Raw genomic sequence first — 144,179 nt, 5'->3', positions numbered from 1 at the left:
AAGATATACAGTATTTGCATTGATTTTGCTGGCAATCTAAAAATTATGCTACATTGTTATTTTTGTGATTTCAATGCATGTTTTTATTAGCAATTAAGTTTCCTTTGAGCGTGTCATTAAACATGTTTCACAATCCTTGACTTGTATGAAACCATTCAGATGTTTTCATTGCATATCTGAATTAAACATTAATAGCAAAAATGGTCATTGAGTTGGTAAGTTCGAGTCATTTACAAGTTTGTTTCACTTCAAAACTTTGATTCAACAATTCGTTTGTGTCATCAATCAAAACTATATTCCTTAAGTCTTTTGAAGTCATACAATAACTTTGTGTAAGAAACTGACTAAAATTTAAGTTATCTTATTCTTCCCTTGCATCAAAGCATTGACATCTCATGTGCGTTTATGTTTATATATATTTAAAAAAATGGCATGTTGATGCATAGAAATAAGTTTGATGTCATTGATGGCACTTCAGCATTGGTACTTGTGTTGCAACCAAATGCTGCTACTATGACTTGGTGCTGGAAAAGAAAAAGATTCCTTGAAATTTCTACGTTTGTGTTCCATGCAATAAAAAAATAAATAAACAGCATATGAGTTGGTAATAACACAAGAATGAGTTCATAATGACAGAGTTGTATTTTTTTGTGGTAAATTATTACTTTAAGATTCTAAAGATCTCATTTGTTCGATGCTAAAAATAATTTAGAAGGAACATCGGTGTTGACAAGGTGGTTCAGACCTGAAAAGTTCAAGAGCCCTTTGCAGCAGAGCATACTAATGCAAATAACCCAGAAGCCCATTTTAAACACAATTGAAAACCTCATTTAATTAAACACATCAGACAACCAGTGTAAATTACATTAAAATAATCATTGTGTCCTCCATGAGCCCAGCATGAGTGTCGAGAAATGCTGTGGGACTCGGCGGCAAAGAGTCTTATTATTTCTTTCTCACCTCTAATTTACTCCCTTACATTCTCTTTAAGTACCTGTGTAATGGGGAACAGTTACATTGATGCATGTTGAAGAAAGACGCCGACTCATTCAGGAAAAGGCGCGAAATTAGGACAATTTCTCAGAGGGGCAGAGAACCAAAACACGTAAATTGCTCTGTTACCAATGGACAGAAACCAATTTCCAGCATTCTGTGTCGCACAAGGCCTACAGAGACCCAACTGGGGCAATTTTCACAACCGGAGATCTCCAAGAGTTGGCAGATTACATCTGGAGAGTTCTCAGCCAGCATGGAGACAAAGCAATAGGTGAAGATTGGCTATCACAATGATGGTTTTATGTTTAGTCTCAATGGTATATTACAGTGATGCTGTAAATCCAAGACAATCTATTCGGGAACAGCAGCAAAAAAATTTCAGAGCACAGTATGAATTCATTCAAGGTGATTTTTGGTTTGTGGTCAAAGACTTTTTATTGTCTTGAGGATCACTTTGGAATTGTGACGAGGAGGGCAGGGAATCCGGCTAATCTGCTGGGAGGGGGATAAAGACTAGTCGGAGGCACCAGTTTGAGAGCGAGAGAGATGCACGCGGCCGCGCTGCATGTGTGTCTGGGTTTGTTTATGTTTGTTTTATGTTGAGTTTTATCATTAAACTTTGTTTACTGTTCAGCTGGTTCCCGCCTCCTCCTTGCCCGTCCCTTAACTGTTACAGGAATTAACACAAATATTTGCCAAACATCTACATGGTGTGTTTTCATCTGGAAGACATATTTTATTAAGTGTTTGCTTATCTCCAATACATCTAGAAAACATTTCTGGATGTCAAAATGACATTCAGCAGACGTCTTTGAGACATTTTATAATTTAGAATGTATGTAAATTGACTCTTTTTAAGATGTTTACGAGATGTTTAAAAAAAAAAAAAGTGCAATGCTTTCCAGACAAAAATCTCTAAGGCCACAACCACACTAATAGAAAATGCATCAATTTCACTACGTTTACACCTCTCTCATCCACTCTGGAACAGCATTTTTCTCCACCAAAAACGGAGCATTTCGAAAACCTTTAGCATTACTGCATACTTTGAAAACAATGACGTTAGAAAATTGTAAACAGATCCGTCCATACCAATACTGTATGTTTTAGTTTTTTTTTTAAATATTGATTTTGCTTTGTTTATGCCTCTCATCTACACTGGGATGGCTTTTTCCTCCAGAGAAAACGGAGACATTTGAAAGCGCTCTCTATTACTTGCCATTACTTTTGAAACAATTGCCTTAGGAAACTGAAAACCAATGAATTAATCTGGACATGGCCTTTACAGACATCTGGGAGATGTGCATTTGCTATCAGGGATATTTTAAGGGTTTTCAAACTTTGTGATACCAAGCACCCAAAAATTCTGATCCTCTTGGGAGGTATGGAGGGTTAGGAAGCAGATAATGCTAACCCTAACCCTAACCTTAGTTCCCATCTATGTTGGATGTTATTTGGTCCAAGTCATCAATTTCAAAAACATTTTAAATAAAATTTTAGTTTTGTAATTAAATATATGTTGGCACAATTATATTTTTGTCTACAAAACTAATTTCAAACATTTAATCATACACCTTCAGATCAAATGATTTAAGATCATGAGAAACATTTCAGGCAAGTGTTTCAAAACTTTTGACCGGTAGTGTATATATATATATATATATATATATATATATATATATATATATATATATATATATATATATATATAATCATTAAATTAATGAAATCACTTAATATATTAATAAATATCTTAAAAATATGAATGTATTTTATATTAGCACTAGTTTGCGTCCATTTTTATTTTAGCATTATCTTTGGGTTGACTTTTCATCCAGGCATGAGCTCCATGTCTTTTTATTTTAATTTTCAGTTTGTATTTTTCCCATTTAGTGATTCAATGATTAATGATTTTGCAGTTTTAAATGATTTCCTTTTTTTATTATTTAATGTATTTAAATACTTATTTAATGCTTTAATTTTGAGTAATTTGGCCCTCCATTGCATTGGACCCTCTGTTTGACAAATAGGAAACATAATATTATAAAGGCATGTTGTTTGCAAAATTAAATTAGCTTTTATAATGTAACTGTAACGTATAGTCAGACTCGAGGATGGTTGTTTGAACCCAAGCAGGTATTTACTGAAACACAAACAAAGACAGCAGGTAAGTGATGACGTGACAGTACTGGGTTGCAGTGGTGATAGTTTACGTGATAAAGACTAATGCTGATAGAGATGGTGACTTTCCTTGAGGTGGTGGGTGTGCAACAACGAAGCTTGCGTTGAGGAGATGGACACTGGAGAGGAAACGTTTGGAGTAGAGGAATCGTGACGGTGTTTAATGCTGGAGATACAGGTGAGTCTGTACACAAAGTTGAGACCAGACACAGAATGGAAGGGGAGTGAGGTTTATATAGAGGGGTTGATTGATGCAATGATTGGAGGCAGGTTTGGGTGATCAGTACTCAGGAGAGTGAGAGGGTTGAGTGAAATTGGTAGGTGGATCAGAAGGATCCGTGACAGTAACTGTACTAAAGAAAACAATTATGATTTTTATTAATAATAATTATTATAATTATAAATTTTAAATGGAAAATATTTACTTTTTATTAAGTTGCCAGTGTCTCTTGTTCTATTACCATTAGATGTTTAAATCTGAAGATAAACATATTCAAATCTATTCAAATTTATTTTATTGTTATTATTATTATTATTATTCAGAATCTGCAGTTATATACAGATGCCTGATCAGGCTCCGGAACGCCTGTCGGTCCTCCGCTTGGGTCTGGAGCAGGAGTTGAAAATGCTGCTCCAGCTGCAGCTCGACGAGGGCCTGATGCTGGTTCTGCTGGATGCCGACAAGGGTCTTCATCACCTCGCCCAGTGGTTAGGTCTCCATGACGACTTATCTCCTCAAATTTCTTCCCAGGGTCTCGGAACCAGTGTGACACCACGTCAGGGTTCGTGTGGGGAAATGAGGAGACGGGAAGCAGTGACACGCTTCAGGTAAGGCTTTTATTTTCTTTGCCTTCGTGTGCAGCGTATGCACTCTTTTCAGTGTTTTCACTCAGTTCAATAATCCACATTCTCAAAATAAACATAAACTTCTTCACAAATACTCAATAGATTCAACACTCAGTGTAAACAGATGGCAACACTGCACACTCGTTCTCTCTCTCCCTTCTCTGGTGTGTTCAGCAGTTTTTAAGGGCTCTCTCCGCTATCACTGTAATGAAAAACAGCTGTTAGAAATCATGTCAACCAGCTTGAGGAGCCACACCACGCCCTCTCTCCCGCAAAGAGGCACACGACCACGCCCCCATCACCACACTCATTATTTAGAGCTCTTCAGTAAAAATCACACACATCAGCTTTAAAGTATCATTCACAAAGTACTGCAGTTATTACTTTCACAGTCATTGTAAATGAGGCAACTAAATAAATATATGTTTAAAAGTGTCACAAAAGCTTTAAGCCTGAGATTTTCAGAGCCTTATTTACCTTTGTGTTTTCAGTCAAATTTCTGATGTAATGTTTGCACCCATTGCAATAAATTTTAAGGAGTTACACAGGACATAGCCATAAGGTGTTTCTCACAACATGCAGTGTTTACTTGAAGTGTGTCGGAGTCGGCTCTCCGTTGCCGGGAGCCGACGAGGCATCTGATTTGATCAGGGAAACCTAAGTCGCAGTTAGAACTGAGGTAATGGCACTCAAAATGAAGAAAAGTTGCAGTGATATCGCCTGTAATTCGGCACAAGCACAACATATATTAGGATATATTGAGCCCTGGAGATAGAGCAGGGGATGGAGGGGTCAGAGAGAGCCATGTTGCCCCGTGCTGAAGATTCTGTGGTAGAACGTTCTTGAATCACTCAGGGAGATTAAATGGAGAGTTCAGAGAGAGAGTGTGTGGGCAATGTGAATCTACAGAACCTCTGTTGACTTTATAAATGTGATTGGATCAGTAGCGCAACTGGATCACAGAGCTCTTATTTCATTATACATTCTGCTCTTTATTGTATTATTTCAGAAAGAGTTGGAAACAAGTCTAATAGCTTTTTAAACCGGTTCCTGTCAGTGCTGCTTTGAGACGCTGTTATTTACCATGAGAGTCTCAATGCAGGTCGCCTAGGCAATTGATCAGGCGCCGTCATTTCACCGTTCTACTGTCACTCTAAATTGAGGCTGTGAAATAGACTGGAGACATGAGGCTGGAAAACAGAGTGAAAGCCACACATCTCCAGAGGTTGGTATGCCACAAGATAGTGTTTGGTTTCTTTTCCTGTCAAAGGCACGTTCCTCTCCCTTTTAAATATAACACAAGTGACAGATCCATGAAACAGCTTTAGAAATAGCTGAAATTCAAAGAGCTGTGAACAACACGGACTATGCAGTTATTTCATGTAAACCTGGTTGTGGCCTTGTGCAGCATTCCCGAGCATGCTGGCAGGTAATATTTCACTCTCAGAAGTATCACAGAACAACTGTGGTGAATTGGGAGAGATTTGCAAAGAACCTTGTACTGTTTATAATTTTATATTGATCACTGTGTTCCCAGTGAACATTTAAAGGATATAATAAAAGTATGTCTAATTGTTTTGATATTGAGTGAATCTCACAAAAACATGCCCAGGTCGATTTTTACTCCAAAATCAAAAGAAAAAAAATGCATAAATAAAATGAAGACTATTTGTAAGGCCATTCTTTGCATTGTGACATTATTTTCGTGACAATTAAATCCCTGATAACACATGTACATCACCCAGATGTCTATATGATGTGTGTGTTTACATCTGGAAGACATGTTTTTTAGGTTGTTTGCTCATCACTTTTATAAGATGTTTGCTCTCGAGTGTCAAAAAGACATTTAGTAGATGTCTTTAAAACATTTATGATTTAGAATGTTTGTAAAAATAAGATTGCGATGCTTTCAAGATGAAATGCTCGGAGATGTACAATACGTTTGCTATTTGAAAAGAAATGATTTAGGTTCAATACAAGTTAAGCTCAATTAACAGCGTTTGTGGAACAATACTGATTACCATTTAAATAAATTTAGACTTGCCACACATTTATACAAATTTTTTAAAAAAAGCAAAGATGGCAGTTACAGTGAGCCGTTTACAATGGAAGTGAATGGAGCAAGTCCATAAACGTTAAAATACACATTGTTTTAAAATTATATAGCCACAAGATGTTAATACTACTTTTTCATTACTTATGTGAACATGACTTTAGTGTGATAAAATCATTTACTAACCTTATCTGTGTAAAGCTGCAATATTACAACTTCGTTACCATGACGACAACGCCAGTAAGTCTTGTAAGCGATTTAATCACACTAAAATCATGTAGAACATATGTTTTATTGCACTCAAATCACATTAATATTTATATCGTTTAAATCTTGTGGCTATACTTTTAAATCTGTGTGTATTTTAATGTTTATGGACTGGCCACATTCACTTCTATGTAATTTCCTTACTGTAACCACATTTTTTCTTGTTTTAAATAAACAAGGGACAAGTCGAAATCATTTTCTTTGGTAATCAACATTATGCCACAAATGCTGTCGATTGAGCTTAACCTTTATTTAACATAGGTTTATTAGAACATTTCTACGCTGACCACCACCCCTGGAGTCGGGAGTTCGAATCCAGGGCATGCTGAGTGACTCCAGCCAGGTCTCTAAGCAATCAAATTGGCCCGGTTGCTAGGGAGGGTAGAGTCACATGGGGTAACCTCCTCGTGGTCGCTATAATGTGGTTTGCTCTCAGAGGGGTGTGTGGTGAGTTGTGCGTGGATGCCACGGAGAATAGCGTGAAGCCTCTAAACGCACTATGTCTCCGCAGTAACGTGATCAACAAGCCACGTGATAAGATGCGTGGATTGACTGTCTCAGACGCAGAGGCAACTGAGGTTCGTCCTCCACCGCCCGAATTGAGGCGAGTCACTACGCCACCACGAGGACTTAGAGTGCCTTGGGAATTGGGCATTCCAAATTGGGAAGAAAAATGTCTTTAACACATTATTGTGAGTTCTGAGTGAGTCATTGATTCATTGATTCAACTGATTCGAATGATCCATTGATTCAAATGATACTACTAGAATTTAAGGCATAGACTCAAGTGAAGCAAAAAAGATTGTACAAAATGGCGGAATTATGACAAACGCTAAGTAATATACGGATTCACGTAAATCATGCTAAATAATGAACCACGTCCACATTTTGTTGTATGTCCTAAGGAAATGACAAATGGCCATTTTAAACCTGTGAAACTAATGACACTTATAAACCAAACACCTGACAACCATAATGATTCAACTTAGGTTGTTGCTATGGCACATGCTAAACAGTTGTTAATGGGTTCTGCTTGATTGCTAAGAAGTTACAAAGCAGTTGCTCGGTGGTTACTTAGGTATTTTATGTTGTTGCTAAGGCATTACCAGTAGGTAGTTGCTAGAAAGTTGCAAACAGTTGCTAGACAGTTACTAAGGTGTTTTATGTGGTTAAGGCATTTGCTAGGTGGTTGCTAGGGTTATTCTAAGTGTTTGCTAGGCTATTGCTAAGGTTTTCTGAGTGGTTGCTTGGCTGATATAACCCTGTGTAAAAAGGAAGCATTGAATATACATTGCACAACTGCCTACAGCTCTGATTTAGCATTATGGTAAGGGGATAAATGCTGCAGATCCATATAACCACAATATGAATCTATCTTTCCCTCCTTGCAACATGCAGAGTAAACACAGACCCAGACACAAATAGGAGGTGATTTGTGGTTTGGTACAGCTGTAGTAAGGAATTCATAATGAACGCATAGACAGGGTAAGATGAAAAACAACAGGGAAGAGTCATTAAAGTAGCAACAATCCCTGCCATGCCGATCATTATAATCAGCAGACGCATGTAATAAATGATAAACATCTTTTATCACCATCCTTACTGCAGAGATAATGTTGCTTAGTTAAAAAGACAGGTGTTGCACAGTACATTTAAAAGATAATGAAATAAGAGCACTCATTAGTTTGACTTCAAACACTTCACTGCCAAAGTGGAGTAATGTAAAAGTACAGAGCTTTAATATTATACTATTAAACTTTCCTGGGGAAATGAAATTATCCAGACTAAAATGTTACACAAATCTCATTCATAAGAAAACTTTGTTTGTTCAAGGGTAAATTAAGCTTTACATGTTTTACATGTAAAATATAAAAACAACTGTATCATATATTGTGCTTCTTTAACTCAGGTCATGGAAAAAAATAAATAAAATCGTTTTTCAAGCTGGTCCATCTAATGCACATGCAGGTTTTCGAGTTAACTGACAGGCAAGGGCTGTATCTATAAGGTGATTGGCTCTTTTACCTGTAAGGCAGGACTTCCATTTCTACATCCGCCATATTGGATGTTCCAATTTCTCACATTCATTTTAATACAAGTGGTGAACAATCTTACTATTCTTGTAAATTGTCACCATTTCTTTTAAGTTTCTCACCATTTTTATTCACCCTTTTGCCTTCTCTTGTTCATTTTAAAATTTCCTGTGATGTATAAAAAGATTTTTAAAAGGGCTCACAACAAAGCATAAACCATAGACTAATGAGAAGATAGAGAGAGGCTAAGTAGAAAGCTGCATCTTATGATCTTTCTAGTGTTGGGGTAAGGGTTGGCAAGAGTTAGGGTTGCCAGTGTGATGCAATGAAGTTCCTTTTAGAGCAATCTCCTAACTGTCCTCTAGCTCGAAATGACTCTTTGTTAATAAAAACTTCTGGTGTTTTAATAATGCATGAGGCCATTTAATGGTCATTTTTACATTGTTTTTAATATTTGTGATCTAGGATTGGGATGCAACTTAAAAAAAAAATCTTAAAGTAAATGTGAAATTAAGTTCACAACCCGTTTACATCCATAATCTGACGTATTCCAGAGTTAAATAGGCTATTTTATTTTCACAAATCCCTCTTACTGTTCAAGATATATTAGAGGGATTTTATAAATAAGCCAAGAAGGAAGGTTGGTTTGCTGTGACAATTTAATGCTGACGCACTATAGTTCCATTTGGCAGACGTTATGTGTGTGGCCTGAACAACCATACACATTTACACTTGGCCGAGTCGCGTCCTATATCAGTCTCAAACCAACGTAAGATTGCTGTCCATCTCTAATGTGTCTTGGAGGGTATTTAAACTCAGGCCCTGTTTTAAGAGCACTATACCTTAAGCGAAGTGCTATCGGATACGTCATATGTGCAAAGTCAGTGGGTGTGGCATCAAACAAGTGATGTCGATATAAACGAAGAAAGCCCATTCATAAGAATTTGGTACTGTAATTGGGCTGTATGTAATGCATTAGAAGAACAGAAATATGGACCATTTGTGTCTTACGTTCTTTTGTGCAGTACGTCCTTGCTGGATCTCTCTCGAGTTTTGTCTGCCATCGTTCACAGTGCTATGGTGTTTAGTGGTGAAATACTACAAAGGATGTTTGTGTTTCCTCCTGCCTCCGGACTGCGATTTATGTGTTTTCTATCAGACTGTCTCACCTGCGGTCTTGGGGGTGTTACGGGATGCTTGAATCATGCTTTTTAATGTATATTTGTTATATGTTTCTCTGTTTAATGTTTTATGTTTAATTTCTATACAGCGTCCTTGAGCTTTGGAAAGGCACCATACAAAATAAATGTATTATTATTATTATTATTATTATTATGATTATTAATTATCTAATGACAGACAAATCATGGCTAGTTTTAAAAGTGATTGACGGCTCTTCAATATCATGTTTATTTTAGATTTAGATTTTAGACTTTGTGCTGAGAATAGACATGCTTCTCAGACATTTTTTTAGGAAAATAACAAATTGAGCTTTGCACCACTTCATTAATATACAATACACCCACAGTTTGCGTGCATACACCCACAGATACACTCCCACCCATGGCCACTTATGATTTGCGCTGGTACGAAAATTGCACTTAAAATTAACGTTCTCATGAAAATTGGATAAGACAGTGCAAGGACATTGTGTGTAGAGCTGCGCCTAGCATAATCAAGAAAATATCCCTTGGTCTTTTCATGATCAGATATAAAAAACTAGGGCTGGTGAATTTAACACTTTAATTTCTGCGATTAATAATTTTTGTTTAACGTGTTAAAAAATCACACAATTAAAGGGATAGTTCACCCAAAAATGAAAATTATCTCATGATATACTCACCCCACTGGCATCCCAGATGTGTATGACTTTCTTCCTTCTGCAGAACTCAAATTATGATTTTTAGAAGAATATTTCATTTCTCTAGGTCCTCACAATGCAAGTGAATGGGTGCCAACATTTTGAAGCTCCAAAATCCATATAAAGGAAAGTAATCCATACGATTCCAGTGACTAAATCTGTGTGTCCAGACATATGATAAGTGTGGGTGAGAAACAGATCAATATTTAAGTCAGTGTTTACCATAAATTCTCCTCCCTGCCCAGTAAGCAGTGATATGCATGAATACTGTGAATCACCAAAAACAGAAGGAGAAAGTGAAAGTGAAGGAAAACATAAATATTGATCTGTTTCTCACCCACACCTATCATATCACTTCAGAATATATGGATTTTACCACCAGAGTCGTGTGTAGTTCTTCTATGTTGCTTTTATGTTCTTTTTGGAGCTTCAAAGTTCTGGCCACCATTCATTTGCATTTTATGGACCTACAGAGCTGAGATATTCTTCTACAAATCTTTTTATATCAGCAGAATTTTGCGTTCTGCAGAAGAAAGAAAGTCATACACGTCTGGGATGGCATGAGGGTAAATGATGAGAGAATTTTCATTTTTGGGTGAACTAATGCTGCATTCCATTCAACACGGAAAGTTGGATTTTCCAACTTCCAAGTAGGAAAAGTGCAATGAAACGCCACTTGAAGTTGGAATTCCAACTGGGAAACTCGTGCGGAAATGTTCAAATTGGACTTCTCCGAGATGCAGGTGCGTGACGTCACACAAACCAGGAAGGCACCCAGGAAGATATACAAAAAAAGTGATAAACATTCACTTTTATTAATTCATATCGATAAATGAGTCAAAGTTCCTACATTGCATGATATTAACAGAGTAGCAGGTGTTCAAAACATGGTAAATGATACAATCTTTTGGTAATCGTACACCTGTAGCACAAATGTTGCAGGCTGTTTATGAACTGGGTTGAATCTCTGGTGACAGTCAAACACCTGCTGAGCTAACGGGAGCGTTACAGTTCAGCGTTACAGTTTTGTTTCCTTAAACGTCATCTTCCGAGCATCTGGCAATGGAATGCATTTATGGATGGAGATCGGAGATATCAAGTAGGAATATCCCACATCCAGCTTGAATGGAATGCAGCATAACCCTTTATTGCAGTATCCATTATTTTATTTTTTTTACTTCCTGGAACTTCACGCAGAAAGGTGTCCCAAGTTGTTCCTGGCTGGCTCCCCTACAGATTAGGGTGAGGGCGGCCGGGCAGGGTTAGGGCATCTGCTGCCTGCCAGGAACAAACCCAGGCACCTTTGTACAAATGGCAAAACTTCACTAATGTTTTCCCCCACTTTCTGTGGCTAAAATTGGCATATATAAATTTTCAGGAGGTGCATGCTCAACTCAACTGCACATCATAGCACAGAAACTGGTAATGTGGAGCAGCGCATGAATATTCATTACACGCAACGCATGTCCCAGACATAATAAAAAGGGGAGCGGATTCACTATACAGATAATGGAGATTTCACCCGCAAGCGGTGACCCAGTATGTGCATGATAGAGAAGGACCCGGACATTCAGCGAGCTGCAGCCAGGTATACTTGTAGAGTCTGAATGGCAGCCAGAAAAAACAATAGTTTTGAGATTTTAAACTTCAGCTAATTAAACTTCAGCATTCAATATACAGTATTTTATATCTGTATGTATAGTGTCTAATAATGCAGTGGCAATGTGCACTTAAGTTTCTCTTGCCTAGAAAATGTGATATGAATTGAATCTGCCCATTTGGTCCTATTATTAAAAAGAGTCCAGTGGAAGATTTTGCCCAAATTGTAATTACAGCATGTCCATTGATTTTATGGCATGTATGCATATACTTTTATCAAAGATTAATACCTTTAAAAATGCATCTAATTAACTCTATCTGCAACAACAACAAAACAAAAAAACAAAAAAAACAAAAAATTTAAATAACCAAAATAAAATGATAACCAAGTTCTTTGAGACAAAGCAAAAAGTACATTTATTTATAATGATTTTTTAATGTTTGTTGTAATGTATCATGTACCATAATTTAATTGCAATTAATCACAGAAAACTGTGCGATTAATTAGTTGAAATTTTATTTATCGATTCACAGCCCTAATAAAAGCACATGAATTTACAGAGTACACTGTATATATATATATATATATATATATATATATATATATATATATATATATATATATATATATATATATATATACATCTTATAAATCTTGCTTGCAGATATACTGACATTAACTTTATAGAACAAATGCCAGAGTTTTGTTTTTGTCTACTTCTCATTACCTGCAAACCGTGGCATCTTCTTGGTAGTACCAGATCTGAACAAATGGGCTTAATACCAGTTCTACTTTAAGTTCAGAAATCTATTCAGGGTCAAAGCACACCATCATAAAGGCCTAACAGTAATATTTTCAGCACTGTCCCTTGCATCTCATGTTTATCTTGTTTCTCATATTACCACAATCAGGAAATTCTCATGTGACAGGGTGGGCGGCCCTCTCATCCCTTAAATTCCTGCTTGTAAATACACACTTGTGCCTAATTAAGTCTTCATTGGTTCTACTTTATTGCACAAAGACTGAATACTGCTTGCAGTAATTACAAATAGACTCCCATTATAAATGTGTTTCATGCCTTAATTTAATTACATTTATTAATCAGTGCTAGAGAGCAAACGAGAGAGGAAGAAAATGGAGATAGGAAGAGAATACAAGTTGGTGGGGTGGTTATTTGTTTTAGCTCAGGTAAAGGAATATTGCATTGTGCTTTGCTGCCCATAATTGGATCTGATAATGATGAATTATGGAACATTTCCAGGAGATAAAACATCACCCAGGCAGTTGTTTTAAGCTGGGGCAATATACATCAGAATGAGAGGTGCGGAATAGCTGATCTTCCTCACTGAGCGGAGATGGCAGGCCTTGGTGGCTTTTTGCCATCAATTTCATTTATTTCTTTTGAGTAGACAAGGAATTCTATACATAAATAATAGAGCAGAACCTGCAGAGAGCCAGATTAGGGGGTGGGGAAAGGGACTCATTGTTTAAAGTAATGAGAGAGAAGGGTATTTTGTAGATTCTGGGCTGGGTTGTGGAGCAACCAGAGACCTCAAAAGCCTCAATAGTTTTGAGTTCATGTCTGTGTATGTGTGAAGACTGTTTGTTTAACTCCTTGCCCTTTTATGTTTAACATTGAGCTGATGAAAGTAGAGGCCAGGAGTGTGGGGGTAATGAGAGATCACAGTAAGGGGTTTAAGAGGTGTTATAAAGCATGAGTGTTAGCTAATAAGATCCCTAGAGGACCAAGTGGCCACAAAGACAGGAAGAATCCAGGCCAGAGAGAATGAGCACAGCCTAGCCATAGAAAAAAGCAGACACAGACAAACATGGCTTCCAAAGGAAAAAAGAGGACATATTGGGAATGGCATACTACCATGCTTACTATTTCTGCCATATCTACTTAAAGCAGAAACAGTACAAGTAATATGGTAGTATGTCATTCCGAACAGCCAGAGTATGTGCTAACTGTGACACTGGTTATATGAAGCTCACATTTAAAACATGCTTTAATCATTTATACTTGGTACTTTCAATTGCTTTTTACTGTATGCATATGTACAGGTGCATCTCAATAAATTAGAATGTCGTGGAAAAGTTCATTTATTTCAGTAATTAAACTCAATATTGTGAAACTCGTGTATTAAATAAATTCAATGCACACAGACTGAAGTAGTTTAAGTCTTTGGTTCTTTTAATTGTGATGATTTTGGCTCACATTTAACAAAAACCCACCAATTCACTATCTCAAAAAATTAGAATATGTTGACATGCCAATCAGCTAATCAACTCAAAACACCTGCAAAGGTTTCCTGAGCCTTCAAAATGGTCTCTCAGTTTGGTTCACTAGGCTACACAATCATGGGGAAGACTGCTGATCTGACAGTTGTCCAGAAGACGATCATTGACACCCTTCACAAGGAGGGTAAGCCACAAACATTCATTGCCAAAGAAGCTGGCTGTTCACAGAGTGCTGTATCCAAGCATGTAAACAGAAAGTTGAGTGGAAGGAAAAAGTGTGGAAGAAAAAGATGCACAACCAACCAAGAGAACCGCAGCCTTATGATTGTCAAGCAAAATCAATTCAAGAATTTGGGTGAACTTCACAAGGAATGGACTGAGGCTGGGGTCAAGGCATCAAGAGCCACCACACACAGACATGTCAAGGAATTTGGCTACAGTTGTCGTATTCCTCTTGTTAAGCCACTCCTGAACCACAGACAACGTCAGAGGCGTCTTACCTGGGCTAAGGAGAAGAAGAACTGGACTGTTGCCCAGTGGTCCAAAGTCCTCTTTTCAGATGAGAGCAAGTTTTGTATTTCATTTGGAAACCAAGGTCCTAGAGTCTGGAGGAAGGGTGGAGAAGCTCATAGCCCAAGTTGCTTGAAGTCCAGTGTTAAGTTTCCACAGTCTGTGATGATTTGGGGTGCAATGTCATCTGCTGGTGTTGGTCCATTGTGTTTTTTGAAAACCAAAGTCACTGCACCCATTTACCAAGAAATTTTGGAGCACTTCATGCTTCCTTCTGCTGACCAGCTTTTTAAAGATGCTGATTTCATTTTCCAGCAGGATTTGGCACCTGCCCACACTGCCAAAAGCACCAAAAGTTGGTTAAATGACCATGGTGTTGGTGTGCTTGACTGGCCAGCAAACTCACCTGACCTGAATCCCATAGAGAATCTATGGGGTATTGTCAAGAGGAAAATGAGAAACAAGAGACCAAAAAATGCAGATGAGCTGAAGGCCACTGTCAAAGAAACCTGGGCTTCCATACCACCTCAGCAGTGCCACAAACTGATCACCTCCATGCCACGCCAAATTGAGGCAGTAAATGAAGCAAAAGGAGCCCCTACCAAGTATTGAGTACATATACAGTAAATGAACATACTTTCCAGAAGGCCAACAATTCACTAAAAATGTTTTTTTTATTGGTCTTATGATGTATTCTAATTTTTTGAGATAGTGAATGGGTGGGTTTTTGTTAAATGTGAGCCAAAACCATCACAATTAAAAGAACCAAAGACTTAAACTACTTCAGTCTGTGTGCATTGAATTTATTTAATACACGAGTTTCACAATTTGAGTTGAATTACTGAAATAAATGAACTTTTCCACGACATTCTAATTTATTGAGATGCACCTGTAGATAGTATTTTTTTACCCTTGTCACAGACCCACACTTTTAATATTTTAAATATTTTAAACTTTTATAATGAAAAATATACAAATTATTATGTTTAAAACTATGGTAATATAAACAAAAAGTGAAATAAACATAGGGCCAAAACCACTTCAATATTTATTTTGTGAAAATTATTTAAATTTGTCAGAAATTCTGACTGTCCCACAGTTGTGGCATCAGTGATACTACAAAGAACAACTTGGCCAAAAAAAGTTTTTCAAATGTTTAAAATTTGATTTTAAATTCGGTTGTCCAGCTACAGGTTCATCAGACTGGAGCCTCCCAACACGGATGTTTCACCCAGTTAATTCCGGCGGTCTCCCTGCCACTCTCCGCAGCTGGACACCGGATGCATGCAGCCAGGGTTTGATTACCCATCATAGTACCTGAGGGCAATATATACACAGGAGCATACAAGGATAACAAGACACAGGTAAAGACAATCAGGGAAGGAACCATGTATAGAAAACTAAGAGAGCAAAACTACACTTCAAAACAAAAGTCCAAAGACAGATACACTACAGAACATGTTACAGATCCCCCACTTTAAGGGCGGCATCTGAGGCCCTAATCAAGAAAAATAATGATTTTGGGGAATCAGGAGTGGGCGGGAACCAGGGCAGAGCCGGCAGATGGCCAGGAGACCAGGACGGACCAGTATATCAGGGCAGAGCCGCCGGACCAAGAGACCAGGGCGGAGCTGTCGGAGGATCCGGAGGCCAGGGCATTCCAGGCGACCAGGATGGAGCAGCTGAAGGCAGAGACTCAAAGGGCGGAGCAACTTGAGGCAGAGACTCAGAGGGTGAAGACTCAGAGGGCAGGAACTCAGAGGTCTCAGAGGTCAAGGTGGCCAGGGACTCAGACAGTGAGGTCAAGGCGACCAGGGACTCAGAGGTCAAGGCAGCAGGGGACGCAGAGGTCAAGGCAGTTGGGGACGCAGAGGTCAAGGCAGCTGGGGGTGCAGAGGGCTCAGTGGTCAAGGCAGCTGTTGATGCAGAGGTTGAAGCAGCTGGGGACGCAGAGGTCGAGGTAGCTGGGTACACATAGGGCTCAGTGGTCAAGGCAGCTGTGGATGCAGAGGTCAAGACAGCTGGGGACGCAGAGGGCTCAGAGGTCAATGCACCCGGGTACTCAGAGGGCTCTGAGGTCAAGGCAGCTGGAGACTCAGAGGGCTCAGCGGTCAAGGCAGCTGGGGATGCAGAGGGTTGAGAGGTTAAGACAGCTGGGGACTCAGAGGGCTCTGAGGTCAAGGCAACTGGGGACACAGAGGGCTCAGTGGTTAAGGCAGCTGGGGACTCAGAGGGCTCAGAGGTCAAGGCAGCTGGGGAGGGCTCGAGTTCAGAGTTAAGCATGAAGGAACTCTATTGTTTGGAGGGTAAAAACTCATAACTCCAAGGCTAACATAATTCTTCCATGTGAGATCCCCGATGTCAGGTAAATCCACATTCCCATAGTAGTTAATAATAGTCCAGTCCAATAAATAGATTTAAGGCTCTTATCGTCCAATCAGTCTGGCATGCAATCTCCCTACAAACAAGTAGAATAGGTCATTATAGAAAGCCCTTCTTTACTGAGAGCAATAATTTGAGCTGCTAGATCCATATTCTGGGTCGGTTCTTCTTTGATGTGTTCAGAGACACGACACAAGGGAGTGGTTATAAGAGCTGCTTTAATGAAACTAAACAAAACAAACACAAGAATTCAAAAACCAGGAACATGAATGAATGAATGAACGATATATTTATAAAGCACTTTTCTGATACTACACTCAAAGCGCTTTACACAGTGAACAGGGGACTCTCCTCAACCACCACCAGCGTGCATCATCCACCTTGATGATGCGACGGCAGCCATAGTGCGCCAGTACGCTCACCACACAAGCTATTGGTGGAGAGTAGAGAGTAGAGTTATAGAGCCAGTTAATGGATTGGGATTATTAAGAGGACACCCCTACTCTTTTTGAGAAGTGTCCTGGGATTTTTAATGACCACAGAGAGTTAGGACCTCTGTTTAACATCTCATCCGGAGGACGGTGCCTTTTTTCAGTTGTGCTGTGGTGCTCAACCAGGCTCTGGATCTTCTTGTTTGAACTGCTGCTGCAGTGCAAGGTAGTGTCTGGCTGTTCCCGCCACATTTCATACTTCCTTGATGATTCTGCAGATCCTTATAAGTCATTACCCTCATCCACCCGCAATAATGTGTATAATGATAAAATAAGTTAAACTTTTTTATTTAAAACTATTAAAAACACATAATTTGAGATGTGATGGAAATGTTCATGATTTTCAGAAAAAAAAGACAGAATTCTCCTCTGATGCATGTATATGCATTGTTGGACATTGTTATTAGGTAAATTAAATAAGCTAGTGAGAGTGTGTGAAAACAAATACGTGCACATAAAAGTGTATAAATGAAAAATAAGAATTGAATCTGGTTATCTTATGATATCTATTATTAATGTTTCAGTTAACAATTAAGGTAATTTTAAAGGTTTATATGATGGCATATATGTATTTATGATCTTGTATGAAGCTTGCCTTGTTTTAATCAGCTTTATTCCTCATGCAAAGAGATAAAAAGTGCTCACTACATACTGCTTGTTTTCATGGAGCTTGACTCTCCTCTGCTGTTCATTCTAAAAACTACTTTTGTTTAATCGTTCAGCATTTCTCATTTAGCTGCTATGAAGTTATTATCATCTAACCCCTTCCATTTCAAACATGTTAAAACTTAACTGTAATTCTCCTCTCCCACAGAGCCTGTCTGAAATGTGTGTAAAATGAAAGAATGTACATCAAGTGGATGACTCTTCATCAGTTGAAAACATTTCCACACCCACAGCAAAACTAAACATGCTATTACAAGCCTCCAAAATCACATCCGTGTTAAAAAGATTATGGCAACCTGCTGGCGTATGCCTCATTATCAGCTATTTACTGCTGTTTTCATGAGGACAAACTCAATAAGCTCAAATGGTGTACTGTAAAGAATGATTAACAGCTCAATTCAGCATCAACACAAACCTCTAATAAATCACAAGTTCAGTCTTTGCCGCCCTCTCAACTGCAATAACAAGCACACTAAACTTAACACACTAAAGTAGTTTGTGTCTTTATGAAGGTTTGGTTTGCTTGTGAAAATAATGCATGTGAAACTAATACAACTAATACTAATACAATAAAACAAAAATTAAGTTAAAATGCACATTCAGCCAGAGTGTTTGTATGTGTACAGTGAAAGACACCTTTACAACATTAAATACAACATCAAATCATCTTTTAAAACACAAAATCAAGATGTCAAGACAGCATATATAAAAGGACAAATCTGGTGTTTAGAGTGCATCAAAACCAAATAATTTTGCAAAGCAGTTGATTCAAGTTTCAGAAAGCCTCTTGTCTCTCTTCACTATGAACAGGACATATCTGCACCAAGGCCAAAATTATAAAGAACTTATAAAGATATAAAGGTGCAAACACTAGAAATAATAAGGGACATTTTTATAAAACAAATATATAAATATACAAGGTGTTGCCAAAAAAAAAGAAAAGCCATTAACACATTATAGACTAAATGGACCCACTAATTATTAAAAAACAAAGTCATTTTAATAATAATAATAATAAAAAAAAAAAACATATTTCTCTGTCCTAGTTTTTTGTTTTTTTGTTTTACAAGATTAAATATTTTGTTAGTTATGTAATTAAAAGCCTATCTGAGTTGATAAAAAAATGGCAATGTTTTGCTTGTTTATTTTAATGAGGCCGTATTACAGAAGTGAGTTCAAGTGTCAAGATAAGATAGGATTCTAGAGTTGGGTACCATTCACACCGAATGCATTTTTGCTTCCGTCCACACCAAATTCAAATTCCTTTCCTATGTAAACATGCGCTAGAAGGACATCTTTAACCGCTGTGCTGCGTCGCTTGCTGAGTTCACGTCGGGTCAGAATACAGTCATCTTTACATTGCATCCAACAAACGACAGACCAGAATTCATTCATTTCAATGGAGAGTTACACAGGTGCTGCATGGAGGTCCGACAATCTCCAGGTGCAAAATTTTCAGATCCGATTTGAGCTTTGGAAGCGTTTACATTTTTCAACATGCAACTAGACTGTATGCAACCGCTCGACCGGATGTGATGTATTCATGCAAAACTATTATCTATCACCTTGGACTGTTGTGCTGTGTCTCGCTGTCCTTTTACCATTTCAATTGAGCTTGAAATCATGATCGCCAAGGAGACTGCTGTTGTCAAGTATGATAATCAAAAAGGAGTTACATTTTGGTCACTTCATATTCAAAACCGATTGGATTTCTTCAGAAGACATGGATTAAATCACTGGAGCCTTATGGATTACTTTTATGCTGCCTTTTCTGCTTCTTTTATGTGTTTTTGGAGCTTCAAAATTTTTGTTACCTTTCACTTGCAGAGCCGAAAGGTAACCAAACCTTGGACCTACAGAGTGGAGATATCCTTCTAAAAATCTTTGAGTTCTGGGATGGCAAGTGGGTGAACTATTCCTTTAAATATTTTTGGGTGAACTATTCCATCAGCATTCATAAGAATACAATTCTTCTTAACTACTATTTTCTTCGTATTTTATAACATAAGAAAAAATTAAGAATATTTATATCCTGAAAAGACTTCTTCAGAAATATGTTTATAACATCCTTACTTAGGACCAATCTTACAAACTTCTTATAATTTATCCTAAGAAGAACTTTCATATGTTTTTAAGAAGCTTTTTTGTGAATCTTCACAGATTTAACAAACAGTGAAATCAGATTAGAGGACCAGAACTAACTGGGTCGGTATCTCTAATCATAATTTATATAATATTATTATAATATATATATATATATATATATATATATCCAACGTCGTGGATAAGTACATCGCCTCAATAGACGTGTGACTCCAACGTCGTGGATAAGTACGTCGTCTCAATAGACGTGTGACTTCAACGTCTTGGATAAGTACGTCACCTCAATAGACGTGTGACTCCAACGTCTTGGATAAGTACGTCGCCTTAATAGACGTGTGACTCCAACGTCGTGGATAAGTACGTCGCCTCAATAGACGTGTGAATCCAACGTCGTGGATAAGTACGTCGCCTTAATAGACGTGTGACTCCAACGTCGTGGATAAGTACGTCGTCTCAATAGACGTGTGACTTCAACGTCTTGGATAAGTACGTCACCTCAATAGACGTGTGACTCCAACGTCGTGAATAAGTACGTCGCCTTAATAGACGTGTGACTCCAACGTCGTGGATAAGTACATCGCCTCAATAGACGTGTGACTCCAACATCGTGGATAAGTACGTCGCCTTAATAGACGTGTGACTCCAACGTCGTGGATAAGTACGTCGCCTCAATAGACGTGTGACTCCAACATCGTGGATAAGTACGTCGCCTCAATAGATGTATGACTCCAACGTCGTGGATAAGTACGTTGCCTTAATAGACGTGTGACTCCAACGTCATGGATAAGTACGTCGCCTCAATAGATGTGTGACTTCATCGTTGTGGATAAGTACGTCATCTCAATAGACGTGTGACTTCAACGTCGTGGATAAGTACGTCACCTCAATAGATGTGTGACTCCAACGTCGTGGATAAGTATGTCGCCTCAATAGACGTGTGACTCCAACGTCGTGGATAAGTACGTCGCCTCAATAGACGTGTGACTCCAACGTCGTGGATAAGTATGTCGCCTCAATAGACATTTCTAGAATTTTCAACCTCTACCATGTCAAATTTATTCGTTTATCTATTTTATTGTGTCTTTTTTCCCCCAATTCTAATTTATTCTTGTTGACTCAGTATTTTGCTGTTTTTAAATGTCATCACTTTAAGGCACTGTTTGTACTCTTCTTGCTCAATTTCAGGAATAAAGTTAAGAATGAAAATGATGAGTGATTCTTTTTGCTATTTTAACTGTAAAAAGTGGTATATAAACTGCTGCTGCTGTACTTCCACATTCTGGATCCTTTGATGAGGGTTTATTCAATGAATAATGCATTCAGTGAACATGTATGAGTAGGTTTAGCATGCATTTAGGGAAAATAGTTTTACAAAATCTTTACTCATTACTCTGTAAAAGACAGACATTTCAAAGTCCAAAAGTAATTCTCCTTATTACAAGAAAAAAAATAAAAATAAAAGCATCTTGCCTTTAAGTGAAAGGATTTTAAAATACTCATAAAGGCTTTCTCTAAGTGCAACTTGAAATACTTGTTGGCTGTGTTACAGTATATTTGTTTCAAGTATGACCATGTTACATGTCCTTTAAATATTGGTCTTTTTTTGAACAAATGATGCATTGTTAGCTGCTTTTTTCCAATTTAAAGCAGGCAGATTGCAAAAGAAAGGGACTGCTGAGTTTCTTTCTTCAATTATTTCAAGTTGCACTTAGAGAAAGCCAGAAGTCAATGAGAATACACTTCAAAATTCCACAAAGAGACCACATAGATTCCAAGGGTGGTCTTGAGCATAGAGGTTAGGGCTTCATCATGGGAAACATCCTAAAAAAAGGTCAAATACAAAAAGAAAATTAACAACAGACCAGGGGTGAAAGGGGAGTTTGTTTTAGGGAAACATACAATTTTAATTTAAATAACTTACCATGTACTCCTTCACGAGTTTTGAGGAGTCTTCATTCAGGTAAGAAGCATGTGTTCTCTAGACGCATTCACATTTTCTTTTCGATGGTGGCATTCTGGAAATGTGACAAATGAGCAGTGTTCAGCAGAATTAACACACAAATTAGCATTTTGATTTTCAGAATTGTTCCTGTACCTCTTATACTTTCTTTAAATAGCATCACACAGAATATCCCACTGCGTTATTTCTACAAGAGTCAAGTTTGTCAATCTATTCATTGGCTGAAATTAATTCTACAACAGCATCTGTGAGGGCCCCAAAATACCAGGAACCAGTACAAGAAAACAAACAAATGGTCCTAAACCAGCAGGAAAGCTACAAAATAATCTTGGATGTCACAGTTGTGCCTACTGCATAAATGACAGCTCTGATGCTTCTGAGAAATGTGGTAAAGTTACGAACAAGCCCTGAAATTAAAACAGTATGAATCATGTGCATATTAACATTACAGAGCATATACACCAAGGGTTAAAGGGATAGTTCACCCAAAAATGAAAAGTTCAGTCATTATTTACTCAACCTCATGTTGTTCAAACCCCTTAGGATTATTTTATTTCTGAACTCAAAGGGTTAATTTTGGCCAGTTTGTCCTGCTGGTTTCTGTCCATACAATGACATTCAGTGGTGCCCGTATCTTCTGAAGCTTCAAAAGCATCATCAAATAATTCCATGTGACTCCTTCTGCATAATCTGAAGTCATATGATTGGGTTTGGTGAGAAACAAACAGAACACTCTTCTGTGCCCCTGTTCCTCCTTTGTTTTTGGAAATTCTGAGGAACTGGGTTGAGAAATGATCAAGCTGACCCATATATTTGGACACCAAAGGGATTGTTGTAATTGTACTGAATTCCACAGATACCTAATACAATTTTAAAATGACAAATCAGATTGTTGCTGATAAATTTGTTAGAGGATTATCATATACCACAGTATTTCTTTACCAGCACTTACACACAGATGAAATACAAAATTGTTACAGGTGAACAAACCTGAATTACATCCAAAGGACTTCAATTCAGAATTTGGATTTACATACAACAACCATCACAGCTGACATTACATCACAAAGACTTCACTTTTGCTCGGTAAAGAGTGCTGGTCATCTGTTCTTAAATTCCACGAGGAAAGGCAGACCTCACGCCTCCTGTGTGCAAATGCAGACTAGTAAAATTATGAATGATCTAACCTACAAGTTTAGTAAGCAAGATGCCATCTTATTCAAGAGTTCAGTGTATTTATTGCGATATGTGTAGTTAGAGATGCCAAAGTTGGAGTTAACATTTGATATTAAATAAAAAGGCTCTACGCCATTATTAGTATGCGCTATTGCCACTTGTTGGGAAATAACTAAATAAAAGCAATAGCCTACAACAAATAAATCTACTAATGCAAACTTCACACACACAAAACACACTGACGTAGCTACCTGGAGACAACTATTTTTTTTTTCTTTTACCTGGAGAGGACATGTGTGTCAGATGTGTTTTAAGGCGACATACCTGAGACGACGTGTGTGTCAGACATGTTTTAAGGCGACGTACCAGAAACGACGTGTGTGTATGTCAGACGTGTTTTAAGGCGACGTACCTGAGACAACGTGTGTGTGTGTCAGACATGATTTAAGGCGACGTACCTGGAGACGATGTACTTAGTACACGTATAATTTTTTTATAAATTTCTGATATACGCCGCCGTCACGTTGCCACCGGTAGATGTTCCTTACGTGCACTCGCCGTGACGTCGCCTCCGATCTTACGTCAGCAGTCCCAATCAATCCCATTAAAAACTCAACACGGTCTGACGGCGACGGAAGGGTAGACTGCTCCTTCTCCTTCTCCCGGGAAGCCTTTAAAGTGGCACTATCCACTCGCCATAGGATGGTAGTGGCGAGGAATCTACTACGCCGCCTCCCTCCTCCTTCCCGGATTTCGGCACCAGTGTAACACAGCTCAATGGAAAGGAGGAGGCGGAACCGGCTTGGTAATATAAATAATAGTTTATTATAAACTGAACCAAGAGACACAAACACACACAGGTGTCGGGCAGCTGCCCGTAACACATTCTCTCTCTCTCTCTCTCTCTCTCTCTCTCTCTCTCTCTCTCTCTCTCTCTCTCTCTCTCTCTCTCTCACTGCCGTCTCCGGTCGCCTTTATCCCTCTCGGGCTTCATCAGCCTAATTGGGGGCCAGGTGTGTGGAATCACGACTCGGCCCCGCCCTCCGCCCTCCGCCCTGCCTCAGAATGTTAGGTTATTTGTTGTACAGTACATTTATATGCATTTACACAAGTATATGCGTCATCTTACTTGAACCCCATAATCTGTGCAATTCAAGCGTAAAGCACAAATTTTATCAAGTGAAGTGAACTTCAACAGAGATCCTGTGCTCAGTGAGTAGGGTGGAGTAAACACTGTGTAGGGACCCTGGGGATTGGAACGCAGTCTTTTTAATGTGATGCGCTATGTAAAGCTATATAAAGCTTCTAGATTTTTTTTTTTTTTTCAATGTTTTGTCAGCAGAGCGATCCAAAACACTTTAAACAACAGTGCAAGCCATTGAAGAGACTGCAAGTCTACCTTTCACAGCCTCCTTGTCCTTCATGTAAACAAAATTAAAGATGGCGCTACTCTGATTCTGAATAAGGTTCTAGTTACCCATTCTATGAGGAAAACGAGGAGAAATATCTGATAGATTTTGCTATTTTAACAACGAAACACTCAAGACTTTCTCCCCACCATCAGGTTCAAAGGAGGATGCTCTGAATTGTGCCACATTTCAGCATGACTTCGTAACATTTATTAATATTTTTGGTCCCACTTTGTGTTAGGTGTTTTTAACTACTATGTACCAACATTAAAATACATATAATACAATGTATTTATTGTGTAACTACGTGTTGTTCTGCAGAAGTAGGTGTTTAGGCAAGGGTGTAAGTTTGGTTTGAAAGAGAAAGTCAGTCTGGTAATATAGACAAAATAACATTATTACCTCATATAGCAAGTCTGATTTCTTAAATTCAATTAGCTTTAAGCTTAGCATACAACTAATGACTTTTTGATCACATATTATTTTATTGACAAAATTTTATTTTCCAGTCTATCCCGATGTTCTTCTCCACTATGCAAAATAAAACATTTATTGGGAGTTATACCAGCATCTTAAAATCCTGCACCTCTGACGCAATCGTTAAAATTTTAAGGTGTCTTCCTCAAGAGGGAGCTAACCGGCCGAAAAGCATGAATCTTCCATTGGTCTGCATGCAAAACTCAGGACATTTTTTGACTTTTTTTATTTTTCATCCCTACCTAAATCTGTGCCTATGGGAGTAGGGTTTGGGTTTAGGATAAGGGTAGGATAAAGGTTTGGGGTTAAGGTTTAGGGTAAGGTTTGGGGTAGGGTTAGGGGTTAGAGGTAAGGTCAACAGTGTAACTACAAATGTAATAAATGCAGGTATTTTCAAAGTAAGTACAATGCAACAACACATATCAACTCAACTTTATTTATACAGCACATTTAAAACAACAGTACCACATACACAAACCAGGCCCGGTTCCAGATCAAAATCTCTGAGGGTGCTTCTGAATATTTTGGGGGTGCCCTAGCAGTTAAAGTGAAGATGCAATAATGCACCAACATTATTTAATTGAGGGTGATTTAACGTCCGTTTGAGGGTGCTTAGCACCCCCGTAGGACCAGGCCTGACACAAACACTAGTAATCTAAAAACACAAAATACAAACACTCCAAAAACCGTGTCCTACATTTCATTTCTCAGACTCGAAAGGCCAATGTAAAAAGATTAGATTTCAAGCTTGAATTAAAAGTCTCAACTGAAGGAGACAGGTGGATTTGAGATTATTCCATAATCTTCCACATACTGTATGTATAATAAATAAGTACATTGTATCAAATGATTAAGTACATAGTTGTGGGTCCATCTGTTTCAATCTTTTTATTTTATCTGTAAAAAAAAAAATAAACTCTGACTCAGGCTTCTTTTTATCTCGGTTGGCTGGTGATAAAATAAAAAATCTGTTTAAAAATTTTACAACAGCTTTTCAGCATGGTTTTCCTTGTTAAAAAAGCTAAATATATTGGATATTTCTCCCTGTATCTCTCATAGGAATAAAAGGGTCACTACTGTATATAAATTGCAGTTTACAAATGTAATATTTAAACTTTTATTACAACATGAATCCTATTATTGTATCAAAGTTTTTGTAAAAAACTTGAAAAAGGTTCTTTGTGGAATACAGGGTATACGGTATGTATTTTTAAGGTCCTAAAGGTCTAGTCAGTCTTCTGATCTGTTGTACAGAGAACACAAGAGGGCAGCAGCAGTCCATTATCAAGATTATCTCTCTTCAGGCCGGCACTGAACAGCAACAGAATGAGGAAGAATGAAATCCATCTGCAAGCAGAAGGACATCCACAGGGAAGAAAAACCATCTGCATAGAAAACAAGTTCTTTTTACCACTTTAGAATTAAATAAATAGTACTTTTGGCAATTATGTAAAAAATGACACTCCCAAATGAAGACTCCAGTCATGTCAGTGCTCTAGAAAAAGACTTTTTATTGTACACAAGGGTGGTCTGCCCCTTATTGTAGTTGCCATGTTGAGATCATATGTAATGCAAAACAAATAAATAAAAATGTCAAGAATAGAAGTCTAAAATTCCATGTATATAAATCCCAAAAGTACATGTCAGGTTAATAAATATGCACAGAGGAGTTCAAAAGTCTGAGACCATTAGTAATGCTTCTTTTATGCATTTTTCTTATTTCATATTAAAACTATCATTACATATTATATTAGCATAATTAAATGTTAACATATAATTTATTTTGGATAGTTGGAAAACATTTTTACAAAGGAGATTATGGTCAATGTCACATATTGCTTAGTGACCTAGAAATAGTTTCGAATTTTTAAATATTCATTTATTTTCATTTCACATCATAACTTGTTTTGTTTTCAATTTTGCAAAATCCTAAAACTTCTTAGAAAAAAATCTCTGATTTTGAATGTAGTCTTTGTACGTCACTGTATACTGTAAATCAGGTATATTCATATGTGTTAGATCTATATGTACAGTTGAAGTCAGAAGTTTACATACACCTTAGCCAAATACATTTTAAACTCAGTTTTTCACAATTACTGACATTTAATCATAGAAAACATTCCCTGTCTTAGGTCAGTAAGGATCACTACTTTATTTTAAGAATGTGAAATGTCAGAATAATACTAGAGAGAATGATTTATTTCAGCTTTTATTTCTTTCATCACATTCCCAGTGGGTCAGAAGTTTACATACAATTTGTTAGTATTTGGTAGCATTGCCTTTAAATTGTTTAACTTGGGTCAAACATTTTAGGTAGCCTTCCACAAGCTTCTCACAAGAAGTTGCTGGAATTTTGGCCGATTCCTCCAGACAGAACTGGTGTAACTGAGTCAGGTTTGTAGGCCTCCTTGCTCACACAGGCTTTTTCAAATTGGGTCAGGGCTTTGAGATGGCCACTCCAATACTTTGACTTTGTTGTCATTAAGCCATTTTGCCACAGCTTTGTAGGTATGCTTGGGGTCATTGTCCATTTAGAAGACCCATTTGCGACCGAGCTTTAACTTCCTGGCCACCCCCATGCTTCAAGGTTGGGATGGTGTTCTTCGACTTGCAAGCCTCACCCTTTTTCCTCCAAATATTAAGATGGTCATTATGGCCAAAAAGTTCCATTTTTGTTTCATCAGACCTTAGGAAATTTCTTCAAACAGTAAGATCTTTGTCCCCATGTGCACTTGCAAACTGTATTCTGGCTTTTTTATGGCGGTTTTGGAGCAGTGGATTCTTCCTTGCTGAGCAGCCTTTCAGGTTATGTCGATATAGGACTCGTTTTACTGTGGATATAGATACTTGTCTATCTGTTTCCTCCAGCATCTTAACAAGGTCCTTTGCTGTTGTTCTGGGATTGATTTGCACTTTTCACACCAAACTACGTTCATCTCTAGGAGACAGAATGCGTCTCCTTCCTGAGTGGTATGATGGCTGCGTCACCCTATGGTGTTTCTACTTGCGTACTGTTGTTTGTACAGATGAACGTGGTACCTTCAGGCGTTTGGAAATTGCTCCCAAGGATGAACCAGACATGTGGAGGTCCACAAATTTTTTTTTTTCTGAAGTCAAGCAAAGAGGCACTGAGTTTGAAGGTAGGCCTTAAAATATATCCACAGGTACACCTCCAATTCAGTACACCTCCTATCAGAATCTAATGGGCTAATTGTTTAAAGTCTTGACATCATTTTCTGGAATTTTCCAAGCTCCTTAAAGGCACGGTCATCTTAGTGTATGTAAACTTCTGACCCACTGGAATTGTGATATAGTCAATTAAAAGTGAAACAATCTGTCTGTAAACAATTGTTGGAAAAATTACTCGTGTGATGCACAAAGTAGATGTCCTAAATGACTTGCCAAAACTATTGTTTGCTAATATGAAATCTGTGGAGTGGTTAAAAAATGAGTTTTAATGACTTCAACCTAAGTGTATGTAAACTTCTGACTTAGAAGTATAAATACTTTTGTGCCTTGCTATCAAGAAGTCGTTTACTTGTTGAGGAAAACAATTCCCATCTTGTGTTTGTATTTCTGAAAGTAAATTAGTACAGACATAAACAGGAAAGTTATGGAGTCGACATGTTTATTTGGTGTACATTGAAAAATGAAAATTAGAAAACACAACAAGATGACCTAGAACAAGGTTTAAAATGTGTCCAGGCAACCTGGCTGCTCTAATTTCAGTTTTCAAGGAAAAAAAAAAAAAAAAAAAAAAAAAAAAAAATGAGAAATCTTCCTCTGTAGACATAAAACACATAACCAACACATGAAACGTCATTCTGTAGTGTAGGAAAAACAAGTGTTCTTCAAAAGTGTTTTAAACATGTTAAGAAAAGAAAAGCACTAAATATCGTAAATACTTGGGCAGTAAAAATTAGATACACAGCTTTTTGTGTTAAAATAAGAATATCTGACAAAATATATTTTGTTTACAAAAGTTTGATACGTGAGACTACATTGAAAGCATCTGTTAAATGGTGTTTATATATTATCATACATGTTCATATTGCACAAGAGTCGTCTGAAAAATTGGTCCTCCCCTTGGCACAGACAGACAGTTTGTAAGTACATCAGGTCTGTCTCGACAAAGTAGAAGCAAAGGATTTGATAGAAATCATACAAGCATCTTAGAGTACATGTAAGACTGAATAACACATAATACTTGGTTTTGTTCTGCCTCTTCTTATTCTGTCCATCCCTCTGTCTTTCGCACTGTGCTTTTTCCTTTTCACTGGTTTCCTCATTTCACTGGTCCCTTGACTCATACAACAGTTTGGCAGCCTGTAGAAAAACATGGAACAGATAAATAACAACAATGAAGAAAGCACAGTATAACAGTTTAGGGCAAGGTGATATTTTTTTCACAATATATCCATGATGATTTTCTTGGCAATATAAACATGAGCAACAATGAGAAAATCACAATGATTTTAATGCAGTTTATTTGGTCTTTACATTTTCTAAAGCGGGTCGTTAGGCTAATTATGTGTTGCCCCCATGTGAGTATGAGCGCTGTAATACATTTTAATAGCAACTCTGATTTAAACTTCAGCAGCAAAACAATAGAGCTTGTAAATTCCATTTATTTTCATGAATCAGTTCAAACTGTCCATTTTGATTGATTCAAAACAGATTCAACGATGTCACTGAAAACTGTTCACAGAAGTTGTTCACTGGAAAATGTACTAAAATATGCGAGCAAAAAATTACATGTAATTCTAAAAACATTGCTTGATTATTTTCAGCTAGATTTGTACTTTAATTTACCTTTAATTTCCATCCAAGGAATGTTGCCGGCTTAAAGACAAGTCAAGCTCAATCGACAGCATTTGTTGCATAATGTTGATTACCTTAAAATTATTTTGACAAGTCCCTAGTTTATAAAAAAATTAATAAAAAACGACGATTACAGGAAGGCACTTACAATGGAAATTAATGGGGCCAGTCCGTAAACATTAAAATACACGCTGTTACAAAAGAATAGCCACAAGACATAAACATTGTGCTGTACATGGGCTTTTGGTTACAATGGCTGTTTGATGGCATGATGTTAGTGTGACAAAATCGCTTACTAAAGTTGTCTGTGTAAAGTTATAGCCAATGTTACACCTTTGTTGTCATGACGAATTAACACCAATAATCTGGTAAACACCCTAAAACCAGTAAATGTAAGATTTTATGACCCTAAAATAGTGTTAGCACATATAACGTCCATGTCCTGTGGCTATACTTTTGAAAACGTGTATATTTATGGACTGGCCCCATTCACTTCCATTGTCAGTGACTCAATGTAACCGTTGCTTTTACGTTTTTAATAAACGAGGGACAAGTTGAAAATGTTTGTGGTACATTTAAATTTAGTCATTTAGCAGATGTCATTTCCCAATTTGTCATACAACATTTTTGACTGTTGTGCGTTTATGCCGCAAATGCTATCAATTGAGCTTAACACGTATTGAATCCGGAATAATACTGTAAACATTTTTTGGTTAAAATGGCTGTTTGGCAAAAAATGGTGGTTTCTTTATTAGAGAAAAAAAAAAAAAACATTTTGATAAGATTTTAGAGAAATTCAGAGAAAACCCACAGGCTAAATATTAGATATTTATCTAATATCATCAAAAGGCTTAAAATATATATATCAAATATATATATATTTCTTATATATCACCCAGCCCTAGTTACAATGCTCAACAGCACTCACACCTACTTTGTGCATGGCTGCGAGCCAGGCAGACGCGGTGCGCTTGTCTTCTGCAGTCTCCATGTGGAGCTGCTGAAGGTTCTGAGATCCTGGTGGCTTGTACTGAAGCATCATGCCACTGGCACGGGGGGAACCACCTATAAACAAGTCATAGTTCAAGGCAGAGTTACAATACCCAATGAAGCAACAGTGTTTCTGGTAAAAAGCACCCATGCATTGCTCTGCATCCAATCAGTTACACAATTCTACATGGAGGATATTTAGACACTGATGCTCAAGATAAGTGTAATTATGGATATGAGTAACATTCAACATGACTTTGAAATGTCAAACTCTGCTAATTAATTTAGCACATCCAGGGAAGTGAAACAGAGCTACGTTAAAATGAAATGTCTTACAGTTTCTTTCCTTTCGAAACCATTTTAAACTTTCAAAAGTTCCAACTTTCCATGTCTAGTTACTCTTTGTACTTCGTACATGATTTGGGTTTAACTGATAATACAATATTAACATGGTTCCAAAAGAGTGAGATGGTAACATCTGCGGCAAGCATAAAATGCGTGATAGGAAATCCATGGGAAACAATGTCCTAAACCCCAGAGGACAGGGATAATCACAACAGCACAATAAACACTCTTGGCACAAGAGAGCATGCTCATGCAGCCTTTAATGAGATGTCCTTGCTTTTGCAGTATTATTTAAATTGAGGAAATGAGTGCATGCTAAGTTACTTATATAAAGGGAAGAACAACAAAGAAAACTCATCACGGCACACACACTGGGGAAAAAGGAGAGAGAGGTATAGCATGCGCTGACCTTCAGAAATTTCACTGTCCAGCAAACTGGTGTAAGAGCATATTTCTTTCTCTTAAGTCAGAAGAGAGAGGAAATTAAAGAAATGAAGAGAAAATTAATGGAAAGAAATACAAACAATAAAGAAAGATTAGTGTGTGTTTAAATCAGGTGTGTATATAGAGTGGCCCCCCAAAAAATATTTGGATGCTTAAGGAAGAGTTCACCCAAAAATGTACATTCTCTCATCATTTAATCACCTTCATGCCATATCACGAGTGTATGACTTCTGCAGAACACAATGATTTTAAAAGAATATTTCAGCTCTGCAGGTCCACACAATGCATGTTAATGGTGACCGAAACTTAACTCCTTATCCACTATAAATCTTGACATCAGCAATCTCCTTGGCGATCATGATTTCAAAGTGTATTACACTTTCCACGCGTCAAGGAACATGTCCATGTCCTATTTTGTAAGAACCCCAATTTTTTTTTGGAATGCCCAATTCCCAATGCACTCTAAGTCCTCATGGTGGCGTAGTGACTCGCCTCAATTCGGTTGGCGGAGGACGAATTTCAGTTGCCTCCGCGTCTGAGACCGTCAATCTGCGCATCTTATCACGTGGCTTGTTGAGTGCATTACCGCAGAGACGTAGCGCGTATGGAGGCCACCGCTGTTATCCGCGGCATCCATGCACAACTCACACGTGCCCCACCGAGAGCTACACATTATAGTGACCATGAGGAGGTTACCCCATGTGACTCTACCCTCCCTAGCAACCAGGCCAATTTGGTTGCTTAGGAGACCTGGCTGGAGTCACTCAGCATGCCCTGGATTCGAACTCGCAACTCCAGAGGTGGTAGTCAGCGTCAATGCTCGCTGAGCTACCCAGGCCCCCCCAAGAACCTCAATTTAAATCAGAGATACATATTTATCACAATTCCACTTATGGTTAAATGGCAAAGACGGTAAACAAATCATAGATACTAATGATTTCTTGCTAAAACGGTTTTGGAGCTTGTAATAGGTATATCTCTCTCTTATTTTTTTGAATGCATTTCTGCTGTGTGTGATGCGTATGGTGTTTACAGGTTGCCAGGATTTCACAATGAACCTTCATAGTGACAACAGAACTATTCATACCTGTTTTCAATTCAAATAAATGCTAGCATTTCACAATGAATGTAATTTTACAGTGTTTAGAATTACCATATAACTGCAGCATGTAACTTGTTAAATTGTGGCAAGGGGTAATTTAAAAATAAATATAGGTGATCGGATTGGTATCGGACATTCAGTGTTAAAATATAGGCTACCAGCAATATAGGCTACAAATTTCCTGATTGGTGCACCATTAGAAGTAAACATAGTCCTGAGGAAAGCAGTAGCATCATTTGATTGTAGATGCCACTTGGTTGGATATTTTAAAATCTAATGCAATGACTTTAATACACTTTAAGTATGCAATAAGTGTCCAAATACTTTTTGGAGCCACTCTGTATATGTATACTATGTCATGTGTACATGTCACATGATACAGTGCTATCAAGAAGCTGTTTTCTCAATATTAAAGTGGAATGCAACTTAACTGGCATCAGCTTTCTGTTAAAGTGGAAACCCATTCAGCATTCAAAAATGTAGTCAAGTTATTATTCAAAGCTTCACGCATCATCAAATCAAGAAGCTTTCAAATAAATTTGGTATTTGATAATCACATTATCAGGTCTTATTATTAAATAACATTCTTCCTTGTTCATTTATTGAAAAACAGTGTGAGAACATGCTCACACTTATATATATATATATATATATATATATCAAACATTTTTAATCTATTTCATTGGCTTCAATTTCAACAAAATTGCTTACCTCACATTGCCCTGAAACAGTATGAGGTCAGTAAAAATCTGTATCGATTAGAATTACAGGAATGGGCGTCTAGGATCCATCAGGACAAGAAGGCCATTAGAAGTTATTTATGGCCTTTGATAATGATACTTCATAAAAGCGGGCTAGGATGGGTGGACTAGACCAACAACTGACTAATCAATTAGTAAGTTTGACTTGTGAGTTGATCTACATTTTCTTCTTTGTTTAAAATGTAATATTTTGTAGCGGCAGTGCCATAAAGGGGACGAATTAAGAGATGCGGTTTTCTCAGACAGGGTTTTTAGTACGCTAACAGGCAGCATGCTGTGCTTTAGCATGCTTACAATAAAAGAGACTTTCAGGACCCTTAACCCTGAAGTTGATTTTCATTCACTTTAAAGGAATGGTTCACCCAAAAATGATTATCCTCTCATCATTTACTCATCCTTTTGCCATCTCCAACTCCTATGTCTTTCTTTCTTCTGCGGATCATAAACGAAGATATTTTAATGGAAATATGATGTGATTTTGTTCGTTCAATGCAAGGCAACGGGGGTCAACGTGCTTTATACACGATTAAAACGCGCTCTGCATATGCGTCAAGTGTCGGATCACTTCAGAAGACATGAATTAAACCACTTGAGTCGCATGGATTACCTTAATGCTGCCTTTATGTCTTTTTTGGAGCTTGAAAGTGCTGGACCCCATGAACTTGCATTGTTCGCTTGTGTTCCGCAGAAGAAAGAAAGTCATATGAGTCTGAGACGGCATAATTGCAAGTACATTATTATTTTTGGGTGAACTACTCCTTTAAAGCACTGCCGAAACAGCCATCAAAGTGCCACATTTTTAACAAGTCCACTACTTTCAACAATAAATTAAGACAATTATTGTAGGATGCCAAGTATTTTTTTTAATTGTTGGTCCATGTATATATGCAGATGGTAATCATTAGCCATTGTGTCACGTCTCACTTTTTTTTCATCATGCATGTGCGTCCGTCCACATAAAGGCTCACCTCCTGGGGTTGATCCCTCAGTCAACACCTGCGTACTGGAAATGCGAGACAGCTCCACCTCAAAATGACTGTCCCCATCTAGGAAGAGATATCTGAGGAAAGAGGAGAGGGGCATTGCATTTCAAATAGATCACATTTTAAAAATGTCAATTTGTGTGTGTTTACATGCATACCTCTGATTATTGGACAAGCGGCACACCATGATCTCTGTTTTCTCTGAGGAACCTACTTTGACCAGGAAATTTCCACCTACAATGCAGGAAAAACAAAAAGGCTGTAATTATTATGGGTGAATATGATAACAGTATTTGATATTAGTTGCACTGTGACAAGAAAATGAAATCTTCACCAAACAGCTCCGTTTTCAGATTCACCACAGAATGTTTAGACATACTGTACGTCATGTTAGGAGTTGCTATTTATCATTTTTATAGAGCGCAACACTACATGCCCACTTTTTTAGCAGTCTTGGTTCTGGAAGTATTTTTTCGAATTTATTTTTTCATAAAATACTTCATAAAAGAGTTCTAAACTATGAACCAAACCAACCAGCTCTGAGGTGAATCACAACATTACAAACTTTGATTCAAACTTCAAAGCAATAAATGTACAAAAAGACAAAGGTATATATATATTATAAAAATGAATAATTCAGATAATTAAAATGCATGATGCATGCATTGTAGCAGACGAGTAAAGCATTGATAAGACAACAAAGTGGCTTTAGAATCCAATATATTGTTTATTTCCATATTACTGAACATAAGCCTTTCATTGGCCTACAGTTTACAGCAATCCATTTTGCGATTGAATTCGTCAATCGTAGTAGTTAAACGTAATTTGAAACTTAGAAAAACACGTCTTGAGATCCCTGCGTTCAGAATCAGATTTGTTCCCCATCAAGCTGTGTTTGAATGCAAGAACGGGTTCTTCTCATCTTTTGCTGTCGCTGATGTCAAGCAAGCCTGAGTGCGGTTTGTTTTCTGTACAGCTGCACGTTACCTATACAACTGGACTTTGGCTTACTGCCCCTGGAGAAAACAGGTGGTACTTCAAGCTTAATTTGCTCCGATGGTAGGAATATTCCTTACTACGATCTGGGCACATGATTAATTGCGTTATTTTTTTTAACGCGTTATTTTTTATAGAATTAATTGCACTGAATTAACGCGTTAAATCGACGGCCCTAAAACAAATATATAAGTAGTTTGAGTCCGACTTGGTTGCACATTCGCAGTGCATCATGGAAATGGCGGGTAAAAAATTAGGTTAAAATAATGTTGATTAATGGCATCAGCAGAAGCTGATGCCATTAAGTTTATAAGTTTATAAGTTATCGTTGATAACCAATTCGCCTATGGAAAAATGAATAGGAATTTTACTTCCGAAACCAGACTGTTGCGCTCTATTACATGGGTCTCTGGAATACTTGATTTTGACTGGTCAATCGCAGCATTTAAAGGTAAATTATTTTTTGCATAATGACCACTAAACTGTATATTTTACCATTACCCTTAGCGACATACCGGCGGCCTCTGTCTTTTCATATTAATGTGAGTTAGAATAGCTAACTGCCACTGTATATTCAATACAGTTAAATTTATTATCAATAATTATTGCAACAAACAAATACTTGCACCAAGTAATACAATTCATTAGCATAAGTGTAGACAGTTTTTTCTCAATACCATCAGAACACCCTTGCCAAACACACACTAACGTCTATTTCCAGCAGCAGTAAAGTAGAGCTTCAGGTAAAGGATTACTTATTAAGTCAGGGTACGCTGGAGAGGGACTGAGCTGCAAGCTACAGAATAGGTTACATAACATATATATGCACTCTCCATGGCCTTTACTTAGTAGCATCATCATCAATAAAAAGGTTAGTACAAACACTAACAGTGAGTGTATGTGTGTCAGTGAACTAGAGTTAAAAGCATTTTGCGTGTGTTTGTTTAACCCACCGGCAGTGAGCACTTTAAGCTGTTTGTCGTAAAACTCCACCTCTTTCTGTGAGATGAGACTGCACTCTGCACACTGCCTCACCGGATCCACAAAACACATCCTGGGCAGAGCCACTTTCTTACTGCAACATTTATCGCAGAAACACCGGCCACAGCGCCGGCAGTGATGCTGAACATAAACAGAAAAAATACTTATTAATAACTTAAATCCATGACAACAATTTCAGCAAACACACAACAACAACAACAACAACAAAATAGAAAAACACAAAAACATAGTTACCAAATAGCCTAACTTCGAATATATTCAATAAATATAACAGAAGTACACAATCACAAATTCTAAAAAGTCAGCAAGAAGGAAGCACAATTTAAAAAAAAAAAAAGGAAGCAAGAGGAAAAATTAAAACAGGAAGTGCAAAAATGAAAAAAATAAATAAATTACTGAATAGGAACAAAATAAAACTGCTAAAAAGACAAAAAAAAAAAATGCTCTCCTTAAGGGGCGTTCACACAAAAATCTAATTGTGGCAACAAAGCGACAGTGATCGCGTTTTCCGGCGACCTTTAGCAACGTAATGTGGGTGTGTCCAGCGACGCAACAAAGTTGAAAATATTTTTCTTTATGCAAATGAGGTGCAATGATGCCGTGACTACCAATGGACCATTTTCAGAGACTGTGATGACGTGTTTCCAGCCAATTTAGCAGCATAAATCTAGCAAATGTATCCATTTTATTTTTTTTATTATTTTTGTGTACATTTTTAAAATGTTATACTTTGCATTATATTACCCTAGCATTACTGAAAAACAACAACAACTAGTTACCACTGCTGCGATGGGGTTTCTAAACTGTGCACCTTTCTCTGTTGTGACTTCCGTATTTCAACTTTTTTATTTTTTTCCCCCCTTTTGGAAAGATGTGGATAAGTAGTAGTGGAGTTTTTCTTTTGCTGTTTGAGCTTGGGAGAATGCAAAAATAATATTTGCTGTGGTCACCCATTCACCGCTATAGAAGTTTACCCTGTTATAGTTTACTATCACATTCCAAAGCCAGAAATATAAAAAGGGTCCATAAGAGTGAAGACACTGGAGCTCACATGATCCATTTCCTGTAAGATACTATAGTTTAATGTAAACAAGGTGTATTTAATATTACTATGCAGCAATTTCATTGATTTGATTCATGCATTTATTATCATTCTTCTTGTTCATGATTTGATGCATGCACTGCTACAATTTATACAATTAAAACACTGTCCCACTACATTGTTCATTTTTAGCTGCAATAAATTCCATTTTGGATCATTTTTAAAAAGCCATGGCAATTATGCTGCCCAACAGTAACATTAGTGCATCCAGCAGTAGGAATGCCTGCTACAACCAACAATACAGCCATTCTGTGAGTTCCGGTGATAAAATTGTTGTAAGTGTGAACGCCCCAAAACTCTGTTCCACACTGATAGAACCAGTTACTCCAGTCCTGACACCTCTACTGAAGATGTCTGCTTACCTTCCTGGTGATGAAGTCAAACTTAGTGTCACACTGCATGCACCTGGAGCACTAAGAGAGGAACAGGATGAAAAATTAACTGACACACATATAAAAGAAGAAACAAGGGCAACTCAATATGCTCAATCTATGTTAATGAAGATCCACTGGTGTGGCAAAACACCCTAGAGGCACTTGATCTTAAATTAGGTCTCATATGTGTCAAGGCCAAAATTGTACATTAAGGGGAAAAGATACACAGGAGAATGTTTTGCCCTCCTAGTTTCCTTGTGCCCCCCAGTCCGGTCGGATTGCAAAACATTAGTGCATTACTGTACACACCACAGACTTGTGCGTCAGTAAATCAACGGGTTGTCGATTCAGCCCCACATAATTCATGAGAGGGCGTGGCCTAATCCTTTGAAAGTCTCTTTTTTCGCCATCCAAAAGCATTCGGACGCAAATGTGTATTTGCATAGTGCTTAAAAGTAGGTTTCAGGGGTGTGTAACCCTTCATACTATAGAATAAAACCCCTACAATGCAACTATTTATTAACATGAACAGGTTTCTATATCGCGGTTTACAGTAGTCTCAATGTGACATTAACTCACATATACACTCTATACAATTAAACAAATGGATTTGTTTGCATGTATCTGAGATTAAACCTGCGATCGCGAGAAAGTTATAGAGATTTTCTGCTGGCTCTTGCTGAGCAAACAACGCCCAAAGCCAGCCAGAGAGAGAGAGAGACCCACCACAGCATCATTGTCATCATTATGTATGATAAATATTCATTACTTCTTTATCCGGAACCCACTGCGGCTCATCCAAGGAAAACGGACTGTTGAAAGCTCCGTTCTCCGGAACCATGCGGAGCCCACTCGGGCTCCGGACCAGCTTCTTGCCATCAGGCACCACAGACATGTTTGTATTTTTGAGTGCGCAGCTGCTGCTGTAGAAAAAAATAGTGCCGACATCAGCAGAACTATCAGCCATAAAACTTCATTATAAAAGTCCTGTACTTCACTATAAGGGTCCTCTAATAATAATAATGTACTAAACATTTTTTTAAACGAGGCTTTAAAAAAATGGCTTAAAAAAAAAAAAAAATCAAAGTAAATAAATCACTTCCAAAATAACAGGATATATACTGTACATCCGGTTTGTAGGTAAAGCCCGGGTCCATTGTTATTAATATTATTACTACATTTTTTTTTTTTTTTTTTTTTTTTAAGTACATCATTGTAAAAAAAGAAAAGGTGTTTGATATTTGCATTTAGCAATGACTCCAGATTTCATGTCATTCAAACTGAATGAGATTCAGTTTTTAAACAAAAGCCTAATTTAAAATAAAATGTTAGCACAGTGTGATTTGATATTGGCTGGTCTATTTACAGTATGCCAATTTTATGATTATTGAATAGATATTCTTACCACATTACCAGACACCAGTGTCAGAAAGCAACTTTTACATTAAGGGGCAATATTTGCTCACTGGATTTGATTTTCAGGGGCATTTTTATTTTATTTACCCATATGAGGGCATACTTTTTCCAACCTTGTGTCAAATGCGTACATTTTATCAATCCATTAATACAAATTCTTTAGACTGAACATTTCTTACTTAGAAATGTGAGTTGATGTATATGCCATTAAGTATAAGCAGAGCTATACTAGAATATTAAAAACTACATCAGATGTTACAAATAAAAAAATAAAAATAAAAACAATTCATTTGCCCCCACTTTTTGAATTTCGTGGGCATTTTTGCCCCAAGCCCCTGTGCTGGATTCTGAATTTCACAATAGCAGTCTTTAAAAAAAAATTACAAATGTTTATATATATATATATATATATATATATATATATATATATATATATATATATATATATATATATATATATAACAGTAATAATAAAAATCTGTACAAAATTGTGCTATCTGCAAAAAATAAAAAATAAATAAAAAAAAATGATCCCAACTTTCATTAGTCTAGTCAGTTTCAACATATAAACTCAGCAAAAAAAAAAAAAAAAAACAACAAACAAACACACACACACACACACACACACATACACAACTAAACATCCTCTCACTTTCAACTGCTTTTATTTTCAGCAAACTTAACATGTGTAAATATTTGTATGAACAAAGATTCAACAACCAAGACATAAACTGAAGAAGCTTCACAGACATGTGACTAACAGAAATGAAATAATGTGTCCTACGTTTTTATAACTGTGACCTTAATTGCCTATGGTCTGTAAACTGTTAGTGTCTTAACGACTGTTCCACAGGTGCATGTTCATTAATTGTTTATGGTTCATTGAACAAGCATGGAAAACATTTTTTAAACAGTTTACAATAAAGATCTGGAATGTTATTTGAATTTTTACAAAATTATCTTTGAAATACAGTGTCCTGAAAAAGGGACGTTTCTTTCTTTGCTGAGTTTTTATATATATATATATATTTATTTTTTTATTATTTTTATTTTTATTTTTTTATTTTTTAAAGCCTCGTTTAAAATAAAATTAGTACAACGTGAAAAAGAATATTGGTTCGTCTATTTTCAGTATATTATTTTGCAGGAATCTGGAGAACATTGGCTGCAGTGGTCACTGATCTCGTTTTTCTGCATGTCTGGAGCGCAAGGAAAGTGCCACCGTGTCCTTAAAAAGACAAACCCACATTATTCTCACAGTGTAACTGTCCATGTTTTGCCTTACCTACATTACAGTGTGCACGTGGTGAAATGTAAATACACACAATCGAAGCGTATTGGAAATATATGTACATGTACGTGTGTTTTAGTGTAAATTTTCAATCTGGATCACCGCAGCAAGGGAAGCAGAGGCAAGAGAGGGGAGATCTCCAAAACCAGACTCCTCCTGTCCAAAAACAACATGTTCTCCAAATTCACCTCCATCCTACAGCACGCTGTCGAGGCGGTAAGACCTTTAACAATACTATAAGAGCACATTTAATGGCTGTTTGACTAATTAAATGTGAATTCAGAAAGTGAGAGTCAGTTTGTTTGGATGTGCTAAAGGCCTGCTAGACACTAGCTACTAAACACACTAGCTGATGCTATAAACAACAGATGGAAAAACACCTTTTAAAAGTCCCTATCTGTTTATTGGCGGGTGTTTGAAGGTGTGTGTCGTTGGCATTGTAGTATATTGTGTTTTTTATGATCAGTCTGGTCACATTCAGCCTTTGTATTTGTATGTAGCAGCTGTGCTAAGTCTTGCGCAATTTGTGGTTTATTTGGCTGAATGTGTCCATGTATTTGGATCTTTGGAGTTTATAATGAATATAAATTCATATTTATCACACGTGTTATGAAGATATTGCCAGTATGATGTGAAATATGCATAGCATGTATAGGGATTAGCCGGTTAGCATGCTAGCAAGACATTTGCAGGATGTAAACAAACAGCTGTTTCTGTGTCACACACTTGGTAATCAAAACTAATAACTGTTCTGTTGTTATTCTTAACATCAAATTTTTTTCTCTCTCTCTTCTAAATACCAACACTGTGTTAAAAATGTTTGAGTACATTTGCCCCAAGAACAAGAGTTTTATTGCATTAAATAGCAGAATGTCAAACCAATTGGCATTTATTTTAAAGAAAGATTGAATTTTGCAAAAATTGCAAAAAATAAGTTTGGTTTAACATCTGGTTGTCAAACTTAATGGAACATGTTCAGAGTTAATTTGATGAACTACACCTGTATTAGCTTAGTGTACCAAACACACATTAATTCTTGAAGCAGTTTGATTTTGCTCATCATTTAGTATGCATTTAATTTTGGTATGAGAATCGACAGATGTTTATGATCGATTATTTGATTTTTCAGCTTGCGCCATCACTGCCCTTGCAAGAGGACTTTGTCTATCATTGGAAGGCCATCACACATTACTACATAGAGACCTCAGGTGAGAGCTTACCTGCAATGGCTCTGCATACTGACTTACCTTGTGAATGTTTACTAAAAATGTGATTGACCATGCCTTTTGTTGGCAACGATAAATAGGAGCAGCAGAATGGAAGCATTTAATAACCTGACTTAAATGTGTATTACATGCTTTTGCACATTGCCAAAGAACTCTATGCTGTCATGTCTGCTTTTTTTGTTTATGTAGATGACAAAGCCCCGGTGACAGATACCAACATCCCCTCCCACCTGGAGCAGATGCTGGATATTCTGACCCAGGAGGAGAGGGAAAGAGAGTCAGGAGAGACGGGACCTTGTATGGAATATCTTCTCCACCACAAGATCCTGGAGACACTCTACACCCTGGGCAAGGCAGATGTGAGTATGAATGATGATGATTACTGTTTTAAACAAATGTTTGGTGTTGACACCCCAGAAAAGAGCTAGTGGGTAGATTAGAAAGCCACTGTTCCGAAGAACACTATGGTCCTAATAAAGTGCCCAACGTGGTCTTCTGTTGTTGTAGCCCATCCACCTCAAGGTTCGACGAGTTGTGCATTCTGAGATGCTATTCTGCTCACTGCAGTTGTACAGAGTGGTTATCTGAGTCACCGTAGCCTTTCCGTCAGCTCGAACCAGTCTGGCCATTCTCTGTTGACCTCTCTCATCAACAAGGCATTTCCGTCCACAGAACTGTCGCTCACTGAATGTTTTTTGTTTTTTGCACCATTCTGAGTAAACTCTAGAGACTGTTGTATGTGAAAATCCCAGGAGATCAGCAGTTACAGAAATACTCAAACCAGCCCGTCTGGCACCAGCAATCATGCCATGCTCCAAATCACTGAGATCAATTTTCTTCCCCATTCTGATGGTGAAAAACTGAAACTGAAGCTTCTGACTCGTATCTGTATGATTTTATGTATTGCACTGCTGCCACTCAATTGGCTGATTAGATAATCATATGAATAAGTAGGTGTACAGGTGTACCCTCAGTAAGTGTACCTGTGATTCTTTAGCCTATGTAGCTTAAACCCTTGCCTGGATTTTTTTTCCCTTAGTGCCCTCCTGGAATGAAACAGCAGGTTCTGAGTTTCTACACTAAGTTGCTGGGTCGAATTCGCCAGCCGCTTCTGCCTCACATCAATGTGCACAGACCTGTACAGGTGATAAGCAAAGTCTTGCACTGTGTTCGCACTTTACACACTGCCTATGTTTGGAATGGAATATAAGAATACTGCACAGTACACACTGTATACTGTTAACAATTTTAGAAAATACTATGCATCTACAGTATTGCATTGTGAGATACATTACATAACGCAGTGTGCTCTTTTGTATACTGCACATTTTGCCAAATGTAGTTGCTCTGGATATTCTATGCATACAGTAAATTTGATTATTGCCAGACTGTAAAAATCTGTCACTAATACAGCTGTAATGTAATTGATAAAGACATAGAATAAATCCCTCAGATGTTTATCTGACCATGCAAGATGTTGTGTGGTGTTTCCTCAGAAACTGATCCATCTGTGTGGGGAGGTTCTGGCTGCTCCTACAGAGAATGAAGAGATCCAGTTTCTGTGTACCGTCTGTGCCAAACTTAAGCAGGACCCTTACCTCGTCAACTTCTTCCTGGAAGTGAGTTTTTGGAAATGTGTCTGTATTTTCTCTCTCTCTCTCGTCTGTCTGTCTGTCTGTCCATCCTAGAGTTTTGACAAAACAAATAATCTTATTGCTTTTGAACAGACTTTGTGCCATGAGTGCACCCATGATGCCTTAAAAGGTTTTGGAACAGAACTACCATTGGCATTCTGGTAGTTCTCCACTCTCCAGTTATGCTTGTTTCTGCAGAATAAGACTAAAAGATTGGAAGCTGCTAAAGATGATGGAGCTGATTTGGTGAAAGAGGATCCATCCTCTCCAGACACGGGACAGAATCGGAATCAAAATATCAGTCCAGTCAAATCCGCCCAGGAAGATGCAGTGTATAAATCCACCAACCCGGGAGAAGCTAGTCCCTCCGTCCATTCTACACTGTCAAACAATGACAACTGCAACCTAGTCAGCTCCTTGCTCAACCTCACTAAGAGTCCGGTGAGTACATTTCTCCACCACTATACTCGCCCCCTGCTGGCTGAAACATGACCAGTCATCCTTTTTTGAGATGTTGGGATTCTAAAAGGGGTCATATCATGATTCATGAGGAATCAAATTGGATTAGACTTCACTGAACTGTGAAAACATACTATAATGCAGCGTTTCTCAACCCTGTTCCTGGTGGTACTCCAACAGTATATATTTTTCATATCTCCTTAATCTAAAGCCTAGAGTATACTTCGGTTTGACGTGAACGCTAGGTGTCTGCATATAAGATGCTTGATGCAAATTTCTTCATCAGCAGAGTGCTCCAGCACTGAACGCATTGCGGCCCGATTTTTCTAACCGTGCATACTCTGAACGCGCAGTGTGCACCTGGAATTATTTGCACTTATTAGTGGTTCCACAAGGTGGCATCAAGCACAGTTGAACCGTTGCTGTCACTAAGCGCTAGAAGATGATGTAATCACCGATAAACAACAGGAGAAGAAGGTGAAAACAACAACAGTGGATATGCATTTCAAGAGCACGTGTGTGAGGAGATGCCTGCATTTGTATAACTCAAGTCTCGAGGAATATAAAGATATCTTTATAGTTCTAAACTCCTGAAGAGAAATAAACCGAAGTATACTGTGGGCTTAACACACCAGATTCAACTCGTGAGTAGACTCCAAGACCTGAAATGGATGCACCAGATTAGGGAGTCAAAATGTGTATTGATGGTGTGCCTCCAGGAACAGGATTGGGAAACACTGTTGTAAAAACTCAACATTCTCCCTAAAAAGATTACAACTAAGCTTCAAAAAATTGGGATATATATTAATACGAACACCAAATCTGATGACAAGACCTTGTGCTGTTCCTATCAGTGTGCAGCACATGCCGCTCTGCATATCCATTTGAAGGATCCCAATGTTAGGATAGAGTGTTTTTTTTTTTTTTTAAAGTCAGTCTACATAGAAGTTATATGGGTGAACGGTCTGTTTAGGGAGAGAGAAAGGATGGAAAAATTTACATAAAAGATGTTTTTGGAGCAAAAACATTTACTAACATTAAGTTAACCTCAGAAAATGCATTTTGTTATTAAAAATGTAGGATACATGACCCCTATAATGTCACTTACTGTTTTTGCACTATTTCTAATCCTAGCCAAGGCAACTTGAAATGTACTAAATAGCCTACAGGGGCTGCACATGTGAAGTAACCTGGGTGTAAGTGTGATAGTAGCCTAGATCATTATGCATTGTGCATGTGAGCCAGTTCTTCTAACTTTTTGACTCGTCCAGCTATTAAATACTTGAATGGGATTGTTGGGATCATTTGAGGACAGATGTGTTGTTTATGTGTGTTGACTGATGTTGTCTCTCTCTCTCTCTCTCTCTCTCAGGATGGGCGTATTGTGGTGAAAGCATGTGAGGGGCTGATGCTGATAGTCAGTTTGCCTGAACCGGCTGCAGCCAAATGCCTCACTGAGAACACCGAGCTGAGTCACCTGCTCACAGACCGGCTGGCACAGTTCTACCGGGCTCTGCCACAGTCCATGGACCCCCTTGACATTGAAACTGCGGAGTCTGTAAACTGGGGGTACAGGAATAACCCTATTTAGTCCAAAACCTACATTATATTAATCAAACATAACACCGTTTACATTTTAAAGGAATTTTGCAAGTTCTGAGGTTTGAGTAGAAAATATTTTCTGTGGAAATTGACATTAGGCCACAAATGCTGTTGATAAAGCTTAACCTAAATACAGGGTTCCCACGGTCATGAAAAAAACTGGAAAACATCAGGAATTTTTTAAATGGTGATTTCCAGGCTGGAAAAGTCGTGGAAATGAAGTGCATTTTAAAAAGTATTGGAAAGTCAAAGAAATTTCTTGGATGAATATACATTTTTACAAGTTACGCCATGCTCTAAAACATGGATTGCTCCACGCACAGTATGCGTGACGTAAATTTCATCATAATCTAGGCCGGCCGGATTTTCTCGACTCACGGATGCAGTCATCGTATGTGCGCATCGTCGGTGCTTGCGCTGGTCATTGACTCTACTAAAAGAGTATCACAAAGAAGTTGTAGTGGGCATGCGTCAGACGCGTTCATCTCACCACGCTCAACGTGGTCGAAAAGAAGCATACCTGGGCCTTTAATAATCCACTGTAAAAAAAAAAAATAAAAATAATTTTTTTAGAGCAATCCTAAAATTAATGGAATAATAAAAATTACCTGGAACTGTTTTGAATTATTTATTTAGAGAATGCATCGCAATCTTCATTTGAATGATCTCTATCAGTTCTTAAATCCCAATCGATCGATCTTTCACTCCACTACGCAACCCTCCACTACAAATCACTTGCATTTGCAACCATATTTGGCAATTGGCTGGTAAATGTTTACATTTCACTCGCCAGTAATTGTGTAGTTTAGTTGTGAAATGTTCAGCAGCGAGATCCTTTCACAGCGTGTTGAGTAAAAGTTGTTTTGTGGAATGTGTGTCCAAAGAGGAGATCTACGCAACCCATTTGTCATTTGAATAATGTCTCTTTTAATGCCCTTTCTGTTCTTTACAGTCAGTTGTTGATAAAAAAAACAAAAAAAAAAAAACATTTAATTCTATTCATGCATCGCACAGATGAGGTAAAGCCATTCGAGTCCTCTCTAGTTAACATGCCCTCATTTAAAGGCGCTGTTTACAGAAATTATGGTTTTTGTTTGTTAAAGAGACAGTAACGGTTTTAGCACGTGTTCAACAAATCAATGTAAATAGTACAAATTATGCAATTTAACAATAAATATGCAACAAAAATAATATATGAAATATAAGATCTTATTTATTGATTGAATGCATTTATTTGTTCATTTTTAAAAAGCTAAAATGATGAAAAAGTAATAAAATATAATTAGGGCCCCAGTATAATTAACAGCATTAGTTAGTGATATTGAATCAAAATCGAACCGAAAGCTTGTGAATCGGAAATCGAATTGAATCGGGAAATCTGTATCAATACCCAGCCCTAATTTAGAGTGTATGTATGTGTATAGGCTGGATGTGTATAATCTAAAGGAGGATGCTGTGGCTTTTGCTGGCAAACGTGCGCTCATTTCCTTCCTGTCATGGTTGGACTACTGCGATCAGCTCATCAAAGAGGCTCAGAAGGTAAAAACAATTCAATCAAAAACCTGGCTGAAGATTAGAGAGCAAATAGCCATTGCTCACTAACCATTATCAAACTAAATATGACTAGAATATATGGAGACATTTTTGGGCCAGATGGACAATTTCATAAAAAGAGGATGAGGTGTTTGTTTTGTAGCATTTATGAGTTTAGGTGTTTGTTTTGTACTGTAGACAGCTGCTGCAGTTCTGGCCCGTGCCATGAGAGAGCGGTTCTTCATTGCTGTAATGGAGCCTCAGCTAATGCAAACGTAAGTTACCTTTAGAAACTGTATATATTTTGTAGTTCATTGAGTGTGTTGGCAAGAGAAAGGGTAGACAGGTAGATAGTAAAACAAGTATTGAAAGTCAACATGAAACGCAGTTTGCAATTGCTAACGTATTTGTAAATAAAAAATTAAAAAAAATAGGGTTGGGACCTGATTTTACCCATTTGGAATTGATTGGACTGTGAAAAGTGGGTGTTACATACCAGAAAGGGGAGGGGTTAAAAAGTATAAGGGCTTGGTGACATCAGCCAAAAAGGAAAGTCGTTTAAGAGGTGGAGCAATTTATTACAATATGATAAACGATTATGAAGACGTACCATTTTTTATTTACTTATTTTATTTGATATTGTGTAAATGGGGTTCATTTAGATTTCATGTTGACTTCTAAGCTGTCTCCAGCTATTCTCACTTCCCCTGCTAATGTATTGAAGTATTAGTATGTAATATTTATGCACTAGAACCCCAATACTCTGCTTTAAAAAAAAAGTGTTATCTTTCTCTTTTACACACACTCGCTCTTAACTTTTCACATTGATGTCTCATTCCAGGTCAGAGGTCGGTATTCTGACGTCCACAGCGCTGTTAAACAGGATCATAAGACAGGTGACATCAAAGGCCCTGCTGCAAGAGACAGTTTACTTCCTGTTGGGAGAGGAAACAGGACCAGAGACACTTGCTGGCATTACCCAGCATCCCTTGAGGCACAGACTCATAGAACACTGTGACCACCTGTCAGATGAGGTAACCCTGACTGCATTCAACAAATCAACTCATCCTGCTTTGACTGGATGATCTAGATTAAATCAACTTTAGCTGTGCTTCTATAGTCGACTATAGGGCACTTTCACATGTTTTTTTTTTGGTGTGGACCAAAAGTCTGGGTTTCGTTTGTTTCGTTCGTTTCGTTCAGAGAAACATGCTTTCATTCTCTAGTGTAGATCTGAAACTCTACGCACATGTACTGAGATCTTTGCACATGTACTAGCCTTAAAAAATGGCCTTAAAGGATTCACCCAAAAATTAAAATTCTCTTGTCATTTACCCTCTCGCCATCCCAGATGTGTATGACTTTTTCATCTGCTGAACACAAATGAAAATTTTTAAAAGAATATCTCAGCTCTGTTGGTCCATATAATGCAAGTGGATGGGTGCCAAAATTTTGAAGCTCCAAAATTCACTTAAGGGCAACATAAAAGTACTCCAGACAACTCTGGTGGATAAATGCATGTGTTCTGCAGTGATATGATAGGTGTGGGTGAGAAACAGATCAATGTTTAAGTCCTTTTTCCTTCACTTTCACCTTCTGTTTTTGGTTATTCACATTCTTCGTGCATATTGCCCCCTACTGGGCAGGGAGGAGAATTTATGATAAAAATGACTTAAATATTGATGTTTCTGACCCACACCTATTATATAGTGTCTGAACACACGGATGTAACCACTGGACTTATGGATTACATTTATGAAGCCTTGATGTGGATTTTGGAGCTTAAAAATTTTGGCACCCATTCACTTGTATTGTATGGACCTACAAAGCTGAGATATGTTTAGAAGAATCTTTATTTGTGTTCAGCAGAAGAAATAAAATCAGACACATCTGGGATGCCAGGAGGGTGAGTAAATTGTGACAGAATTTTCATTTTTGGGTGAACTATCCCTAATTCTTCAACTGTACTGTGATCTACATTTTGGAATTAAAAACAGGTGGCAGTGGATCTGGATATATCACATAAAATGTTCTACACAAATCTTCATCAGCTCGTTACAGATATACCTCTGCAGTATTAAGGTTCTTCTGAAGGACTTGATGAAGGTGTGGTTTTGTTTGTGGTTCTAGATCAGCATAATGACTCTAAGGCTGTTTGAGCATCTGCTGCAGAAACCTTGTCAGCACATTCTACAGAACCTGGTGCTGCGCTGCTTAGAGGAACGCAACTACATGGAAAACAAACAGCCAGAGGAACGAGAGGAGCGGGAACACATGGAGAACGGCCAACCGCATGATGCTGTGTAAGAGCTGCTGTCTCCATCATTCTGATCGACCCATCTGCACTGCCAAAGCCTGCTATTTTCAAGATCCTGAATTCACCACAATTTTGAATGAATAAAACTTAAATGCATGACAACTAAAGTTATATTTTTTAAATGTTGGGTTGGATGCAGTGTAATCAGACTGTTCGTGAATTTTTTTTATTTTTATTTTTTACAGGTATTGAGTAATCATTGTTTTAAGTAGGGCTGTGCGACTAATCGAAATAAAATCTAAATTGCGATATGACGTAATGCGATTATCAAACCGCAAGGGCTGCTATTTAATTAAATAAATAAATAGGCTGCCAACGCTGCTAGCTGTGCTTACTGTATGTGCGCAACTCTGTTCTCTGTATTGTATTACACGTAGGCTACTCAAAGCACACCCGAGGCTAGTGAGCTTAGTGCGTTGTATTTGCAGCGCTCTGGATTCACTAATTGCACAATTTGGTAGATCCAAATATGCTTGGCTGCTAAAAGTTACTATCCAAATCTAAAGTCACCCCATAACATTGGCTATAACTTTACTCAGAAAAGGTTAGTAAGTGATTTTATCACACTAAAATCATGTTTACATGCATATTGTTTGTCTTGTGGCTTTACTTTTGAAAAAGTGACTATTTTAACGTTCAAAAACTGGCCTCATTCATTTCCATTGTAAGTGCCTCACTGTAACCCAGATTTTTGCTTTTTTTAATTTATTTTTTTAAGAAGAGGAGGGGCAAGTCAAACTTTTTTTTTTTTTTTTTTTTTTGTGGTAATCAATATTATGTCACAAATGCTGTCGATTGAGCTTAACATGTATTGAACCCAAAATATTATTTTAAGGGTTTAACCAGATAGCATAGCTATGCCACATGCAAGTGTAAATTAGTAAATGAAATTAGTACATAAATATGCTGTTGTTTAAATAATAATATATATATATATACACAATCTATTTTCATAATTTCTTAATAATAACTTCATTATTTTTTTCAAATCCAATAATAATGAAAAAAGGACTGAGAACCTATCACAAAGTAGACAAAAACTATTGGCAGTTGAGCATGTTTGCCCATGACTTAATTTTGGTCAAAGGGAAACACTTACTATGTTAATTTTTTTATGTTAATAAACGCATGGCAGTCGCAATCATTTTCAAAAAAATGCAATTTGATTTTTTTGCCTAGATCGTTCAGCCCTAGTTTGAAGGCAAAATTTGTTGAATGCTTAATGCAGCAAGCCCCATTAAAACAATTTCTGTAAAAGTTAACAAGGACAGAGCAGGCTTCTAACCTATATGAAGTCATTTTATGCCTTTTTGACATACAAACTCAATTTTAAGCTCCACCCACTTAAAATAACTATTTATAGTGGTTTGAGCACACAATAATGAGTTTATGCTTATTTAACTGTTGCGGAAAATTTTTCTTTGCACTTAACCACAAGAGTAATTTAACAGTGGGTTAAAGGTGTCACACATGACCTTGAGTGACCTGTTGTTTTATAAAATGCTGGTAAGAGTGTTAGGATAAGACACCAATGCTTTAAAAATAGTTAACTATTATAACAATAATCAACACTTTTGCTAAGTGATATAGTTCATTAGCATAATATAGGCTATTTGTTGTGGCCAAGCACTTGACACATTAACATAGAAAGTGCAGTCACAGGTGTGCGTTTACTGGCCTTTTAGAATGGCTTTGAGCGTGACTCTTAAAATCAGAGTTTAGTTCGGAACTATATGTTTTATAATGATGCGTTTTCAAATATATATATATATATATTATGGTGGTATTGAACCATAACAATTCTACCACTTTTTCTTTAGTAATTTCTTGTTGGGATGCTTTATACTGTTGTTTTTCTTGGGTTGTGTGAAGTATGTATTTTCAGAGATATAAGCACATACTGCTATGAGGTGTAGTATGCATGTTCTCATTTTATAGTCTAATGAGTGATTTGCATTGTTTCTTCAGAGATCTGGAGGAAGACCCACTGTTCTCAGACCTTTCCCCTGATAACAGACTCTCCAGTCCTGATTGGTTAAGGTGCTCTCCGCCACAGAGCACAGAACACACCAAACCTGATGGGAAGACTGAGGTTCACAAGATAGTTAACAGGTACCCCAGCACATCTGACCAGCTGTGATATGCCAGATTCTTTCTTTCATCATTTTATGAAAAATGTTATCTTTGCTGGTAATCATTTAATGTTGTCTCCCCATAGTTTCTTGTGTTTGGTGCCAGATGAGGCAAAATCGTCCTATCAGGTTGAGGGCACAGGCTATGACACCTACTTGAGAGATGCACACAGACAGGTGAGGAATTAAACTGCTGATACCAATGGTTCATTTACAGGACAGTTTAAACTGACTTATGGAAATGAATCGAACTTGCCATTTCTTACGCCTTTTCTTTGCTATCGAAGTTTAGATCAGAGGCATTTTCATAGCATCTGTTTTAACACACTTTTACTTGCAAGTTGCGCGACAAGGAAGAATTGCAAAACTAGTGAACTATTATTATTATTATTAAGATCCATTTGTTGCTGCGTTGTGATGTCGACTGTTGCTTTTTGATATTTCCCCATGAAAATAATTACAAATGACAGATTTACTGCCATTGTCGTAATATTTGGTTGTATGTTGACAGTTTCGGGACTTCTGTGGGGTTTGTCAGAGGTGGGACTGGCGTAGCTGTCCTAAACCCTTCGAGAAGTGTAATCTGGACAGTCCTTTCTTCGAGGGACACTTCCTTAAAATGCTGTTTGACAGAATGGGACGAATACTTGACCAGGTGTGTGAACTATAAATGTGTGTACTGACATGTTGATGTGCTGATAGTTAATGTGATTCAATAGCATGCAGTAGTATTTACAGTACAGGACATAAGGGTGAATCTCACCAAACCTGACAAAAATATGTTCAGATCACATTTCACCAAAAATCAAGAGAAAAATCAAGAAAAAATAAAAGGGCATTCAGATTGAAATCTCATTCTTATAACTGTAAAATATAATTTGAATTGTGCAGTGTTTATACAGCATGGTGGTAGCTGATGTATTGTCTTTATGCTGATTTAAAGGAATATTCCGGGTTCAAGACAAGTTAAGCTCAATCGACAGCATTTGTGGCATAATGTTGATTACCACAAAAATTGTAAAGTTCTTAGGATAAATTATAAGCATTTCATACGAATGTTCTTAAGTGCAATTCTTGAAAAATTCAAGACGTTCTCAGTTATTTTCTGAAGAGCATGTTAATTTTTTTTCTTAAGCATAAAATGACAGGCATTGACATATTCTGATTATACTAGCCTGCTCATGATTTGGCCTCGTCTTAAACAACAAACCTTTTTTTAAGTTGCAAGCACCTCAAGATAATTTTTTTAAACGTAAAGTGCGTGAGATGAGTTACTTCAACGACGTTAATCGTCATTGGATAATTTACTTGCTGGTAACTATTTGACAACATTGAATTTGACATAGAGGAAAAGAAAGGAAACATCTTGAGTTTAGAAGAGCTGGAGGTTCTCACTGAGGAAATTACTGCAAGGAAAAAAGTTCTCCTTCAGAAGCTTGATGATTATATCATGTCGGAAAGTAAGAAGTGGGCATGGGAAAGGGTGGCGGAGGACAGTCTCAGCTTTCTAATGATATAATTATTATGTTTCTATGGACTGTATAGATCACAGAGAGAGTGCGCTATGCTGTGCATCCATTTGAATTGACTTGCATGATTGGTCACCACAATAAGAAGCTTCAAAACAACATTTATTGTTTGAAGTATGTGGTTATTTGAATGTTGAAAATAAAAATAACATAAAACAAAAAACAGTCAAAAAGTGTTTTGGTCTATAATAAAATGTCTACATAAACAGCCCATTGCGACTTCCGACTTATCATGATAGAACGCGTCACATTTGAAACAACCTAGTAAATTAATAAAAAATCAACTGTGAGATAATCGTAACTTTAAGATGTTATTATGACAATTTAAAAAATATAATAAATTCTTATGTTTTTCTTAAAGGTGCAATATGTAACAATTTTCATGTAATATTGGCTTTTTTTTTTTTTTTTTTTTTTTTTTTTTTTTGCCAATGTGTGAACGGCTTGTAACGTAACTTAAAAAATGAGCCCTTCCCTGACTTCCTAGGTTGCCTATTAAAGCCTGTAGACAGATTTTCATGCGAAGGGAGCGGGTCGCTTTTGCCAGGAAAATCCAAAGGATGTGACGTTTATGCACGCTCCCGAGCGCCTTGCCTCAGACAGTAATAGCTTCTCTTCTGCTATTCAACAACAAACTGCAACACTAGGTAACGTTATCTTAGAGATGGAATCCAGCAAACGTCCAGCACAACACTGACTCCTACACAAGCTCTGAGTAAGCCAAAAAACAAAAAGCAAAAAAACAAATGTATCTACGGAATCCCGTCTGGCTAAGCGGGAACGTGATCTTGATCGAGCGAAAACTAGAGTGAACATCGGCAGGGCATTTGATTCTTGGAGGGACCTTCATTCGGTTTTGGGGATCAAAACTGACCCTGAATTGGCATTCTTCTTATTGGACAGGTAAGCTAACATAACTGCAAAGCATGTGAAATATAGTGCCATAAGGATTGATCTGTGTAATTTTAGCTAACTTGATCTTGCCTGCACAGTAACTCATAAACAATGTTAATCTGTAATTATTCAGCAAGGTAAACTACAATAACACATGAAATGAATGCTAGACAATGTTCAAGATAATGCAAAAAGCTCCATTCATTAGTGTAACGTAACTTGGTTATACAGAAAATATATACATTCTATTATTATAAAACAATAGCGCATCGATATATCAAAATGACAGTTGTGATGGAATCACATCAATACTGAATTGTGTCAACATATTTATAATGTACAGTCTATTTTATAAACAGCCACTGTCATCATCCACCAAATTAAGCTACTGGTAAAGCTGGCTAGCTAGCTAACGCCGACTTAGGCTATCATATAAATGCAGTCAATGTATCATGCAAAGAAAAGTGATTACTTCAATCTACAGTCTCGCATAGTCAGACCTATATCCACACTTTGTTTTAGCCCTGTTTCAGCACTGGAGAGTCAAATATAATATGCCAGTCTCAAAGATTGTAGTAAAAAAATCATAACTGTGTAATTATGCTACCTCATCTGTCAGCATGATGCCGGTGAATCACGTTGTCTCTTTGTACGTTACGTCATTGTTTTGACTGATGCGTGCGTCCCTATGTAGTGTGTGCATGAGCACGAGCAACAGGTAGCTGGCTGCAGTTCACTTAACGGCCACAGGTGTCATTAATAACAAGGGTTTCTGAATCTTACATACTGCACCTTTAAGAAAATCGATGAGCTTTCTAAAGATTTTTTGTTTTTGTTTTGTTTTGTTTTTTTTCAGGAATACAAAATACTCTTAATTTAGAAAATAAGAAGAAAATGGTAGTTAAGAAGAATTTCCTTCTTAAGAACATTTCATGAATCCGGCCCCTGGTGTCTAGAATTTGTGACGTAACAGCTGCTGCTTTAAAGCCTTTTCATTGTTGGAAAGTCTCTTGATGTTTATCTCTGTTTGTCTGTCTCTTTCCATCCAGCCATATGACGTTAACCTGCAGGTGACGTCTGTGCTGTCTAAACTCTCTCTATTGCCTCACGCTCATCTTCATGAGTATCTGCTCGACCCGTACATTAACCTTGCACCGGGCTGCAGGTCTCTCTTCTCAGTCATTGTCAGGGTACGACTGCTCTTCTCCACACTGAATCACTACTTTAAACACTATAAGTGATATTATTAATAATACTAGCACTGCAGTTTTCAGTTTTACAGGCATGAACCTAGGCATTTTAATTTATGGATTCAAAATGTGTTGCTGAAAACTGGCCCTGCCCCACTACGTCTTATTCTTGAAAGAAAAGATTTTAGTTCTGACAAAATATATTTGTTCAGATACTTCAGCTTGGCCTAAATAAGGCTGAATTGGATTAATTCATACCCATGCAGACTGTTTAACCCATTGCACTGGTGTTTGTCTGGATGCTTGATCAGGTGGTTGGAGATCTGATGTTGAGAATTCACCGCATTCCTGATTTCACCCCTAAACTTCTGCTGGTGAGGAAGAGACTCCTGGGGCTCGAGCCTGAGGGGATGAGGTATTTTTATTTTCAGAAAATTCAGAAAATAAACAGAGTGAGACTGTTTTATAATCCACATTTGACTGGACGATCAAGAACGTTTTTTGCCTTTGAAACATTGTTTCACTGTTGTCATAATTACTGCATTTTGGGTTTGTCGGACAACATAGCTGTGCTAGTTTCATGTCTCTTATATCACTACGCAGCCTCTTCTTGCATAGTAAAATAATCTCAACTCAAATCAATATTGCATGTCCATTTATTTATTTATTCATTTGCTAAGTAGCCATGTAATAAGCAGTATCATGCACAGTCAGTTGATACTGATACTATCGTAAAACAACCCCTTACAGGGTGATCAGGACCCCATTGTGGGAGAATTTCATAATAATGACCATTTGACTGTACATTCCCTTACCAGTTGACATCCCTTACCTGTTGAATAGAGATTCATTCCTTTACTATGAATCAGTTTACATCTGATAATAAGGTTCATCTTTGTATTCCAGCATTGATCACGTGACATTGCTCGAGGGGGTCATTGTTCTGGAGGAGTTCTGCAAAGAGCTCGCCGCTATAGCATTTGTCAAGTTCCATGCATCCGCCTCCACTTCTCCCTGAATGTTTCGCCGCCGTACGCAGGACACAAACAGATGAATAAATAGACGAAAGGGGGAGGATGACACAGGAATGGCAAACCAAACTGCACTCATCCCTCAGCGCAGACTGCAGCCTGCGGCAGGACGCGCATTCAGGGATGTTTCTTGCACGGTATCAGGGGATGTTTCCATAACTGGCTGAGCAAACTGTTCTGATAAAGACATTGGATAGACAAACTGAATTTTGGAATGACTTTTCACTCTCGCAGAACAGTCCTGCTGGAGAGGAGAGAGAGAATTTTATAGCGTTCATATTTAAAGTAAAAAACTGTATTAATTCATATCTTAAGAAAAAAATGTAAGTAAGTCTGTAAGTAAAAACAGAATCTACTTAAATCTGAAGTTCAAAAATGACAGAACACACTAAATTGAATATTTAAGTGTTCATTATTGTTTTTTAGTTACAGTATCAAAGATACTGCTATTTTGCTTTATTCTGAGAAAAAAAAAATCACTAGTAGATAAATACGAATGTCAGATGCAACACACAATTATTTGTGATGTAAAATCGCAGTAACTCAGGATTCAAAGTCTGTTTTTAAACAATTGGAGAATTTGAAAAAGTTTTTAAGCTAGTCCTCTCTTTTTCTTTGTGATGTTATTTGCCGCTGTTTTAAATCGTATTAAAAGCAGTGTGGACTCTGAATTGGAACGATCTGAATCAGACTAGGCACATTTGCACTCTTAAAACAAACCTGATTCAGTTCCGCTGACATGGGTCCCCGGAGAGTGGTTCATCCTTTATTTTCTTGACAGTGTTCCTAAAATATTTTTTCATATACACAACATAGTTGTGTAACTTAATTATGTTATGTGTGTGCCTTGGTCTCAGCTAGACAATAGCTATTTCCATCATCTTGTATCGTCGTGTATTTATTTACAGGTTTAAAATTACTTTTAAAGGAATAGTTCACCCATCATACTTCCCCAAATGTTGTTTCAACCCTGTATTATTTTCTTACATCCATGAAACACAAAAGGAGATGCTAGGTAGATTGTCCGGGGAGCTCTTTTTACTGTATAACGAAAGTGGTTTGTCATTTATACTGTCAAGCTCCAGAAAGCACCATAAAAGTAGTCCATACGACTTGTGTGCTGTATTCAAAGTCTTCTGAAAACATATGATAACTTTTGTGTTAGGAACAGACCAAAACTGAAGTCGTGAGTGAGTGATAATCTTCCCCTCCGCCAGAGCTCACAAATCTTTTTCGTGCTTGTGTTCAATTCGACAGTAGCATCTTTGGATGCATCGTGCCAGGTTTGAGAGCTACAGCCAAGGGGAAGATTTTCAGTGAATAATTACTGAAATTGCAATCATATAACTTGTAAATGCATGAGTCATATTGGCTACTTTTATGATACTTCCATGGTGCTTTTTTGTCTTTTATTTTATTTCTCCATTTTGGAATGCCCAATTCCCAATGCACTCTAAGTCCTCGTGGTGGCGTGGTGACTCGCCTCAATCCAGGTGGCGGAGGATGAATCTCAGTTGCCTCCGTGTCTGAGACTGTCAATCCACGCATCTTGTCACATGGCTTGTTGAGCACATTACCGCAGAGACATAGTGCATGTGGAGGCTTCACACTATTCTCCGCGGCATCCACGCACAACTCACCACATGCCCCACCGAGAGCAAGAACCACATTATAGCGACCACGAGGAGGTTACCCCATGTGACTCTACCCTCCCTAGCAACCGGGCCAATTTGGTTGCTTAGGAGACCTGGCTGGAGTCAATCAGCACACCCTGGGATTCGAACTCACGACTCCAGGTGTGGTAGTCAGCGTCAATACTGGCTGAGCTACCCAGGCCCCTGCTTTTTTGTCTTTTTAGAGCTCGGCAGTAAATATCACCATCCATTTTCTTTGTATGGAAATGAGCTGCTCAGACATTCTACCTATAAGATATTCTTTTGTGTTTCACAGACAAAAGAAAACAAATACAAGTTTGGAACAACCTTACATTTGCATTATCTGGCAGTATGGAATTATACCAGCAAGTGTTATTTATCAGGCTGCTCTCTTCCTAAGCTCCTCTTTGAAAAGGGACACACTGTTCTAATACCACACTGTGTACATTTGGCAAAGAAGGGGCACAGCTTGAAAGATTTTTTTGGGAAGAGGTAGCTTCCAGGGCCTTCTCAAAATGAATTGACATTGCGGCTTTTATGTAATGTTCTTTACAGGGTTTAGACAAATGTTTGTGGTAAAATGTGTTTTTCTTAAACTTTCAAACATTACTTCCATCCACCATAAAAGTGTATATTTAAAGCTGCTTCAATGTGTTGCATCAAGGTTCGCATATATAGCCACAAGAGTTGCACACTAGTGTATATTTGTCAGTTTTACATATGCATAAATATTATGTCTGTCTTTTATTTTCTTTAAAAAACCAAAGGATCATCGTAGGATCATTTTGTCTGTCTCAGAGAAAAAGAACAATATAGCATCTTTTTCATTGTTAATCATGCACATTTTATACCAAGTTCTGAATCATTTTGGAACTGTGTATATACAAATGTACAGTCATAACCGTAGACATGTCTGGTGTGAAATGCATGCATATTCACTTTCTCTTCCTGACTTGATCAATAGTCTTTTTGTCTTCAGTTGCCTATTTATGTGGATATTTGTGTTGCCTTATTTTAAATGCAGTGAATGGTTATTGAATATGACCTCTGCAGCCCTTGATTTGAGTTATATGCCTAAGAAAAAAAAAATATTTTTTTAAAGTTGTAAAAACATGTATTCCAATTGGTTTAAAAAAGAATCTGAACTTTCTTCTGTGAACAGATAAAGTTTTGTTTTCTCCATGTAATTCATCTGCATAGACCTGCAAGTGTTTTGCATGACAGATTTGTTCCCATTACTTGTACAGATTACAGTTATTTTTCAGACAAATTGAATTTGAGCGTCACTGCCATGGTGTCACAATATGACACTTTTTAAAAGAACAAGGTTGTTAAATGGTTTGCTTTTTGGGTTTAAATGACATTTGATCCCAATTGCTTAATTTTGGGGCTGTAAAACTCTGCAGTGAGAATTGCTTTCTCCTGTGGCTTTCCTTTATTCACTTCAGTCCATCCCAATTAAAACATTTGCTTCTTCAAATTTGGTTTAGATTGGTATTGCAATTTTCGCTTTTCAGACCACATTCTCTGCGTGCAACTGGCATCTTTCAAGTGGAAAAACATGGAACAATGTTCAAACAGAGGCCCTGATTTAACACCCATGATTTGTGTGGTCATCACTCCCAAAACGTTGCCGTGTACGTGACCAGTAAAAAAGTTTTCACCAGAAATCCCTATCTTGCTAAGAGATGACACCCAGTTCACATCAAATGAACAAGTTGAAGTCAACATGAAACAGTACAAAGTTGTTATAAAGCTGGAGTAAGACTTTTTTTTAATTATTATTCTTTTGAAAGACCAAGAATGTGCATTAATAAAATAAGTTGGGTCAATTTTGATTTCATGTTGACTTTAAAGCATTTGTTCCAACTGTTCAAACATCATTTGACAACTATTTATTACACAACAATTAAAATATGCTTATCTTTGGTTGGGGCAGTGGTGGCTCAGCAGTTAAGGCTTTGGGTTACTGATCAGAAGGTTGGGGGTTCAAGCCCCAGCCCCACCAATATGCCACTGTTGGGCCCTTGAACAAGGCCCTTGACCCTATCTGCTCCTGGGGCACCATATCATAGCTGACCCTGCACTCTGACCCCTGCTTAGCTGGGATATGTGAAAAAAAGAGTTTCACTATATATATATGTGTGATAAATAAAATTATAAATTATTATAAACACTTCAATAATAAATGCTTTAAAATCCTTATAACTAAAGGTTTTTTAGCATTTCATAATATTGCTTTTGTTCTTATACAAATGATTGTGCATATGCAGGGCACTTTATAATAGCTAAATATTTTATAAGAATATGCTATTTTTATTTAAGTATTTTTAATGTATTTAGTCATTAGTAGTAGTAATAGTAATAGTATGTAATATTAAATATTATTTTATTAAATGTTGATATGAAGTGTACCCTCTTACAGAGGAGTAAAAGCAGGACGTATTCTGAAGCATTTTTCATCATGACACGCTGGACCTGGAGTTTTCTGCAGATCAATCAGACTGGACACGGTGTTCTCGGGGATGTCTGTGCGGGGTGAGTGGGACACGTTCATGCACAGCACACGAAGCCACTGTAGCACCTGTAATTGATAGTAACTGCTGTCATTGCAATCTTACCTGTTCATGCTGCATAAACTGTGATTTACAGCGTACCCACAGGTTTTTGTATATAAGTGGTACGAGAATGTTCCTTTCAGATTTTCAAGAATTCTCATCCATTATGAAACATATCAACTGACTGACAACTCCATAAAAGGTCTGTGATAATTTAATGACATAGAATGAGACTGATCATTCAATCATTTCACCTTAATGAAAATGTGTATCGGAAAAATTATTGAATTTACACAAATTTTAAATGTGCACTCACTAATTTTTGCCTCACTAAAACATTTTACTCCTAAAGAAATGAATCGTAATTTTGAAACTTATGTATAAAATCATAACCACTCACAAATGATGAAGACTCCAGTCACAGAAGTAACCTTATTAAAGCTGTTTTATTCTGCATGGAGAGGGTCCACTTAATGGTGGCTGCCATGTTTGGATCACATGACCAGCCGGATACTGCTTGGTTAATCTAGTTATCGCCTTGTTTTTGGACACTTTAACTTATAAATTAAATAACATGGCTGACTGTGTCTAGTAAACTTCTACAATGGCATATGTAAAGAGAAGGGTCTGTCAGACTATTGCCAGACTCACCCACTACAAGGCACACCCACCAGGGGCGTGTCCAAATGGGTGGCTTGGTGTGGCCCAGGCCACCCCCTAGAATTTGATTGGTCACTTTAAATTCTAAACTATTACTGGTAATTTCCCAAGTCAGAGACGGAGCTTCAGTAAATCCAGGTAAAACCTTGTTGGTTTAAATAGGAGTGGTACACAGTGTCAAGAAATTACAGTTAATCGAGTGGACTCGGGGGAAACACTGCGTACAAAAATGAAGTTTTGTCTTCAAAATGTAGAATGGCTTGAACGCGCACTGTAGAACGCGCTTCAGGTCACATCTGCGAGTCTATGACACTGAAGCGCACCCGTGAAGCGGACTTGAAGAAACCAGAGGCCCTTTCACACAGAGGTTCTGGAAAGAATCCTGGAAAAGTCATTCCGGTAACTGTTCTGGCACTGCCAGATTTTGTTTTTCACATTCCACCAGCTTTCCCGGAATATGTGCTTGCATTAAGACACATCCCAGAAAGACAGAAGTACAGGGTTTTGAGTTTTCTGATAACCTACATCACCTTTAAAGCTTAGCAAAGGGTCAGTTGTTATCTTTATTTTGCATTTTTTCTGTATTAGGGGTGTAACGGTAAGATATTTGCATGGTAGCCAATTTTATTGATTTTATTCCAGCAGTAGGTTATTGGGCCTATTTTTATAAATGCACATAATTTTTTATATTTTTCAATGTTAATTGTTTTTGTGTTATTGGCTGATGTCTGCATTGCCTCTTGAGGACAGTTAAGATTGAAAGTAAAAAAAAAATAAATAAAAAAAAATCACACTATAAAGGTGCATTGCAATATTATGTTTGAATAATAAAAATACTAAATAATTGTATTAAATATGTTTAAATAATATTAAAAAAAGAATTTGCTACAATGAACACTGAATAATTTGATACATATCTTATTATTAATATTAATAATAATATTTATATTATTTATGTTACGCTTCATGTTACCCTTGAATGAATCGTGCCCCAGTTGGACCACCCCAGTAAAACAAGTCTGGACACACCACTGATGCCCACTACAATTTATGTCCCCTAACTGAAATAACCAGCAAAATGCTTCAGTCTTCCAACAGTTATTTCACATTCATACACTGTTTATTTGGAGTCCTGCAGCAAACCTACACCAACACCTATCCCTACCCCTAAACATAAATTTAACCACAAAGATACAAAATTACTAAATATACCATAACTTAAAAATTCTGTTGAAGACAATCATACAAACAGTGGTACACAACAGTGAGGTAAAATGTGATGAAAATGAAGAGGAAAAGAAGCTAGCAGTATGTTCAGCTAATAGGCTAACCAGTTAGCTTGTGAGCTAACTGGAGAAAGTGGAACAGAGAAATGTTTAATTTCACCATTTATATCTCCGGTTTAATAATATATGTGACATGTACAGTGCATCCGGAAAGTATTCACAGCGCTTCACTTTTTCCACATTTTGTAATGTTACAGCCTCATTCCAAAATGGATTAAATTAATTATTTTCCTCAAAATTCTACAAACAATACCCCATAATGACAACATGAAAGAAGTCTGTTTCCACTGATCATCCTTGAGATGTTTCTACAACTTGACTGGAGTCCACCTGTGGTAAATTCAGTTGATTGGACATGATTTGGAAAGGCACACACCTGTCTATATAAGGTCCCACAGTTAACAGTGCATGTCAGAGCACAAACCAAGCCATGAAGTCCAAGGAATTGTCTGTAGACCTCCGAGACAGGATTGTATCGAGGCACAGATCTGGGGAAGGGTGCAGAAAAATGTCTTCAGCATTGAAGTTCCCAATGAGCACAGTGGCCTCCATCATCCGTAAATGGAAGAAGTTTGGAACCACCCGGACTCTTCCTAGAGCTGGCCGCCCGGCCAAACTGAGCGATCGGGGGAGAAGGGCCTTAGTCAGGGAGGTGACCAAGAACCCGATGGTCACTCTGACAGAGCTCCAGCGTTTCTCTGTGGAGAGAGGAGAACCTTCCAGAAGAACAACCATCTCTGCAGCACTCCACCAATCAGGCCTGTATGGTAGAGTGGTCAGACGGAAGCCACTCCTCAGTAAAAGGCACATGACAGCCCGCCTGGAGTTTGCCAAAAGGCACCTGAAGGACTCTCAGACCATGAGAAACAAAATTCTCTGTTCTGATGAAACAAAGATTGAACTCTTTGGCCTGAATGGCAAGCGTCATGTCTGGAGGAAACCAGGCACCGCTCATCACCTGGCCAATACCATCCCTACAGTGAAGCATGGTGGTGGCAGCATCATGCTGTGGGGATGTTTTTCAGCGGCAGGAACTGGGAGACTAGTCAGGATCGAGGGAAAGATGAATGCAGCAATGTACAGAGACATCCTTGATGAAAATCTGCTCCAGAGCGCTCTGGACCTCAGACTGGGGCGAAGGTTCATCTTCCAACAGGACAACGACCCTAAGCACACAGCCAAGATAACAAAGGAGTGGCTCCATGACAACTCTGTGAATGTCCTTGAGTGGCCCAGCCAGAGCCCAGACTTGAACCCGATTGAACATCTCTGGAGAGATCTGAAAATGGCTGTGCACCGACGCTCCCCATCCAACCTGATGGAGCTTGAGAGGTCCTGCAAAGAAGAATGGGAGAAACTGCCCAAAAATAGGTGTGCCAAGCTTGTAGCATCATACTCAAAAAGACTTGAGGCTGTAATTGGTGCCAAAGGTGCTTCAACAAAGTATTGAGCAAAGGCTGTGAATACTTATGTACATGTGTTTCTTTTATTTTTTATTTTTTTATTTTTACAAACTTCTTTCACGTTGTCATTATGGTTTATTGTTTGTAGAATTTTGAGGAAAATAATAAATTTAATCCATTTTGGAATAAGGCTGTAACATAACAAAATGTGGAAAAAGTGAAGCGCTGTGAATACTTTCCGGATGCACTGTAATTTCAAAAATATTATTTGGTAAATATAATTTATCATTCAGTGATTGCATAGGATTTTAATCATTTATTTAGCCAATAAACTGTTGCTTTATGACCCAAGGGGGTCGTTGGAGTGGGCGTGGAGCTTCTTGTTGCCTTGAAGGACGCAGACAGATACTGTACACTTATTGATAAATGATGACAGAGTTTGAATGATGCTGCACTTTTCCTTAGTTCTCTTTTAGCACCCCCTCTTATGAGAGACCATAATAAAGTATGTGGCTTAGATTTTTAAGAGACATCTGAAAAATACAAACATACAGTATCAGTTATAGCCAAAGGGTTTAATAAATTCTATTTAGCTTTACTAAGTTACAGTAAAGCAAAGTTGCTTTACATTTTGCTAGTACTAAGTTAAAACTAAAGGTGATATGTTTAAAGGAAAGCTCCGGGTTCAATACATGTTAAGCTCAATTGACAGCATTTGTGGCATAATGTTGATTTCCATAAAAAATTATTTTAACTCGTCCCATGTTTATTTAAAAAAAAAAAAAAAAAAAAAAACTCCAGCCAGGTCTCCTAAGCAACCAAATTGGCCCAGTTGCTAGGGAGAGTAGAGTCACATGGGGTGACCTCCTCGTGGTCGCGATTAGTGGTTCTCGCTCTCAATGGTGTACGTGGTAAGTTGTGCATGGATCACGGAGAGAAGAATGAGCCTCCACATGCTGTGAATCTCCGCGGTGTCATGCACAACGAGCCATGTGATAAGATGTGCGGATTGACGGTCTTCGAAGCGAAGGCAACTGAGACTTGTCCTCCGCCACCCGGATTGATGTGAGTAACCACGCCACCATGAGGACCTACTAAGTAGTGGGAATTGGGCATTCCAAATTGGGAGAAATGGGGATTAAAAAATAAATAAAAACGAATCGTTCCAAAAGTATAGCCACACTATGTTAACTTTAAACATGTTAACATGACTGTAGTGTCACAAAATCACTTACTAACTGTATCTGTGTAAATTTGTATCAAATATAACAACTTTGTTACCCCTCCTTTTCTCAAGGTTATCAGTGAGGCACTTACAATGGAAGTAAGAGGGGACTATTTTGGAGGGTTTAAAGGCAGAAATGTGAAGCTTATCATTTTATAAAAGCACTTAGATTAATTCTTCTGTTAAAACTTATGTATAATTTGAGCTATAAAGTTGTTTAAATTGCAGTTTCTACTGTTGCTGGGTTTAAAGCGTTTTATCACATTAAAATCATGTTAACATGCATATTATTTACGTCTTGTGGCTATATTTTGAAACTTGGGTATTTTATCATTTACAGATTGATCCCATTCAATTCCACTGTAAGCATCTCACTGAAACCCAGATTTGTCCTCCTTTTTTTTTTCAAGAAAAGGAGGGACAAGTACAAATTAATGTTTGTGTTAATTAACATTATGCCACAAATGCTGTCGACTGAGTTTAACTTGTATTAAACCTGAAATATTTATTTAAGCACATTTTGCTTTGAGGTGAACATTGTGTGACTTTTGCACGCTAGTATGACTTTCTTTCTTCTCTGGAGCACAAAAGCACATGTTAAGCAGAAAGTTGACAACAAAGGTCAGCATCAATATTCTTCTTGTGTTCCACATGAAAAAGAAAATCTTACAGGTTTGGAAGAACATAAGAATGAGTAAATGATGCCAGAATTTTCACTTTTGTGTGAACTGTATGTATTTTATACTGTGTGTATATATACAGTGCATTAAGTATTCAGACACCTTAATTTTTTCACATTATATGTTGCAGCCTTAAGCTAAAATGCTTTAAAAAAAAAAAAAAAAATCACATCAATCTACACTCCATACCTCATAATGACAAAGCAAAAACCAGATTTATGATAACTTTGCAAACTTATTAAAAAGAACAAAACTGAAATATCACACTGACATAAGTACTCAGACCCTTTGCTATGACACTTGAAATTTAGCTTAGGTGCATCCCATTTCTCTGGATCATCTTTGAGATGTTTCTACACTTTGATTGAAGTCCACTGTGGCAAATTCAATTGATTGGACATGATTTGGAAAGGCACACACCTGTCTATATAAGGTCTCACAGCTGAAAATGCATATCAGAGCAAATACCAAGCCATGAGGTCAAAGGAACTGCCTGCAGAGCTCAGAGACAGGATTATGTCGAGGCACAGATCTAGGGAAGTTTCACAAGAGCACAGTGGCCTCCATAATTTAAGTCTGGAACAACAAGGCTCTTCCTAGAGCTGACCGACCAGCCAAACTGAGCAATCGGGGGAGAAGGGCCTTGGTAAGAGAGGTGACCAAGAACCCGATGGTCACTCTGGTTGAGCTCCAGAGATCATGTGTTGAGATGGGTGAAACTTGCAGAAGGACAACCATCACTGCAACACTCCACCGATCTGGGCTTTATGGCAGAGTGGCCAGACGAAAGCCTCTACTCAGTGCAAGACACCAAAAAGCAACTAAAGGACTCTCAGACTGTGAGAAACAAGATTCTCTAGTCTGATGAAATGAAGATTGAACTGTTTGACCTCAGTTCAAAGTGTCATGTCTGGAGGAAACCAGGCACCGCTCATCACCTGCGCAATAAGATCCCAACGGTGAAGCATGGTGGTAGCATCATGCTGTGGGGGTGTTTTTCAGCGGCAGGGGCTGGGGGACTGGTCAGGGTTGAAGGAAAGCTGAACGCAGCAAAATACAGAGATATCCTCAATGAAAACCTGATCCAGAGCGCTCAGGACCTCAGACTGGCCCGAAGGTTCCCCTTCCAACAGGACAATGACCCTAAGCACACAGCCAAGACAACGCAAGAGTGGCTTAGGGACAACTCCGAGAATGTCCTTGAGTGGCCCAGCCGGAGCCTGGACTTGAACCCAATCGAACATCTCTGCAAAGGGTGACTACTTTGAAGATGCTAAAATATAACACAGTTCTGATTTATTTGGGATTTTGTTTAGTCACAACATAATTCCCATAGTTCTATTTATGTTATTCCATAGTTTTGATGACTTTACTATTATTCTAAAATGTGAAAAAAGAAAAGAAATTTTTTATATATATATATAAAATAAAGAATGTGTAAGTGTTTCAAATATCTGTATGTATTTGTTAGATCTTTGTTTGTGTGTGTGCTTGTATCTTTGTGTTCGTCAGATCCATTAGAGAACCGATAGCACTGCTCATCCCGTAGATGCCCCGCCCTTGCGCTGCACCAGCTCACTTCTACCTGTTTAGACTGCAGTATCACCGGCCTGTCCTTGGCAACGGGTACCAAGGTAACCCGAGTCTCCTCCTCTACTTTCTCTCAGTCCGGACACCAGAACACACACAGCTAGGGCACACTGCCTCAGCACTTTTGTGAGTGTGTATGTGTGTGCGAGAGTGTGTGAGTCTGGTACGTATGTGTGTGTGTGCCCATGACCGCATGTGAATGTAAAATATTGATGAGGACAGATCCTCAGAATGTTCTGCCTGGGCCGTCCTGTGAGAGTATGAGCAGGAACGAGAGTGTGTAAGCTTGGAAGGGTGTGTGCGAGTGTGTGTCAGTAGACATGGGGGATAGAAGTGCAGTGCAGCAGCTAAAACAGCCTCCGTACGATGGACTGTGCAACTACGCCCAAAAAATTACATCCTGTTTCGGACTTGACGGTAAGCGAGGTCTCGGACCGTGAGAGAGCTGCCAAGTTGTCTTTTTTGCATATGATTTATGCATTTGTATTTGCTGGAGGCTTAATCCATATGTGTCTGATTTTGGCATATGTGTACATGTGTCATTGCTTTGGTAGATAAGGGAGTTGCCACTTAATTTTACACTGGGGCTGATGCTAGATCTGTAATGTGAGGTGAAATTTGATGATTGCTCTGCAACAGAGAGATTCCTGAGTTTGAACTGAGGTAGCAAACAGGGTGTAGGAACTATGAATTGAATTTGAATTTAAGGAAGTAGAATTAAAATGGAATGAAATTCAAAGGAATTCATACAATCGCTTAGGTGTAACACTGTAATATTTCATAATCCATTTCAATTTTCAGTAGTTTTCAATTACTGATAAATGTTAACATGCAAACTACATATATACCTATTAATGATCGTGTTGGACAAACACTTTATTTCCTTGAATGTTCTTAAAATTTACCCCAAAGTCAAAATGGAGCTAAACAAATGAAATATTACCATATATAATGCATGGAATAATTGCCATAATTAGTCAAAGTTAAAGGAAAGGGTCACGCAAAATTGAAAATTCTCTCATCATGTACTCACCCTCATGCAATCCCAGATGTGTCTGATTTTCTTTCTTCTGCAGAACATAAATGAAGATTTTTAGAATATTTCAGCTCTGTAGGTCCGTACAATGCAAGTTAATGGTGACCTAAACTTTGGAGCTCCAAAAAGCACATAAAGCAGCATAAAAGTAATCCACATGACTCCAGCAGTTAAATCCATGTCTTCAGAAGTGATATGATTGGTGTGGGTGAGAAACAGATCAATATGTAGAACATTTTTTACTATAAATCTCCACCTTTGACCATCCCCAACCAGTAGGTGGTGATATGCACTTCGAATTTGGAAGATAAAGTTAAAGTGGAGAGTTAGCTAAAGGAAAAATGTACTTAAATATTTATCTGTTTCTCTCCTACACCAGTCATATCGCTTCAGAAGACATGGATTAAACCACTGGAGTCATGTGAATTACTTTTATGCTGCCTTTTCTGGCCACCATTCATTTGCATTTTATGGACCTACAGAGCTGAGATACTATTCTAAAAATCTTAGTTTTGTGTTCTGCAGAAGAAATAAAGTCATACACATCTGGGATGGCATGAGGGTGAGTAAATGATGAGAGAATTTTCATTTTTGGGTGAACTATTCCTTTAATAATGTAGATATTTATGTTTTGTCAAAAAAAAAAATAAAAAGACTAATTAAATTCCTCTGTTGTGTGCAGTTCAGTAAATTCATATTCCTGTAATTCATATTCAAATTCAAAATCAACATCCTCTGGAGCGTGGCCAATTCGATTCAAATCCCAACTCATAAACTGATAGGGAGCCAGTTTCTAAATTCAGATTTTTGTCCAAGCCTGCCAGAAAGCCTTATTCTCACTCTAATCCTGCCTTTTCTCTGGTATGACTTTTAAACTACTATAATGAATGCTTCACATCACTAGAGAAACTGCAAAGTTGACCATAATGTGTGTAAGAACATGGATTTCAATGGGAATGAGAATAAGGAAATAAATGAGAAAGATAAAATATTAATGTAGTATGCTAATTGTTGCATGAAGAGGAAACCTGGCTCATTCATTTACTGTGGTCAACTGTGGTGGTTTGGGGCTTTCCACGATTAATTGTTCTTCAACCAGTGTTGTGGTTTTGCTTGTAATCATTTTCAATCACAGCAGATGCTGAGCTCATATCAATGGATGAATGATTTCAGTACTCAAGAGCATGATAAACTCTTCAGTCTTTTATCTTTTTTTTGTTTTTTTTTGGTTATGTCATGCCATATATAAGATGTTTTCAGAGCTTATGATAGCAGTTGGGACTTTAGTTGGTATTTGCTTTGATTGCTTATGAAACCACATACACAAAAAAAGATGGAAATTACTTGGCAGCAGAATTGTTTTTTTTTTTTAGAATTTTAATACCGGATAATATTTTTTGTGTGGTTATTTCGTGATCAATTTTGCCCCTTTGAAGACAATATTGCAGGGTCTCATTCAGGGCCGGATCATGGTCATGATCAAGTTTTGTGAACCTCTGTTTGACATGTCTTTTTTTTTTTCTTTTCTGTGTTTTAGCAAAGCAATCACCAGAACTTTTTTCACTTCTTAGCTCAACTATATTTATTACATTTATTGTGAACACATCCTGCTTTCTTGCTACCTAGCAACCTTGTTTAACTATCCTTATGTGACACTATTTCCAACTATTTCCAAGAGAGAGAGAGAGAGAGAGAGAGTGCAGAACAGCTTCATAACAGAGACAGCAGAGCTCTTTTATTCCTGAAGCACTATATCATTCAGAACCAGCGAAGCGCCATGAGAAATGCAAGTCCATCCCTCTTTCTCTCTCTCTTGAACCTTCTTACTTCTCCATCACTCTAAATCTCTTTACATCTCCCTGCACCCCTCCCTTTAAAATCAAATTTTCAGTCTACATGTAAATTATACTTAAGACCCACGACATAGTTAATATTCCCTCTAATCCTCCTCAGTCTGTTTCAAAATATGCCTGTGAAATTCTCTTTCAGCATTTGAAAAAAACACAGTTTGGCTCTATTACAAAAACTAGTGAGCTGCCTTTGCTGTTTACTGCCTACATAGGCAGCCTTCTAAAGCAGCATCCCAGCTGAATGGAACCTCATAGTGTAAGTAACCGAATTGGAATGCTTGCATAGGGCTGCACGGTGATGAAAAGAATGTCCACTATTTCTCTTTAAATTGTAATTGTGATTAAATTTGATTCACAGAATTTTCATTAAATGCTCCAGTATTTAAGTTTCATGATAAGGCTAATTGTTGCAGCTGTAATTGTAATCTCAATTATTTATTTGATTAATTGTGCAGCCCTAGCTCACTCTGTGCATCATGGAAACAACAATGTGCACAGAAAACTAAACTTGCAATTGATTTCAATAAAGTTTAGCGTTAGCATGTTGCTTTGCTAATGCCGTGATACTCTTATGAGCATAAAAATGCATAGTATACACAAATATTGAATAAAACAACCTTTTGCAATTAAACTGAGCTATTTTTATTGAAGCTGAATGAAATATGTATTTTTATAATCAGCATTTCTTTCACTTCATCCGCCTTGAGCTTGTCGCTGTGAATTGTGGTATTGCCTTCTCTGTGAAAGATAGATGCTGCCGTATAATTTAGCTAAAATAAATGATCTTTTCCTTTGAAAAAGCCTTCATGTAGGGAGCGTGCCTATGATGCCTCGGAACGCTCTCTACATAGGCATCTCACTAGGTTGTGGAACAGAGCCTGAGTGTGTTTAATAGGTATAAACTGCTGAGTCACAGCCTCTCTAATGCCTCTGAGCACAGAAAAAAACACCATATTGTCTGTTTAAAGGGATAGTTCACCCATAAATGGAAATTCTCTCATCATTTGCCATCCCAGATGTGTATGACTTTCTCTCTTCTGCAGAACATGTAGATTTTTTAGAAGAAAATCTCAGCTCTGTTGGTCCATTAAGTGCAAGTGAATGGTGACCAGAACTCAGAAGGTCCAAAAAAGGACATACAAGCAGCATAAAAGTAATCCATTCGACTTCAGTGGTATAATCTATATCTTCAGAAGTGATGTGATAGGTGTAGGTGAGAAACAGTTCAATATGTAAGTCCTTTCCTACTGTAAATCTATACTTTCACTTTCACATTCTGGTGTGTAAGTGACTTTCACTTTCACATTTAGCCATCTACTGGTTGTGGCTGGTCAAAGGTAGAGATTTATAGTAATAAAGTACTTAAATATTGATCTGTTTTCACACCCACAATCAGGCTGTGACTCTAAATTCCCACCCGGAGCGGTTCATCGCATAAGCCTGCCTCTGTGAACGGGTGCTGCTCCGGCTCATGCCTCTCAAGTTCTATTACAGCTTCATTTGAACGCGAGGGAAACAAAAGATTAACTATTTAATTCAATCATCATTCCAACACGTTTCAATCTGGTTCTCCCACACAGGTGATTCCAGTCAGCTTTATTGCCATGCAGCTCATTTAGGGCGCGATCCATTCAGCAACTCTGTTTGTCAACTTCTAACATGAATATCACGATCATTCTCCCTTCAAAGTGCCCTTCGGAGCGCAGTTTATTCCATTCGGAACACAGGGGCAATCATGCAACAGCGAACTCCTTCCAATCGACCGATACTCTAATTACAACTTCTTTTCAAACCAATGCAGACATTCTAATGCGAGCACGCAGCACTCGCTCTGACCATTCCACAGCACACTGCAGTTATACACAGCCTCTATCCGCAAGAGGTGGATCACGCGCCACGTCCCTACTCATTCATAATCATTTCGCAAACTTGCCTCCTCTCAGCATTCGAGCTTGCCGCGCAGCCCCGATAACACAAGCAAGCGCTTCTACAAACTTCCAATCATCTCTACACTATAACCAGGGTTGGGGAGTAACGGAATACATGTTACGGGATTACGTATTTAAAATACAAAAAATAAGTAACTGTATTCCACTACAGTTACAATTTAAATAATTGGTAATTAGAATACAGTTACATTCAAAAAGTATTTTGATTATTGAAGAGATTACTTTGCATTTTATTGTCATTTGTTTCATTTAAGATTTCGTCCTTTCAGATGGAAAACATTTATACATATAAATGATGCGATCCAAAGTGCATCTGAACAGCGGTGAAACACTTTCTTATGATGTGTTACATTCATACGAGAAGACAGAGAAGTACGTTTGAAGTAAATTTGGAGTAGAAGAAATAGAAATAAACCTTGTGTAAATTGTCAACTTTACGCTAAGCTAAAATGCTATTTCTAGTAATTTTACATGCACGTTACCGGGCACGATCATATTTTTTTATCAAGAAAATTCAAGTTAGATCATCATAATTTTTTTCTAGTAAGACCTTTGATATTAGGGCAAAAATAATATTCTTGATAATAATTTTTGTATTGTTTTCCTGTAAAAATATCTAAAAATCCTTAAAACAAGATCAGTTTGTTTTAGAAACAACACTGCATAAGATATTTAGGTTTTTCAGAGAGTGTATTTTTAACATGTGTATTTTGTCTTACTGTACTGGCAGAGTTTTTATAGTCAAAACAAGTGAAAAAATCTACCAGTGCTGAAGAAGTAATCCAAAGTATTTAGAATACGTTACTGACCTTGAGTAATCTAATGGAATACATTACAAAATTAATTTTACAGAATCAGAATCAGAATGAGCTTTATTGCCAAGTATGCTTACACATACAAGGAATTTGTCTTTGTGACAGGAGCTTCCAGTGTACAACCATACAAAAACAATACAAAAACAGCAGCAAGACATAGATAATAATAAAAATAAAAAAGTAATTATACACATACGTACAGACACACACATACATACATACACACATACACATGAGTAGTGCAAATCTAATACAATCTGTTATGTACAGTGTAAATACAAATCTGTTATATACAGTGCAAATGTTTTTTTTGTTTTTTTTTTCAAAGGAATGAAATGGCAGAAGAGGTTGGATGTGTTGGATAAATATAAGAAAGATTCAACTGTGTATTGCACATAGTTATTGCTCAATGGGGCAATTTAACTGTTCATGAGATGGATAGCCTGAGGGAAAAAACTGTTTCTGTGCCTGACGGTTCTGGTGCTCAGAGCTCTGAAGCGTCGGCCAGAAGGCAACAGTTCAAAAAGGTAATGGGCAGGGTGAGTGGGGTCCAGAGTGATTTTTCCAGCCTTTTTCCTCACTCTGGAAGTGTATAGTTCTTGAATGGGGGGCAGGGGGCAACCAATAATCCTCTCAGCAGTCCGAACTGTCCTTTGTAGTCTTCTGATATCTGATTTCGTAGCTGAACCAAACCAGACAGTTATTGAAGTGCAGAGGACAGACTCAATGACTGCTGAGTAGAACTGTATCAGCAGCGCCTGTGGCAGGTTGAATTTCCTCAGCTGGTGAAGGAAGTACAACCTCTGCTGGGCCTTTTTCACAGTGGAGTCAATGTGTGTCTCCCACTTTAGATCCTGTGAGATGGTAGTGCCCAGGAACCTGAATGACTCCACTGCTGCCACAGTGCTGTTTAGAATGGTGAGGGGGGTCAGTGTTGGGGTGTTCCTCTTAAAGTCCACAATCATCTCCACCGTTTTGAGTGTGTTCAGCTCAAGGTTGTTTTGACTGCACCAGACAGCCAGCTGTTCAACCTCCCTTCTGTATGCAGACTCATCATTATCTCGGATGAGGCCGATGACAGTGGTGTCATCTGCAAACTTCAGGAGCTTGACAGAGGGGTCCTTGGCGATGCAGTCATTGGTGTAGAGGGAGAAGAGTAGTGGGGAGAGCACACATCCCTGGGGGGCACCAGTGCTGATTGTACAGGTGCTGAAAGTGAGTTTCCCCTGTCTCACAAGCTGCTGCCTGTCCGTCAGAAAGCTGGTAATCCACTGACAGATAGACAAGGGAACAGAGAGTTGGTGTAATTTATTCTGGAGTATAGTTGGGATGATGATGTTGAAAGCCGAACCTGTAGTCATTAAGTCCTGTGATTTTTGGTTTCTTTGGGATGGGGATGATAGTGGAACGTTTGAAGCAGCATGGGACATCATACTGCTCCAGTGATCTATTGAAGATCTGTGTGAAGATGGGGATTAGCACAGGATCTAAGACATGCAGGTGAAATGCCATCTGGGCCCTTTGCTTTCCTTATCCTTTGTAGTCGAAAGACGTGGCTCACATCATCTTCACAGATCTTAAGTGCAGGTTGAGTAGCAGGAGGGGGGAGGAGGGGGGTTGCAGGACATGTTGGTGTTTGTGTGAAGTGAAGGTCAGAGTGGGTGTGGGGTGTGAGATTGGGCCTTTCAAATCTACAGTAGAACACATTCAGGTCGTCAGCCAGTTGTTGGTCCACCACAGGGTTGGGGGCAGGAGTCCTGTAATTCGTAAGTTGTTTCATGCCACTCCACACTGATGCAGGGTCATTAGCTGAAAACTTGTTTTCCAGCTTCTCAGAGTATCTTCTTTTAGCCACTCTGATTCCCTTATTCAGTGTGTTCCTGGCCTGATTGTACAAGACTTTATCCCCAACTCTGCATCTAAGCATCCTCGTTGGCCTGAAGAAGCTGCCTGAGTTCTGCTGTAAACCATGGTTTGTCGTTGTTAAATGTTAAATAAGTCCTAGTAGGAATGCACATATCCTCACAAAAACTGATATATGATGTAACAGTATCTGTGAACTCATCCAGATTGGTGTCTGCAGCCTCAAAAACACTCCAATCAGTACAGTCAAAGCGGGCTTGTAGTTCCAGCTCTGCTTCATTGGTCCATAACTTTACAGTCCTTAATACAGGCTTAGCAGATTTTAATTTCTATCTGTAGCTTGGAAGAAGATGAACCAGACAATGATCAGATAGTCCCAAAGCTGCTCTAGGGACAGAACGATATGCATCCTTTATTGTTGTGTAGCAATGATCCAGTATATTTCTGTCTCTGGTTGGGCATGTAATGTGCTGTTTGTATTTGGGCAGTTCACGTGTTAGGTTTGCTTTGTTAAAATCCCCAAGAATAATAATAACTGAGTCCGGGTATTGTTGTTCTGTGTCTGTGATTTGATCAGTCAGCTGTTGCAGCGCTGTGTTCAAACACGCGTTTGGCGCGATATACACACTCACCAGAATAAACGAGGAAAACTCCCGTGGTGAGTAGAAAGGCTTACAGTTAATAAAGAGCACTTCCAAATTAGGACATCACATCCTCTTTAACGTTGTTACAACTTTCATTGATGTAAAAGCATGTTCCACTGCCTCTCGTTTTCCCCGTTAACTCCGCGATGTGATCTGCTCTGAACAGCTGAAAGCCCGGCAGATGTAACGCGCTGTTCGGAATGGCTTCACTCGGCCAGGTTTCTGTGAAGCACAAGGCAGCAGAGTTTGAAAAGTCCTTGTTTGTGCAGGTGAGGAGGTGTAGTTCGTCCGTTTTGTTAGGGAGAGAGCGGAGATTTGCTAGATGAATGCTCAGCAGCGTTGTTCGAAAGCCGCGCTGACGGAGCCTGACCAGTGCGCCTGCTCGTCTCACTCGCCTGCGTCTCCTAGCGCGTTTAAACAACACAGCCACACCTCCGACTAGAATATCAAACAAAACGTCCGAATATTCAAAATCTGGGAAAATATTGACTGGTGTATGCTGTTGAATGTTCAGCAGTTCGTCTCTGGTAAAACTGACTGAAAAAAGATTACTAAACACAGGACAAACAAACAAAAATAACAAAACAATAGAAGCGCTCCACACCGAGGCGGCCATCCACGGCACCATCATGAGGTAATTTGTAAAACAGCATGTATTCTGTAATCTGTAGTGGAATATATTTCAAAGGTAATCCTATAAGTAAGTAGAAGTAAGACTATAACATCATTTTCCCTCCTCCCGTCAGGACAAACGCTTCACGCAGGTAAAATCAGTCTATCGTTTTATTTTACAGACAGTCTTCTCTACTTTTGCCTGAACCATTGGATTACAAATTTTTATTTACAAGCTTGACCATGCAACTTAATTGCTGCATGATTTTAAAAGCGTTCAACAATCTGTCATAATTTTATGCTCCACCCAAGTTTAAAGTAAACGGTTTAAATCAATGCCGAACAATTCAGCTTGGCACCTTGCTTTATACTTCAATATTTAAGTTTTTCTGTAGAATTGAATTACAAGTCATCAATAAAAACAAGTCGTTTTATTCACCACACTACTGCAAATGATGCTCTTATAGTATCTATTAAATCCAACTCTCAGGTACAAATTCCACTCCACTACGCTCAAGGGCCCTCCCATTCAAATCGCAGCAGGGGGTTTTCCCGTTCGAAAGCGCACAAGCTAACTTACGTTTATTTGTACTGTGGGCTCCCCATTCAAAATGCTCGGAGGACTCCCCCATTTGAAATGCTAGGAGGGCCCCTCCATTGTGTCTCAAGGGGGAGCCAGGTCAGTCTCGAGTGGCTCGGATTCACACCTCCGCTCAGACCGATCCATGGCAGACCCCTCCAACACAGTCTATTCTAGGGCTCTCCCATTCAGTCAGTAGCGGGATATCCCACCTGAACATAGCGTAAGCTATCCATGTTTATTTGTATCGTGGGCTCGCCCGTTCGCAGCCTGGTTGACTCCCCCATCGAATGCTGTGAGCACCCTTCCCGTTCAAATGCTGGTTGGGCTTGCTTGCTCGAGCGGCTGCTTGCACCGGCTGCTCGCACCGCCAGACAGGCCCATCCGTCGAACCAAGCCAGGAGGGAGACTTAAGATCAGCATTCTCGCCTCCATCCAGGGTGACCCTGCCCTTCAATGGGGGTGCCCCCCATGTTATGGCGTAACGATCCCTCCTGCGCACAACAGCTCTCTGTGAGCTCATTTCTCTGCGGTCGATACCGCCACTGTCCCTTCAGTGTTTCAACTGCATTCCCTCTCCAATCTCTCCCTATCTGCTGTGAGCGCCCTTCCGGTTCGAACTCTGGTAGGGCTTGCTTGCTCGAGCAGTCGCCAAATTTCCCACGGGGATCGCACTGTTCGTCGCATGAGCCCGTCCATCGAACCAAGCCAGGAGGGAGACTTAAGGTCGGCCTGGGCGGTCAGGTTTCTCGCCTCCGTCCAGGGTGACCCTGCCCTTCTATCCTACATCTCCCAGTTTCCTATCCCCCGACACGGACCCTAGCGCGAGGCTGCCTCCGCTAGTAGCCCAGCTTAATTCTGTATTCTTCGGCACACCTGCCCATCACTCACATGATAGATAAGCGACCCCTACCCCCCCTACTTGTTCGTTTCCAGTTCATCTTTTGGGGGATAAGAGATTCCGTATAAATCACATCATCTCCTTTTAAATCCAAGGCTCCGTAGCCAAAGACTCACTGTCCTTCTTATAAGCTTCTTTTGGGGGGTATTCGAGCTCGCGTCAAGATCCGAGCCTCAAGCCCTTCGCCCCGGACAGCGTGCCACACATGTTTACACTATCCTTAATACAGGATTTCATTAACTGTGAACTACTGAAATGTAGTTTTATTAACAAAGTTCGGGAAAAGCAAGTTCATTTAATCCGACCAATCACACAGCCAGAGTAAGAGTATATAAACAGCTGCTTACCTCTACGTAGCACTGAGAGTTTCCGGCATCCCACCACCTACCCATCTCCTTACTATACCATCAATACTAATTCAGTCCGGGGGGGTATTCGAGCTTGGGTCAAGTCTCGAGCCTCGTGCCTTTCGCCCCAGACAGCGAGCCACACATTTACACTATACTTAATACAGGATTACATTAACTGCGAATTACTGAAATAAATGAGGGAGTGACCAGTAAATTTGTCATCTTTAGGTATTTTTATTATATTTATATAATATCGTATTTTATAATATTGTATACAAATTTTAGTTATCTCTTTAAGTTAATTTGTTTTCCTTTTTTATGACATCAAAATACCAAAAAAAAACATTTTTCAAAACATGTCTCAAAACCCCTCCATTCTGACTATATATATATACTTGCTTAGCTGCATGCATATGTGAGCTCATAAAGCTTATTGTTGTTGCCACAATGTAACATCATAATCTTTTCATCTTTGTACCATCAGATCTTTTTTTCTGATTTCTTTCCTCGGATGAAGTAGAAAATCCCATGATTAAACATTTAAAAGTGTATGTCACAATAATACCTGCTTGTATTTTGTAAGCACAGATGCATTCTCAGCTGATCTCTGCAAGACAACTCATTGTAAGTGCATTACATTTACATGTTATTAATAGAAACGGACAGCAACTTCTAAAAAAAGAATTAAACTGTATGAATTAGGGCATGGTAATTATCTCAAAGACACCATCCTCGTTGTGGATTAAGAACAGTGTATTTTAGTTGTGTCGTTAAAATGCTCCCACCAAGGAGCTTGTGCAGCAGCTATGGTGGCATCATCTGACCCTGTCCAGAGATAATCATGACGTAGACATCAGGGTTAAGCCTCTTAGGAGAAGCCAAGGAGCTCATCGAGCTGCTTCCTTGCTGTACACTCTGGCATGGGGTTAACCTGTGGTCTTCACCTGAAGCAGGGCCACTGTTGTGTTCAAGCTCCTGAGGTTGGAAGTATAATTTTCAAAGAAAGAAGAACCACAACAACAAGCTCTCAGGACAGATGAGCATTTGGTTGAAGAATAAAGATTTATTTATCTGAATTGAGTTGGGGGACTCACCAGTTTAGTTCTTTCTACAGATGTGGCCCTGACTACTGGGTCAAAGGGAGATCATCACTCATCATCTATCTTGGATATTCAGTCTATTGAGGCGAGTAAGACTACTTCCTAAAACACCAAGTTTGTTTGTGTAGACTAAGTGGTAAGAAATATTGCTTCTGGTCTGGCAACCATAAAATCAGCTCACAGGACAAGTGAGCATATGGTTGAAGATTGAGGATTTGTTAATCCAAAGATCAGAAGGTTTCTCAGCAGTTTGGCTCTTTTTGCAGATGTGGCCCTAACCATTGGTCAAAGGTGTTTCTGGGAGATCATCGGTCATCGTTTAACTTGGATGTTCTATCTATTGAGGGTATTAAGACTACTTTCTAAATCGGCAAGTTTGTGTGGACTAAGTGTGGACCACAACCATGCCTTCTCTTCCCACTCTGAATAGCCTGGGGAAGATATGTGGCTCGGGACGCAGTCAACAGGTGGACCGCACCCGGATCAAACGCAGGAACTCCGTCAAACGCATGTCAATCATAGAGGATGGTCATGTGGCGGAGGTGCTGTACCTCATCCCAAAACAGTCCATGATGCAGCAGCTGCCGTACATTAATCCTAATGACTACTACTTGAGTGAGAGCCTGGCACCCGGTATGAACAGTTTTGGATGATTTTGAAGGGTTAAACTTTATATAAGAATTATTCTTCAAACCATCACACGTTAAAGGAATAGTTCACCCAAAAATGAAAACTCTCATCACTTACCCTCATACCATCCTAGATGTGTGCGCCTTTCTGTCTTCTGTGGAACACAAACAATGATTTTTAGAAAATGATTTCAGCTCTTTTGGTCCATTCAATGCAAGTGAATGGTTGCCAGAACTTTGAAGCTCTAAAAAGCACATAAAGGTAGCATAAAAGTAATCCATATGACTCCAGTGGTTAAATCCGTGTCTTTAGAAGCTATATTATATGTGTTGGTGAGAAAAAGATCAATGTTTCAGTCCTTTTCTTTTTTCTATAAATACTCCTCCCTGCCCAATAGGTGGTGATTTGCACAATAAAGAATGTTGAAGTGAAAGTGAACATTTATAGCAAAAAAGGACTTAATTATTGATCTGTTTCTCACCAACACCTATCATATTTCTTCTGAAGACATGGGTTTAACCACTGGAGTCGTATGGATTACTTTTATGCAGCCTTTATGTGCTTTTTGGAGTTTCAAAGTTCTGGCCATAACTCACTTACATTGAATGGACCAACAGAGCTGAGAATTTTCATTTTTGGGTGAACTATACCTTTAATACACTACAGTTAGAGTATCATTTATTTTGTGTGTAATTTAGGTCCAATTTTAGGATCCAAAATTTATACAGAAGATCAATTGAGCATGGTAAATTGTAAAATTTGATTATATATTTTTAAAGTTCACCAGAAATACAAATTGTCTTAGTCACATCTATCATAGTTATAACATCTGTTATAGTTAAAAGTAATTTAACGTTGGAAAACATATTTTGCTGCTTTCTGTTGCGTTCCATCTAGCTGTTTTGAATGCAAGAATATGTCCTGTGTAAATGGACCCTTACACTCTTCTTTAGTTGCCTTTTTTTCTCCTATGAAGATTTTATCTTGCTTTAAAAGATGTTTGATGTTGGGATGACCATTTTTATTCCCTCATGAGTGGTGCTTTGAGTTTCCATTGAGTGTAAGTGGGCTAAAGCAGATTATGAAAGTGAAAAGGGATTACACGCTGTCAGTAGGATGGAATTATTAATTAAGTATGCTAATCAAGAGCTATTGCTTGTCTGTGTCAAGAAACATGCTGACACATAAAACTTTTTGTGTGTTAATTTGAAGTGGAAAGAGCATTATGCAATATACTGTATATGTATCAGTACACAGATGGCAAATTGGCTGTTACATCATTTTCACTTATCATTTTATGTAATTTTTAATGTCTAAAAGGATGAACGAGGCAACCAAAAACAACTTTACTCTAGTATTATACGGAAACATTAAGCAAATCCAGCTTGTCTGATTTCTCCCATCCACAGCCTGCCAAAGACAAAGTTTGCAGATTTCCTGAGATTTGCTTGGAACTGTTGTTTGGTAAAATATTTTCAGTTGAATCAAATCACTGTGGACTGTGGAAAAGGAGTATAATTTTATGTTTTGTTTTTTATGTTGAAGGGAGGCATTTTTTTTACATAAAAAGTCCAATCACTTTTTTTTAATCAACATCAATATTTTAGGCTAAAGTTTACCAGACTGATGATCGCACTGTGATTTTGGATGTTCTGCTGAAATCGGTCTGTGCTTAGCAAAATTAGAATCACTGCCCCTAGTGGCTGAAACTGTAAATGTTGTTGAGCGAAAGGGCATGTGTGAGCTCCAGTTTCCTGGAGGTGAAATGTTCACAGAGTGGCGCCAAAAGCGAGTTGTATTTTTAGTTGTTAATGATGTAATACAGTAAACAGGAATGCATATTTTATTAAATCTACACCCTTACCCAAACCCCAAACCTAAACCTAACCATCAGTGGAGTAAAAATGTAATTTTAAAGCGAATTTGTAACCACCTAATAACGCTAATCATTGTTTACATGAATGTCATACTTCCTGGTTTCCATGGGACCAGAACCCATGTCTCGGCAGTTGCTCGCAATCAGTATCACCACAGGGAAAGGTGAATTGATGCAAAAATATCTAACAGGGATACTACTAATTCGGCAAAATGGGGTAAACTTCAGGGTACATGAACATTTGGAAGCAGCTTGTCTATTTCCCATGAAAGTGTCTATTAGGTACTGTAACTGGTCAGTTTTTCACCATCTTGCCTAGTTCATTTTAAAGGTACACTACAGGATTATTTAGATTTCACCTCATTTTTGTAGGCTTACCAGAGTGACTCGGGGTAAGGCTAGAATGTAGTTTTGAACACCTTTTTTAGAAAAATAAAGAAATGAGAACCTCTGTACTTTACCTTTAAACAATCGTGTGGTGTGACAAATGCATTTTTAAAAGTAAAAAAAAATAATATGAGCAAACATAAATATGAAGCTGTGTCAAGTTAAAGGCAGTTTAACTTGAAAACACCTCTTAAGAACCCGCGATGTGTTCCATTTCAGTGCGCTCTGTCTAGCGGGCATGGAACACGAGGATGCTTCCTGTGCGAACGGCCCCTACCAGCATATTGCTAGATTAATTTTCAAATTGCATTATCCCCATCCTTTCGTTCCAGAATTTATAGATCCACTTGGCCAAGTCAGATGAGCTCATTTCCTTACATTACTTTGAATAATATAAAGGCTTTTACAGAGATATTTGAGTAGAGGAAAGAGATGCAGAAAGTCTGGAGTCTTGCAGTGGTTTTAATGGAAAAAATTATGGGATGACAAACCCTTGAGTGCACTTGTGTCAATAATGATGAGTCATAATTATTTAACAGTACAAGTGCTTTTTCACAGTGATTCAAACAAACTGTCCATACAAGACAAACCTGTGTGATCGGTCAGGATACCTCAGGAGAAGACGTCACGGCTTGTCTGTTTCATCACAGAAGACCGACATGTTTAGTTATTTTGTGACCAGCCAAATATGTAAAGCACATGATTTTGTGGTGTAGAAGAACTTTTCAGTTCAACTGTTAAGTTGGAAATTGCAGCTTTAAAGCTGGTTTCTTGTCTTTATACTGTGCAGTGAGGACTTTATACAAATGATTCTTTGATAATATGACAGGAAATGAGCCAGGGACACTTAAAGCTGCACTCAATATGTATTTTTATTTTTTGCTGATTTCTAAACATTTTAAACCGAAATAAATAATAAAAAAAAAAATATATGAAGAATTCTTAGAGAAATAAAATGCTTTATTTTACATAGATCATATGACCAGCCAACCATTACTCATTTGATCTCAATTCCTTGAAATTCCTTCAATTCCTCGCAAAATAATAATAATAATAAAAATAAATAATTCACTATTTTCACAAGTAAGTGATACATTTTCATACCCTTAATACTGTCACAACAAATCATCAAAAATGCTGTTTTTTTTTTTTCAAACATTTCAGGATATTTCCAATTGACTTTTCGATTTCGGTTTTCGATAAATGACTAGCTCTTCTACAAGTGTGATCAGTTTGGTGTTTTGTACTAAGAGTTTTTGAAAATGTACCACTTACTGGTGAAAATAGTACCAAAGCAATTAAAAAAACTGTTATCATGCTGATTGCGAATAGTGAATTTTTTACAATGGCAATACAATTGCAGTCGGTGACTAAGAATGTCTGTTTTTGCATGATGTTGCATCTACGCTGCTAGGTGTCAGTGCAATATAAACACAAATTTGACTAAATACTCCTTTAAAGAAATATTCTGAGTTCAATACAAGGTAAGCTGAATCAAAGTCTTTCTAGCAAGCCAGTCCACTGTCCGCCATCTTTGGATCACACTCAGGAGGCTATTTCAAGTCACGACAGTGCAGCTCCTATCTACTTGAATGGAGAAAGACCAAAATCTCAAACACGGTTGGTCAAGATTACGATCAAAAAACATATTTCAAATCAGCAATAAAATCTGTCAATATTGGTAACATAAGTTGTGATTCTTTACCTCATATTACGCTAAAAAACTACATTTTCCCGGCTTGTGTAGCTAATGCATATGTGCATTCTAGAGTTGATTGACAGGTGATGTCTGTGTCTAAAAGGTGATTGGCTCTGTAAAATGTAAGGCGGGACTTCCTTTCTACATCCTTTGACCAATTTCTCCCATTAATTTTAATAGAAGTGGCCCATCTCTGCTAAATAATCTCTGGCTGAATCGACAGCATTTGTGGCATAATGTTGATTACCACAAAAAAGAATTTCGACTCGTCCCTCCTTTTCTTTAAAGGCAGAAATCAAGTTTACAGTAAAGACACTTACAATGAAAGTGGATGGGGCCAATTGAGGGTTTAAAGTCGTTTAAATTGTTGTTTTACGGTTGTTGTAGGGTTCTAGGGTTTACAGTGTTGCGTCGTCATGGCAAAAAAGTTGTAAAATTGGATATAACTTTACACAGAAAAGGTTAGTAAGCGATTTAATAACACTATAATCATGTTAACACTAAATATGTCTTTTGGCTGTACTTTTGAAACAGTATTTTAACATTTACAGATTGGCCCCAATCACTTCCATTGAAAGTGGCTCACTGAAACCAAAATTTTTGCTTTTTAAAAGAAAAGGAAGGACAAATTGAAACAAAATGTTTGTTATAAATCAACATTATGCCACAATTGCTGTCATTTGAGCTTAACTTGTATTGAACCCGGCCAGAATATTCCTTTAAGGAGGAATTCACTAAGAATGAATTGAGTCCACTGATAGCGTTGTTTATTTGCACACACTGTCTGCATTGTTTTAGCACACAAATCACTTAAGGAATTATGCCAATCAGGAAAAAGAAGATGACAGAAAGAGAGCGTTTCTGTCTGACTCTTTTTGTTGCTTTTGACCGAGTCAAGGGATGTCACATAAACCGGTATTATTTCTCAGGACATTTTTCAGTGATATCTGTCAGGTTTTAAGCACTTTTAAGATTTATTTTTAATATTTAGATTTAAGATGTAGATTTTATATTTCACTTTTGATATTTTAACCATTTATGTTAACCATTTTTTAAATTATTGTTCGAGCTAAATCTAGCCAAATTGGCCAGTTACTCTCTACAGTATGCGTCCGTGCGTGTAATAGATTCTGCTTATATCACATGGCAATTCTGGTAATTTCCACACTGCAGAGAGAGATGTGTGAGTCTTTGGATTAATGAGACAATAAAGGGGGATGGGACAGAGCAAGAGGGTGGTAGAAGAGGAGGAGGAGGAGACAGAGGGGGTACAGGGGAGCAGGCACACACTGGACTGCCTCTGTTATTTAGGAGACAATCTGTCTTTTTACTCTCTCATTCATGTCACTCATTTTCACCTCTCTTATCCATACATATTCATTTACTGGATTTGTAGTTCAGCTTTTTGGATACTGTATTTCTCATCACACTGGATACAACTCCACAAGGACTGATTATTGAGTCACCTTCAAATATCACTGATGGTCATGGTTAAGAAGAAAGGTAATTAAGTGTGTTTGTGACCGGGTGTGTGGTCGGGTGTTTTGGTGAAAGTTATTGATCCATAATTTTCTCTCAGAGTAAATAGTCCATTATGACCTTGGAGAACAGTCACTTTCATATCTTTCAAGAAGTTTAGCAGAACCTGATCCTTTGTTTCTAATCCAAGAATTTAAACACAAATCTTGCTTCCCACAATTCACATAGAGCAAGAGAAATGAAAGATTTGTTCGTTAATATATGCTGTTCTTTCAGCGTGGTACTTTACCTCCAGAGTTGCTTGTTTGATCGGATATTTGAGGTGATATATGTGTCTGTAATTTGTTCTCCCTCTGTCAGACATGGAATAACAATCTTTGCTTGAGTTCAGGTTGCACCATGATTGGATGTAGCTGCTGTGCGTAATCTGATAATTTGAATCACAGAATCTGTTAAATAAGAGAAAGCCTTTTCTAAGCCATGTTGTGCTGCAGTCTGACCCCTCAGGTGCACAAGTTATTGGAATAAAGGTCTTCTCCATTATCCTGTCATTGGTTTTGTTCCGGCAGTGTTGCAGTTTTAAATGGGACGCAGACCCGTGAGGTAGATACGGGCAGCCTGCAGCCGTAACCATAGCAACGCTCGCAGGAAGGTACAGTCCATTGTTGTGTCTCGCCTTGCTTGCAGTGGTTTCTATCAGTTTTAGGGTGTCTCTTTAAAGAGGTCTCATCCCCACTGCAGTTCATCTGCAGAGATGCAGAATTAAAGCATCTTTCACTCAAAAGAGTGTGAATGGAACATTTATTACTTTTTTTTCATGTGCCTTTTGAGCAAAAATTCAATTAGAGTTAAACAAAAAAGTTATTGTTGTATATTGTGATTTAGTTCACCCAAAAATTTAAATTCTCTCATCAATTACACCTTCATGCCATCATAGAAGTGTATGACTTTCTTCTGCAGAACACAAATGAAGATTTTTAGAAGAATATCTCAGCTCTGTTGGTCCATTCAGTGCAAGTGAATAGTGACCAGAACTTTGAAGCTCCAAAAAGCACATAAAGACAGCAAAAAGCTGAAAAAGCAAAAACCACAGCAACTCCAGTGGTTAAATCCATGTCTTTAAAAGCAATATAATAGGTGTGGGTGAGAAACAGATCAGTATTTAGGTATTGTTTTTTTTTGTTTTTTTACAATAAATGTCTAATTTCACCAGACCTCCTAAGCGCTCTCTTATCTCTAAGAGTTTTTTTTGTTGGAAATTCGCATTCTGCGTGCATGTTGCCACCTACTGAGCAGGGAGGAAAATGTATAATTAAAAAAAAGACTTTAATATTGATCTGTTTCTCACCCACATCTATCATTTCACTTTTGAAGACATGGATTTAACCACTGGAGTCATATGGATTACTTTTATGCAGTCTTTATATGCTTTTTGGACCTTTAAAGTTCTGGCCACCATTCACTTGAATTGAATGGACCTACAGAGCTACAATATCCTTCAAAAAACCTTTCTGTTCAGCAGAAGAAGGAAACTCACAGACATCTTGGATGGCATTAGGGTGAGTAAATAAAAAAATGAGAACTATTCCTAGTTCAGCCAAATTGAAAATTCTGTCATTATTTATTCACTCTCATGATGTCCCAACCCTGTTTGACTTTCTTCTGCTGAGCACAAAAATACATGTTAGGCAGTATGTTAGAGACTGACAGCCCCAGTCACCATTCACTTACATTGTATGGGAAAGTGCATGAACATTCTCTTCTTTTTGTTGTCCTCTTTCAAAAAAGTAAGTCATAGCAGGTTTGGAACTATATGAGGGTTAGTAAATGATGCCAGAATGTATTTATTTATTTATTTATTTTAGGGTGAACCATCACTTTAACTATTCTGCAATTTGTTGTAATATCCTTGTAGACTTTCACTATTGATTTATTTGATGATATAATATAAGCTTTTTTCCTCTTTACACTATTAAAACAGTTGGTTTTTTTAACCATATAAATTGTTTATTAAAATAGTCACAAAATTAAAGGTACTTTGAAACTATGCAATATTATGATACTATGGTTTTTGGTTGTTCCATAGAAACATCAAAATAAGTGAGCTGGAAAAGCTCCTACAAAGTACTGTAGAGATACCATGGTACTGTGATGATATCAGATGGTAATTCCATGGTACTGTTTGATTATCATATTCACATATAAAGGATATATCTCCCACTTTGTTTTGCTTTTGAAAGCAATATTTAATTCTCACAAACGTAATGATTAGTATCAGTTCCATCAGTGTCAATCAGGTCCTTCTTTAACATACATGTACTTTATATGTGTCCATTGTTATGGTGTTTTTGTGCTCTTAGTGATGCTGATGTAATGCTGGCCTCCCAGAGCCCGAGGTTAACTGTTCTGACCAGCACACTTAAACTCGTTGTGACACATTGTGCTTAACATAAATATGTTCTAGTTAGGAGGAAGTGTCTGCAAATCTTTAAAAGGAGTTTGAAATAATTTAAAACAAGTTTATCAAACCCAAATCATGCAAGTGTTTGAGACAAAGTGTCATATAATTTTTTTCAATTGTAACTCTTACAGTTTTCTCCTTGCGAACAAATATGAAAATCATATAGGCTTGCACTGGAAGATGGACTTGAGCAATATCTATAGTCTTGACGATGGGCCCTTTTGACTTTTGCTTGTAAGCAACCACCCAAAACACCCTTGCAACTTCATAGTAATGCCCTGATAACCTTTGTGGCTTTGCATCTTTGACTCTTGCATGGGCAAGCACCACTTTCACATGTAAGAAAATATATAGAATCTATATATAGAGTCGTCAACAGTTTTGGTTGGTTTATTTTCACCATAACTGTTACCCCTTTAATGATTTTAATGTTAAGCACTTCTACGTCTATGACAGTTAACAGTTCCACAAATACAGAATATATTCAGAGGATAATTAATTTTAGCTCTGATAGTGAGAGATATGGCTCCGTTCCGTCTTTCCAGTGCTTTGTTTAGGCTGGGACAGAGGATGGAGGGGGCATGGAGAGGGGGCAGGGGAAAAGAGACTGCTCATAAATATTTATGGTGTCGGCATGAAAGTTCTGTGTCTGCCCCATGAGGTCTGTTCGATCCAACACACGCATACGCATGGAAGCACACGCATGCAGCCTTCCCTGTGATGTTGATTCAATAGAGCAGGGATTAGCTTTGTTTGATATGCAACACTCCGGGACAGAAGGACTTACTCCTGGATTAGTGAAGACACAGCTGAGTGATGGAGTGTGTATCTTTAGAGATGCCTCATTAACTCAGTGTGCGCCCCTCTGTTGTGTATATGATACAAGAATTTGTGTATAAGTTGTGTATATGATATGAGAAAGTTTCTCCATTTGCAGCTTTATTAGTGCTAGAAATGCACTTTAATGGAATAGGTCAAACAAAAATTACAATTCTGTCATTATTTATTCACCATCATGTGGAGTTCCACACTCGTCTGTTGCTGTTTTTAATATTGGATCTGAAAAAGAAAATTTTTAGCACAGCTGTTTTCTTTACAATGTGACATTGTGACATTTTTCAACCCCTCCCCTCCAACTACCTGACTACATTTTGGTATATAGGAGGCCACTTTCATGATCCATTCAATACCCAATGGGTAAAATTGAGTTCTGTTCTACACACATTTTGTTCTTGTTTAATATTCCGTTTCACTTGAAAGCGTGTTATATTGCGGAAGTAAAATGGATTGCTAATGCTATTTCATGTTGACTTCAAAATGCTGCTGTGTTATTTGTACTAATTGAACTGCATTCAATAAATACAAGTTTGATTTTCTTGCACGAGCCAAAAATGGCCATAATGTGTTAAACATGCAGTGCTTCTTTACTTTCAAATCTGTAATCTCATAATTACGCCATACTTATGTGGGTATTGGAACGTACCATGATATAATATAAGCCTCTTTTTGTGTCTATACAGTGGCCCATACACAGGAAACGCAACACCAGACGGAGAAGCCTTTGATACGCTGTGCTAAATGCGGAGAGGTTTGCAAGGGAGAGGTGTTACGAGTGCAGGCCAAACACTTCCACATCAAATGCTTCACATGCAAAGGTGAGTGAATGAATATATGCACATATGGAGCTTGTGTTCCTGTTACATATAGAAGAGACTCATTAGCAGTGCCATGAAACCTAATGCTTATTGCTGTACTGGCATCTCTACTGCAAATTAGAATAATAAAATACTCTATATATGGAATATATATATATATATATATATATATATATATATACAGGTGCATCTCAATAAATTAGAATGTCGTGGAAAAGTTCATTTATTTCAGTAATTCAACTCAAATTGTGAAACTCGTGTATTAAATAAATTCAGTGCACACAGACTGAAGTAGTTTAAGTCTTTGGTTCTTTTAATTGTGATGATTTTGGCTCACAAATAACAAAAACCCACCAATTCACTATCTCAAAAAATTAGAATACATCATAAGACCAATAAAAAAAAAAACATTTTTAGTGAATTGTTGGCCTTCTGGAAAGTATGTTCAATACTTGGTAGGGGCTCCTTTTGCTTTAATTACTGCCTCAATTCGGCGTGGCATGGAGGTGATCAGTTTGTCGCGCTGCTGAGGTGGTATGGAAGCCCAGGTTTCTTTGACAGTGGCCTTCAGCTCATCTGCATTTTTTGGTCTCTTGTTTCTCATTTTCCTCTTGACAATACCCCAAAGATTCTCTATGGGGTTCAGGTCAGGTGAGTTTGCTGGCCAGTCAAGCACACCAACACCATGGTCATTTAACCAACTTTTGGTGCTTTTGGCAGTGTGGGCAGGTGCCAAATCCTGCTGGAAAATGAAATCAGCATCTTTAAAAAGCTGGTCAGCAGAAGGAAGCATGAAGTGCTCCAAAATTTCTTGGTAAATGGGTGCAGTGACTTTGGTTTTCAAAAAACACAATGGACCAACACCAGCAGATGACATTGCACCCCAGATCATCACAGACTGTGGAAACTTAACACTGGACTTCAAGCAACTTGGGCTATGAGCTTCTCCACCCTTCCTCCAGACTCTAGGACCTTGGTTTCCAAATGAAATACAAAACTTGCTCTCATCTGAAAAGAGGACTTTGGAACACTGGGCAACAGTCCAGTTCTTCTTCTCCTTAGCCCAGGTAAGACGCCTCTGACGTTGTCTGTGGTTCAGGAGTGGCTTAACAAAAGGAATACGACAACTGTAGCCAAATTCCTTGACATGTCTGTGTGTGGTGGCTCTTGATGCCTTGACCCCAGCCTCAGTCCATTCCTTGTGAAGTTCACCCAAATTCTTGAATCAATTTTGCTTGACAATCATAAGGCTGCGGTTCTCTCGGTTGGTTGTGCATCTTTTTCTTCCACACTTTTTCCTTCCACTCGACTTTCTGTTAACATGCTTGGATACAGCACTCTGTGAACAGCCAGCTTCTTTGGCAATGAATGTTTGTGGCTTACCCTCCTTGTGAAGGGTGTCAATGTTCGTCTTCTGGACAACTGTCAGATCAGCAGTCTTCCCCATGATTGTGTAGCCTAGTGAACCAAACTGAGAGACCATTTTGAAGGCTCAGGAAACCTTTGCAGGTGTTTTGGGTTGATTAGCTGATTGGCATGTCACCATATTCTAATTTTTTGAGATAGTGAATTGGTGGGTTTTTGTTAAATGTGAGCCAAAATCATCACAATTAAAAGAACCAAAGACTTAAACTACTTCAGTCTGTGTGCATTGAATTTATTTAATACACGAGTTTCACAATTTGAGTTGAATTACTGAAATAAATGAACTTTTCCACGACATTCTAATTTATTGAGATGCACCTGTATATATATATATATATATATATATATATATATATATATATATATATATATATATATATATATATATATATATATATATATATATATGGAATATTCAGAGACATAGTTTATTAGATTGTAAAAAAAGAGAGATATATCCTGTGCTTTCCCTCTTATCTGTCTGTTTTATTGCCTTTGAACTGAGAGTAAATTAAGCTGTTGTAACCTTCCCACCTACCTACCTGTTTATAGACCGAATGAACAAACTACAGAACGAACTAACTAACGAACAAACTACCTACAGAATGAACTACCTACCGGATGAATTAGCTACCAAACAAACTACCTACCTACCAAACTACTTACCTATTAAACGAACTACCTGCCAAACAAACTACCTACCGAACGAACTACCTACCTACCTACCAAACTACTGAACAAACTACCCAACGAACAAACAAATGAACGAAAAAACTAACAAAAGAACTACTTACCAAACTACCTACCTACCTACTAAACTACCGGACTACCGAACTACCGAATCTCACAAAAACACATTTCACCTCAAAACAAAAGAAAAAAATAAGGAATTTATTTATTATAAAGATAATTAAATCTTTTCAAAAATTCAACCATTTTGTGACTTAGTTGTCATGACAATTAAGCACATGTTTTACTTTTAAGTTTCGTTGTAATTTTCATTATTCTCATTTACTTTATTCTCACAGATTTAAAAAAAAAAGCAGCATAATTAAAGGCAGTACAACAAGTGACTTAAATCTCCTCCCTGAGTCTCACATGACTCATCTCCCCCGCTGGAATTCAGGCTGACCGTGTAATTGTTAAGGTTGTTAAAGATAAATTCCATCTTGACTTACTTAGCTTGTGTTTCTCAGAATCTACATCAATAAGTCTTTAGAATCAACCCCATCCACATGTGTTTGTTGTCTATATAGCATGAACTCTATAGGGACAGACGAGATCACGTATAGCAGGTCACCATTTGAATGACACTGGTTAGAAGACTGGATTTTGACAACTTCCACAAAGCAACGTTTTGTTCAGTTATAGAATAAAATAGAAGTTATACTGTAGTGTAACTGTAGTTTCATAGGCATTCAAGCATGTCAGTAAGTTTTTGTTTTGCCTTTTTATTTTGAGAATTGAATCGATTATCAAAATCAACCGTCCGTCATGTTAGACAGTAAAGGGTTAATCAAATATTTTCTAGCCAGAGCATTTGTGTTATGATCTTGTACATTATTTACTGCTACAATTGTATTTGATGGTTTTATAAATAACAGGCATCATTGTTCATATCAAGAATTAATTTCTTTTCATTGAAATTATGTTGTAATATTTAACGTGGGTGGCATGCTGTGTGTGTTTTATATGGTTAGGAAACAATTTGCATTCAAAAGGTTATATATGCTCCTTAAAATCAGTTTCAAGAAGCAAATATTGTCTATTGAAGTGATAGTTCACCCAAAATGACAATTATGTCATAATTCACTCACTCTCATGTTGTTCCAAAGCCATACAGCTTTCTTTCTTAAATGGAACACAAAAGGAGATGTGAGACAGAATGTTAGCCTCAGTCACCATTAACTTTCAGTGTATGTAAAGTCGCAATGGAAGGGAATGGTGACTGAGACTAAAATACAGCCTAGCATCTTTTTTTATTTTTCATAGCAGAAAAAAAGTCATAGGGTTTTTGAACTACATGGGGGTGACTACTATACCTTTAATAATAATAATGAGAAAAAAAAGTGACACTGTGACCTGATGTTTTGTAAGCCCACCAAATCCATCTTCTGTTAAGAAAACACTCAAGATTACACAGGCTATTTTGTCGATAATACTTGGCTCATGCGATGGGGATCCGGATATAATAGAATTCTTCAGTACGTTAAGAAGTAAATCCTGTCATGCCTGAGCTGCGATCCAGTTAACCCAGAATCTCTCACTCTCTGTCCTGCTGTACCGCTTCAATCGGAGACAGCAGAATTACAATGTAAGATCTGGTCAGTAGCTGACTGACAAGTGTGGCTAATGACAATCATATAATGGCGTATTCATGCACTGGATATCTGAGATGAACTAATGGAAGAAGCCTCATCCTTTTATATTGTCCAGAAACGTAGACATTTTTTGGACAGTTACCTAAGTAAGATGTGTTTTAAGCATTGAATTGCAAAACAAACAGCAGCTTAGCATCGAGAATCAAGATTGATGAAGGTCGCTGTTTATATATATATAAATATATATATATATATATATATATATATATATATATATATATATATATATAATTTTTATATTATATTAATATATTAAATAGTTGTGGCAGGGAAACTGGAAGCACACAATAAAGTTTACAATAGACAGTATGTGTATTAAATAGGCTAAGTATAAAGAGATGAAGAGAGCTGCAGGCTATGTTAAATAGTTTACCTAAAAATGAAAATTCTGTCATAATCAGACAAGGTTTTTAAGGTGAATGTAAGATGGAGGTTTTAATGAGTAAATCTTACCTCTCTAACCTAAAACTTTAACATAAACCTAACCAATAGTGTCCTAAAAGCAAATGAGAGGCGAACAAAACATCCTTACCATATACCTAAACCTGATAGTGTCCTAAAAGCAAATATGACATAATCCGAAGCAACCATTTCATTTTTTGTTGTTTCTATTACACTTTGGTCTCACGTGTCAGCATGCGTGTTTGGTTAGGCTCGAACCTTGGTCTTCCGAGGTCTTCTACTCTATCAGGTGAGCTACCGCTCAAGCTAATCATGAAGGAATAAGTGTGTAAATGTAGCTGGGTATCTGTAATATAAGTTAAAATGTGTCATTTTTCAAATAAAAGTTTCACTATTACATAACAGTGTGAAAGAGAGCGAGAAATAAGTGTTTATAAAGTCATAATCAGCTGTTGTACTCGTGATTTGTGTGAAAGTAAATAAAACGCACAGTTGTTGTTGCGCCTCTAGTGTTGTAATGTACAATGCGGCACATAAAACTCAGTTCAGTGTTGCCAACTAGCTTCAATGGAAAGTAGCTAAAGCCTGCTCGAAAAGTCGCTAAATGTTGCTAGATGACGTCATACGCTAATTAGCATATTAGTGACGTCATCGTGTCTCATTTGCATTTTGCATAGTGCCCGCCCTTTACATGTGTTTGCTTGTCTGTGCTTACCGTACATACTGTAATACCCTATTAATTCCCTATATCTATCAATCACTCAGAGAGAAAGTTAGAAGCGACAGAAACTTTCTTATCTTTTCTTTCACACAGCACTCAGCCATAACAAACCACTATGTGCATATTTACAAAAATTCATTATTTTATTGTCTAAGTAAGTGTCTGAATTCAGAGAGTTCAGAAACAGGAATGAACAACAGTCTAAAAATCTCTTGTGATTAAGTGCATGAAAAGAATAAAAATAAACGGTCAAATTAAAGTCTTTAAATTTAAAACAAAAGGGAGCAAACAATACAGATTCGTGATTGGTCCTTGACAATGCTGTTTGCACATATGCAGCTCATTCACATCTATGTCAGCTGCTGTGCGGTCAACTGATTGTGCTGTTCCGTCTTCTCGCTTGCTCACCTCTCTCTCTCTGTCAGTCTCACTGAACAGAGTAGACGCAGAGAGAGGTGTGCCTCGGAGTCCGGGCAGGAAAGCAAGACCTCGTGCTCGCGGGGCAGTACTGGCGACTTTCTTCTACAGAAGGTAGCTAAGGTTTGTCCAAAAAGTCACTAGATTTATCGCTAGGTGCTTTTTTGAATAAAAGTCGCTAAAGAGGTCTGAAAAGTCGCTAAATCTAGCGACAACGTCGATAAGTTGGCAACACTGACTCAGTTTGCAAAAATGTACACTGCAAAAAATTTCTGTAATTTTAATGGTAAAAGACTGTAAAAATGCTACAGTAAAAAAATTTTAATTGGTTAACGGGTAGTTACCTAAAATATACGGTAAAAAATGCTAATATTGCTAATATATTTAAAAATACAATACATTAAATTTTACAGTAAAATGTTGTAAAAAAAAAATTATGATTTTACCTTATAATGAATGGTAAAAATTAATATTATGTTTAACAAGAGAGTACATGTACTTTTTACGGTAAATTATTGTTAAAATTACAGTAAAAAAAATACAATAAAAAATAATCAGCTGTTCCCAGAATTCCCTGTGTGACCCATCACATTTCATTATATTTTATGGGAATAGTTATGTTTCTTCGTATTTTTAATATCAGTTGTCTACATTGGGTTGTTCTGTGTTATATTTGATGTAGTTTAGTTAATGTTTATTTAATTATTTTAACTTCACATGTGTTACCCTGATGGTGTTAATTGTATTTGTGAGTGACACTGAGCTCTGTCTCTGCATGTTTATTGGGCATTGCCCTTGTAAAGGACACTATTGATGAATTTCATGTTATCATGTGCCTTTCATATGGTGATTAACAATACATTATAAAGTGAAAAGCAGATTTTTACAGTTTCAGAAGGTTAAAGTATTAAGTTTATATCATTTAATAATATAAACGTAATGCACCGTAAAATATACAGGCATCAAAATTACATACCATTAAGCCTGAAGTGTGATTACCGTATTTTTTATGGTGAAATTCTGGCTACCACAGCTGCCAGTTTGTTACCATAAATTTAACAGGATTTTTTTTTTTTTTTACAATGTAGTTACAGTATGTTCATGCCATGAGACTAGTTTGCTTTTTATATAATGCCTGTTATTTGTAAAATGTCAGGACTGCAGTAAAGGTGTACACATCAACAGTGCCTTATTCCTCAGACAGGGCAGAGTTGATGCAATTCTCTTTGACCTCACTGGTCCATTAATACATCACAGACAGAGACTCAAACATAGGGAGAGAGACAGAAATAGAGGAACTTAGCAGCTCTATGTTAGGCCAGGGATTTACCTGAAAAAAAGTCTCACCAGTATTATAAACAGGGTATAAACAGTAAATGGCTCTGTTACAAAATGAAGTGATCAGCCTTGCTGTCTACTGCCTACATAAGCAGGTGCCTTTTAAGGCAGTATGCTAACCTCAGTAATTCTGGAACCTCATAAGTATGACTTTCTTTCTTCTGTGGAACACAAAATGAAAATCGTTCTGGTCTACCTCACTTTAAAGCTTAAAAAAGACACAAAAGTATCATAAAAGTAGTCGATGCAACTTGTGCATCATATTCCGAACAATCACAAACATTTTAAATTTTTTTATTATTTTTGACATTTTTAAATTAAATGTATTTCTGTTAATACATTTTATTCTAGGAAGGACACGTGTGATGCTGCATTAGATTTAGATGAGAACGAGGTATCCTTAGTAGATAGAAAATGCTTTTGGACTAACTGTCACGTTAGGAGACGTGCTGTCTAGGTTGGCAGCTCACTAGATTTTGGAGCAGAGCTTATGAATTGCAAATACACAAGCTGACAATGAATGTTATTTGAAAATATGCTGCACAAATGTTACAACTGAATTTGAACATGACCTGTAGTGCTCTGAGCAGTTAACCAGAGTGTGTGAGGAACATCACTGTAAAGCGCTTTGAGAATAATCCACTTTGTGTTGGCCACCTTCAAGGATTATGTCATTCTTACTGTAAGTCTGTGTAATAATAATCACCATAATTGTTCGAGAGTAACACACAGCCAAATAGATCATTATGTTATGTCATGGATAGTCAACATTTTTTTTATTTCATTTTTTTTATATATATTTAGTTAATTTTGATAATTCTTAAACTGGTTAAAGGAATATTCCGGGTTCAATGCAAGTAAAGCTCAGCTGACAGCATTTATGGCATAATGTTGATTTCCACAAAAAATAATTTCGACTCGTCCCAAAAATTTAGGTTACAGTGAGAATGGACGATGGAAGTGAATGTGGCCAATTTAGAGCTAATGAATTCTTTTGTGTCTGACTCGTTCAGAGATGAAAGTCTTTTTGTAAGAAATGTGTCAGAGGATGTTATTACCAAGTTGATTATTTATTCATTTATGCATCAGATCAAATTATTCAGTGCTATATTTTACATTTTCAAAAAAGAAACTGTCAAGTGCATGTCATGATGGTTATTGTTGTGGAATTGGTGTGTTCTCTTTCATAGGTACTCTATGAACTATTGTTCATTCCTATGAGATTGATGTGTTTATTGATAAACTTCATGATATTGGGCTAGCTACATATTTTGGTAACACTTTACAATAAGGTTCTATTAGCTAATGCATTAGTTATCATGAACTAACTATGAACAATATATTTTAACAGCATTTATTAATCTTGACTTTTCTTCTTGTTAGTTCGAAATGCATTAACTAATGTTAACATATACAGCTTTTCATTTTAAAGATGTTTTAGTATATGATGAAATTAACATTAACCAAGATTAATAAGTGTTGAGTTTTACTCACTCTTATTGTGAAGTGTTAACCATATTTTTAAATTGTGTGCTACATACAGTACATATTAACAGCACATGTGTCTCTCTTTGCAATCTGCAAGATGTTTTGCAAACATTTTACATGTTAAAGGTGTGTTAAATGTGCACTAAGTAACTTTTTCCATGTAAAAAAGTTTAACCTGTAAAAAAGATGAATACTACTTTTGACAAATGTGTTTAAAATTATGTTTTTAGACTGCAACCTGAACAGCTCTAACCTGCTAGTTTAGCTTTGCATGCAAACACTGTTACACCGAAAAAAATAAATATAAAAATTGGAGTGGGGTTAACTTAAAAAAAATTAACAATTAAAAAATAAACAATTTTCGTTGTAGAAATTGCTTGTAAATTTATCAGACTAGATTTTCAAGTAAAGGCTACACACAATTCTTGGTGGCTTTTATTAGAAATTCTCAAGTAAAGTTTAACTTGCAATACTCTGTTTCGAGTAAATTTTACTCTTTGTTTTTTGCATTTTACTTAAATAGTTTAGCACTGAATTAAGCCATGCTTTTAGAAATTTACTAGAATTTCAATGCGTTTTTAATGTACGTAGTCATGTACCATATAACTCATGGAAGCCTTCCACAGAGAAGCTTAATGCATGCTGTGTAGTTTATTAGACAACATCACCTTGCTTAAACAGCAATAGAAACAAGATCCAGAGTTGTACACGATTTTGTACCTCAACACTTGGTGCACAAAACATGATGACGGTAACAATCAACAGATCATTTTTCTGATCATGAACGGGTAATTTTTAATACAAAATTTACTTCAGACTTGACAAAACAAGAAGTTCCTAAGCATAATGATAAAATAAACAATAAAATGTAAAATGTAATCCCATGCAAGCTCATTAGTTATTCAATGTGCCTGGTGCATGCTGGTAACACCAGCTTCGGAAATATACTTATTTAATTTACCTGTGAAATTTACTGAAATTAGCAAATAAATATGACAAGGTTTTCTACTTTAGAATTGGTGCATGATGATGCATTGTAAAGATAACAAACAATCATAAATAATATTTACTTATAAGCTAAAATATAATTTTTTCATGTTTGAATTGAGTAGAAATTGAGAATTTACTTAATATTTTCAAGTTCACGCTTCTACAAATGTATTCAATGTAGAAAGTACTTCATCTTTTCTGCTATCTATACCTTACCTCAAAATATAAATTTTTTTCAGTGTACCGGCATTCTGGAAGCTTCTTCAATGTGCGCATATGTTGTGTGCATGTCTGTTTACATTTCGATGTCAAAACCAGAGAAAAACCTGATAATCTTAAATGTCATGTAAACACGTTTCTTCTGTTGTTGGATTTTTAGAATGGCCTGATTGATGATGGTTATCAGTGTACTTTTGTGCATGTAAACACACTCATTGTCCGCAAATGGCCTCTGTAGGAGTTCCCCAGTGCATAAACTCATTTTATCGGAGTAGATCTCATTGAAATGTGGCTGAGAGAAGCTATGTGGAGTTACATAACAGCACTGCAGAGCTGCCTGCATATGTACACACTCTACACATCTATTATAGTGCCACTCTCTCTCTCTCTCTAAATCTCACATACTGCATGAGTCACGACCAGGGTTCGTCCAACGGGCAACCACAGTGAGGTGCAGAAAGCTGTGAAAGGGGGTTACCTATCAGTATTGTTTGTGCGTATGTGTTTTATACCAGTGATTCACAACTCGTGTACCAAAATTGTACCAAAAAAGCACCAAAATAGTTTTCTGTGCAAAAATAGTCAAAAAAACGTTTTAAGATTTACGCATTTCAAATTCATAACAAAATTCCATCAAATTTAATTGATGAGTAATCTTTAACAAAATAATAAAAAAAACTAAATTTAGTTAAAAATTACAGTTACTTTTGAATTTTGTTATGAAATTGAACAGCGTAAATCTTACAAATAGGCTATGTTTTTAAGGTAAACAAAAATGTCCTTAAATTAAACTCTGATCAAATGTAGTAATCTTAATAAATTAAATAATATTAATAGTAATTAAAAAAGAATGATTAAATAAGTAAAATACAGCCAGTATGTAACTGCATAATAACAAATCAAATCATGTTTATCCTTCTTGCAAGTGAACCTGTTTACGGTAATGTAATCTGGTTTTTATTTTCTTTTTCCTTGTTTTGTTCATCATTTTTAAGGATGAGGGCATGTCACAATCTGTCCCTGTTGGCATCTGCCTAATTTCGGTAGAACCCTGCTGAAAAAAAAGAAGAAGAAAAAATTACATTCAAAGGGTTTCCACTGCAAATAACATTACGAACCATCAGCTGATAACCCCTATTCATGTTATTATTTATTTGCATATAGCATTGTTTCTCAGAACAGACCTACAACCCATTTTGGGGTTTTAAACATCCAGACAAATGTTCTAACATGACTCGAGTAACTGTAAAAAGCTTAAAATGAAACACAATGAGCTCTAAATGTGTTTCACACTGGCTGTTGTTTCAGAGAGCTCAGATTAGATATGTCAAGGTTTCTGTCCATTATGTTTTCTCAAGATCATGCTGTGGTCATTGTCCTCTACAGAGGTTTATTTTTAAGAGTTTCTATTCCTAGTGCATCAACGATGTTGCATTATCCTGTTACAAGAACAGCAACGTGACAATGAAACCATTATAGCCATTAGCTGTTCATAATTGTTGAGCCATTGTAATTTGTATCCTGTTTAAACTATTGTTAGAAATGGTATGTTCGATTTAAAACAATAGTTGATCACGTATATTATGTAGCTGTAGAAATGTGTCAACTGATTGAGATTTTGCTATACCATTTATGCTACTGTAGATATTTGTGCAAATATCAGTGGGCAGGACAGCTTTACATCATTTACATGTGAGAGATGTTGAAGAAACATGGAGTGATGTGAAAATACAGGGAAGGACATGTCACAAAAAAAAATCAAGATGAGGAAGAAGTTATTAAAGGGATAGTTCACCCAAAAATGAAAAATCTCTCATCATTTACTCACCCTCATGCCATCCCAGATGTGTATGACTTTCTTTCTTCAGAAGAACACAAACAAAGATTTTTAGAAAAATATCTCAGCTCTGTGGGTCCATGCAAGTGCATGCAACTGTAAGTGAATGGTGACCATAATCCTTAAGGTCCAAAAAGGAAACATTAAAGTAATCCATATGACTCCAGTGTTTAAATCCATATCTTCAGAAGCAATATAAAAGGTGTGGGTGAGAAACAGATACAAATTTAAGTAATTGTTTACTCTAAATCTCCACTTTCACTTTCACATCTGAAAGTATTCAGTATTTATAGATTTACAGTAAAAAAATGACTTTAATATTGTTCTGTTTCTCACCCACACCAATCAAATCACTACTGAAGATTTAAACACTGAAGTCATATGGACTATTTTAAGTTTCCTTTATGTGATTTTTGGACCAACAAAAGTCTGATCACCATTCATTTCCATTGTACTGACCTATAGAGCTGAGATACAGTATTCTTCTAAAAATCTTTGTTTGTGTTCTTCTGAAGAAAGTCATACACATCTGTGATTACATGAGGGTGAGTAAATGATGAGAGAATTTTATTTTTTGGGTAAACTATCCCTTTAATTTACATAACACAAAGCAGAGTTTAGCTGCCTTTAGTTGTTGTGCAGTGCAGTCACAGCCTCACAGGTGTTTGTATATCAACTATCTTGTGACTGTGAATGTGGCTCATCCCATCAGAGAGTCCGTTTTTACTGTTTTGAGTCTTTTGTTTTTAATGCAAGTGCAAGACTCATTCATTTGTTCTGAATATTCTTGTGTTTTGGTTTGTCTCCTTCAAGTTCCAAATAAAAACAGAAATGAGATGAAGTACCTTTCATCTATAGAGTATGTAACATCACATAGTTATTATCATATGACCACATGGTTATTATTTAATATATAAACCATTTTATTAAAACAAAAAATTACCACATATACTGTACCATTACCTTGATATAAAATTACTCACACTGTGATATCAGAATATGGTCAAATCACCCACTCCTATGTCAAGACTTATGATCTACCTTAGAGAACAAGTATTGACATGTTTGTGTGTGTGTGTGTGTGTTTAGTATGTGGCTGTGATCTGGCTCAGGGTGGATTCTTCATGAAGAATGGAGAATACCTGTGCACTGTGGACTACCAGCGGATCCATGGCACCCGCTGTAACATCTGCGGAGAGTTTGTGGAGGGAGAGGTGGTGAGCGCACTTGGAAAGACCTACCATCCAGCATGCTTTGTGTGCACAATCTGCAAGTAAGAGACACTCTCAGACCAGCACAGACTGGCCATTGCACAGTTAATGACACTGTGGTTTATGGTGAGTCTAGGAGGATTTTAAAGTGGGTTGTTTTTTTTTTTTAAATGACCTACAGGAGGCCATTTCCTGCAGGAGACAGAGTGACGTTCAATGGTAAAGACTGTCTGTGTCAATACTGTGCTGAGCCAGTGACTCCTGGACCCACCAAAGATGTCACAGGACCCAGCAGTGAGTGCAAAACACTAACACAGAAACATACATCATGAAGCCTGTCAAGACCATGTCAGTCACATTTCAGCTCCCCAAAAAGAGGAAATAATTTGCTTGAAGAAAATGAAGCATAATTCTACGACCATTATTATTATTATTATTTTTTGCATTGACCTTATTCAGAGTATAGCATCTATTTAATTTTTGATGAAAATGTCGAGGCTTTGAGGGATATACTTACAGTCTCTTATATGGCATGCACTGCATAAAGCCATATTAAGGTCCTACTTTGAGTTTTCTGCAGTTTTTTGGGGACTTTTTTTTTCAGTGTTTTGTCAGCGGAAGGATCAATACAAATTTAGACAAAAGTACAACCCACTGAAGAGACCATACTTCTAATTGTTACGTATTTTTCTGTTCTGCCAACATATATTTAATGCATTTACACTACATAGTGTCACAAATAAATAACAATCACTGGATGTTTTTCTTATCTGTGAAGTACTTGGTAGAGAGAGATTGCATCCAGACAACTGTACAAATTCATGTTGGGAAGTAAAGATGATTGTATAAAATCTTGTAGAGCTACTTAGAGATGTTTTAGGCCACTGGCATGAAACATTAAATTATTCAGACCATCCATTTCTCTTGGCCACGTTCCATGTTTCTGTATATTGGGGGCTACATGGCCTTGATCGACCTATGATAAATCATTTATATTTATTTCCCCTTAAGCCTTTAAAGGGTTAGTTCACCCAAAAATGAAAATTCTCTCATCATTTACTCACCCTTATGCAATCCCAGATGTATATGACTTTCTTTCTTGAGCAGAACACATTTGAAGAAAAACAGAAACGCAATAGCTCAGTAGGTCCTTAAAATGCAAGTGAATGGTGATCCGACTTTTGGAGCTCCAAAAATCACAGACAGTCAGCATAAATGTCATCCATACGACTCCAGCGGTTAAATAAATGTCTTCTAAAGTGATACGATTGCTTTTGGTGTGAAAAAGATCAATATTTAAGGACTTTTTAACTATAAATCATTGCTTCTGGTCAACAGCGGTATGCACGTGTGACTTAATCGCGTTGGCATGTTCACGCGAGAACTGACACACGTCGACACATCCGAAAGAGCAGCGCTGTTTACAACCAAATTGGAGGAACGTTGTACAGAAGCTTTGTTGGTTTTGGTTTAGACCTGTATTTGTATCTGTTTGTTTACTCACACTGGTGCTTTTGTGTGCTTATCCTGGATGTCTCACCCGAGAGAAAAACGTGAGATTACGTCCGTAACATGCCAGCGCAATGTGTATGAATGCCTATACTGCTGCTGACCAGCAGCGATGGTTTATAGTTAAAAAGTAATTAAATATTTTTTTTTTTCACACCAAAAGCGATCGTATCGCTTTAGAAGGCATTAACTTAACCGCTGGAGTCGTATGGATGACGTTTATGCTGACTGTCTGTGATTTTCGGAGCTTCAAAGGTCTGATCACCATCCACTTGCATTTTAAGGACCTACTGAGCTGAGACATTTTTCTATTTTTCTTCAAATGTGTTCTGCTGAAGAAAGAGCCATACACACCTGAGGCTGAGTAAATGATGAGAGAATTTTCAGTTTTAGGTGAACTATCCCTTAAAGGTTGTCTAGTTAAGCCAAAAAAGATTGTAAAGACTTGTACAATCTTAATTCACCCTACAGATTATAATGTGAAATTGAATGTGAATGGTTTTTTCTTTCTTTTAAAGTCATAATGAAATGAAACTGGAATTTCAATTGGAAAAATGTAAGGCAGGACCAGATTTTAAACATCAGGAGTTGATTGTATAGTTAAAAGTAAGAGGGATTTGAGACATCAGCTGAAAGTCAATTCAGAGGTGGAACAAGTTATTACAAAGTTTACAAAGACAAAAATGTTTTTTATTTGTTATTTGATATAACATGCACTGAAAAAAGTAAATAGGGAAAAAGTCCATTGTCAATTAATTATAATTTCATTTTGACTTTAAATTACACTAATACGTTTATTCATGCTTTATCTAAGAAATGGATTGCGTAATTTTCTACAAATGACACAGACAACGGCTTTGAGAAACACGGGTGCCACTTAGTGTTGTGATGTGAAACTTTCATTTCTGTGTTTTGTGCTGCATGTCAAGATGGTTTTTATAATAAAGGAATCAAGTGAGTAATTCAGAGTGACAAATCAGTTTTACATTGTGTGTTTGTTTCAGGTTGTGCGGGCTGTGGCAGAGGTATTAAGAATGGTCAGGCTCTGTTGGCTCTAGAGAGTCAGTGGCATTTGGGCTGTTTTAAATGTAAATCCTGTGCCAAAGTCCTGACTGGAGAATACATCAGCAAGTAAGAGACACACACAAACACACACGCAGTGAGAGAGAGAGAGCCTATTTTTTATGCTTTTTTTATTCTGTTGTTAGCTTAGCAACATGACCATTGAAATCAACTGAGTCAAGTCAAAGTCCCTTTCAAGGCAAGTCAGTCCACTCGGTGGCCATCTTTAGAATGCTCCCAGGGCAGGCCAGCCAGCTACTTTCTATGTAAACAAGCAGCATAAAAGTACAGCTCCTATAGACTCGAATGGGGAAAGACCAAAATCTTCAAAATGGTTGGTCAAGATTACGATCAAAGAACATACTGTATTTCAAATCAGCAGAAAAATCTGACAACTGTATCACAAATTTAGCTTCTTTAGCTCAGATCATGCTAAAAAAGCTTTCAGGCTGGTTCAGCTAATGCGATGTTTATATCTAAAAGGTGATTGGCTCTTTTACCTGTAAGGTGGGACTTCCTTTTCTACATCCGTTGGCCGTTCCATTTCCCCAATTAATTTTAATACCAGTGGTTCGTCTCTGCTGAACTGTCTCTGGTAAAGTCTACTGTGAAATTTGCATGAGGAACACTGTTGTATCTATGTATGCATACAAAGTGCTATATGTACAGTATAATGAATGTAGCTGCATTCTATGCAGAGCATCCTAAACCACTTACTTAATAGGTTCCTTGACGTCTAGGGTGCTTCCTTAGAAGACAGCCGCCTATGTAGACAGAGCCATGTACTTGTGCTTTTGAACTTTTCTACATTCTTTTACCTTGTACACAAATTGCATCGACATTAACTTTACTATTATGCTATCACAATCAAATAGATATTTGGTTAATGACAAAATGGCACGATTTTGGTTAGAAAAATTGAAGCATTTAAATCAAAAACATTGTTCATTACTATCCAATATCCCTTCTTTCTCTGCAATTTGTATGCACCCATTTATTCACTTGTTATGGATGTGTGCACAGAGATGGCGCCCCCTACTGTGAGAAGGATTATCAGCTCCTGTTTGGTGTGCAGTGTGAGGCGTGTCAGCAATTCATCACTGGGAAATTACTGGAGGTATAGAACAAACACAGACACACTGATGCAACGGATGCCCAGTTTAAAGGTTCTGGGCTGGTGGGACACATTTACATTTAGCAGATGCTTTTATCTGAAGTGACTAACTTAATTAGGAACAAAAGCAATTTGTCATACAAAAGCCACCAAAAGTACAGAAGTTAGAGCAGAAGAAAGACAGAACAGAATGTTTTTGGCCTCTGCCTGATTTGGCTAGCTTCTACCAAGCGGCAGATGAATTTGCACCAAAATAATGACAAATTTGATTGGATGCACATCCTTTGATGTCTACAACAAAAGATATGTGTAGCATTTTCTCATTCCTTTTATAAACCCATATCGTTTGTGATCCTAACTATGCACAATTATGTTATTATTTGCATTTAGCATTGTATTACCTGCTGTCCCGCAACCCATTTTTGGGTTGTGACCCACCAATTGAGAACCACTGTTTTAGATATTAATTACTTGACTAGCACACCCTACTTTATTATGAAGCTATATCCCAAACCAAAGACACTGATTTAAATTCCAAAACAACTGACTTGTATTAAGTTGCATCTCAGGTGATCCAATCACATGTAGTCAGGTGAGACACATCGCTGTTCACACCTGGTCACTTAAATACATCTCCTGTGATCGCTTGTGTTCAGATTTCAAGGGGAGGGTCTCTGTTTCAGGATGACATACAGTACGTCAGCCACTATTTCAGTGTGTTACTGCATGACATTAAAGCGCAACAAAGTCAGAAAAGACAAAGGAAGTGAAAAAAAAATGGCGCGCTGCAGCTGAAATTTAATCTAAGCACAAATGCAACATTTTGAGCTGAATTATGAATTATATATATATAAACAAAAGGAAATACGTTTTTGAGACATAAACTAAAGGCTTTTGGCTATTTGTAAAAGAAAGACAAGCCATTTGATATATCTGACTTCCTGTTTTAATAGGAAATGTGTCAACAGAGGAAGGAAAATTGTGAAAATTGTATCAAGCTGTGACCCATCACACTACCAAAATTGCTTAAATTGTACAACAATTTAAATTCATATTGCATCGTTTTATTAGTGATTTTTGAGAATGAGGACAAGTCACACAACCTGTCCATGTTGGCCTCTGCCTAATTTGGCTAGCTTCTACCAAGCAGCAGATGAATTTGCACCAAAATATTTTTGAATTTGATTGGATGCACATCCATTGATGTCTACAACGAAATATATGGGAAGCATTTTCTCATTCCTTTTATAAACCCATATCGTTTGCGATCCTAACTTTGCACGATTATGTAATTTGCATTTAGCATTGTTTTACCTGCTGTCCCGCAACCCATTTTTGGGTTGTGACCCACCAACTGAGAGCCACTGTTTTAGGTATTTATTACTTGACAAGCACACCCTACTTTATTATGAAGCTATGTCCCAAACCAAAGACACTGACCCCGTTTACACCTTGTATTAAGTAGCATCTCGGGTGATCCAATCACATGTAGTCAGATGAGACATCGCTGTTCACACCTGGTCACTTAAATGCGTCTCCTGTGATCACTTGTGTTCGGATTTCAAGGGGAGGGTCTCTGTTTCATGATGACAGTACTCCAACCACTATATCAGTGTGTTACTGCACGACATTAAAGTGCAACAAAATCAGTAAAGACAAAGAAAGCGCAAAAAATGGCACGCTGTTTCTCCCAGATGCAACTGAAATTTAATCTAAGCACAAACGCAACATTTTGAGCTGAATTATCCATTATTTTAGTGAATTACCTGTGTTAACCTGAGCTTCAGATGTTCGTGCTTCTCATCTGTGTCCTTACATGTTGATATCAGACACACTGAAGATCATCTTGAACTTCTCATGTTTGTATATGATTTTTCATATTTTCCGATCGGACGGTTATTTCCTTTTAAAGCCGCTCGTAACCGGCAATGTTTAAACTCTTGTTTTAGCGCAGCAGTTGATCGACAGGTTAGGGGTGGCACTTTGCTGTTGACGGGACGCAAACAGGACGGATTAGCATTTGCACGTCAAATGCGATGTGGTCACATGCGTTTTTGACCACATTCGTATGTGGTTTTTGTGATCCGATCACAAAATGTTTTAGACCTGGTTTAGACCTTTATTTAGCGCTATCCACATGTGATTTGATCACCAAAAATGCATCTTAATACAAGGTGGAAGTGGGGTCACTGATTGTGACAGAGGACAAAAACACAACAGCGCTTACAGATAACAAGAGTTTCACAACAGACCCGCAGCAGTATTGCAACAGGACGCAATACAGGAAGTTTCATCCAGCTAATTGAACCTGATTGGCTGTACGAGAGAGAGTTGCTCTTTCTTTTGACACCTTAAGACTTTCCTGTTTGTTATGATAGGATGTGTTTGTGTATAGCTGCTCTGGAGTATAATGGACTCTAGGAACTTTGTGTAGATTAAGGTCACGGGATACTACACAAGGCCTGAGGTTCAGTAAGTACAGTATCTCTAAAGACTGAAAAATTGTATATGCAGATTGAGGACAGTGCGTATGTATGTGACAGAGCGTTTTTTTCATTATAAACTGTGTATACATTTCCAAAGGGTGGTTTAGTGAAATTTTTTCATATAAGTTTTTAATGTGACATGATACCCTGAACCATGATACTATGTTATGCTCATTCAGTCTAGTTAGTTAGTGCCTTTGGAGTGAGGAAGTGACATCATTGAGACTTTTCTGCTTGCGGACAAACACCAGAGAATGTTGTGGGACTGATATAAATTCAGAGTAGCTCTCTGGAGTTGTCTGATGATTTCTTCTCTCTGAAGAGACTGTATGAACAGAACATTTCTGTATTATATTTGATAAGCTCAGTCGTTATGGTCATTTGAATAAAATATGTGTCGTCTTACATGATATACATGCAAAACATTGAACCATCAATTTTTAAAATAACCCATTAAATGGTTGTGGCATGCAAATGTTTATCTGTTCAGCTGACTTTATACAAGTGTATGCACAAAGGTGTTTGTGTATTCTACAGGCAGGAGACAAGCACTACCACCCAAGCTGTGCTCGCTGTAGCAGGTGTAATTGTATGTTTACTGAAGGAGAGGAAATGTACCTACAAGGTAAGACTGAGAGCATACACAACATGTACATTAAGCAGAAAATTATACAAATTTTCTAGGAGGGTGCATAAAACTTGTGTAATTTTGCTAAAATTAAATATACAAACAATTTTAACCCAACCTTTTTTCTTTAATTTTTTTTTTTTTTTTAATTACAGGCCTGGTCCAACTAGCATTATCAGAGTTTTATATAGTAGGGTAAATTCAGTAAAACGAGCCAGATAATTTAGCAGTTGCATTCTCTTTAAGATTTAATAGCAAATAGCCAACTTTTGCAACAACAGGTACCTGGTATTGGTCAGAATTTGCTTTGCTATGACAGATAGATAAAAATCAGTCCAGAATCCTTTTTAGAGTTTTTTTTATAAATTGTTTTTATTTATTTTTTTAGATGATTTAACTATTATTATATTTTCACCCAGAATAAAAAGCCATAGAATCTGGCAGGGCATTAAAAACAAACAATCAAACAAACAATGGATAGATAAATTCCTTCTACAGGGGCTGAATGGAAGAAAAACATGCATTTGAACTACTAAAAGTAACATATCATGAATTAAATCTTGATGGACACTATAAGAAAATTCATTTGCAGAATAACCGAATTACTGTAATTTACAGAAAAAGGCTTTGTACTTAAAGGGACAGTTAACCTAAAAATAAAAATTCTCTCATCATTTACTCACCCTCATGCCATCCCAGATGTGTATGACTTTCTTTCTTTTGCTGAACATAAACGGATATTTTTAAAAGAATATCTAAGCTCTGTTTGTCCATTCAGTGCAATAGACAAGTTAATGGTGGTCAGAACTTTGAAGCTCCAAAAAGAACATAAAGGCAGCATAAAAGTAATCCACAAGACTCCAGGGATTTTTATTTTTCAGTGACCAACCCCATAAAAGCTTTTTTTTTCTTACATAATTTTAACATTGAAGAGAGAATTAGACTGAACAGACCTGACTTGTCAAAAAAGCAATTCTGGAAATTTGATTTACATGCATAGACATTTTAATTCTGCTCAATATGATTTGCCAAAAAGTGTTCCAATTTACCTTACTTCACCTTAAAAGTGGCATCTTACCTTGGTTGGCTTGAATGATTTACTTTATCATCTGTTTCATTGCATATGCAGGATCAACAGTTTGGCATCCAAGCTGTAAACATTCACCTAGAAGCGAGGAGAGACAGAGGGTAAGATCTTCTTTTCCAACTCATTACATGTCCAGTGTTTTAATGTTTGTCCTATGTTGTTGCTGTCACTGTGTTGTTCTCTGCTGGATTCTGACCCTGTCATGAATGTAAACAGATATTATCTCATTGTGAACTATGCAGTTTTTCATGCTGGTTTTTGTAGTCCTATCACTCAAAGAAAGTTTGAGGTGATTCCGAATCATGTTTGATGTCCAACCAGACCCCTGTGTCTTCATCCACAGCTATTGCCTGCATCTCTAGCACTGCTCAGCAAATCAGAAAGGCAGGTACTGTACTCGCTGTTAGCTGCACCATGGCATCACATGACCATGTGATGCCCCCTGGAGGCGGCAGGCTGCAGTACTTCCTCATTGGAAGCATGCTGTAGTGCTCAGACAGCCTGTTTTAGCCATAAACATTAACATCTGGTTTGTTCCATCTCATAGACAGTGATGCTACAGATAGCAGTGTAATCATAAAGTCATTGAGTCTTTGAGGCCAAATATGTACTGTCACTCACAGTGCATGGGAAAGCTACTTTGAAACAATAGCTTGACAAAGCTACACATTACGTAGAATGATTTAAAACATATCACAATTAGGTTGACACCATTACTTAAAAATCTAAATTTACTCAAACTACAATTAGAAAAACTAGAAAGCATTGCAAATTATATGAGTGAGTCAAAAACATAGCATTTAACTAAATAATTAACTTTAATAAAGACCAAAAGACCAAAAAAGTCTTAGGCACATAAGATGTTTCACAAAAGCATTTGTCTTAAGATGGTTATTTATATCTTCAGCTTTAGTGTGTCAATAGGAAATATAAACGTTAGACTCCCAAACATTACTTTTGCAAATAGAAAAGATTAGAATAGAAGAACAGGGAGCCCTGCAACAGATGTCATGGCCCCCACAAAGCCCCCCACTGAACATTGTGTCAGTCTGAGACTACATAAAGAGACAGAAGCTTATATATATTGCATTCAGTGCATTCAGAGAGTATACAGACCCCTTAATTTTTTTTTCACATTTTATGTTGCAGTCTTATGCTAAAATGCTTTAAATTATTATTATTATTTTTTTTTACATTGAGCTACACTCCATACCCCATAATGACAAAGCAAAAACCAGATTTTTGATAACTTTGCAAATTTATAAAAAAGAAAAACTGAAATATCACATTGACATAAGTATTCAGACCCTGTGCTATGACACTTGAAATTTAGCTCAGGTACATCCCATTTCTCTGGATCATCTTTGAGATGTTTCTACACTTTGATTGGAGTCCACCTGTGGCAAATTCAGTTGATTGTAAATTATTTGGAAAAGCACACACCTGTCTATATGAGGTCTCACAGTTGAAAATGCATATCAGAGCAAAAACCAAGCCATGAGGTCAAAGGGACTGCCTGCAGAGCTCAGAGACAGGATTGTGTCGAGGCACAGATCTGGGGAAGGTTCACAAGAGCACAGTGGCCTCCATAATTCTTAAATGGAAGAAGTTTGGAACAACCAGGACTCTTCCTAGAGTCCCCTGAGCAATCGGGGGAGAAGGGCCTTGGTAAGAGAGGTGACCAAGAACCCGATGGTCACCCTGGTTGAGCTCCAGAGATCATGTGTGGAGATGGAAGAAACTTGCAGAAGGACAGCCATCACTGCAACACTCCACCGATCTGGGCTTTATGGCAGAGTGGCCAGACGGAAGCCTCTACTCCAGGGGTCGGCAACCTTTTTGACATGGAGTGCCATTTTTTATTTTCCTGGTCAATGGCAGCGTGTTTTCATCAGCTCAATGGGTGGCTAAACACTATTAAAGTGTGATGAGACTCACGCTGCACGTGCAAGACATTCGCACATCACAAGCCGATCAACTATTTAGCCCTTTTCGGTGAATCGCACCTGCAAAATCCTAAAACTTTAGTCCCAGATTTAATTTATATTTTGAATAGACTCAGATTTTTGGGTTGTGGGTTTTTTTTTTTTTTTTTGGGGGGGATTTTTCCCCTTTTTCTCCCAATTTGGAATGCCCAATTCCCAATGCGCTCTAAGTCCTCGTGGTCGCATAGTGATTCGCCTCAGTCCAGGTGGCGGAGGACGAATCCCAGTTGCCTCCGCGTCTGAGACAGTCAACCCGCGCATCTTATCACGTGGCTTGTTGAGCGCGTTGCCACGGAGACATAGCTCGTGTGGAGGCTTCATGCCATCCACCGCGGCAATCACGCTCAATTCACCATGCGCCCCACCGAGAACAAACCACATTATAGCGACCACGAGGAGGTTACACCATGTGACTCTACCCTCCCTAGCAACCAGGCCAATTTGGTTGCTTAGGAGACCTGGCTGGAGTCACTCAGCACGCCCTGGGATTCGAACTAGCGAACTAGCGAACTCCAGGGGTGGTAGCCAGCGTATTTTACCACTGAGGTACCCATGCCCCCTATGTTTTCTCTTTTAATTGTTTAATGTAATTTTGAGTGTGTCCATGGTTTATGGAGGGTGTACCTGTATGCTGGCTTGGAAATATCAAGGATTAATAGTGGTGTTTTCCTTATTACATCACATGTTATTCTGATAGCAAAAAGAAACAAATGAAACATGGAATGTAGGCTGTCATCCACGCAGCCTGACTGAAGCAAAACGGGCACGTTTACTTGCGCGATTAACCGAAAGTGAAGCGCTGCTGGTATTATCTGCCTGACAAGATGTGCTACCTAGGTTTTTAACACATTGCTGTTGTAGTACATACTGACAGCTTCTCCCGTGCCTCCCGACATGTACTACCCATGTTTTAACTTTACATATCACTGTTTTTACTGCTGGTAGTAGCACATCCTGAGCAGATAGCACAGATTGTCAGAACACCGGCTTGTGATGCGCGAATGGCTTGCACATGCTGCACGAGTCTGTTGGGTATACTGCAGTCTCGTCTCATTTTAACTTTTTGTTTAGCCTCCCATTCAGCTCATGAAAACACGCTATGTGATCACGAGGAAGGATTACATCAAGATGTAACAATAAAGCACCGAAAGGACTCTCAGACTGTGAGAAACAAGATTCTCTGGTCTGATTAAACGGAGATTGAACTGTTTGACCTCAATTTCAAGTGTCATGTCTGGAGGAAACCAGGCACCACTCATCACCTGCACAATACCATCCCAACGGTGAAGCATGGTGGCAGTATCATCATGCTGTGGGGGTGTTTTTCAGCGGCAGGGACTTGGGGACTGGTCAGGGTTGAAGGAAAGCTGAACGCAGTAAAATACAGAGATATCCTTAATGAAAACCTGATCCAGAGCGCTCAGGACCTCAGATTGGGCCGAAGGTTCACCTTCCAACAGCACAGTGACCCTAAGCACACAGCCAAGACAACGCAAGATTGGCTTAGGGACAACTCCAAGAATGTCCTTGAGTGGCCCAGCCAGAGACCGGACTTGAGCCCAATCGAACATCTCTGGAGAGACCTCAAAATGGCTGTCCACCAACAGTCCCCATCAAACCTGACAGAGCTTGAGAGGATCTGCAGAGAAGAATGGCAGAAAATCTCCAAATTTGAACCCAATCGAACATCTCTGGAGAGACCTCAAAATGGCTGTCCACCAACAGTCCCCATCCAACCTGACAGAGCTTGAGAGGATCTGTAGAGAAGAATGGCAGAAAATCTCCAAATCCAGGTGTGCAAAGCTTGTCGTATCATACCCAAAAAGTCTTGAGGCTTTAATCGATGTCAAAGGTGCTTCAACTAAGTACTGAGTTAAGGGTCTGAATTCTTGTGTCAATGTGATATTTTAGTTTTTTCTTTTTAATAAATTTAATAAATTTGCAAAATCTGGTTTTTGCTTTGTCATTATGGGATACAGAGTGTAGACTGATGTGGGAAAAAAATTATTTAAAGCATTTTAGCATAAGGCTGCAACATAACAAAATGTGAAAAAAAGAATGAAGGGGTCTAAATACTTTCTGAATGCACTGTGTGGATTCATATTCATATATATATATATATATATATATATATATATATATATATACCTTGCAGACAAAAGTTTGGAATAATTTACAGATTTTGCTCTTATGAAAATACATTTTATTTTATTCACCAAAGTGGCATTCGACTGATCACAATGTATTGTCAGGACATTAATAACGTGAAAAATTACTATTACAATTTGAATAAAATGTTCAGAGCTTCTTAAACTACAAAAAATCCTCCATGTGCAGCAATGAAAGCTTTGCAGATCCTTGGCATTCTAGCTGTCAGTTTGTCCAGATACTCAGGTGACATTTCACCCCACGCTTCCTGTAGCACTTGCCATAGATGTGGCTGTCTTGTCGGGCACTTCTCATGCACCTTGCAGTCTAGCTGATCCCAAAAAAGCTCAATGGGGTTAAGATCCATAACATTCTTTTCCAATTATCTGTTGTCCAATGTCTTTGTTTCTTTGCCCACTGTAACCTTTTCTTTTAGTTTTTCTGTTTCAAAAGTGGCTTTTTCTTTGCAATTCTTCCCATAAGGCCTGCACCCCTGAGTCTTCTCTTTATTGTTGTACATGAAACTGGTGTTGAGCTGGTAGAATTCAATGAAGCTGTCAGCTGAGGACATGTGAGGCATCTATTTCTCAAACTAGAGACTCTGATGTACTTATCCTCTTGTTTAGTTGTACATCTTCCACATCTCTTTCTGTCCTTGTTAGAGCCAGTTGTCCTCTGTCTTTGAAGACTGTAGTGTACACCTTTGTAAGGAATCTTCAGTTTGTTGAAAATTTCAAGCATTGTATAGCCTTCATTCCTCAAAACAATGATTGACTGAAGAGTTTCTAGAGAAAGCTGTTTCTTTTTTGCCTATTTTGACCTAATATTGACCTTATGACATGCCAGTCTACTGTGGCAACTCAAAAACAAACACAAAGACAATGTTAAGCTTCATTTAATGAACCACATATCTTTCAGCTGTGTTTGATATAATAGCAAGTGATTTTCTAGTGACAAATTAGCAATTTAGCACGATTACTCAAGGATAAGGTGTTGGAGTGATGGCTGCTGGAAATTGGGCCTGTCTAGATTTGATCAAAAATGACTTTTTTCAAATAGTGATGGTGCTGTTTTTTACATCAGTAATGTCCTGACTATACTTTGTGATCAGTTGAATGCCACTTTGGTGAATTAAAGTACCAATTTCCTTCCGAAACAGCAAAATCTGTACATTATTCCAAACTTTTGGCAGTCAGTGTGTATATATATATATATATATATATATATATATATATATAAGCAATAAATTTAGACTATTATTAACTAATGACTAATATACTAATATTGTTGCATTACAACTTGTAGTTAGTGACTCCCCAACACTGGACCCCTGCCCATTTTTACAATTTTCAGTGGACATTTATGACTTATTTTATTATTGTTATCATTTCTGTTAGTGAAACAGTTTGTTAACTGTTGATAACTAACATAAATGTAAGTTCATTAGTTAGTTAGTTATTAGTGTAATTAAAGGAATGCCTTTTTTGCAACACTTTGTAATCAAGCCTTGTGTGCTGTGAAATTTCAGACACTCATTTTGGTCCTCAAGCATTTTCTGTTGTTTGAAACATGAAATCCCCATTGCTGAGTGTCATTCATTTTTTGTAGGAGGCAAATGAATGATTCCATGATTAAATGTTTGTTTTTAGGCTTGGTTCAAGGATTCTGTCATTAGTCTTGTGTCTCCTTCATGATATATGTCATTGTTTATGTCAAAGTTATGTTTTTGTTTTAGAACATTGGTAGATATATCTGCAAAGAAGGATTTATATGTATGTATTTATGTATTAACATTGCATTGATTTCTTGCTCTTATAAGTTTTTTTTATTTATTTATTTTATTTTCTCCCCTTTTCTCCCTAATTTGGAATGCCCAATTCCCAATGCGCTCTAAGTCCTCGAGGTGGTATAGTGACTCGCCTCACTCCGGGTGGTGGAGGCCGAATCTCAGTTGCCTCCATGTCTGAGACCGCCAATATGCGCATCTTATCACGTGGCTTGTTGAGCACGTTACCGCGGAGAGCATGTGGAGGCTTCACGCTATTCTCCGTGGCATCCATGCACAACTCACCAGCGTGCCCCACCGAGAGCAAGAACCACACATTATAGCGACCACGAGGAGGTTACCCCATGTGACTCTACCCTCCCTAGCAACCGGGCCAATTTGGTTGCTTAGGAGACCTGGCTGGAGTCACGAAGTACACCCTGGATTCGAGCTCACGACTCCAGGGGTGGTAGTCAGCGTATTTACTTGCTGAGCTACCCAGGCCCCCATTCTTATAGTATTTTTTTAAGAGGTCACTCAATTGCTGTGGCATTGCATTGATCAACTGACCTACTTTCTGGGCCATGATTGGCTAACTTCTGTGAAAGTATACCATGAATTTCTTCATATAATGTAATGTATCTTGTTATATCAAGAATCTTGTTCAAGAGACTGAGCAAGCAATCAAAAGATGTAACAATTTATTTTACTTAATACGCCATTTAAAAAAAAAGAACTGCATTAGACTCCAATGACATGCAATGAAACAAAATAATTAGCACAACCCACAAGCAAATCATTTGGTAAAGGCTAACCAAACAAACAATGATCACATTTTGACTGAATAATCACAATATAGTGTCCAACTGAGGCAAATGAATGGTGTGTTTTACATTTTCCTATACAAGCATTTCTTTTCATGCTGCCTGCAGGTGAATATACAGTATGATGTTGATTCTAAACCTCTGTTTGTTCCACAGCTGACACACTCATCGTCCGAGAGTATTTGTTCCAGACCTGATTCAAGCATACCTAGGTCACCGGGTCACACCATATATGTAAGTGCACCACCGTGTGAATACATGTCCACACGTACACACACAGTCGAATAAACATTCTTTACCAAAACCACCTAAAATTCCGTATATATTTATGGAAAATGTTTAGATTAATTTGGGGCGGGACTATCTGTTTGTCAGACCGATGGAAGATTGGGGGAGTCGGGAAACCTGATTGAAAACGTTCTTTATTATTTATAATTCAATTTGATAACACTAGTGGTGCAGAAATTACCCACTTGACATACAGTAGACCTGTAGTTGTTTTAAGATTGTTGCATAAATGATAGATGTCCCAGTAGATAGTTCTGACACATAGATTTCCTGTCCACCTCTGTGAATTCTGACAGCAGTGGTGTAATAAAACATTTGCCGTATTTTCTGTGTGAAACCTCTACATGCTCTGGAAACTATCCATAGCTGTATTTTGAGAGATTATAAATGGTCTTATGTAACAAAACATACCAATAAAGTATTGAGTGTTGCATTCCATCAAATTTTTATCAAATTATAAAAAAGATTACAATGATTTCATCCAATCATTTTTTCAATTTCTATCAATTCTGAAAATTGTTAGTTTACTCATATTTAAATGTCCACAATCAGACACTTGCATTGGCCTGGAAGAATGCATTTGGTGAAGTTTATATTTGCACTGCTGTCATGTAGATAGCTATGTAACTCCTTATCTGTGTTTGTGTGTATATTTGTTTCCCACTAGGCAAAAGTAGACAATGAAATCCTTGATTACAAGGATTTAGCAGCCATTCCCAAGGTCAAAGCCATTTATGACATTGAGCGTCCAGATTTAATCAACTACGAGCCACTTTACTCCACCTCACTGGATGAGGCAGACGAGAGAGAGAGTGTGGGAGAGGTAACAATTAGTCAAATATAAGCTCCGTTCTGAAATCCAAATACGTTGTCATTTTATGCCATCAAAGGCAGCATCCTAACCCTCATGAAACCTTAAAAGTGACAAATTTGGAAAGCAGAAAATCATATGTGTGTCACACTAAATGTGTTCCTCACGTGAAATGCACAGCTACAAAGGCGTATTAGTTCCATGTTAAAATAAAGATTTAAATGGGAATAAAGTCTAAATGTTTTGAGAATAATCGCATAACATGCTTTTACGAGAATAAAGTAATAAAGTTTCAAGAACAGTCTTAGCATCATGAGATTAAAGTCATAACATTTTGAGAATAAAGTACAAAATTATGAGAATAAAGTTGTAGCTTATGAGAATGAAGTAGAATATTGTGTGAATAAAGTATTTAGAGGGAAAAAAATCACAAATTAAACAGAATGTGATTATCACAACAATAGAATTGATGGCGAGCCAACAGCTTCATCAATGCAAGAAATTGATTTTGAGGATTTAGTTAAATCATACTTTAGGATAGGAATTAGCTATAAAATCTTTGTGAAATCTTTGGTCTTTTGGCACATCAGAGTTATTATTAGTATCTGGACACTGTAGCAGTTATGTAGGAAATTGAATCTATTCAGGAGAAAGAACCAGAGAGACATTCGCGCAGTCCCGCTCGGCATGGGTGATGCTTGGTCTGCCTTTTTTGTTGATCTTTGCACTCAAACAGTATTATAACTGGGGGCATGGCACCATTTACAGTGTCTTGAAATAGGTCTATAATCACAGCAGTTCCAGTTATATACGCTTCACTTGAGTGTAAGACTAGCATCTCACGCGAGTTACGCCTCCCTTGACAGGCGCCCACATGTTGAAAAGTCCTGTATTATGCACACCTCATTCATGAACAGAGAGTTTGCAAAAACTTCCCAAAAATTCAGCTCGGCTAACTTGACAACAAAGTTGCATAGCCAATGTTATTTCCCTGGTTAGTGGTGTTTACTGTATCCAAAGACCCAGACGCTCCACTTTGTTTTTGTCCACCACATAACTTTTATGTTACTTTCCTTCCAACTTAAAATATTTACTAAACTTTCATTTCTTAACGATACGACTTTATTCTCATAATTTTGACTTTATTCTCTAAACATTCTGACTTTATTCTCGTAATGCTTTGACTTCATTCTCGAAATAGTCGATTTTTGTTTTGTTTTGACGTGGCACTAAATTGCCATCGTACACAGGAGACTCGACTCACAATCGTTTTCAATAGAGTCTTTTGTGGGTACAATAGACCATTTTTAGTTTGATTTAATTATTTTATCTATACTTTTCTGTGTTGCTTTAATTATATTTGTAATCAACATTTCTCTTACTTATTTCACTCGTCACAATGCATTATGGGAGTGTCTCCTCCACGAAGGATATGCTGCCTTCAAATAGTCCTGGGAAGCTCCTACCTCCAAGTTGGGCATTTGTTATTATGACATGTTATGCATTCAATTGGGAAACAAAATACGGAATAAGCCAGACTTTTACAAATACACAATGAACAACTCAAATCTCTTTTTCTGTTGTACCAGTTAATAAACATAAGTGAATAAACCTGCATCACTTATACACAACATACAGTAAATGATTCATTAATGCATGGTTGCTAACAAATTATTAATTAATTTGCTTATATGAAACCACAAAGGGTGAGTCATTAGATGACTGCCATATATAACAAATTAATTTTTATTGAAATAAGGAACAGAATTTGAAATCATTTGGCAAACTCATCGGTTTCTATCATCTTTCATGTATATGCACCCCTCCAACGTCACAACTCGGCAACTCGGGTATCATCTAGAATTATTAGTTTCCCACTTAAATATGATTTAGCGTGGTCATTCATGTGCTCGGAACTCGTAATTATGATATTACACACTCCACTTGAGAGGCACAATACATGCGATGCTGCCTTAGAATATGGTCAAAAGAAGGTACTCTAGCTACCTAGCTCACTACGTTTAATTAACGCAATATAAAACTGTTGTGTTGACAGCTGCAGAGCTCCAGGAGAGACTGTTCCCCCATGCCAGATGACAGAGTAAGTTAGTCACATGACCTTTCACCTGTGCATTGATAGGCTGTTCATTCGTATATTATTCTCATGTCATTGCGCTATTCAGTAACAGTTTACCCTGTTATTGTAAAAGTTTACTATATTGATATATAAAGGCAGTACAACAAATCATGATAAAGGCCTATTACTTTACAAAATATATATATATATATATATATATATATATATATATATATATATATATATATATATATATATATATTTATTTTTTTATTTATTTTTTTTATTGTTGTCACAGTGAAAACAAATCTCAATGGTCCTAAAGATAGGCTCAAAACTTTACAGTATATATATATATATATATATATATATATATATATATATATTTTTTTTTTTTTTTTTTTTTCATTTTTTTTTTCATTGTTGTCACAGTGAAAACAAATCTCAATGGTCCTAAAGATAGGCTCAAAACATAAATTCATATTTCTTTCTTTTGATTTTGGGTGAAATATGACCCAAACTGTTCTTGACAGATTTCGTGAGATTCACCCTCATAGTTAGTTTGTGCATCCAAAATATCCTTTCAGTATTGTCCCAGTGACAATGTGAATTAATTCACAAATTCTTTGTGTCTTTGTATTTTTTTTTCCTGTTGTTTTAGACCAGATCTCCCACACCGACTGCTGAGGTAAGACGGATTTAGAGTAGGGATGTGCACGGCAACCCTTTGTAATATTTGGATAATCACAAGGTTTCTCGTTTGGCGTCGAGACTCGGGAATATAGAACGTTTATTGCAAAAGGATATGTGTCAAACGTTAATCAAAATAGCAGTGAATAAAGTACACAGTGAACTATGAGCATAAATGGCACAATACATAGAATCTACTGTAGATCTTCAAATGATAAAATCACTCACAATTAAAGTCAAACAAAAAAATAATCAAACTGTCACTTCGTGCAACATGGTATTCTTAACCAATGGAAAACCTGTCATTTAAGTGCCAAACCTGATGTGTGCTCTGCCCAGGCAGGTTCACAGTTCCGTGATGCAGTGAACCCTAGTATTGTCATGGCCTCTTCGGGATGCTTTGATTTTTAAATTGTTTAGAATTTAACTTTGTGTAATTATTGTCTGCAAAAACGTTGCGATTACATTCATACGAGCAGACAGATGGTTCACTTGGGAGCTTAATAGAGAAGCTACACCACGTTTCTACAACTTAACAGAAAACAGTTAGAAACGCTTTGACAGATGAAAAGTAAATCCAATAAATACAGAATTACAGCAACATATGGTTTATCAATGTTTTTTTTATGTGGTTTGGGAATTTTTACAAGAATAAAGGATGTTTATATGAGAAATGCTAACCAATGTAGCCTTTAGCATCGTGTAGAAAGCTACAAATATATATTTTCTGCCTCATTCTATGAACAGAATCCACAAACGATCAGAAAAAGATGTCGTTGTGTACACTCTGGGGGGTTTTGAAGTAAGTTTGGAGCAGCAGAAATAGTTAACCTTGTGTAAATTGTCATGTGAACATTTTACTTTATGCTAAGATAAAATGCTATTTGCAGCCCATACCTGCTAGGAACGTTTATATTTTATAATTAATTCTATTAAGAAAATTCACTTTAGATCACTTTTATTTTCTCTCCAGTAAGACACTTGATATTAGGGCAAATATGTACTCCATCTTATTCTCAGTGATAACTTCTGTATTGTTTTCCTGTAAAATGTTTAAAAATTCTTAAAACAATACATTCATTGGAGGAGCAACACCGCATAAGATATTTAGGCTTTTTTCAGAGAGCATATTCTTAATATACAGTAAGTGTATTTTGTCATAATGTACAGGCATTTTTTTCCCACTTGTTAATATCCACTTGTTTATAGTCAAAACAAGTGGAAAAAATCTGCCAGTGCTGAAGAAGTAATCCAAAATATTTCGATTACATTACTGACCTTGAGTAATCTAACTGAATATGTCACAAATGACATTTTACAGCATGTATTATGTAATCTATAGTGGAATACATTTTAAAAGTAACCCTCCCAACCCTGAAGTAACAGTTTGTATTGCAAGTGGAGAATATTTATTCATGATACTGTCAAAAGTTAGAGATAACTTGACAATGTAACAATTCACTGTATTGTGCTATTGCATGGTGGTATTTTTGTAACTCCAGATGTTTCCTGTGTTTCTTCAGAGCTACTATGACATGAGGGAACGAATCATCCAGAGGTCTACGAGTCAAGGCTCCATTGGCTCACCCATTTACAGCCGCCACAATTACACACCCACCCTCTCACGCTCGCCTCAGCACTTCCACAGACCTGGTGAGCTATTCTCACAATCAAATTAAATCTAAACTTTGGTGTGTGTGTGCACATATGTGTTTGGCCATCAGTCTGGTGTGTTTAAAAGGCTTAAATCAATATTTCATATTAACTTTTCTTTTTCTTTATTTTAGATTACAGTTTTGCAGATCTGACACCACTCTTCTCCCCTAGAATCCAATTTTTGTTTTAGAATAGAGAATTCCTATCTAAAATCTACCCTAAAGCATTTCAACTAGGGCTTGGGGCATATATCGAATAATCAACATTTATTCTTGATCATTTTGCTGCCGATATAAAATTAAGCAACGTAGTGAATATCAATATGCTCCTTGAAACAACCACACCGTCTTTTTCCAGAGCAGCCTGTATTTCTCCTGAGGTTACCTGTGGGTTTTTCTTTGTATCCCAAACAATTCTTCTGGCAGTTGTGGCTGAAATCTTTCTTGGTCTACCTGACCTTGGCTTGGTATCAAGAGATCCCCGAATTTTCCACTTTTAATAAGTGATTGAACAGTACTGACTGGCATTTTCAAGGCTTTGGATATCTTTTTCCATCTTTATAAATTTCCATTACCTTGTTACGCAGGTCTTTTGACGGTTCTTTTCTGCTCCCCATGGCTCAGTATCTAGCCTGCTCAGTGCATCCACGAGAGAGCTAACAAACTCATTGACCATTTATACACAGACACTAATTGCAATTTAAAAAGCCACAGGTGTGGGAAATTAACCTTTAATTGCCATTTAAATCTGTGTGTGTCACCTTGTGTGTCTGTAACAAGGCCAAACATTCAAGGGTATGTAAACTTTTGATCAGAGCCATTTGGGTGATTTCTGTTATCATTATGATTTAAAAAGGAGCCAAACAACTATGTGATAATAAATGGCTTCATATGATCACTATCCTTAAATAAAAGACTACTATATATACAGTAGGCACCATAGTATATACTGTATATATCAACAGTTTATATGTACTTGGCTACAATGGTTTGGTCAAAAAGTAGGTTTGTCTGATTAAAAAAAATAAAAATAAAAAAATAAAAAAAGGAAACACACCCTTTTAAGCCATTTCAGATCAATATCAAGATATTAAATATCATTAGAATGCTGAACATTTCTAAATATACAGTATGTATATTTTATTTATTTATTTATTTGCTGTATGTCCCAGCCCTAATTTGAACTCTTCTCTTCATTGACCTTTAACCTTGTTTTTGATTGGAGGCACTGAGCCCAGTGTTCGGAATTCCCCAGGGGCCAGCACAACCCCTCTCTCTCTGACTCCTAAACATTTTCACCTGCCAGGTACCGTAGGAGTCTTACAGCAGCCCGGTCACTGTCCCACTGTGGGTCAATCCCAGCATGCTCCTGTGTCAAAGCACATTGTCACAATACAATTCCCTTTCTCTCTGCCCTGAAATATTGTAGTTCACCCAATATGAAATTTCTGCCATTATAAAGCACCTAGCAACCACCCAGAGCAGCTTAACAACCATATGACCTGCGAACGAACCCAGAAAACCTTAGAAACCACATACAGTAGCAACACACTGGCAACCACCCACAACACCCATTGTGGTGGTGACGTTTGCACGGGAAAACAACAATTCACCATAATCTTGTTTTCATGAAATGCTTTTGTGAAATCCAAACCGCATGTACCACAGTCATCAATGCCTCAGATTGATTGTTCATCTGTGCATTTTTTTGTATGTGTTGTTAATTGTTTCTCTGTTTATGAGTTAAATTAAGGACCTTCTCTTTCAGTGTAACTAAAAAATTGTCTTTTGCTTTCTTTTAGATCAAGGGCTGAACATCTACAGAAAACCTCCTATCTACAAACATCATGGTACAGTCGTTTAGAATCATTTAATTCATCACATTCAGTTTGCAGTCACATCAGTTTTACATTAAAGAATGAAAGTTCAGATTTTGACACCTGCCTGTTGATCTTTATTATGTTCTAAATACATTGCATTGCATGTGAAGATTGCTTGTGCTTAAGTTCTTAAATTCTTGCCAATATTTTCTAAAAAAAACTATGTACATACAATTATGTAATCAACTTTTAAAATGACCGTGCAGTCAGGGATGGCTCTAGGGTCAGTGGACATCTGGGGCTTAACCCAGAGACATCCATGTATGCATCAGTATACACGGGATACACTTTAAAATGTTTAAAATTACATCAGCAAAGAATCCAGTGAATAAATACATAAATAAAGATTCTCTATATAATAAGTAAAGATGCACATATTTAATTTTATATAATCTATTCTTATTATACACAAACACATAGATAAATAACACACGCACACACTTTTTGAAGCCAATTATAATTAAACACAGAGAAAATTCTTGCACAAATAACATTATGCATCCAGATTAGATCAAGTGAAGATTTCACGGAAACCGAAACGTAGCGTCCATATTGTCGCTGTGTGTGTGTGTGTGTGTGTGTTTTGGGAAGACTGCGGCTGCGCACAAAAATGTAAATAATATAATGATGAAATCTGTAGTTGTCGCTTAACAGATACATGGCTGTTAAGTGACAAATAGTCGGCCTCTTTTGAAAATGCAGTCAGTAAGTTATATAGTAGTTACGCATACCTGAAACAGCCGCATCTTGCCGTTAAAGTGCTGATGCCGGCTGAGGCTGTTTTACTTCTTCTTTTTTCAAATGTCTATTTCAACATTCTAATAAATCTCCTCACCAAGACAAGTGCACACCTACGAACCATCTGATTGTAAAGCAATCAAGGTAATTACATCCAAAAGTTCCACTCTCATTGGCTGGATCTTATGAAACGTCTTATCGATGATTGGCCAGTTTACATGTCGGTCAGTACTTCTTGTCTAAGTGGGCAGTTCTTGTCAGGAGTGAATGAACGTAAAAAGAGTGACACTGATGCTCAGCGAGCAGAATAGCTGTTCAAAAGGGTTTTATTTTACTGTGTGCATGAAAACTCGGTGATTAGTACAAGGTTATAAAAACATTCAGGGCTTTTCCTGAAACATTCATGGCTTAAGCCCGGTAAGCCCAACCCTAGCGCTGCCCCTGCCTGCAATTATTGTTTTATCATTGCAAGCATTAAAGCACTCGTGTCTAGAACTAGCTGTTCTGCTCCTTGTTTTCAGTCAATATTAAGCATATGCATGAAATTTACTACAACACAAAGGATGTGCAGGCAAGATTAAACAATGTGTACCATGCAAAGGCTGCATGCTATTTTAAATGTGGCCTGTGAAGATAAAGGCTGGTTGACAACAGCAGGGCATTTCTATTCTTAAAGGTGAAGATTTTTACAATGGTAAACTGGCTAATAGCATTACTTTGACATGAACTTTTAAATGTTTCAAAAGAATTTACACCCCATGACTATGTTTGTTTGTCAAATTGCCATAATTCTGTTTTTTGTTTGTTTGTTTTTATATGGAAAATGTGAGTCCATCCACCTCATTAATATCTGCTTGTGTGCTATTTAACACTACCACAATGTAAACATGTAAGTACTGTTTGAAGTCTTCTCAACTGAGCTCATTTCACTATAGACATTTATCAACCAATCAGTCATCATTTAATTGTCTATTAAGTACCCAATGAGCTTTCATCCATATTTATCGATAACATTGCAAAAAAAAAAAAAAAAAAAAAGTAAAACTTGTTGCAAGATTTTGAAGTTTGCATATTTGCATAGTTTCTGCTAACATACTTAGTTATTTTCTATATGAAAAAAAAAATACATTTAAAGCTTGTTGAATTGGAATTACAGTATAGAAATGATTCCCTAGTATTGTTTATCAAGCACTGACAAACATCAAATATTATGCCCCATCATAAAATTATGGACATTTAAAGGGTTCAAATCGTAAATGTATTATTTAATCTTTCCGACTTAAGTCCACTTATAATGTTAGCAAGTTTTTTTTAACCGAAAACCAGTCATAATTTAGTCATTTTCCACCCTCTCTCTGACCCTAGAATGAAAAGGGCTGTTTTTTTTTTGTTTTGTTTTTTTGCCTCTGTTCCTTTAAGACTTCTATGTATAGACCCTCGTAGCTTGTGGAATGAGATACATGCTACTGCATTAATTTTAAAGCTGAATACATCAGTTTGACATCAGAAAGTAAGGCATGAATCATTTTATTTTTTCAGGATAATTTCAATAAATGGTCTTCTATCTCAGAAGATAGGATTACTCATGATACGACCCATTTCAAGTCATTAAAGCAATTTGTAGGTATTCAAATCCCACTGCCTGGATATAAACAATCTCAAGCAAACAACCAATAGTCTCTTCTTACTAAGCAACCAAATTGGCCCGGTTGCTAGGGAGGGTAGAGTCACATGGGGTAACCTCCTCGTGGTCGCGATTAGTGGTTCTTGCTCTCAGTGGGGCGCGTGGTAAGTTGTGCGTGGATTGCGGAGAGTAGCATGAGCCTCCACATGCTGCGAGTCTCCGTGGTGTCACGCACAACGAGCCACGTGATAAGATGCGCGGATTGACAGTCTCAGAAGCGGAGGCAACTGAGACTTGTCCTCCACCACCCGGATTGAGGTGAGTAATTGCACCACCAAGAGAACCTACTAAGCAGTGGGAATTGGGCATTCCAAATTGGGAGAAAAGGGGATAAAAATAAAAAAAGACTCCACTGTTAGTAACCAGTGTGGTCAATGCAATAGATAGATATGTGTTCTAATTTTTATATATATTTTTTTGTATTTTGCAGTACTAGCTCCATTCAGATTCAGTTCAGTCACATTTAATTCAGATTGCAAACTCACAACTAGAAAACAATACCCCTTCCATGGTCCTGTAGATTCAGTGGCACAGAAAACACATTAGTATTTCATCCACATTTGCAGAAGAATGCAGACATTCAAGAACCATTATTTATCAAAAATGAAACCGGATCCGCAGATGAACCGGTTATCGATTTCCAACCCCAGCCACATATGGCTTGCAGTAGGCATATTCTGCTGTCTCTTGGTTAGATATTGGTTTAAAGTAGCCACACTGTTCTGATGGTCCAGCTCCCCCTGATTTATTGATCTAGATTCAGCTGCCTTTGCAGCCCAGAGCAAGTCTGCTGATGACATCATCAAATCGGCAAAATTCCCCTCAGCATATGCTCCTGGTCCAGACTACCCAGCAAAGATAGAGACAGAGTGCTGGTCCTTCCCGATCGCCCATGCTGCCCTAGGTACTGTGGTCACCCATGATACATCTGTTTCCACAGCCTCATTGCTTCGGCTTTTAAGCAATAGTTCACCCAGTTTACGCACCCTCATGTTGTTTCAGCCCCATATTATTTTCTTTATTCTGTGAAACGTAAAATGAGATATTAAGCAAAATGTCTGAGCTGCTCTTTTCCATGCAGTGAAAATGGATAGCTATTAACAGGCTATTTAAAAGTACCATAAAAGCATCACTTGTGTGCTGTAGTCAAGGTCTTCTGAAGCCATATGATAGCTTTGTGTAAATAATAGATGGAAATTAATTAATTATTCACTTATAATGTTCACAACCGCCATAGCTCTCAAATCCCATTTGCCCTTGTATTTCATTAGTGGCGACTTCAGATGCATTGCAAAAGGTTTGACATCATTGGTGCCATTGGTCCCTGTGTGACCAGTTGTGACATGGAAAATTTGAAAAGCATGACCGCAAATGAGATTTGAGAGCTTGACTGAGGAGAAGATTATCAGTGAATGAATTCAGTTTTGGTCTGCTCCTCATACAAAGCTATCATTTGGTTTCAGAAGACAGCACACAACTCATATGGACTATATTTATGATACTTTTAAGGTGCTTTATTGTCCTTTTTGGAAAACAGAAGCTAAGAAATTGTGCCAAAGATCTCCTTTTGTGTTTAATGGAGGAAAGAAAATAATACCCCCTCTAACGCTGCCCAGAGAATTTAGAGCAGATTTACTGACAGATTTGTGTCAAAAAATTTGTGTAGACAGAATTGTGTAGAAAATGCTAGTATGTTTTAAAACTGAGTACTGAGATTGACTTCAAACTTTTGTGTTGTCTTTTTGTCCATGTGTAACTGTTGTGTAACTTTTTGTCTCAGTTACCCAAATGCATGATCATTTCAAGTATGCTTCATCAATATGAAAAGCTACATGCAGCATGTCTCAAAGCATAGACAGGCTTTTGTCTGGCTTTTGCACTTGTTCCCCCTTCATCCCTGAATTTAGGACTTTTTGTTTTTGAATGAGTTTGACTAATGTGTTTTTGTTATTGTGCTGCTCAGGGACAGATGGCAGAAGAATATCAAGAGAGGAGGATGAAGAGGATGTACAGAAACATAGACATCTTCAAGAGGAACATCTCAACAAGGTCAGGAGGAGCTATCAGGGTTGCACACCATTCAGAATTGAATTGGAAATGCTTTTTGAATTTCAATACAGGTTAAAGGAATAGTTCACCCAAAAGTGAAAATTAGATCATCCTTTACTCGCCCTCATGCCATCCCAGATGTTTGACTTGCGCAAGTAAATGGGTACCAAAATTTAGAAGCTTCAAAAGCACATAAAGGCAGCTATTTTAAATGGAAAACAAGACAAAACACTTGATAACAATAGAATTGTTTGCAGTGAATTATTTACTGAATTAAACTTAATAATATGTTTTCAGTGCATGCCATTTAGAGGTATTTGATCCTATTTATTGTAAGCATGTTTAATACAACATTTTAAGTCAAGGCACAAGCTGAATAGTCGATTAAGAGCTAATGATTAATCATTGCAATAATCGCCCGAATAGTCGAATAATCGTTCTAATAATCGTTAGATTAGTCAATTATCAAAAGAATCATTTGTTGCAGCCGTACAGGCAGCATAAAAGTAATCCATAAGACTCCAGATGTTAAGTCTATATCTTAAGAAGCGATATGATAGGTGTGGGTAAGAAACAGATCAATAATTAAGTCCTTTTTACTATCAATCTTCACTTTCACAATCTTCTTTTGTTTTTGGCGATTCACATTCTTCGTGCATATCACCACCTACTGGGCAGGGAGGAGAATTTATAGTAAAATAGGACTTAAATATTGGTCTGTTTCTCAAAAATCCATCATGTCAATTCTGAAGACATGTATTTAAACACTAGAGTCTTATAGATTACTTTTATTCGGAGCCTCAAATTTTTGGTTCCAACTTATTTTCTTTGTGAGGACCTAGAAATATTCTTCTAAAATTCTTTGTGTTCAGCAGATGAAAGAAAGTCATGCACATCTGGAATGGCATGAGGGTGAGTAAATGATGAGAGAATTTTCATTTTTGGGTGAACTGTACCTTTAAGCTCAATCGACATCATCTGTGGCGTAATCTTGATTACCACAGAAAGTATATTCGCCATTATGGTAAGGCACTTACAATGGAAGTAAGTGAGGCCAGTCCATAAACATTAAAAACACACACTGTTTCAAAAGTAAAGCCATAAGATGAAAACATTATTCGTGTTAACATGACTATAGTGTGATAAAATCTCTGTCTACATGATTTTAGTGCAATAAAATATCGCTTATTGGGTTTACCAGCGTTGTGTCATCGTGAGTTGTAATATTGGATATAACTTTACACTAATAAGGTAATTAAGCGATTTTCTTTCCACACTAAAATCAGGTTAACACATATAGTATAATGTTTATGTCTTGTGGCTATACTTTTCAAACAGTGTGTATTTTAATGTCTATGGACTGGTTTACTTAAATAGGCATAATAAGTCAAACTTAACTAACAAACTAATGGACTAATGAGATTTCTCTGTTGTGTTGACTGTGGGGAGTTTCTTTGAATTGCAAGTAAATTCCTCTTCCTGTCAAATTCCAAGTCAACGTCCTGTTAGGTAGGGGCCCAACTTTCCATGAAAGGGAGCCAGTTCTTAAATGAGGAATTTTGACCAATCCTGCTAAAATGAAATTGTGTTCCTGTCAAAAATGTTGACTCTAGATCCAGTCTGGTTTGGGGAAGATGATCCTTAAAGAGGAGATGGAGAAAGAGAAGATTCGAGAGCGTCACGCACGGAGCCTGTCGGCTCAACGCTGCAGTAATGCTGGTAAACCAGACCTCCGTACAGTAGACCACATACCACTGTGATGTTCTGCATCTTGCCTTTTTTTTTTTGTGATTCTAGAAAGGCTGTCTCTGTGCTTGTTTTCTTTTGTAGTGAACTTGTGCTATTTTCTAAAAATTACAGATCAAAGTTCACCCTCTAAAACAGGCTCGCTTCCTGGATACGGGCGAAATAGACTGCATCGGGTAAGCCCCATGCTCTTGTGGGGTCTGTGGGACGTGGTGCTGTTGCTTTAAAGGGGTCAAATCATAATGATTACATATTTCCTTGATGTTTTGTGATAAAAGAGTTTATTGTACTATGGAAACATACATGTTCAAAATTCAAAACATCCTTCCCAGTGTAAAAAGTAATTGAAATAAATTGAGTAATTGAATTATAGCTGCAAAAACAGCTTGTTCCATACATCAACAACTTTCTGACATTAGACAGAGGAATAATTTTGAACACATGCATTAGTTAAAACTATTGGACTCAACTTTTTTCCAGCCTCAGTCGTCTGATTTCATTCAGTATAACAGTTATGGGGACGTTTGCGGTGGGGTGAGAGGTTAGTTTGTCTTTCTGTCTGTTTATCTTTTAATTTACATGTACCATGAATATGTAATAATAGCATAAGAATCACATATAGGCTTATGTGTTATGGAAATAATAGTGGAGATGCATATGGATAATGATACAGTTTGTCTCAATGTTAGAATATTAAAGCTCTGTTTTCTGTTTTTGTTTTCTTTACAGAGTTTCAGGTACGTAGATTAATATTAATCTGAACAAGCCTTTCAAACAAAGCTGAGTACTGAAATCATGCATGTGTGAATGCTGAATTAAACTAATTAAAGAGAGATTTTAAATTTGTGTCTAACTAGACTAAATGCATCCTTATAATGACTACGTAATAGTCCTGTACATTTCTCTAAAAATCATACCTACGATAAGAGACATGGTAGTTTGCTGTTAATTGCATGCTGTGAATTAAATTGAAATATTCGGTTAGCCTCGCTTTGAAAAGCAGCTCGCTATCTATGCTGTTTTTAGCCCCTGCATGATGGCCATCGTTCAACCACCAGAATGGACAGAGGGGTGTCTATGCCTAATATGTTGGAACCAAAAGCAAGTATCTGTCTGTCTATCACTACGAATCAAAAGTTATTCTCACACTTGGTATTATCCCTTATACTTAGTATAAGTTTGGCCACAAACAGGGAGTGAAATCCCATTTCCATTACTAAAATAGCGTGGCCTTATCTGCCATAGTGTCATATTGGGGAACTGAAAAAGACAAACCTTATATTTCAGACATCAAATAAGCTTTTACAGGAGTTGTTTCTTTGTAGTGTATTTACCTTTGAATTATATGCATTCTTTAAAGGTATATCCATATGAAATGCTCATGGTTACCAGCCGTAGTCGCTCTAAACTGCCCCGAGATGTGGACAGAACCCGACTAGAGGTAATTACTCAGAATATGTGCCACAAGAATCCAGAGCAATCATATACTAAACACGTACGATCACTTAATCAATATATATTTAGGTATTATTTGCTTTTTTGACTGTTACAAATGCTTTTCTAGCGCCACCTGGCTCCAGGGATATTCTTTGAAATATTTGGGATGGAAATTAAGGAATTCGACAGGTTACCTCTCTGGAAACGCAATGAGCTGAAGAAGAAAGCCAAGCTCTTCTAAACAGGATATAGAAAACATCTACACTCGCTCGCATTATGTATCATAAAGCTTTTTTACTGCTGTTCATTCCTTTGTTGTATGCTCAGAGGTCAAAATTAAATGCAAAACTGTAGCCACAAGAAAGTTCTGTGCTGCAGTATCATCAGATGATGTCAGTTCGGTCCAAACATTGCCGACATGCTCTAGAGTTCTCATCTCTTTATTTTTATCTCTATCACTTTGTTTTTCCTTCTCCTAGAAAATAGTCTTCCTCTTTTTGTTCCACTGTATGTTCTTCTTGCCTATCTTTGTAAATCTTGCTCATGCAGGTAAGAATGTTGTCTGATAATCTGATTCTTTGTAAATTTGCGGTTACAATCTATGTAATTCACTGTGTTCCAGCAAAGACATCTTTGTTTGCGTAAGTTGTTTTTGTTCAGGGAGGGATTGTAGGTGTATGTGTGTGTGTGTGTGTGTGTGTTTGTGTGTGTGTGTGTGTGTGTGGGCGGGTTTGGGTGGTTTATGAGGACAATTTTTTAGGTTAATAACTGGTAATTACAAGGGTATTATGCTATAAATGTGGTTTATGAGGACATTTCTAGTGTCCCCATAATTCAAATCACTTAAAATACATACTAAAATATGTTTTTTTGAAAATGTAAAAATGCAGAAAGTTTTTTGTGAGGGTTAGGTTTAGGGGTAGGGTTAGGGTTAGGGGATAGAATCTATAGTTCGTACAGTATAAAAATCATTATGTCTATGGAGAGTCCTCATAAGGATAGCTGCACCAACATGCATATGTGTGTGTGTGTGTGTGTCTTTGTATCTGTTCATGTTAAAACAGTTCTGAATGCTTTCAAAGAGATTTAATCCATATCAGCACATATCCATGTATTCACCCTTTACTGCTGTATCAGACTCCAAAACATCTGTTAAAGATGTGACATTTCTGCGCCACTAGCAGCACAAAACAGAAATGCAAAAATAAGTAATGACCTTTAAACATCCATACTTCTATTATTCACCCAAACAGCCAAATTCTCACACCATTGGCAAACTCAGGCAATCGTAATGTCCAGCCCATTTGGGCTCCTCAAACAAACAGATTGCAGTTTAGTGCCACTAGTGGCTTAGAATATACACTTTAAGCTTTCTGGTTTCAATTTAATTGTAAAATCAGTGCTGATGTCCCTTCCCTAGTATACTGTATATTTAAATAATAGACTTCAAAGTAAACAATAAACTGCATTTGAATTTTCTGAAAATGTTGATGCTCACACTGCCAGTTGTATTTCTAAGTAAAGGGAAATGTTTCAATGTGCAACTCTGTTAAACCAAAGGCATTAAATTGGGTAAATGCTATAAAAAAAAATTTAATTAACTAATCAAATCAGATGTCATATTGTACTGAGTTCTTCATGCACAAAACACTGAACTTGTTGTACATGGAATTCTTAGTAGGACCAAATGCAATACTTCCTTTGCTTTGTATCTCTCATTTTAATTCAGTGAACATATAACAGCATTGCAAAAATAAATAAATACATAAAAACGAACCAGGAAAGTTATATGGGTCATTTATGGTGAAGCCTACGTTTTCATATGCCCATCATATGTGTCTTGCTATATTGGATAAAATATTTCACTCACATTTTTTTAAAGCTTGATATCATATCAGTGTTATTTTATCACAATATCAAAAAATCAAGTAAACATAAGACAAATAATATATAATTGTATTACTTTGGTTTGAGCAGATGTTGCCATTCTGCAATGTCCTGTGTTACCATTCACAGAGACATTTTTATGTAAGGGATAATGTACAATCAGCAGGTTGTTATCGCACAATAAACCCCGACAGGGTGATCAGGACATAACGGCTACTAACCAAATAAATAAATACATGGACATAAAATATTGATTTGTGTCATTTTAGAAGAAAGAAATCGCTGGACAGTCTCTATTATATGGCTTTCTGGAATACTTGATTCTGATTGGTCAATGGCGCCATCCAGCGGTCAGATATTGCTCTGTAACAACCGCACATCTGAAAATTAAGACACATCAGCCCGCTCATCCGGGTTCTGCGACCTGTCTCTCCTGCTTCTCGGCTCACTCACTGTGCGATCTCTACAAGAAAGCTAATAAAATAATTTCAACTCAAATCAATGTTACATGTGCATTTATTGAATTATTTGGTAATACAAGTAATCTTTTTATCTTTTTTTTTTTTTCTCCCCAGTTTGGAATGCCCAATTCCCAATGCGCTCTAAGTCCTCGTGGTGGCGTAGTGACTCAATCTCAATCCGGGTGGTTGAGGACGAATCTCAGTTGCCTCCGCGTCCGAGACTGTCAATCTGCGCATCTTATCACGTGGCTTGCTGAGCGCGTTACCGCTGAGACCTAGTGCGTGTGGAGGCTTCACGCCTCTCCGCAGCATCCACACACAACTCACAATGCAGCCCACTGAGAGCGAACCACATTATGGTGTCTGAACAAAGTCAGAATGGTCTTTTTTTACATTAGCATTACACTGTATATTTTTTGTATAATTACAAATACTAAATAGGCTATAAAACAGCAATAAATGGATAAAACTGTTTATAAAATACAAAAAAAAAAAAAAAAAAAAGAAAAAGAAAAAAGTGTCAGGGGTAGGTAATAATATATAAAACAAAATAAAGCTACAAAAAAAAAGAGTACATACTGTATATAATTCAAATAATTACTTTATAAATCTCGCAAATATTTAATTTGTTTAAATTCAGTCTAATGTTGTCTATGTACAGCCTTATGTCACTCAATAAATCCATACAGTCTTGATCCCTTTAACAAAAGTTGGTCACTTAATGAAGCAACATTTTTGGTGGAGAAAAAAAAAAAAAAAAAAAAACATCAGTAAGTAGCCTATATTATTAGCAATGCTTGCTAATTCTGTGATGTTCTTCAGTGGTATGAGTTAGTTTATCTTAATATAAAGCATTCAATGCTGTTTGATAAAATTACAGAAGTTGAAGAAAATATCAAAAATTAACAAATTGACTTTTATTTCCATTCTAGTAGGCTATGCATGACAGAAACTAGTTTTCCCATGTGTAAATGTGCAAGTTATCTCTAAGCGTGGTGTACCTATTTATAGAGATACTTCCTTAAATTATTTTTGAAAAGTTCAAAAAGTACTGCATAAGAAAAGTCCATTCTGACAAGCAGATACTGCTGTTCTCCACTAGAGGGCAGTGTGTCATCGTGAGCTTGTCATGGCGAACTGGTGTCCATACGAATAGTGTACAACGGGGCTAAAGGCACACCAAGGATGTGTTTTTTATCTGGTCACAAAGTGTATCAAGATTCAGGAATTACATTTATTGTTATTGAATATATATGGAGCACAATTTGTAAACGTATGCAAAAACTTTTGAGACAGCAAGATGCTTTTTTGAGTAACAAATTAAGATAATTCTTATTGAAAATGAATTTCTTGTTCATTTCAATCACATTTGACATTTCGTTACATCTCAAGTATGTAATAGAAAACAATGCGTTGAATGGGGGGCTTTTTTTTACACCAGATACTATCCTTTCACTTATTGGACAGTTATTGAAAACTTTTGATTTAATCACTTTAATCACCTTTTGTTAAGTCAAAATAAGTCTTTTGGCTCAAAATAAATGTGATAATTTCCAGAATATTCATTAGCTACGTATATTTGCAGCATTTTAAAAGTGATTAAATATTAGATAAAATTATCTAAAAATCAAACTTTTAGACATTGCACGCAATGATCTCATGGAACAGGAACATTTTGCAGTGCATAGTGACAAACATGTGTTTAGGAAAGTCCCGTGGTAGTTTTTTATGCTATTTAGTGTTTTAAGAGAAAATAAAATTAAAGGTGCATTTTACCCCGGGAGCCTTTAGCTCCGTTGTACCCTATAAAGCTTTGTAATAAAACTATTGAACGATTGTATCTCTTTGGATTAAATCAATACAGCTGCCCTTGACCTCTTGGTCCCTATCATTTGACCTCCATGTTAAATAAAAACACTTCAATAATACATGAATGGAGATGGTAAATCACAACTCATAAAAATGCCTTAAAGGTCGAGAGAGACACTCAAGTAAATCAGTAAAAATACCACCCTCAGTACCACCCACACTGTGACCACTATTTTCTCACCTTATTTTATTTATTTTACTAACACAAATCCTATATAATGGACAGATGCAAGTTTTGGTCGTTATTCACTGATAATCTTTTTAAAAATCTCATTTGAGCTTACGTTCAAATAAAAAGCGTTTTAGGTTCTTGCATGTGTTATAAACAAACATGATGGGCCAGTTGAAATATGCAGAATGGAGGGGAAGATTTTCAGTAAATAATAACAGCCCACATTTTTAATCTGTTCCTCAGAAGAAGCTTTAGAATAGTGTAGAATTTGTTTGGATTCTTTTACAGCGCTGTATTTTTATGCATTTTGGAGCTCGACATCAAGTGAGTAAATTTTCATTTTTCAGTAAATTATTCCTTTCTCTTATTTAATAGAAGGTAGATATGACCTGCAAATGACTTTCTTCATGGTGTAGGACAAAAGCAGGCAAAGGATAATATGATTTTGGCTGACTGGTGAAGTTTTGATCATAAACACAAAGATAGGCTGATCCAATTTGTCATCTGATCCTCTCTCTTCTGCCAGTGTACATTGACTATGGTGTGTGTGTGTGTGTGTGTGTTTATTGCCAGATTGTTATCAGTTTTGTGACTCCTGTGTGTCTTTACATGTTGGGCTATTAACAGCCCTGTCTTTAATTAAACTCATGCTGTCTTAGTCTAGCTCAGAACCAGCAGGGCATGTAATAACCCTAAGCAAACAGACTTCTCTTTCTCACTCTTGTTCCTTTGAATAGATCTCTTGAGTGTTTTACCCATTCCAGGAGTGTTAGTCTTCTCTGACCCCTGCAGTATTGCAGAAAACACACAGGAGAGCAGGTCAAATACACTGGACAGAAGGAATAGTTCACCCAAAAATAGAAATTCAGACAACATTTACTCACCCTCATGTCGTTCCTGGATGATTTGTTTTCTTCAGTGCAACACAAAAGTAGATGTTTTGCAGAATGTTAACAATGCTCTTTTCCATACAACGAAAGCAGACAGTGGCTAGGGCCTGTCAACCTGTCAAGATTTGAATGTGTGCAAATGATTCAGAATTAGAAAATTATGGCAGAGGGGAAGATTTTCAGTGAATAATGACTTAAATCTCGGCCTGTTCCTCACACAAATATATCGAATGGCTTCAGGAGACTTGGAATGTAGCACACAAGTTGTATGGACTACTTTTATGGTACATTTTTGGTTATTTTTGAAGCTTGCAAGCCCCAGTTCCTGATTATTTTGTGGAAAAGCAGCATACACACTCATCAGAACATCTCCATTTGTGTAAACTGGAAGAAAGTCATATGTGTTTGGAACGACATTATGGTGAGTAAATTATTTTGGGGTGAACTATTCCTTTAAAGGGAATCAAAACTGGCATCACATTTTCTAAGGTTGTTCACAGTTTTCTTTCATATAGGCTTATATTATGTAATGGCACAAGATGATGGTTGCACAATATCAATATACAATCCGATGATTTATTTGATCTTTGGAGATCCAGAAAGAAGAGGGACTGAGGATTTAAACAGAGTTCATTTCCTAAGATCTTTGTTGAAGGTCCTTTGAGACACATTTTGTTTTGCTTTTGAAATTTTTGAAGGTGGAGAAAGGATAACTCATATCTCATCTCTTCTGTTTTCTTATAGATCTAAAATCATATAAAGCTGTATAAAGTTGAAGACGACAAACTTAGATAATATTCTGGGTCTGATATGGCGTAACATGGTGCGTTTGACTCTCTTTTAATATATAATGAATATAATTATCTAAACTAATAATGTAATTAACTAATAATGGGGGGGGGGGGGGCTTGGGTGGTTTACGAGGACATTTTTTTAGGTTACAAACTGGTAATTACAAGGTTATTATGCTATAAATGTGGTTTATGAGGACATTTCTACACTGTAAAAAAAAAAAAAAAAAAAATCCTATTTGTTTTACAAAATAAAGCTGGCAGCTGTGGTTGCCAGAATAATTATGTAAAAAATACATTAAAAATGTAAACATCCTTACAGAACAACCTGTACATTTTTCAGTTTAAATCTGTTGTAATTTGCATGACTATGCTGGCACTGTAAAAAAACAAACAAAAAAAATCTGTTACATTTACAGTAAAAAAAAAAAAAAAATAAACGTCAAACTTGATATTAACCTTCTGAAACTGTAAAAATCAGCTTTTTAATTTATAAGGTATTGTTAATCACCGTAAAAATTACAGAAGAGCACATGATGACATGAAGTTCACCAATAGTGGCTCTTCCAGAAGCAATGACCAATAAACATGTAGAGACAGCGCTCAGTGTCTAAACACCATCAGGGTAACACGTGAAATTTAAAGAATGCAATAAACATTAACTAAACTACATCAAATATAAAACAGAACACCCCAATGTACGTAACTGATATTAAAAATAAGAAGAAACATAACTATTCCCATAAAATATAATGAAATATGATGGGTCATGCAAGGAATTGAGGGAACCCTGATTATAGTTTTTTCTTTACTGTAAATTTAACAATAATTTGCTGTACTATAATAATGTACTCTCTTGTTAAACATAATGTACATTTTTACCATGAATTATACAGGAAAGTCATACTTTTACATGTAAAAACATTTTATTGTAATAACTACTGTATTGTCTTTTTAAAATATATAAAAAAATGTACTGTATATTTTACAGTTAATACAGTGTAGTGTCCCCATAATTCAAATCACTTAAAAAACATACAAAATGATGTTTTTTTATTTTATTTAAAAAATGCAGAAAGTTTTTTGTGAGGGGTAGGTTTAGGGGTAGGGTTTAGGCTTAGGGGATAGAATCTATAGTTCGAACAGTTTATAAATCATTATGTCCATGGAGAGTCCTCATAAGGATAGCCGCACAACACGTGTGTGTGTGTGTGTGTGTGTGTGTGTGTGTGTGTGTGTGTGTGTGTGTGTGTGTGTGTGACTAAAAGGACTGAATGAGTTGTGTGTTATCAGTAAGATGTTAACCTGGATTAGCAGGATCTCTTGAGCATACAGATCATAAAAAGCCATAAAGATGAGGGTTATTGTCCGGAGCAAACCGGCTCAACAGACATAACTCTCTCCTTTAACTGTGTGTTCATGTGCAGTCATTCTGTTGATGTTTTTTGTGACTCATTTTCTCTTGTTCCATTTGGTATTTTCAGTCCTTGTTATTGTTTTTCTCAGTGTGTCTCGGATCACTTCAGTCAATTGCACCGAACCGTAGCTACAGTATGTACATACTTATCAATATGGGGAATGCATGAGAACAAATGGGACACTATAGCAGTGCATGAGAGAATCTTGTTGATGTGAAATACTAAAGGAAGTTGACGTCCTGCAGTGTGACTTGATACACTTAATCTAAAACTACTTTAAACAGCATTTTTATAAATTGTGTTGGTATTATGCATGCAGCTGTTATGACCTCATATTAATTGAAAGACTACATGGAATATTTCTTTTGAAATGATGTATAGTGAAGGCAAAATTTGATTAAAAATAGTTTATACCCTTTTCCACTAAAAAAAATGGTGACCAGTTACAGGTCCTAAGACATACACTTTCCCTTATACATTTATATCAATTTCAACTTAACTTTTTAAAGTTGATAAATCCATGGTCACGTTATGTGTCAACTACCTATAAGCTTAGTTTTTCCTGAATATAAGGATATTTACATTGACATTTAGTCATGAAGCAGATGCTTTTATTCAAAGCAGCATCTAAGGAAATTCAGATACACTGCTGCAGAATTATTCTATTTTATTTTATTTCTCTCTCTCTCTCTCTCTCTCTCTCTCTCTCTCTCTCTCTCTCTCTCTCTTTGTCTCTCTTTCCTGCCCTTACTCAGACAATGTGAATGTTGAACCTATTAACCTTAGTTCAGGTGTGATCTGGAGCAGGTGACACAGGTTCAGTAAACATGAGGTTCAGTCAGACACTGGCTGTGTTTAAAACAGCATACTACCATACTATTCATACTATTTCTGCAGTGTATAGTATGAATCTGTATGTTTACATTTTAAAATTATCTATCTATCTATCTATCTATCTATCATTACACAAAATTAAAGTATATATCTGTGGATAGTTAAAATTCCTATCCATCCATCCATCCTCAGATCTCTCTTCAAAGTAATTAAGGTTTAACAACATTTGTCTTGACAAACTTTCCTTTACTAGTTTACTTGTGCAACAGTATTGGTACTATTCCTTAGCGCTGACTACGTGTCTTGCTTCTAGTCAAAACATCATTAGACTTTCATCACAGCATTGTTGGTTTCAGACGAAATGAATGAGAAATCAAAAACAATTTTATGTAACATTGCAAATCCACACGATTCACACTCAGACACAAAAAGGGCCACATGAAATGTCAGAGTGCCACATGAACCTTTCACAGTCAGTGAGGCAGATAGGGCAATTCTATTGTCTCCGCCCGTCTGTTCCGGGGAGTCAGAACATGTGGAGCATAACCCATGTTCCCAAACTCCTCTATTCATAACTATCCCACTCAAACCTGTCCATTTACAAGACTGTGAATGTTGATTCTAAGAGCGGATGAATGGGTCTTAACCTCAGACCACAAATAATTACTCATTTGACTGAAAACCCCGTCCTGTTCTAGCTTGTTGACTTGTTAATTTTAATGCAGAAAGTCCAGTAATCGTTTGTGTATGGAACCCATTGTCAAAGTTACATGTTGTTGTTACTACTCACAGGCCCCGTTTACACCTGGTCTTAATGGCACCACTAGTGGCAACAAACAGAACTGCAATCTGTCTGTTTAAGCAGCCCGACTGAGCTGGACAAATAATAATAATAATAATAATAATAATAATTATTATTATTATTATTATTATTATTATTATTATTATTGTTATTGTTGTTATTATTTTATTTTATATAGTGCCTTTCAAGGACCCAAGAACACTTCACAAACCATGGACAAAAGTCGAAATAAATGTACAAATAAATTAAACATGTAAGCAGGGATGCACAATCAAATTCAAAGGCAAGGATAATAAGCAAGGACAATCATAATCATAAGGATGCATAAGAAAATAATAATACAAAGTATAATACAGAGACAATAACAGCATTGCAGGAATCATTTATTTGAAAAATAGAGTGCAAATAAATGCAACTGCAGGGATGAAGTGAGCCAGTGCAATTGGTGAAGGATCAGAGTGATGTGAGCTGATTTTTGGTTGTGTGTTTGGTTGTATTTGCATATCATCAGCATAACTGTGAAAACTCAGTCCTTGGCGAAGGATGATCCATCCAAGCGGCAGCATGTAAATTAGAAAAAGAATAGGACCAAGAACTGATCCTTGAGGTACCCCACGTGAGACTGACACAGAGTGTGATTTGTTCTTATTAATACTAATGAATTGTTGTCTGTCACAGAGATATGAAGTCAGCCACTGAAGAGCAGTACCAGTAATACCAATGGTCGATAAACAAGTAAGAAGTAATGAATGGCAAACAGTGTCAAAGGCTGCACTAAGGTCTAAGAGGACTAGTAGACTAATGGCATCTGAGTCAGATGAGTGAAGAAGGTAATTTACTATGGGCGTCTCTGTACTGTGGCAGGGGCGGAAACCAGATGTATCTTGTTATTTTCCAGGTGCGACTGTAACTGAGAGGCGACTGCCTTTTTCAAAACCTTTGCCAAAAAAAGGGAGGTTGGAAATAGGCCTGAAGTTTCTCAAAACTCTGTGGTCAAGATCTGGTTTCTTGAGTACTGGAGAGATTGCAGTAATTTTTAACCTTAGAGGTACATGACCAGTAATCAGAGATCTGCAAATCATTTGAGTGATGGGGGAAATAATCGCAGACAAGTAGTTTTTCAGGTGATGAGTTAGTACTGGATCAAGCTGGCAGGAGGATGAGTGTGATTTACCAATCAACTCTGCAGCCAAGGATGGATTAGTTGGTTGATATTAGTAGCCGGCGGGTTGAAAATAATCACCACGGGATACAAAAATATCTTTTGGGGTTTTATTCTGAAGGCTGTTTATTAAAAAGTTTTAAAAAATCAGCGGTCGATTGGGCCATATTATATAAAAAGGGGAAAAAAGGAATAAAGAAAATACAAAAAATGAAGTACAAAAATGAAATATGGTTCAATGAAATACGGTAGAGACTAATGTCAAAAGAAAATACAAAACAGGGCATTAGTCTACCCATATGCTTCAGCATACATCATCTTTATACATGCTTATAACATTCACAGCATTTTATGCATTTAACACATGCTTAAATCACTCAAAGCATTTTATGCTTTTCTAACCAGGCTTTAAGGACATGTACAACAGTTTAAACAATAACATTCTCATTACATCTATTTTCAAATACTGTACATAACACACATTACACTTATTCACTAAAATGGAAAACACTCTGGGATATAAATAATTGAATAAGATATGATTAATTGTCCATAACAAACACTCAGTTTTAACATACAACACTTAAGAACACATATTTAATGCAATTTAACAACATTTTGAGTAAAATTTGATATTTACCCAAAGAATTATCAACGATGATCAAAACTGGGAACTCTCTTGTACAATGTTCGTTTTCACATCTCTACACGAGAAAGTATCGGAAAGCGGGTGTTGAAAAACTCTTAAAGGGGCCACATCCAATTTATGACTAGAGTTGAATTACATGACATTTCTCCACTTGGCTGCATTAGTAAAAAAGTGTTCTACGCATAACAGCATTAGCTCAACCAATGGTGCAAGTTTGGGGTGGGACTCTACCTGAGAAATGGCAGAAAGGGGGAAGTGTAGAATAGTGCAGAAGTAAGCAATACGGCAACAATGCAGCTACTGACTTTAAGAGCAACCTAGAGCTGAAGTACTAAATAGGTCTGTTGAGTGTTTTTGATTACTTCAGAAGTGAAAGACCAAAATCAAACTCAACCATAGAAACACATTTAGACCAGTCATCACTTTATCTCTTCCATAAAGCAGGACTGAATGTGCAGTTTGTCTGATAACGGTTATTGCGTTAAAAAGAACTCACCCACTATTGATTCTTTGATAAATGTAACTGATGCCTTGAATTGGACTTACAGTTTTTAATTATGGTGTCTTTAATTAGTAAGAGAGCACAAAGGATCACTGCTAAAATACAAGGCTTAAAGTATGACATGAGAGAAGGTTTCCTTAGTAACCCAAACATGGTGAAGCCTCTTTGTGATAAGACAGTTGACTATGATAAATATTCTTCGACCAGATGGGGTTGCATATATGGGTTCATAAACCTCAAACCTACTTGAGCATTAAAGAAAAAAAAAAAAAAAAAAAAACATATATATATATATATATATATATATATATATATATATATATATATATATATATATATAAAACGACATATACAGTCAAAGTATGATATTTCAAAGGTGCACTATGAAGGATTTCTCATTTAATTTTTCATAAGAAATTAGCAAAATACCATTATTTAGCAAGTAAGTAAAAAAATCTGTGTTCAATGATTTTACATTCAGAGCTGTTGGGTTCAAGATCTGGTGGGTAATTTCAGGCTTCCGTGATTTGTCCTTGCGTGTTCCTCCGCATTAAGCTTGCAATTTTATGTTTCAACCACAGATGTCGATAGAGAGCCCAGAATTATGTGCTGCATCTTTAACTAACATAGAAGTAAAATCTAGAAATAAGTTGAAGTTTTGTATTTTAATTAAATAAAAAACTGTAAAAGAGTGATGAACTGGGACATGCAAATTGATATATTGTCAAATTCAAACATTTAAAATGATTAATGTTCTAATATATTTTGTACTAAATATGCAATAAATGCTTTCTGCCGGACAAGGTTACCATTGCAGATTATTTATGCCAGCTGTACGCAAAAAGAACACGAAGACGAACATGGTTTCACTGATCAGATTGAAGAGGCCACCAAGAAAACAGCCTCCATATTTAGATGGGTATAAAATGTGTTACCTCTCCAATCAACTCATTGTTTACAGATCTCTCCTGGAACAAAAACAGCCAGTTAGCACTCAGTTTATACCCCTGGTGAGAGGCGTTTATGCTAAACCCAGTGAAGGTAAATAGCTGTGGATGATTTAATGAGTGTTGTTCCTTGTATCTTCAACACTGACCTCACACTATTGTGTGTAAGTATTGTCGCTAAATTCTTCTTAAACATCGGGCCACTTGATATCACACCTCAAGCTTTACTGTCCCATCAGATCACGACTATAACCTGTACACAAATATTCTAAATCAAGCCAGATTAAGCAAGCATGTACAGGATTGAACGTAGTCAGATATACATAAACTATA

At 37.3% G+C, this 144,179-nt stretch overlaps 4 protein-coding genes across 10 annotated transcripts; 2 read left to right on the top strand and 2 right to left on the bottom strand.

Annotated features, from left to right (window-relative positions):
- Positions 1-16,181: 16,181 nt before the first annotated feature.
- On the bottom strand, positions 16,182-17,373 carry LOC127413811 (putative protein TPRXL). The gene is made up of 3 exons (XM_051651225.1): positions 17,351-17,373; positions 17,091-17,197; positions 16,182-16,774 (listed from the first exon to the last, which is right to left on the bottom strand). Exons 1-3 carry the CDS (start codon positions 17,371-17,373, stop codon positions 16,182-16,184), a joined length of 723 nt encoding a protein of 240 aa, XP_051507185.1.
- An 11,610-nt stretch (positions 17,374-28,983) lies between these two features.
- On the bottom strand, positions 28,984-39,106 carry LOC127413555 (zinc finger FYVE domain-containing protein 21-like). Of its 2 annotated transcripts, XM_051650798.1 has the most exons (8): positions 38,942-39,106; positions 38,161-38,211; positions 36,648-36,816; positions 34,857-34,932; positions 34,684-34,775; positions 31,818-31,868; positions 31,008-31,138; positions 28,984-29,578 (listed from the first exon to the last, which is right to left on the bottom strand). In XM_051650798.1, exons 1-8 carry the CDS (start codon positions 39,065-39,067, stop codon positions 29,543-29,545), a joined length of 732 nt encoding a protein of 243 aa, XP_051506758.1. In that variant the 5' UTR covers positions 39,068-39,106; the 3' UTR covers positions 28,984-29,542. The 2 variants fall into 2 exon arrangements, with proteins under 2 accessions (XP_051506758.1, XP_051506759.1); XM_051650799.1 differs by lacking the exon at positions 31,818-31,868.
- Positions 39,107-40,793: 1,687 nt separating this feature from the next.
- On the top strand, positions 40,794-59,561 carry LOC127413527 (FHF complex subunit HOOK interacting protein 2A-like). Of its 2 annotated transcripts, XM_051650743.1 has the most exons (17): positions 40,794-41,095; positions 42,009-42,087; positions 42,295-42,464; positions 43,145-43,249; positions 43,602-43,724; positions 43,938-44,180; positions 45,571-45,767; positions 47,225-47,339; positions 47,532-47,608; positions 48,175-48,367; positions 49,464-49,636; positions 51,619-51,762; positions 51,869-51,959; positions 52,294-52,437; positions 55,255-55,395; positions 55,707-55,810; positions 56,302-59,561. In XM_051650743.1, the coding sequence occupies exons 1-17, from the start codon at positions 41,051-41,053 to the stop codon at positions 56,411-56,413; spliced, it is 2,256 nt and encodes a 751-aa protein (XP_051506703.1). In that variant the 5' UTR covers positions 40,794-41,050; the 3' UTR covers positions 56,414-59,561. The 2 variants fall into 2 exon arrangements, with proteins under 2 accessions (XP_051506703.1, XP_051506704.1); XM_051650744.1 differs by lacking the exon at positions 55,255-55,395.
- An 8,135-nt stretch (positions 59,562-67,696) lies between these two features.
- Positions 67,697-133,238, top strand: LOC127413532 (actin-binding LIM protein 1-like). 5 transcript variants are annotated; one of them, XM_051650757.1, is made up of 23 exons: positions 67,714-67,900; positions 89,236-89,370; positions 101,678-101,861; positions 101,981-102,093; positions 104,313-104,439; positions 105,394-105,487; positions 108,508-108,595; positions 109,728-109,786; positions 116,564-116,641; positions 117,363-117,518; positions 119,563-119,607; positions 120,245-120,271; positions 121,797-121,926; positions 123,731-123,778; positions 126,988-127,134; positions 128,194-128,279; positions 129,893-129,998; positions 130,140-130,201; positions 130,506-130,566; positions 130,755-130,762; positions 131,052-131,126; positions 131,386-131,466; positions 131,590-133,238. In XM_051650757.1, the coding sequence occupies exons 1-23, from the start codon at positions 67,804-67,806 to the stop codon at positions 131,701-131,703; spliced, it is 2,121 nt and encodes a 706-aa protein (XP_051506717.1). In that variant the 5' UTR covers positions 67,714-67,803; the 3' UTR covers positions 131,704-133,238. The 5 variants fall into 5 exon arrangements, with proteins under 5 accessions (XP_051506714.1, XP_051506712.1, XP_051506716.1 ...); XM_051650752.1 differs by lacking the exons at positions 131,386-131,466; positions 131,590-133,238 and having other exon boundaries at positions 67,707-67,900; positions 127,006-127,134; positions 130,755-131,126; XM_051650755.1 differs by lacking the exons at positions 67,714-67,900; positions 131,386-131,466; positions 131,590-133,238 and adding an exon at positions 85,080-85,278 and having other exon boundaries at positions 130,755-131,126.
- Positions 133,239-144,179: the final 10,941 nt, after the last annotated feature.

This window comes from Myxocyprinus asiaticus, chromosome 23, assembly GCF_019703515.2.
Source record: "Myxocyprinus asiaticus isolate MX2 ecotype Aquarium Trade chromosome 23, UBuf_Myxa_2, whole genome shotgun sequence".
Classification (NCBI taxonomy): Eukaryota; Metazoa; Chordata; class Actinopteri; order Cypriniformes; family Catostomidae; genus Myxocyprinus; species Myxocyprinus asiaticus.
Note: the sequence above shows the minus strand (reverse complement) of the source record. Positions and strands in the feature narration are given on the sequence as shown.

Excerpts from the sequence above, each read along its gene's own strand:
- LOC127413811 (XM_051651225.1), bottom strand. The coding sequence starts at position 17,373 with ATGGCTGCCGTCGCATCATCAAG. Across the intron at positions 17,198-17,350 it reads GCTGCCGTCGCATCATCAAG|TTTCATTAAAGCAGCTCTTA; the intron begins GTGGATGATGCA and ends TGTTTTGTTTAG. Across the intron at positions 16,775-17,090 it reads AGCTCAAATTATTGCTCTCA|TTGCCTTGACCTCAGAGCCC; the intron begins GTAAAGAAGGGC and ends CTGTGTCCCCAG.
- LOC127413555 (XM_051650798.1), bottom strand. The coding sequence starts at position 39,067 with ATGTCTGTGGTGCCTGATGGCAAGAAGCTGGTCCGGAGCCCGAGTGGG. Across the intron at positions 34,933-36,647 it reads GCTTAAAGTGCTCACTGCCG|GTGGAAATTTCCTGGTCAAA; the intron begins GTGGGTTAAACA and ends CCTGCATTGTAG. Across the intron at positions 29,579-31,007 it reads GGCTCGCAGCCATGCACAAA|GCTGCCAAACTGTTGTATGA; the intron begins GTAGGTGTGAGT and ends GTTTTTCTACAG.
- LOC127413527 (XM_051650743.1), top strand. The coding sequence starts at position 41,051 with ATGTTCTCCAAATTCACCTCCATCCTACAGCACGCTGTCGAGGCG. Across the intron at positions 47,340-47,531 it reads TCATCAAAGAGGCTCAGAAG|ACAGCTGCTGCAGTTCTGGC; the intron begins GTAAAAACAATT and ends TTTGTACTGTAG. Across the intron at positions 47,609-48,174 it reads GAGCCTCAGCTAATGCAAAC|GTCAGAGGTCGGTATTCTGA; the intron begins GTAAGTTACCTT and ends GTCTCATTCCAG.
- LOC127413532 (XM_051650757.1), top strand. The coding sequence starts at position 67,804 with ATGGGGGATAGAAGTGCAGTGCAGCAGCTAAAACAGCCTCCGTACGAT. Across the intron at positions 67,901-89,235 it reads ATCCTGTTTCGGACTTGACG|TGGCCCATACACAGGAAACG; the intron begins GTAAGCGAGGTC and ends GTGTCTATACAG. Across the intron at positions 128,280-129,892 it reads AAGAGGAACATCTCAACAAG|ATCCAGTCTGGTTTGGGGAA; the intron begins GTCAGGAGGAGC and ends TGTTGACTCTAG.